This window comes from Takifugu flavidus, chromosome 20 (genome assembly GCF_003711565.1).
Source record: "Takifugu flavidus isolate HTHZ2018 chromosome 20, ASM371156v2, whole genome shotgun sequence".
Taxonomy (NCBI): domain Eukaryota; kingdom Metazoa; phylum Chordata; class Actinopteri; order Tetraodontiformes; family Tetraodontidae; genus Takifugu; species Takifugu flavidus.
The window spans coordinates 8,371,780-8,511,088 of NC_079539.1; the positions used below are offsets into that span (position 1 = coordinate 8,371,780).

At 42.2% G+C, this 139,309-nt stretch overlaps 13 protein-coding genes and 1 long non-coding RNA gene across 23 annotated transcripts; 8 read left to right on the top strand and 6 right to left on the bottom strand.

Moving 5' to 3' along the window:
- Nucleotides 1-4,553: 4,553 nt before the first annotated feature.
- Nucleotides 4,554-6,717, top strand: rabepk (Rab9 effector protein with kelch motifs). The gene is made up of 7 exons (XM_057019915.1): nucleotides 4,554-4,897; nucleotides 4,974-5,128; nucleotides 5,324-5,479; nucleotides 5,611-5,775; nucleotides 5,977-6,126; nucleotides 6,207-6,356; nucleotides 6,434-6,717. The coding sequence occupies exons 1-7, from the start codon at nucleotides 4,845-4,847 to the stop codon at nucleotides 6,625-6,627; spliced, it is 1,023 nt and encodes a 340-aa protein (XP_056875895.1). The 5' UTR covers nucleotides 4,554-4,844; the 3' UTR covers nucleotides 6,628-6,717.
- A 2-nt stretch (nucleotides 6,718-6,719) lies between these two features.
- Nucleotides 6,720-10,394, bottom strand: hspa5 (heat shock protein 5). Its single transcript, XM_057019914.1, has 9 exons — nucleotides 10,237-10,394; nucleotides 9,602-9,751; nucleotides 9,260-9,491; nucleotides 9,040-9,174; nucleotides 8,844-8,956; nucleotides 8,368-8,758; nucleotides 8,050-8,287; nucleotides 7,785-7,952; nucleotides 6,720-7,691 (listed from the first exon to the last, which is right to left on the bottom strand). Exons 2-9 carry the CDS (start codon nucleotides 9,718-9,720, stop codon nucleotides 7,126-7,128), a joined length of 1,962 nt encoding a protein of 653 aa, XP_056875894.1. The 5' UTR covers nucleotides 9,721-9,751; nucleotides 10,237-10,394; the 3' UTR covers nucleotides 6,720-7,125.
- A 2,872-nt stretch (nucleotides 10,395-13,266) lies between these two features.
- On the bottom strand, nucleotides 13,267-16,198 carry ppp1r3b (protein phosphatase 1, regulatory subunit 3B). The gene is made up of 2 exons (XM_057017918.1): nucleotides 16,020-16,198; nucleotides 13,267-14,885 (listed from the first exon to the last, which is right to left on the bottom strand). Exons 1-2 carry the CDS (start codon nucleotides 16,040-16,042, stop codon nucleotides 14,012-14,014), a joined length of 897 nt encoding a protein of 298 aa, XP_056873898.1. The 5' UTR covers nucleotides 16,043-16,198; the 3' UTR covers nucleotides 13,267-14,011.
- Nucleotides 16,199-21,881: 5,683 nt separating this feature from the next.
- lmbrd2b (LMBR1 domain containing 2b) lies at nucleotides 21,882-30,165 on the top strand. Of its 2 annotated transcripts, XM_057017915.1 has the most exons (19): nucleotides 21,894-22,072; nucleotides 22,959-23,015; nucleotides 23,485-23,667; nucleotides 23,748-23,851; nucleotides 24,575-24,673; nucleotides 24,750-24,917; nucleotides 25,097-25,307; nucleotides 25,394-25,468; nucleotides 25,546-25,659; nucleotides 25,783-25,966; nucleotides 26,057-26,238; nucleotides 26,413-26,546; nucleotides 26,862-26,967; nucleotides 27,047-27,144; nucleotides 27,234-27,337; nucleotides 27,423-27,469; nucleotides 27,748-27,862; nucleotides 27,946-28,072; nucleotides 28,168-30,165. In XM_057017915.1, exons 3-19 carry the CDS (start codon nucleotides 23,494-23,496, stop codon nucleotides 28,229-28,231), a joined length of 2,106 nt encoding a protein of 701 aa, XP_056873895.1. In that variant the 5' UTR covers nucleotides 21,894-22,072; nucleotides 22,959-23,015; nucleotides 23,485-23,493; the 3' UTR covers nucleotides 28,232-30,165. The 2 variants fall into 2 exon arrangements, with proteins under 2 accessions (XP_056873894.1, XP_056873895.1); XM_057017914.1 differs by lacking the exon at nucleotides 22,959-23,015 and having other exon boundaries at nucleotides 21,882-22,072.
- On the top strand, nucleotides 28,222-33,712 carry LOC130516739 (uncharacterized). 2 transcript variants are annotated; one of them, XM_057017917.1, is made up of 3 exons: nucleotides 28,222-28,365; nucleotides 31,488-31,539; nucleotides 31,874-33,712. In XM_057017917.1, exons 1-3 carry the CDS (start codon nucleotides 28,359-28,361, stop codon nucleotides 33,471-33,473), a joined length of 1,659 nt encoding a protein of 552 aa, XP_056873897.1. In that variant the 5' UTR covers nucleotides 28,222-28,358; the 3' UTR covers nucleotides 33,474-33,712. The 2 variants fall into 2 exon arrangements, with proteins under 2 accessions (XP_056873897.1, XP_056873896.1); XM_057017916.1 differs by lacking the exon at nucleotides 28,222-28,365 and adding an exon at nucleotides 30,973-31,021.
- Nucleotides 33,543-43,277, bottom strand: LOC130516737 (NACHT, LRR and PYD domains-containing protein 3-like). Its single transcript, XM_057017912.1, has 13 exons — nucleotides 43,069-43,277; nucleotides 42,257-42,386; nucleotides 41,131-41,244; nucleotides 40,978-41,056; nucleotides 40,703-40,901; nucleotides 38,822-40,610; nucleotides 38,567-38,740; nucleotides 37,813-37,986; nucleotides 37,533-37,706; nucleotides 37,178-37,351; nucleotides 36,894-37,046; nucleotides 36,586-36,632; nucleotides 33,543-36,500 (listed from the first exon to the last, which is right to left on the bottom strand). Exons 1-13 carry the CDS (start codon nucleotides 43,103-43,105, stop codon nucleotides 35,920-35,922), a joined length of 3,825 nt encoding a protein of 1,274 aa, XP_056873892.1. The 5' UTR covers nucleotides 43,106-43,277; the 3' UTR covers nucleotides 33,543-35,919.
- A 759-nt stretch (nucleotides 43,278-44,036) lies between these two features.
- On the top strand, nucleotides 44,037-48,304 carry cfap53 (cilia and flagella associated protein 53). The gene is made up of 8 exons (XM_057019148.1): nucleotides 44,037-44,197; nucleotides 44,459-44,688; nucleotides 44,827-45,003; nucleotides 45,231-45,534; nucleotides 45,883-46,101; nucleotides 47,003-47,219; nucleotides 47,455-47,557; nucleotides 47,678-48,304. The coding sequence occupies exons 1-8, from the start codon at nucleotides 44,093-44,095 to the stop codon at nucleotides 47,880-47,882; spliced, it is 1,560 nt and encodes a 519-aa protein (XP_056875128.1). The 5' UTR covers nucleotides 44,037-44,092; the 3' UTR covers nucleotides 47,883-48,304.
- A 2,689-nt stretch (nucleotides 48,305-50,993) lies between these two features.
- Nucleotides 50,994-72,748, top strand: LOC130517343 (unconventional myosin-Vb-like). Its single transcript, XM_057019147.1, is given in 40 exon segments — nucleotides 50,994-51,455; nucleotides 56,508-56,618; nucleotides 56,771-56,942; nucleotides 57,140-57,284; nucleotides 57,717-57,873; nucleotides 58,014-58,157; nucleotides 58,252-58,333; nucleotides 58,681-58,788; nucleotides 59,150-59,259; nucleotides 59,351-59,616; nucleotides 59,692-59,773; nucleotides 59,873-60,013; nucleotides 60,310-60,337; nucleotides 60,340-60,431; nucleotides 60,792-60,875; nucleotides 61,593-61,724; nucleotides 61,799-61,896; nucleotides 62,525-62,611; nucleotides 63,090-63,201; nucleotides 63,369-63,580; nucleotides 63,898-64,054; nucleotides 64,246-64,485; nucleotides 64,576-64,809; nucleotides 64,981-65,074; nucleotides 65,297-65,439; nucleotides 65,765-65,884; nucleotides 65,960-66,094; nucleotides 66,204-66,269; nucleotides 66,404-66,643; nucleotides 67,270-67,367; nucleotides 68,070-68,268; nucleotides 68,348-68,441; nucleotides 68,522-68,665; nucleotides 68,836-68,987; nucleotides 69,099-69,188; nucleotides 69,260-69,410; nucleotides 69,889-70,183; nucleotides 70,268-70,442; nucleotides 70,523-70,603; nucleotides 70,707-72,748. Coding segments are annotated over 40 exon segments (5,451 nt in total). The 5' UTR covers nucleotides 50,994-51,428; the 3' UTR covers nucleotides 70,860-72,748.
- Nucleotides 71,976-74,281, bottom strand: LOC130517345 (uncharacterized). Its single transcript, XR_008947703.1, has 2 exons — nucleotides 74,049-74,281; nucleotides 71,976-72,726 (listed from the first exon to the last, which is right to left on the bottom strand). It is a non-coding gene; the product is annotated as an uncharacterized LOC130517345 (long non-coding RNA).
- A 1,243-nt stretch (nucleotides 74,282-75,524) lies between these two features.
- il7r (interleukin 7 receptor) lies at nucleotides 75,525-79,894 on the top strand. 2 transcript variants are annotated; one of them, XM_057018912.1, is made up of 8 exons: nucleotides 75,525-75,767; nucleotides 77,141-77,273; nucleotides 77,349-77,500; nucleotides 77,678-77,829; nucleotides 77,916-78,105; nucleotides 78,186-78,288; nucleotides 78,381-78,453; nucleotides 78,626-79,894. In XM_057018912.1, exons 1-8 carry the CDS (start codon nucleotides 75,659-75,661, stop codon nucleotides 79,025-79,027), a joined length of 1,314 nt encoding a protein of 437 aa, XP_056874892.1. In that variant the 5' UTR covers nucleotides 75,525-75,658; the 3' UTR covers nucleotides 79,028-79,894. The 2 variants fall into 2 exon arrangements, with proteins under 2 accessions (XP_056874892.1, XP_056874893.1); XM_057018913.1 differs by having other exon boundaries at nucleotides 77,916-78,084.
- Nucleotides 79,895-83,922, bottom strand: capslb (calcyphosine-like b). Of its 5 annotated transcripts, none has more exons than XM_057018917.1 (6): nucleotides 83,434-83,922; nucleotides 82,052-82,190; nucleotides 80,928-81,105; nucleotides 80,635-80,844; nucleotides 80,441-80,557; nucleotides 79,895-80,100 (listed from the first exon to the last, which is right to left on the bottom strand). In XM_057018917.1, exons 1-5 carry the CDS (start codon nucleotides 83,438-83,440, stop codon nucleotides 80,456-80,458), a joined length of 636 nt encoding a protein of 211 aa, XP_056874897.1. In that variant the 5' UTR covers nucleotides 83,441-83,922; the 3' UTR covers nucleotides 79,895-80,100; nucleotides 80,441-80,455. The 5 variants fall into 5 exon arrangements, with proteins under 5 accessions (XP_056874897.1, XP_056874901.1, XP_056874899.1 ...); XM_057018921.1 differs by lacking the exon at nucleotides 83,434-83,922 and adding an exon at nucleotides 83,062-83,203; XM_057018919.1 differs by lacking the exon at nucleotides 83,434-83,922 and adding an exon at nucleotides 82,986-83,154.
- prkab1a (protein kinase, AMP-activated, beta 1 non-catalytic subunit, a) lies at nucleotides 83,295-88,751 on the top strand. Of its 3 annotated transcripts, XM_057018915.1 has the most exons (9): nucleotides 83,435-83,535; nucleotides 84,350-84,450; nucleotides 84,898-85,080; nucleotides 85,151-85,320; nucleotides 85,420-85,513; nucleotides 85,886-86,000; nucleotides 86,097-86,230; nucleotides 87,132-87,200; nucleotides 87,882-88,751. In XM_057018915.1, the coding sequence occupies exons 3-9, from the start codon at nucleotides 84,931-84,933 to the stop codon at nucleotides 87,957-87,959; spliced, it is 810 nt and encodes a 269-aa protein (XP_056874895.1). In that variant the 5' UTR covers nucleotides 83,435-83,535; nucleotides 84,350-84,450; nucleotides 84,898-84,930; the 3' UTR covers nucleotides 87,960-88,751. The 3 variants fall into 3 exon arrangements, with proteins under 3 accessions (XP_056874894.1, XP_056874895.1, XP_056874896.1); XM_057018914.1 differs by lacking the exon at nucleotides 84,350-84,450 and having other exon boundaries at nucleotides 83,295-83,535; XM_057018916.1 differs by lacking the exon at nucleotides 83,435-83,535 and having other exon boundaries at nucleotides 83,941-84,450.
- A 1,424-nt stretch (nucleotides 88,752-90,175) lies between these two features.
- LOC130517184 (phospholipase A2-like) lies at nucleotides 90,176-91,093 on the top strand. Its single transcript, XM_057018895.1, has 4 exons — nucleotides 90,176-90,332; nucleotides 90,417-90,564; nucleotides 90,643-90,776; nucleotides 90,882-91,093. Exons 1-4 carry the CDS (start codon nucleotides 90,227-90,229, stop codon nucleotides 90,998-91,000), a joined length of 507 nt encoding a protein of 168 aa, XP_056874875.1. The 5' UTR covers nucleotides 90,176-90,226; the 3' UTR covers nucleotides 91,001-91,093.
- A 2,611-nt stretch (nucleotides 91,094-93,704) lies between these two features.
- LOC130517584 (protein phosphatase 1 regulatory subunit 3C-B-like) lies at nucleotides 93,705-95,748 on the bottom strand. The gene is made up of 3 exons (XM_057019562.1): nucleotides 95,602-95,748; nucleotides 94,825-95,148; nucleotides 93,705-94,742 (listed from the first exon to the last, which is right to left on the bottom strand). The coding sequence occupies exons 2-3, from the start codon at nucleotides 94,836-94,838 to the stop codon at nucleotides 93,842-93,844; spliced, it is 915 nt and encodes a 304-aa protein (XP_056875542.1). The 5' UTR covers nucleotides 94,839-95,148; nucleotides 95,602-95,748; the 3' UTR covers nucleotides 93,705-93,841.
- Between the last annotated feature and the right edge of the window lie 43,561 nt (nucleotides 95,749-139,309).

Below are 139,309 nucleotides of genomic sequence, written 5' to 3' on the forward strand. Positions count from 1 at the left end.
TAAAACACTTAAAATCAAATGAATAAAATGTGCCTTTTTAAAAAAAATTAATAACCATTTCTATTTTAAAGCACTGAAAGTTCTGTTATCCTTCAGGATATCACCATCACTCTCCTCCTGACTGTCTTTTTTCTAGTGGGAAAACACCAGAATTGCAGTGAAAATTTAACATTAACAAGGTTTATTCATTTAATTTTTCAAGTTTGGCGGGCCGGATTAAAACGTTTAACGGGCCGTATGTGGCCCCCGGGCCTTAGTTTGCCCATGCCTGGTCTAAAATGTCTCCTCAAAAGGCCGTGTCAGGTCACGCTTCTGTATGGAAAGGCCTCGTCTTCATTCCAAATTTGAAACCTGTTTCTCATTGTCCTTTGGGAACAGGAGGAGCCTCTAATAAGCATCGCTACAGCTTTGAGGTTAAAGCCTTGTCCAACTCTCCCGGTGTCTCCAGGACTCGTCTCCCCCGCCTCCTGCCTGCAGCAACTTGGTGCCGCGTTTTACATGACCAAAAGGGAAAGAAAGACGCAAAAAAGGGCCGAGACAGGCTAAAAAATACAGCTGGACCTGCTCGTTTGGCAGCTCCGCGAATAGAAATTTCAGCGCCAAAGCCGACCCGAACTGGTATTTGTTGCTTACAGGCATGAAAATGAAACATCTGCACTCCAGTTGTTGCTGGCCTCGGTGCAAATCTCTGCGTCTGTCATCCGGTTTAGGCGCATTATTGCGTCGTGGCTTCTTCGCCACTGAAACCTCTGTGACCGGAACGAAGCAGAAGCCGAACGCTTCCCAACAAAGCCACAAACACGTGAGGGGCAGATGCACATATTTGCGAGTTTAAATCGCCAACGAGGCAAACGAGGAATGGAGGAGCTGCACCCAGATCTGCTGCATCATTTCCTGGGGGGAGGGCGCAGATGCACATATTTTCCGGAAGAAGTTCAGCTCATGGCGCTGGTTGACCCAGTTTGGAAAGGGCACCCCCTCAAAGTTAATTCAACCAGTCAGCAAGTGGGCGGATCCCGCATAACATTGCAACATGTGGGATGAAGGTGTGAGGCGCCCGACGCTGCGGCTAAAATGGAGCTCTTCCCCTCGCACTTGATGAAGGACAGCAGCAACCCAGAGGGATGAGGAGCAATCAGGCAGCCAAAATGACGCTGCCAACAACGAAATGGTGTAGCCAAATCAGTACTTCCTTCTGGACCTTCGTCCTGACCTGATCCAACCCCCCCATTCAAGAAAACTCTTTATTTGTACTTTTACTCCTTTAAAGGCACAAATTGGTTTGTGGCCCTGTGGAAAAATCCATATCAATAATTCAGGGTGTCACCAGATAGCTCAGGAGAGCCTCGTTAGGGGGCCAAAGGCTCGTTGCTACGCTTGGCGCCGACAGTCACATGTTCCTCATATCATGTTCCACACATGCAAACAGACAAACGGACACTTTCCTGTACTGTTAATCTCCTTGACGTCGTGTCGGAAACTGTGCTTGCGCGGGTCAAAGCCGCAGCAGAAAATACTGAGGCTTTTATTCCATATTAAAAAGGGGAGAAGGAATCAAACCCACCGTGAGTCGTGAGCAGAAAAGAGGTCGGTTCCAGGGAGCCGGCCGGAGGCTTCCGCAGGTAAGCTCTGTGACAGGTCATCTCTGAGAACAGGCAGGTAGCTTCTCTCACACACACCAGCTGAAACTCAACACCTCTGTGTGTGTGTGTGTGTGTGTGTGTGTGTGTGTGTGTGTGTGTGTGTGTGTGTGTGAGAGAGAGAGAGATTCTAATATCAATTGTTCAGTGGTGGGTTACTATCAACAGCCCTCACAGAATATGACCTGAACATTTCGAAGGGCACTTTATTACTGGCTGTACAACGATCCGCCTGCGGTGTTAGCTGGTGACGGGCGTACAGTGAATTAATTGTGATCTGAGCAGCAGGGGGAAAAAAGAGGAGAAAAATGTATTCTGCGCGACTCCCACGCACCAATTAAAGTCGGTGGAGTTTGTATTGTTCTAATGAGTCGACCACTGGTGGGAGACTGATCTCTGTCTGAGGGAAACGACATCTTTTCCCAAAAAAGAGAAACACTTCCTGTTCTGAAAACAGTTTCTGGTATTTCCAATTGGCTTTTTTATGGCAGAGCGCATCAAAGACAATGCCAGGAAAATCACCGTAGCTTTTGGAAATGTAACCTAAAGATCCTGTGATCGCCAGTGTTTCATCTCTAACTTTTATTCACAACTCCTCCTTTGTTCAAGAGAAAATGCAGACAGCCGGCCACTCAAATAACCAAAATAAAGATTAAACACGGGTTTCGTTTTTTTTTATCACGGATTAAACTGTGACTGTGAGCACTGAAAGAGATCTGAAACAGAGGCAATAATCCAGATTATTTGCCAGTGTGGTTTAGCACACCTCGAGGTGAAATGTGAGCCGACAGTCAGAGCTGCAGCATATTATTCTGACATCTTGCCCAGCGGTGGTGTACCAGTAACCCAGAGATGAACTTCTGCGCTAATCCTGATTACCACAACGCAGGCCGATCTCCAAAACAGCCGATCAAGCCTGGCTAAGTGGTTAATGGGGTCCGAGAGCAAAGCGTGCACTTCAGAACCAGTTTAAATATGAACTGCAACAAGCTGAAGGCTCAAACACAAACTGTCTCTGCTTCCCTCACACGACGTCCCGTCGCCCACACTTTAAAACAGTCATCATCTTTCCCCCTCTAAATCTGAGCTGCCAGAAAAGGAAAAAGAAAAGTCCCTGATTCATTTTGATTCTTATCTTTTCTGTGAAGTAAAAAACAAAGGAGTTCTCTCAAACGCCACTTCCCTGGAGAGGAAACCGCTCAGATAGAGCTACTGTGGCATGGCCTGGTGAGGGTTGGCCCACACGACTGGTCCAGCCGTCACTTGCCAGCGTCAACTACGATCATGTCCTGTGGAGACATCCAGATTGCACAAGACAAACAAACTGTACAACTGTAAGCACGAGGTGGACTTAATTAAGAGATAAGAAGGAAAGAGAGGGACAACTCCCAAGAGGTGATGATTTTTCAATTTCTGGGGGAAGATTGCAGTTGAGTATAAAGTTCTGACATTTAACGGCCGCAGAGACGTCCAGACTGTCAAAAAAAATCTGGGAATTCTTTCAAAGACAGGGAGCAAAAAAAAAAAGAATTATTATCTCTGTGGTTGCTGCTCAATGTTAATATTGATTGATAAACCAAAACTACTTTCAATGAACAATTCTGTCAGTATAAGTGGGTCTGCATTATTTTGATTAGACCAAACCTTTCCATCATTGGGAGGTCATTCATTTTAGATAAGAATGAACTTTTGCAAGTCTACATCAGTTTATAAATGGAGAATGTATTAATCTGTGGTGGGAAGGGGAGTGTTTAACAGAGATTTGGATGGAGACAGAAATTACCTCTCTGGCCATAACAAAAGGACTTTCAGGCGAGAGGGAAAAAAGAGAAAGTACAAAAATTTCGATGAAGGACTAAAATAATCTATTTGAAAAATTGTCCTACTATTCTGAACAGTTGCCAAAAAAAAGTACAGATGACAAAGTGCTTATCCTTGCTCCTTCCTTTTTGTGCTATTATTCCTTTTTATTATCAGTAAAAATAAAAGGTTTTCAGTTCAAGCAATTGATTGGCCGGTAAGAATGAATTTGCAATTTGCTATTTTACATACATGAAGCTCCTGCAGGAGTAATAATTGTTCACAGCTTCATTTAATAAAGTGGTAAAATTCTGGAAAGTGTCTGAATTTTAGCTCGACTTTATTACTGATTCTTGCTTAATCTAGAAAATCAAGTCAATGTTTTGTAGGGCCACAGTTTGCTTATTTATATGGATGTCCCCTTCCAAATGATATAAAAAGATGACATGTAAAATAGAGTTGAAAAGTGCACCATTGTAAATAATATCTTTCATTCTAACCCACAGGTTTATAGACGATTGCGTGTCAAATATGCAGAAGCCTTCTAGTTTCAATACAGGGACAAACCTGCCACCTAGTGGACAATGTGTGAAGCGCACATTTTATATTTTTAAAAGAGGTTAACGACATCTGACAAGCCGAACTAGTCTCATTTGCTACTTATGTTGTAAATGTATGACATTTACTCATATGCGTTGATAATTTGTATCTTTGAATCTTACCTTGATTTCTGAAGAAAAAAAAACTCCATAAATTAACGTCTTTACGTTAATTTTATGGATTTTTGTTTTTATTAGATTAGATTAGCATTAGAGTCACTGCGGGAACGAATTGAAGTGGAACCTTTGTGACAGGGCAGCACTGTGTCAGGTACAGTAAAGATGGAACTCATCTCTTGCCACTCATACGACAGTGCATTTTTAAAAAGTATAACACGACTTCATTGAGACATTCCCAAGACATTTACCCAAAAAATGTTTTTGGGGCAAAAAAAATCTATCGTTAATTAATCCCAATATAGGATCCGTAACATATGTTAAAAATTAAAACCACTTTTGTACTTGAACTGTCTATTTTAAGTTTTGCCTTTTCTTTTTAATTTAACCCGGAAGTGCAAAAAGAAAAGGGGAAGCACTTCCTTTGGGCTAGCCGCTAACATTTATAGCTTTTCTAAAAACTAAACTACTTACATGAAATATCACTAAATATATATTCTGTAATTGGGAATATATTCCAAAACTAGGATAGTGTGCCTTTCAGCCTGCTTTCGATCTTTAATATCATTTCAATTTAGCCATATTTATCTTGGGAGCTTCTGATCTTGAGATGTATTAGAGTTATGAAGATATGAAATATATAAAGACTAATATTTAAGTTCTTTGTACCATAGACATTTTTATTGTCATGGAGTTTCTCCCGGTCCTTGAAGCACTAGATAAACCTAAAGAAGGAATATGGTACGTTAATCTCATTTATTCATATTTATGATGCAAGAATTTTCCATTTTACAGATTTTCGTTTTGTCTTCAACAGGTATTCATTGATCCCCAGGGGCAGCGCTCCAGGTGTTAGTGTTGGTCACACCTGTACATTTATTCCATCTGTGAATGAAGGAAAAGGAAGAATAATTATTGTTGGGGGAGCTAACCCCAGTGGTAGTTTCTCAGATTCACACATCATTAATTTAGGTAAAGGAATCTTTGTGGAAAGCATGAGATGTGTGATTTTTATGTTTACCTAAATTATTTAACTGACAGCCATCACTCGCGGACGTTTTCGACTGTTTTCCATTTACTTTTAAGTCCCTATGACTGACAACTGAAGGGCTAGGCTGGCTAAATCTCATTTGTGTGTACCCCTTATCTTTTGTTTTTCCTTACCAGATAATCACGAATGGGACATCCCGGACTGGGAGAGTCTGGAATCAAGATATGAACACTGCAGCTTCGTACCAGCAAGCTCCCCACAGACCCTCTGGGTGTTTGGGGGTGCGCAGCAGACTGGAAATCGCAACTGTGTCCAGAAATTACAGCTTAATGGTAAACTGCTGCAGATGAAATAATCATTTTTTCTTATTATATCATAGATAAATAATAGTCAGTGTTACTGTGCTTTGACCATACAGTAACGTTAACAAAGATTGTGATCCAGTCCGTTTGTGTATGACCAGATAGCGGGTCTCAATGGAAGAAAGTAGTGGTGAATGGCAGTCCACCCTGTCCCAGAACATACCACACTAACTCAGCCTCCTTAGGGGACAAACTGTATGTCTTCTCTGGAGGAGAGGCTGGAGCTTCCCCTGTCTCAGACCCCAAACTTCACGTCTTGGATACAGGTCTGCAATATGTCAAGTATGTTTAAATCTTACAAAAGCTGGCTGGTATAGTTCAGTCATTTTACTTTAGTTGTGCTCTCAGTTGGTTTTTGGTTGCACATTGTATTTTTTGTGCAAGTATGAAAAGCCTACAGCGATTCATCGAAAAGATAATCCTGAAGAGAGCTACAACATTAATGCTCGTTTGTGGTCTTCACTCAGCCACTGCTGCCTGGTCCCAGCCAGAAACCCAGGGAAAACACCCCCCGCCAAGACATGGCCACATCATCATTGCATTGGGTCCAAAAATTTACATTCATGGAGGCATGTCTGGAGACAAATTCCACAATGATATGTTCTCATTGGACACAAGTAGGTCTCAGTTTTGTTAGTTTTCTGCCTGTTATTTCCCTCAAATGATTCCAAAAATTGTTTTTCATGTCTATTTCAAGGGAACATGATGTGGGAAAAGCTACGGACCAAAGGAGACATCCCACAGGGAGTAGCAGCCCATTCGGCTGTGTTGGTGGGAAAGAACATCTACATTTTTGGGGGAATGACTGTTGATGGAGCCACCAATTCTATGTATAGATTCAATGCAGGTATTCACTTATTTTCCACATCAGTTCCGAGTAAAAGCCAAAGGTCAGTCTAATGATCTTATACTGTTTTTTTAAAGAACAATGCAGATGGACACTTGTGAAGTTTGAAGGGGATAAGCCTCCCAACCGCCTTGACCACTCCATGTGTTTACTGCCATGGAAAGTGTGCGATGAGGAAGCCACCAGGACTGTGAACCTGGCCTTTGTGTTTGGAGGGATGGACACCCAGGGCGTCATTCATAATGACTGTGTTGTGACTGTGGTATCGTGAAAGTAAATTTACCAATACAGGTTTCATGAAAGTTCAAAGGTTGTATACTCATTGTACATCAGTAAAATGTAATAAAGAGCCAGACGGTAACATTTTGTATCAAACATTTATTTTTAGTGATGTCTTCCTGTAGTACGATGACCAGATTCAATAAATAACTTGACATTGTCTCAACATATCGAGCCCTTCGTTACCTAGACATCAAGCTTGGTGGACCCCAAAACACATGCCCGCCCCCGCCCCCCCCCCCAAAACCTCCCCACTACAGAACTGCCTAAGAACAGCAGCAAGCCTCATCTGGGCTGATGAATACCTCCGCCTCATTGCGAAGAGAACACCTCACACCTGAATGAAAAGTCTTTTAGGAGCTTCAGGAAGTTGCTTGTTACCGCCACCCCGACCCACTCATTCCTCTCATGATTGAGTCCCGTTAGTTCAGTATGTACATCTAATTGCCATTAGAAGTGAAGGGGTGACAAATGTTGACTTGAAACCTTCCTACAACTCATCCTTTTCTTCTTGTGTACCATCTGCCTCAGGTGGGGGGCCACCAGCGCTACCGTACAGCTTGCTAATGATTGGTTGGACCACCTCCTCCAGCGACTTCTTCTTGGCCTGGAAGTCTTCCGTCTCGGACTCCTGATGAGACTCCATCCACTCGATCGTCTCCTCCACTGCCTTCTCAATGGTTTCCTTGTCCTCGTCCGACAGCTTGCCGCCGAGCTTCTCCTTGTCACCAATCTGGTTCTTCAGAGAGTAGGCGTAGCTCTCCAGCTCATTACGGGCGTCAATCCTCTCCTTCAGCTTCTTGTCTTCGTCAGCAAACCGCTCTGCGTCGTTCACCATGCGCTCGATGTCCTCTGGCGTCAGACGATTCTGGTCGTTTGTGATGGTGATCTTATTTTTGTTGCCTGTGCCCTTGTCCTCAGCTGTGACTCTTAAGATACCGTTAACGTCGATTTCAAATGTGACCTCAATCTGCGGTACGCCACGAGGGGCAGGAGGGATGCCAGTCAGGTCAAATGTTCCCAGCAGGTGGTTGTCCTTAGTGAGAGGACGCTCACCTAAAGGGGGGAAGAAAAGTATAAAAGTGAAACTTTATTTTTGTAGGCAGATGACTGAAATACAAATGACTGGGTTCAAAATCTCAAACTTACCTTCATAAACCTTAATGGTGACAGTAGGCTGGTTGTCTGAAGCTGTGGAGAAGATCTGAGACTTCTTTGTGGGTACCACAGTATTTCTGGGGATCAGTTTGGTCATTACGCCTCCAACAGTCTCAATACCGAGGGTCAGGGGGCAGACATCCAGAAGAACAACATCACCTGCAAGAGAGGAAAATATTTAGTGAATTTAAAGTTCTCAAGCCCATTGGGGGAAAAAAAAAAAAGAAAAAAACAATTCAAATGACAACTGACTCACCAGTATCCTCCTCTCCAGAGAGCACTCCAGCCTGCACAGCAGCTCCATATGCCACAGCCTCATCAGGGTTGATGCCCCTAGATGGCTCTTTGCCATTGAAGAACTCCTTCACCAGCTGCTGGATTTTGGGGATACGAGTGGAGCCTCCAACCAAGACAATCTCATCGATGTCAGTCTTTTTCAGGTCAGAATCTTCCAACACCTTCTGCACAGGCTTCATTGTGGATCGGAACAGGTCCTGTTGAAACAAAGAGTTTAGTTTAAGTTTGTAAAGTAGCATAATATAATGTTTAAATTAGCTCATTAAAAGAGATTTACCATGTTAAGCTCTTCAAATTTGGCACGGGTCAGTGTCTCGGAGAAATCTTCTCCCTCAAAGAAAGACTCGATCTCAATGCGGGCCTGGTGCTGGGCAGACAGGGCCCTCTTTGCCTTCTCAACCTCACGACGCAGCTTCTGGACAGCACGGTTGTCTTTGCGCACGTCTTTGCCAGTCTTCTTCTTGTATAGCTTGATGAAGTGTTCCATGACGCGCTGATCAAAGTCTTCACCTCCAAGGTGAGTGTCACCATTGGTGGCCACCACTTCAAACACACCGTTGTCAATGGTGAGCAGAGACACGTCGAAGGTGCCGCCACCGAGATCGAACACGAGGATGTTCTTCTCGCCGTCCTTTTTGTCCAGACCATAAGCAATGGCAGCAGCGGTTCTAAAATATCAATAATACATTAATGACGGGAAGGTTTTCTTTGGTTTAGAATTTCCTGCAAATTATCTCTTCACAAGACACTTACGGCTCATTGATGATTCTCATAACATTCAAACCGGCAATGGTTCCAGCATCCTTGGTGGCCTGACGCTGGGCATCATTGAAGTAGGCAGGAACAGTGACTACAGCATGTGTAACCTAAGAAAGCAGGTGACACATTCAATTAAGTTATTCCTGTTTCATGATTTTTCTTTTATGTATATTATTTGACATTTTTGTACCTTCTTGCCCAGATAAGCCTCAGCAGTCTCCTTCATCTTTGTCAGCACCATAGCAGAGATCTCTTCAGGAGCAAATGTCTTCATCTGGCCACCAATGTCAACCTGAATATGGGGCTTGCTCTTTTTTTCAGTGATCTAAGGAAGATGATAACTCATTATTACCCACATCACTCACAAAAACTTACAACATGCAAATGTCTAGAGCATTAGGAAATCTTACCTTGAAGGGGAAGTACTTAGCATCCTGCTGCACAGACGAGTCACCCCAAGTGCGACCAATCAATCTCTTTGCATCAAAGACGGTGTTCTCGGGGTTAGAGGTCAGCTGGTTCTTGGCAGCATCTCCGATCAGACGCTCCCCTTCTCTGGTAAAGGCCACATAAGATGGGGTGATGCGGTTTCCCTGGTCATTAGCGATGATTTCCACACGGCCATTTTTGAACACGCCAACGCTACAAAGAAATCATTTGGAAAACCATGAACAACGTGACCAAGGCTTGCAGGACTCGGCAGTCACATTGTGCTCAAGTTTAATCTACCAACTACAGCTTTTATTTCTTACCAAGAGTAGGTGGTACCCAGATCGATTCCAACCACAGTCCCCACACTGTCCTTCTTGTCGTCGTCATCGGCAAACACGGTGCCGACCAACAGCATTACAACCCACAAGAGCTTCATCATTGCTGGGTGCAGGTCAGATATACCAAGAAATCTGAAAAGCAACACAAAACCATAAAAATTAGACTTAACGTTGATGACGTGCCACGTGCCCTCAAATTTTCTTCAAGTAGGACCGGATTCCAAGCCAGCATTCCATGTAATCCAGTTATTTGAGAAACGCGGGGGCAAGTAGTGAATATTTCCCGTAAAGTAGCGAAAGCTGAGGAAAAGGACGTTTTAAAAAGGGTGGAGCGCCACTGGGTGTTCCGACTAACGGATGAGGTCCATCCGCCGGCGGTAGCCTATGCTAGCTAACCACGTTATAGCGTGTCTAACGTTCCTTCGAGGAAGGTAGCATTACTTTGTTACTAGCAAATTTAAAGAGCATTCTTTTTATTTAGCGAGCAATCGAAATCTAGAGACACAGTTTAAAAAGCTCGATCACGTAAAACACATCGTTGACACAGAAAATGGCTGGCAAGTTTCCGATCTTGAAGAAAATGAATCTTGCAAATGCAATTACATATGGATACATACCTTAAAATGCAGTACTTTCAATGGCTTAATGGCCTTGGAGATGTTTAGAACAGTAGTAAGCTCTTCCAGCAGAGTGGTTTTCGTTTGTCTCCTCTATTGCTAACTCCAGTGAACTGTTGTTGAATGAGCTCTGTCCATATATAAGCTGTCACAGCTTCCCCGTCGTGGAGGCTTCTGATTGGCTGATTAGCAGCTCGTTGGAAGGCGCTGATTGGTTTGGCCCGGCACGCTGGCCGACGCTGATTTGCACGCGCACAGCCGACGTGACGTCACGTTTTTGGCCGACTGCGCCGACGCTGATTGGTTGACCGTCAGACACATTGTCCATCGCCGTTGGGGAAGCGACACGCCACTCTTAAGAATAAGGAAAAGAGAAGGGGAAATGTGAATTTTAATCATTATCTACATCTGAAATTTACGCACTATGAGAGCCCCATTCGTATTGTTTGAAAATTACCTTTAATTATTGCAACTGCATGGATATGGTTTCATGTCAGAGATAGTCATGATGACTTACAATGAGTCAGAATGTATAAACCCTGTGTAATGCATGATTTAATATCCATAAAGAAGCTGTTGCATCATATAAACTGGATTGCCTGAGTGTTTCATTGGTGATTTTAGACTTAGAAACACATGTAAGTGTATATATTTAAATATATATGCACTGATCAGTAGTCTAATGTTTTCGTGATAGGATTGATCTTTCCAAAAAATTATGACCTTGATTACTGATGACACAAATTAGGCTACAGTCCTCATTCAAGACATCAGGACTGCAAAGTAATGTTTCACTTTTGGATGATTCTAAATAGGTCATTATTACATAACTAGAGAAAGCCGGAATAACCAAACCTTGAACCCTGAACTTGCAGGCAGTATGAATACAGCTGTTATATTTAAGATGATAAGTTAAAGGCCTAACCTCTTTATAGAAAATCACTGTTCTTTGCATCTAACTCAACCCTAAAATGGATTAGTTGTGAATATGAAAAGTGACTATGATACATTAAGGGCTATTTCTGGATAATTCTAAAAAATACATGACGGCATGCTGTATATAACTCTGCAAACAAAGCAAATGAAACCAGATGAGCTCGGGTTAGTATAGATTGTAAATTTATTCATGAATTAATCCATTTATATTTTTACTATAGTAAAAATCATCATAATAATAATATGGTATTTTAAGCATTTTGAAATTATACTTAGAATTCTAATATTAGACATAAAACTCTTTTTATTTTGCAATGACTTTTTTATTGGCTCTAATCCTCTTCCATTCAGTAATGATGGAATACCTTGTTTTTTCTTTTAAAAAATGGTTTAGACGAGTTTAATTGTTCTGGATTGTGCTCGAGCTCACTTGAAGCGTAGATGTGACTTTGTCTCCCTCTACCGGACAAGATGAGTAACATCACTTTTGTGTCAACTCAAAATTAGTTTTGGAGATTTGTGACACTTTCACTGTCTGTGGTTGCTCTTATTCTCAGTCTCAGAACTAAATCTAATTGTGTTTGTCAACTCTCTCTCTCTGTATAAGTCAAAGTTCACAGCATCAGCAGAAGAACTGCTGGGAACAGACTTTAATACTGACATTTGCTAAGAAATGGAAACACTGCTTTAATATTATCGCATTAAACAATGTAGACATCAGTGTGTCCCCATATACTATTTAGCAGAAATCCATTTCATTGTACTTTCCATCAAACACTAGACTGCAGGTTATTTACCGAGTCAAACTATGGAAGTGAGCGCATAGATTAATTTGAAAGGGCAATTTATTGGATTAAAAATCACAGTATCTCCATTCTGAGGCAACAATCTCACCCACTATTTGCAGTTTCCCTCTTTTAAGACATTCAGACATCATCTGCAGAAATAAATAAAACTGCTAACACAAAATGTAACAGCAGTTTTGGTGATCTAAAAAAGATCACCATTGGTACTGCAAATGCATCAACATTCATGTTGGAACATGACAATGTTTTGATTTCATCATAGAAACTGAATTTTTAAAAAGTCAAATTCTATTTTTTTCCCCCCTGCTTTATTGAACCACTTTCATGCAGGGACCCAGGAAACCATAGGTTTTTACAAAGGTTCCATTTCGGAATTTGTTGTTTTATTAGATAACTTTATTGTTTACAGTCAACAGAGGTAAAGTTGCATAAACTAACCCATTTAAAACACAGAATAAACAAAGACCTACATAGTGGCAGGCTGAAGGACGGCTTAGATACACATATATGACTGTCCTACATTTTCAGGGTCACACACGCATAAACATGTAAACATGACTGATGTAAAGCAAAGATAAGGGTAGCTGCCCCCTTACAATAACATCAATAGAACTTTTGCTTTCGTGAAATTGAGTTCAACCAACCCCACAGAAGAGAAAGAAGCAAAGTTAAGAGACATGTTAGTATTTCCGGAGGTTTTTTTAAAAAATGAAAATAAGCGTCTCCTGAAACACCTTGCAGTATTTAACAGTAAATTTTGGTGATTTGTGTGCACTCATCTGCGAGGCATTAAAACTGTCATTGAAACAGAGTTAAACACATTAAATACACATGAGAAGTACAATGTGTGAATGAGAGATCTACTCTATTAAACACATTTTAGAGTTTATACTGTCATGGTTTGTCTCCTTTCCAACTTTAGTTATTGCTACTTTTTAAATTTTGAATGTTTCAAGCAGATTTCAGTATTTCGTGACCTAAACTAATATATGCTTCCATACATTCCATTTTTTCCCCTCCATATGTTCCTTTTTTGAAGCATTTTCTCACCTTGAAATGTGGCAGCTGCCCTGTAACTTTAGTGATATTGCTAGAATTTTCTGCACCTTTCTCCATCCAACCATTCACATTTCACCAACACTCGAGGCCACGATCAATTATGATTGATGCGTGCATTTCTATGTGTGACATGGATTCTTGTCCTCCAGTGTCAAAAAACACGTGTCAGAGTGATGCTACACTGAACATGCGGTATCGTACTTTAAATGAATAAAATTGGAACCCGTCATAACATTATTACAATGTACAACTTTATTGAGCAGCATTTAAACACCGAGATAAAATCCCAACAACCCATCCAGATACGTCAACATTGTTCACATGTGCAAAAACAACTGACTTTAAACGAAGGTGTAAATTGTTCCAGTATCAACGCTTTCATTTACGAATGATGTGATAAACATCTGCAGTGAAAAGGAGGTAAAATTAGTCCATTAAATAATTTCAATCAAGTCATATCTTCAACACATTTCATTCACTGATGCAACTTTTGGAACGTCAGATTTTTACTTTAAGCAGTGCAGGAGAAACCAGTTAGTGAGGTTAATATACCATCTTAGGCAACAGCTCTGGTGAAACATTAAACAACAATTCAGTGCCAAGAACAAGGATACCATTTCATACAGCAGCAGATAATTTAAACCGAATTAAATCTGACAACCCATGCTTTTATCTTTTAAACTCTGGCCTTTGCGTCCGTTTAAATTCTGGATTCTTGTTCAAGCGACAAAAAGGCAGAGACTTCATTCCGAGCAACCCATTTTCATTATTCTACGACGTAATTTTAAAAATAATACTTTGGTTCAGGGGAAATAATCAAAAAGGAATCAATAATACACACAAAAAAAAAAAAAAAAAAATCAGTCACAGCATTTAGAGACAGACAAAGTGAGGATCCCCCTCCCCCAGCAGCCCTGTAACGTCCAAAGAGATAAGCTTTAAAATGGCGACCATCAAAACAGTTCGCTTTCAGTTCAGTAGTACGGTCCGATGTTCTCGTAACCTGCATAACTGGGCCAATCGGGGAACAGCCCGTGTGAACAGGTGGGGCTGCCGTAGCGATCCAGATGAATGTCAATTGTATCAGTGCGGCGGCTGCAGGCAATCTGTTGGCTCATTTTCACCGAGGACCTCACTATCCTGTAGTTGTCCCCGTGGTTACTGTCCCAATACTGGGTTCCTTCAACTACGTAACAGATGGCGAACTCGACTCGTTCGTGAGACTTTAGCTCATCTGGCAAGGATACGTGGAAGGAAAAGGTGTCACTGTGAGCGTTGGGGTACGTGTCCTTTATGTAAACACAGTCTATGTCCGTGTGGCTCTTCCAGGAGTCAAACGTCACCCGCAGCTTCACGGCTTTTTCAAAAGACACATTTTTGACTTTAATGGTCCCGGCTAAAGCCTTCTCTTTCAACACGCAGTGCTCCAGGCAGACCAAGTTAGTCTCCAGGCTCTGACGGAAACGCAGGTAGTCTGAGGAGGGCTGAGGAAAGTCCAGCAGCAGCTGATCCTCCTCGGTCTTCAGAGAGAGCACGGAGCTGAACATCTCCTGGATGTTCAGAGGGATGTCGATGGGATCGGTGAAAGCCGAGAACACCTTCACTTTGGTCAGGGGCAGGCCCCTGTGGTCAGCAAACGTCACCTGCTTGGTTGCCTTTTTGGAGCCGGTTCTGCGGGACGCTCCATCGCTGTGATCGACGTGGTGGGGGTGCTGAAACCTGAGGCAGGAGTTCGGAGCAGGCTTGTATGTTTTTGGAGCCCTGTAGACGAAATCCTCGTTGGAGAGGTACAGAGGCAGGGCCATGTCAATCGGCATTCTGATCTTGGTAGGAAATGTCTTCTGTACACTGAAAAGGAAGAGAAAACATGTTTAGAGGGGTTGAGCCCAATGCAAGATCTACAGTTTGTATTATGAGCCAGTTCATTTTCCTTCTGTGATTTAAAAAGAGAAATCACGTCTTCATTGTGAGGCTGAAGGCAAATGACTTTTTAGGAAACACAGACCCTCTTTTCTCCCTGCAGCTTTCAGACACACAAGCATGTCCAGCATGTGACATTTTGGTTTGTTTAGTGACCAGTTTAGACTGGAAATGGCTGCCGACTATCGGCCTGAAACAATGGTTTGGTGTGATCCTTTTCTCCGATTATTTACAACGACTTTATTTCCAAAATTCCATCGATGCACAAGGGCTAAAAATAACCTCCCCCAAATCCCTTAAATGTGGGTGTCGTTTTCCTACTCGGGCTATCATTAAATATTTGCTAAAGAGCACACCGGGCCGGGTTAAGTTTACACAAGTTTTATTTCGCATTCTGGTGTGGCGCTTTTTGTTGTTTTCTTATTTCTGTGGCAACAGTCTCCGCCAGCTGTCACAACATCCTGCTCAAATTGACACCGTCTTTTCTAACATTTCTCCATCTTGCCGAGAAATAGCGAAAGCATTATTGATCCATCTGCTACTTTTGGATACGGTTAACACTTATGTGACCTTTTATTAAGCAACATGATACACTCATCACACCACGCACAGTTGACACCCACCTTTGCGAATGCCGATCGACAACTGTTCGGAGGCTTAGCGCGAGTATAATATGGATTTTTTTAAACAGTGCAAACCTCCAGGTAATTTCAATATGGACCATCGTGCTGCTTTACTTCACGGATTTTTCAAAAGACACATTTTTGTGTCGGAGTGGTTCCCGATCCACTTCTTTGTCTTTTAATCTCGGTCTCTTCCGCTACGCCGAAGGGTAGCCCTGCGACTTTCGTAGCTTCATTCGGACCACAAAGGCAGCAAACACGCTTTTTTTGAATCGCGGCAAACCGGATTTAAAGTATCCGCAGTTTATCGCAGTTCCAACATGTTGCTCGGTGGAAGCTTTTCGCCTCTTCCTTCGAGAAACTAAGTTCCGCACAGCTGCATTGTGAGTGATTCTACGCCGACATTACCACCATCCCCGACGAAAGTAATTGTTCTTACCTGGAACAGTTGCTGACAACCATTTGTCGGCTTGTTCTTTCGCCTCAGGCCGGAGTGGTACTGGTTCTGCGGGTCAGAGTAGCAGGACAATGTGTCTGCATGTCCTCCGCCGTCCAGTCCCGGGCACCTGGACCTGCCCCTCCGTGCTCTCCGAATGGAATGATCCGCGCTCGCGAACACTTTCAATGGTATCTTCAGAGCCCACACGCGATTCACGTGAACACTCGCGAGCAGCCAATCAGAGAGCGCGAAGATGGAGTGATCGGCCAGTCCCGGAATGGTAGTCCATAGTCTTCCCAGATAAAATAAAGTCCTTCTTTAGGCCACCTATACAAAGGGTGGTGCGTGCGTGTGTGTGCCTGTGAGGGGTGTGCGTGTGTGTGCGTGTGTGTGTGTTGGGGGCTGTTGATAAAGTTTGTGTTGAAACACGTACTATTCTACTTTTGGAAATGGAGGACTACTGAGGGGTAAATTACTTTAAATACTGATTTTATTCATGCATGTGATTTTAAAAGCTCTTTCACTTCATCTCTAATTTCGTTGTTATCGGAATTTAGCAGAAATTAGTCCACAGCCTTTATTCTGAGATGAATACATTTTCTAATGTGCTGCTTAATGTTTTAGACACATGATTGGGCATTTATGGTTTCATAAAATGATTGTTGGGCTTACTGAAAATGCTTAATGTTGCATCGCAATCTGGTGTTTTGTTTTAATTTCCTTATGTCATTAGGTTTCTAAAGCTGCAGAAGCTTATTCAGACCCCAAAGATCTTTGATAATTGTAATGACATCTATAGGACTATGGGGGCGCTATAATAGTATTTTAGTTTTGTCTTCTACCTTAAAACTGGTTATGCATCATTTTCTGTGTCTGAATGTGACTTTTTATTTTTTATTTTACTGGGAAATAGTTGCTTTTGGTCTGGATTTTAGATAAGGTAAAAAATTAAACTTAGTTTTGCTTGATTAATTGATTTTTTTATTTAATCCCCCTAAATCTTTTTTGATTGTGAATAAAACAGGGCTGTTATTTTGTTATTTGTTATCATATGCATTTCCTGAAAAATTATGACTTTATCTAATCATTGTTAAATTTGGCATGTAATCAAATAATTCTTTCAACGTTAAGCTAAGTTAGGAGTTTTTAGTATGTCGCACATCCTCTCTTACCTTTCCTTTTAGCCCCTTCTTTATTCCCAAATAATGAGAGTTATTACCACAATAAAACAATCTCATGCCCTGAAATCTCTCCCTTTGTGAGACACAAAAGGACTAAAGTTACTCCTGAAACATGCCCTTCACAGGAAGCCAAGCTGCTGACTAAAGGGACAATGTCCAGTCAGTTTGACCGCACAAAATCATTTCCACGTTGAAGGTTTGCATTCAGCCATTCATGTACAGCCTCCACCTGCTTACTGGGATAGATTATCATTCACAAAGAGAACTTCCACTTTTGGGGACGGCTAGGAGTTGGTTATTGCTCTGAAGGACACTTTGACATGCGCGAGGGAGAACGGACTGACGGGTCAACAGCAGCAGCTACATCTGAATCACTTTAGTGTTTGTTATTAAAAGGATGACACAATATAAAGGGGTGTAACTAATGACCTCCAATCAATCATAATCAATCACTAGGTTCTTCTGATTGGTCCTTCAGTACATTTTTAATCACTTGATGCAAAAACAATTGTTTTGGGACAATAAAGACCTGAAGTGAGCTGTTATTTCTTTGTTGGGGCTGACATTTGGAGAGTTTTTGGTATCTGATGAGTTGTAAATGTCACGTCTGCTACTTCAATTGCAACTGTCAACAACTGCAGCTGGCAGGGACCGTCACTTTTTTCTAATTCAGTGGCCAGAGGCAAGAAGACAGGTGGAGCAACAGAGGAGGAACCAGCAGACGGGCTCCACCTCTGAACACAGAGGCCGTCTGTCCTCACATTGAACCAGGAGTGATGAAAACAGCTGACTGTGTGCAAATAGCTGTGATCTAGGATGGTGTCCATAAAATAGTTGACAGTACAACCTGTGCCCCAACACACAAAAACACAGCCAAGACTGCATTGTGACTGAAGCATGACTTTTGATTCAATACCTTTTTATTGGGAACATGCTAGTGTAAACAAACACAATAAACTAAAATTAAGAACTAGGCAATAAAGCAAGAAAGAAAGTCGATCTACACGGTCAAAAAGGTTAGGGGCATATGGTCCTACCCCCTTGCTATCTGACCCATGTCAGTAGTAACACAATCTGCACAGTTGTGACACCCTCTGTCCTTAGACCCTCGGACCAGGACAGGAAAAACTTAAAAACCCTTTTAAGGAATAAGAAGCATCCTGAAGGAGAGCCACAGCTGAGGGATCCCTCTGTGATGGACTGATAGATGCCACATATACAGAGAACTGAAACAACAACATTGGCAAGATTTCTACATTTTTTAATGGGGAGGAAATGACGACAAGGCTAATGACATCTACAGTGACACTAGAAACAGTAACTGCAACAGCACCAATCGCAACAACAGCAGCAGCAAATTCCAACAACAGATAGCTAAAGAATGGTCAAGACTCTTTCCTCCCCGTCTTTAGTGAAAATAAGCTGTTTATACTAGAGCTTCATGTTTGAACATTGTTTAAGCTCCGTATGCAGACTGTTCCAGAGTTTTCTCCCAGCAACTGATGAAGAGAACCTTTCCTTAGTGGTGAGAATGTTTTGTGCTTTCAGGATTGATTTCTCTACCCTCCCCCACTTTTCTGAAACATTTTCTGTATGCAGCTTGGTAATAGATTTTTTCTTGCTTTACATATGAATATTGCTGATTAAAGATGCACAACGTGATGGAGCTAAAGTAGTTTTGATTTGAACGTTGTGAATTGTTCTGATGGATCTTTTCTGCCAAATAAGCAATGGCTGTAAAGAACTAATGCCGCTGTTGCCATAAACCTCTGCAAAAGAGTAAATATTGTCATATTAGTGGGCAGTAGAGGAAGTGGAATGACCAGTAATTGAGAAAGTGTTTTGCTTTGGATATGACGAAAATAATTTGACAGTTTGGCATTAATTTGAGATGTTCAGCAAGATTTGTCATCAAACACAACCCCTAGGAATTTAACGTCACAAACGTTTTCAGTATTGATCCCCTCAAAGCGCTTTTGAACTTGATTTTTAAGCACATTGTTACAAAATACCACCGCTCAAGTTGAGTCAGAGTTTGTTAACGTGAAAGTTTTTATTTTGCCAGGTTCCGATGGACAAAATGTCGACTTTATTTTCGGTTCTGTAGAACACGGCAACACCTTTGTTACAATCGAAATGTGCATGCAGATAATAAGTTAAAAAAAACATTTTTTTTACGCTTAGCAAATACTTCTGTAAGTGGTTATGTCCCTAAGCTAAGAACTGGTTCTCCACAGGCTATTAACAAGCCGAGAGAGAAGGCCGGAGAAAACATCTGTCGCCACTGTCTATGCCTATTTCTGCTACCACTTACTCAAGTGGCCACTCTGGAATACTTTGAGTTGCAGGAGGCCTGGTTCATCTCTTTGCTTTTAGGTTTTGACATGTGTCAGAGAAGATAAAATAATTACTTTAAATATTTATTTGAATTGCTGAGAAGCTGAAATGACTCAATCATTTATCTCATAATCAAGATAATCTCTGGTCTGGTATGTTTGTCAGAATCAATCTAGACAAATATATTTTGACACATCCTTTTTTTAAATTATTTGTATATAAAGCACATTTCTAGGCACCATATAAAATAATTTTCTTTATTTCATTTTCAAAATAATGATATAAATATTCTCACCTAAAATATATCCTATTTGAATCATTAAACCAAAACCCTTTCATGCATTGTAATTTACTACACTATTGTAAACACTTTTGTAAATATGATTAATGATCTGCATTTCTCATTTGCAGCCAGATGATTTCCTCACTGAAACACCCATTCGGGGCCAACAGGCCAATGTATTTTTGTTACCCTGTCACTGACACAGGGGGGACTTTAAACTTGACCCCATGAACCAGGCATGCATCAGTGTGTTAAAGGGAATGATTTTTATTAAATCATTTCTGATTTCTACTCTCTCTTAAGTTATTTTGATATGTTGCCATAATTTGCATCAATTTTCCCGACACCATAAAAAGCATCTTTACATGAATATTTATTTTGGCTGCTATGTATATTAATATGCAATGTATCTTTTTAGCTGCTGATGGTGTAAATATTTGCTCAGGGCCAAAACCTAGCGGATTGAAGTTCAAGAGGAGAAAGACCACGTTTGGTCACAGGTCTGATAAGGACTCAGACTAAACCGTGTGCAGATGTGTGACCTGAAAATAAACTCTTTCTTCACCTGTCTGGCTGAAAGCGAGCTGATAAATGCAGCAGCGGTCAAACATTAATCGCAGGTCGATCAAAGTGGTGACACGCTGTCATGTTTACCTCCATTCGTGCATTCTGGAATATCAGGTGATGACAGAGATTGACAGTTAAATTTTTATTTTTTTTTTAAAGTAAAAAGTAAACAAAAACATTTGGGGGGGAGGGGGGTTGGTTATGTTCTTGGACCAGAAATATGGCACAACAGTTCAAATATATTCCATGATTAAAGGTTCAACACCATGTTTAAATACCCTGACTGCAATTTTTTTTTAAATGTTGATGTTATAGAAAATTAAAGTTATTAATTATATTGAAGAAAAGCATACAGTCATTTAATTGCAGCTTTATTTTATGTGATGTCATACAAAGTTCATTTTGAATGACTGAATATCTCATGGGAATTAATTTAAATTCCCTGATCTCCGAGTCAGGCAGCAACTATGAGAACCTCTAGAGTGCTGTTAATGGTTCATGAACTAGTAAGGCTTTATTCACCAAATGCTTTTTGCTAATATAATAATATGATTACACAATCACCACTGCACAAGTTTGGACCAGAAAAACAGCCTCAACAACCCCACCTCAGACAACTATTTAACCATATTAAATGACAGTGACAGAACATTTTACAGTGTATGATGAAATAACAACCGATTATTGATTTATGCGTTTAAACCTCTTCATAAGAATCTCTAAAATATTATAGTTACACAATTAAGGGGATGTATCAAAAGTACAGTATATCAAAATATTAGAGCAGAGTGACCGCTGATAACGCAACTTTCACAGGTTCAGTTCAATCCACCTTTATTCGTAAAGTGTTTGTTACACTTTAATCATGAGGTTTTTATGCAATATTGCAGCTGTTAATCTTGGTTGAGCTGGCCTTTCAAAATTTGGAGCTACGCCTTTATCAGTGGGATTATCATACCTAGCATGAGTGCATTTTCAAACTAAAATGTATCTTTCTTAAAAGAATGTTGATACAGTCTTTAAAATGAACTTTCAGATGAATTGATGAAGAATAGTGAACACTGAGCCAATTACAATAACAGAAAATAACCAGGACAATTTAAACTGTAGTCAAACATGTGTGTGTACTTTGCATTTAGTTTAGTTTTTAAATTAGATACTATCCCTAAATTGTTACTTCTGTATGAAACAATTTACAATAATGTAGATCTCAATTGACCAAGTGCCTTCAAAATTCAGCCCATCAGCCAATGGACAGAGTGCCATTATAATGTAGTCATGATTTTTATGTCAACATGCTATTCCCAATCAGGGATACATAACCAAGGAGCTAGGATATAAAGGCATTTCAACGCAGGCGTTTTAGACCTCAGTGAAGATCAGTTCATCAAAGTTATCATCATGATCATCATCGTCATCATGATGAGAATATTCAGTTTGTCAGGTAATTATTTATTTATTTAAAAAAATAAAGAGCCTAATTTCAGATCGGACTTCATGGTCACTGCGCATGCGCAGACCCCCTAGTTCAGACGTCATCTTTATGGTCTGTCAGGAAACAAGGATGTGACTGATTAAATTGATTCTTTTTACTGTGAGCAAAGAGAATATCATTTTTGGTCGTCTATAGAAAATACTGAGCGCCGTGGTATCGATTTGAATGCTTGAAAAGCCGACGAAAAACGGTAAGAGCCCTCATAACAGTGGCGTTTCCCGTGTTCTGTTGCTAGCTGTCATGTTATGCTAACTCGCTAGCTGACGTTGCCTTGCTCGTTATCTGATCGCAGGCTGCTGATCTCTACCCTAAATCTCTACCCTCTGCAACAAAATATTGGTGACATTTTGACTGTAAAGCCTAATGCACTAATGATTTTTACTAGTCTACCGATCTCTTGTTTCTTGTATCCACGGACACGTTTGACAGCACTTATTGATCTCACTATATTTGCTCGGCTTGATCACGCAATACAGTAATTCAGGGTTTGTTTTTCCGTTAGCAAAAGTGAACGGATTTTAAAGAAATATTCATGGAATGTGCATAATGGGCCAAGGAAGATCTAATTAAATTTTGATCATTCCGATGGGACCTTCCAGAGATCAAAGGTGGTGAGCCAGGGGGGTGCTGGCTTTGATCATAACGCGTTACTGTGTTACGTCACCTTGCTTTACCTTGGAATGAGTTAACTGCTTGTTTTTAAGTTGAACAACCTCCATTTAAAGAAGACAACTAACTCCGATCTCTCTAATCGGAATTATAGTCTATAATGTGCTGTCTCAACCAGTGATCCTTTCACTGAGGCTAACTCTTGAATAAAAGATGAGAAATAGAAACTCAAACTAAACTAAATTGTTGTACTAGCATGTGATACACAAATACCAATCATCATTTGAATTATCAAATTAAATTGACATAAAATATGCAGAAAAGTAATATATTTGAAAGCAGTCAGGCAACGTTTGAACTTAAAATACCATGGATCAAATTCATTTCAAGCAAAAAGCATTTTGATTAGTTTATTGTCGCTGGATCTTTTGCCTCATTCATGTTCTGGATTCTTCTGCTGACCGTAGACACTCTGTTGCCTGTCCTTTCTGGAATACAAAAGACCCTTTCATGGGTTTTTACAGGTCAGAATGCTTCTGTTTCACGTCTTTAATGATTTGCTGAGATAAAGGTTCTTGATTAATTGGGTTGGCATTTTTCTGTCAGCTTCACTCATCCTCACCAATGCAGTCAATGCTCTCTGTGGCATTTTAATTTGCCTTTGAACCACACCGTTATTTATTATCTAAATTTGTTTTTTCCTCATAATTGGTACTGGTATTCTTAGCTTCTGGAAAATCCATGATTCCAGCAAACCAAGGATTTATGAAAAGAGTAATGCTGTATCATTTTACTACCAGCCCTAATATGGAGGAATTAGTCTAAAAATCTCTAGAAAATCGTTCTCATTTAGATTGTTCAGTTTTATCGAACGAGACATGGATATGGTTTAACGCCCTTACATACCCCCTGATGATGTTGGGTGAGCGCTACATTTCATGAACGCCCCACACGAGCGTTCCACGTAACAAACTGGATTGTTGTCTTTTGCAGGTTTCGGAGATGAGTGGGGCGGCTCTGGGTATTGAGATCGTGGTGGTGTTCTTCTTGGCTCTGTTCCTGCTGCACCGATATGGAGACTTTAAGAAGCAGCAGCGCATGGTGCTATTTGGCACGCTGCTGGCCTGGTATTTGTGCTTCCTCATCGTCTTTATTTTACCTCTGGACGTCAGCACGGTCGGTTCCCATTCGAGTTATCAGAAATCTGCTCATTTGAGTTGAGAGATGCAACGTGTGTCTTTATTGTGTCTACACAGACCATCTACAAGCAGTGCAAGATAGACCAGGAGCAGGAGTCTGTCTCCACGCTTACCCCGTTACCAACCAACCACACAACATCAAATGCTACACCTACTAAAAGGTTAGAGAAAACATGTACTTCCTATATGACGGTGTAGAGATTTTATCAGATTTTTTATCTGTATTAGATCGGGTTTTTTTTTTGTTGCGTTAATTGGAGAGATTTTTCTTAATCTCAAGAAGAAGGTTAAGCTTTGTGACAAACAACATCAGGCAATGATTAGAGGATCACATTTACTGAATTCTGCAGTGCTGCTGCTTTGAACAGTCATCAGTGCGTGTGAGCAAAATCCACCAGAAATGAGTTCACAGCTCAGTTTTAACCCCCAATGATGTCCATCTAATCGAATGAGCCTTTAATCATGTTTGTATTTGCTTAGATAAGAAAATGATGAAATATCATTAAAGATCAATACTGGGAGATGAAGTAAATGCTGTCAGTAAAATTGTTGTTCCAGAAGAACAGGTGTTTCTTATTTCAAGCTTCTTCTGTAAAACAGCTTAGAGTGAATTGGAAGGAGAGTTTAAGTATATCAAACGTGACATGCAGCACGACGCCTGACATGAACTGACCCCGGAACAGCAGCAGCTACTGTAGTTCACTGCTCTTTCCTAAGACGGTGAAAGAGCGCCCCCTGTGGGTCACATGTCAGACAACAGTCCCTGTTCACCTCTTAATGCTGCTATAGCGACTAACTAAATATTGCCCCGGAACAAACAGACCATTTCATGTATGGTATGGTGGCCATGTCATCATGTGACATGCAATCCTTCTCAATTACAGTGTACCCACACCCTGCTACAAGCCATGGAGCTACATCCCCGATGGCATCATGCCTGTGTTCTGGAGGGTGGTGTACTGGACGTCCCAGTGTCTCACATGGTACTCATGAATCTACGCAAATGTGCATTGTTGGACTTGGGAACCACGCTGAGGTTTCTAATATGACATTTTTCAGGCTCCTGTTGCCCTTTATGCAGTCATATGCTCGATCTGGAGGGTTCTCCATCACTGGGAAGATTAAAACAGCGCTAATAGAAAATGCTATTTATTATGGGACCTACCTGCTCATCTTTGGCTCTTTGCTCATTTATGTGGCCGTGCACCCGGAGTGGCATTTGACTTGGTGAGTGTACTTTGTTGTACAATTAAAAGAACAAAGAACATCCACACGATAGAAATGGGGGTCTTTGCAGGTTCTGTAAATGATGTGCTGCACATGTGGAAAAGAAGGCCATTTGAACATAAAGATTAGGTCGGTATTTGTTCACAGCATCAGTGTCGTATCCGTCCTGCCTGATTCAGGTATGAGCTCCAGACCATTGGGATCACAGCAGCCAACACCTGGGGCCTGTTCCTTCTGGTGCTGCTGCTGGGTTATGGCTTGGTGGAGATCCCTCGTTCGTACTGGAACGCCTCGCGGCACGGACACTTGCTCATCAAGACCTACTTCAAGGCGTCCAAACTGATGACGGAGAAGGCCGACGCAGAGGAGAACCTGGAGGACGTCATGGAGGTGGGCAAGGGACAATGAAAGGCTTGCAAAGTGATTTGATGTCTGGCTTCACTGTTTTTGCCTTGCACTCGCTTGTGTCGCTGCAGGAGGTGAGAAAAATTAGTGAATCCATCAAATACAACCACCCGTTGAGGAAGTATGTTGATACAATACTAAGAAAAGTAAGTGGGATTCAAATCAACCATTAAGAGCTTTGTTAGAATTCATAGTTCAGTCAGATTGTCCAATGTCCCATCAGTGCCCTGTGGAATACCAAGAGAAGATGGGAAGGAACATGGACGACTATGAGGACTTTGATGACAAACAAAACACCTATCCCAGTGAGAAGAGCCTAGCAAAGCTTCACAAACAGGTGAGGTCGATGTGGGTTTTGGGGGAATAACATTTATTGCACTTAGACCGCAATGGTCTCGAAATTGAGCCTTGCAGTGCACTCTGATTTATGTTCCATGGGTGTGTGTGTTTATTCGCAAAGGTGATCTATGCGGTTCAGAGACACAACAGGACTCGTGTTCAGTGGCAGATGCTCCTGCAGCAGGCCATCCACCTGGAAGACGTGGCTAAAAATGAAACCAGTTTAACCCACCAGTTTGTTCACAGCTTCCCATCCGCTGAGCCAGATGGTTGGTTCACCCGCTACATTTACACGCCAACTGTGGGTGAGTTTGGGTCACTTTTTACAGTTTTTTAAGGCTTTATCTCAGATTTTTTAATCATGTTTCTGGGTGTGCGTTCTTACGGACTCACAGAGTGGTACTGGGAGTGTCTGCTGAAGCACTGGTTTTATCGTCTGCTGTCTGTGATCCTGGCCCTGTTCAGCGTGGCCGTGGTCTGGTCTGAGTGCACGTTCTTCAGCACCAGGCCCGTCCTCTCATTATTTGCTGTTTTCATCCAGTTGGCTGAAAGAGACTACAATTATTTATACATTGAGGTGAGTCTCATCAACAGAGTGATGATGTGGCTATATTGTAGCTGAGACTGTAACAAAAACAGTTTAAATGATATATTGCTCTGTCAATAATAGAGACAGAAATAGTTTCAAAGTGCTGTCACTGGGAATCACTGCCAATGGGCCTAACCTGTATGTTACCTTTTTCTCCACCAGATGGCGTGCTTTATCACAATCTTCTTCCTGTGTACGTGCGTTTACTCGACCGTTTTCCGCATCCGGGTTTTCAACTACTACTACTTTGCCTCCCATCACCAGACTGATGCTTACAGCCTCCAGTTCAGCGGCATGTAAGCAAACACTCACTTTCAGAACATGTGACTCCGAGAGTCTGGGAGTTCTCTTTTTAAATAACATGGAATAATGAAAGAAAAGTATTTAAGATTATCATCTAGCATTCATAGCCAAATCCAGCTTTCATGTGGTGTCATAGAAAAACTTGGTTTCAGAGAAATACTGTTTAATTCTTTTAACCAATGGATAAACTTGAGTTATTGTGGAAGAAAGGCTGTCCCTTCAAAATATTACTACAATATATTTTATTTCTAAAGCACTTTTCTAAAAGATATTCAGATCAAATGAATAAAATGCCCTTTTTTCTGCAGGTTGTTTTGCCGTTTAACACCCCCGCTCTGCCTGAACTTCCTGGGATTGATCCACATGGACTCTGCCATTTCCCATCAACAGAAGGAGCAGACTGCGTACACCTCTGTAATCACTGCACACAACAGTAACTACAGATACACCCCGCTGTCATCAAACATCTGCTGAGCTTGCTTTTCTTTTTCAGATCATGGGTTCAATGCATGTTATTTCTTTCATCGCTAATGGCTTCTATATCTACTACCCCATGTTGATAGTAATCCTCTGCATCGCCACCTACTTCAGGTGAGATAAGTGGTTAAACAGGTAGATTTGCTGTCACCAGAACACTCGAGACTGCTTGTTAATGTGGTTGTAATAACTTTTTTATACAGTTTCGGGACCCGTTGCCTGAACCTTCTGGGCTTTCAGCAGTTCATGGGCGACAATGAAATGACCTCTGACCTGATCGATGAGGGCAAGGAGCTCATCAGGCGAGGCAAGGCAACATTTCGTAACAGTTTCAGCTCTAATTTGTAGGATTACAGCCATTAACCTTCTAAACTTAGTGGATTCTTTCACAGAGAAAAGGAAGCGACAAAGGATTGAAGATGGTGAGAACAGACGAAGGGTGAGTCAAAGAGAACAGATCATTTGAAATTGCATGACAAACCAGTGCCAGTGAAGGAAACCCACCTGTATACAGGAAAAATGAACACAAACACATCTTAAAGAGATTTTCCTTTGATCACTTAAAACCTTCCGAGGTGGAGCAGGGAAATACCTTTCACTGCTTTTTAAAATTTAGATTATTTCAGAAAAGAAAGACAAAGCCAGTCGATCAGAGCCTTTGGTAGAAAACTACCAGATTTGTAGTTCTTTGTAGCGATGTGAGTTGGGTTCTTTCAGGAGTGGAAGGAGCGCTATGGAAACCAAAGAGAAGAGTACTCATCGAGGAACAGGAGCGTTCATGAACTGAAGGAGACCAGTTATTCAGACACCGTTGCCCCCGGCAACAACAGACGTAGGTCCCGGCCAGACCAGTGTTGCTCTTTTCAGTTTAGTATCCGTTGTTAACAAGTGATGTCATTTCACTCTTGCCTGCAGAAGCAAAATACTCCCGGTCGGGGAACCGGACAGAGAGGGACTGCATTGAGCTGCTGCAGGACGCCGAACCCTTGGACTTCAACGGGGATTCGCTAACAGACAATCCCTTGGAAACAGAGTCTGGCAGGTAAAGCAGCCGCGCTCCCACAGCAGAGACACCAGGGCGCTTAATACATGAAGCTGAGATTTGTGGTGCATGTGGACTTTTCTCTGTCTCTCCAGAAATACGGGCGGGCGCTATCTGTCCATGTCCTCCTCTCGCAGCCGAATATTCGACGACGTCTGATATGGGTGAGGGAGAACGTGAAAGGGAGCCATAAACCGGAGCACTCACATAATGTCACTGTCCAGGAAGCGAATGTACCCCCACAACCTCCAGCCTAGTGCCATAGGCTGCTCCCTCCTCTCTGAGGATGCACGGTAAATTTATAAAAAAATACAAACAAAATCCGGGCATGTGCGTATCATTGCAATGCTGTATCTTAGTAATTTCATTACTAAACTGAAAACAGGCACTTTTAAAGTAATATAAAGGTTACATAAACTATTCGGTATGAAGGAACCCTTCGATCTGTGTCCATGTATATTAGCTGCATGTCGGCTGGAGTCGCCTACGAACTGTCTGAGCACGTTTGTCCTTCTGCAGCCCTTCACTTTAATGAAGGCTAACGGAAATAGTTTATTTATTGTGTTCTTTATTTTCCACGTCCACATGGTGGGTTTATTTATGTTTCTCTTTAGAGAAACAGTCACATTTACTGATCTGTCACTTGAAGGTTTTGTTGCATTTTCAGTGTGATCCATATCTGGTAGGACGTCCCAATCCTCCATGGAAGCATATAAACAATGAATTTGAACCATAAAGTCACTGAATTCAGACTGTTTCTTTAAGCATTGAAATTCCTTGCACAGGACTTGGATGCAGGACAATCCCAGCTGCCAGTAACATTGAAATTACGAAGCTATATTTGTCTTATCCTCAGGCACTATAGCGACATGTTTAACTTAGTATAAACATGTGATGATTTTTGGGTTCTAAACCATCTGAAGCTGGTGTAGTTTAATGTTATACTGAGCTAAAAATGGCAGTCCTTCTGATATATTCTGAGGTTTGCATTGTTCCTGGTTTTCTTTATGTCAGCATTGATCTCCACAAATACATTACATTCAGGACATTGTTACCACATTTTATTGACAATTGATTTTTACAATTTCAATAAAAATCTGCAGTGGCTTCTCGCTGAACAGAAAGAAAAGAATCCTGTAAATCAAAGGATAAAAGAAGTAATTGTCTTTGTTTTGTTGTACTATTGATGAAAACTGGAAAAAGTTATGAAGGAATTGGTACAATGATGGTCAAAATTGACATTATTTTGGTTTTAGCTACTGCTAATTTCTTCATTTTAACTTAATGTCAGTTAACCCTTTGAAAGACCACACACCCAAGTCTATATAAGCAATTTCATTACTAACATCTGTTTTTTTTCATGTTTATCAATAGCTAAGGCTTAACTTTAGTACCAAAACTGTGAATGGGAGCATTATTATTTTAAATATAAATGTACTGTATGCCTTCAGAGGGTGGTGGTATGAAAAAAAAGGCCTACAGGTAATAACTTCCTGTTGGGGATGCAGATTGTACAGTGTTTCTATACGTAGTTGAAGCATTTACATAAAACAGCAATCCCAGAACAACAGAAGCAGCACTTCTTCGAGTAGGTGCAGCAGGTAAGCCAGTACACGCCTCTTCAGTCTTGAACGGCCTGTTTGGTTTGTTCACACTGACAAGCTGGTTCCTCTGGAATGGGATAAAACACTGGCGTGCCTTGGGAAATATTAGATGTTTGAGTGGGAATTAGCATTTGTGTTAACTTCAGTTTCACAGGAAAATGCTGACCTTGGATATGTACACTGTAAATATCCTGTATATCTTATTTTGTATTATGTGGGTTAGTGGCTGTGTGTGTATCTTGATTGTTTTCCCTCCCTCAATTCCAGAAGAATCCAAGTCTGCTATTGATCATTGCAGGAACCAAGTATTGATTTTATGTCCTTGATATCAGAATATTTATTGTCCTTTATGATCTTGGCACATTGCGGACCAGTTTTGCAGACCTCCAGTAGATGTAATGAATTGTTCTCCTCATTGTTCTCTTTAATAAAAAGCTGATGTATCTATGTTTTACTCAGTGTTACATCAATAAAATATCATTCAACACACTTGACCTTGTCATCAGCCATATGAAGTAAAAACAATTACAATTTGCAATAAAAAAAGGAATCATTTATTGTTTATTTTTGTTATTGCTGAAGCTTTGAAAAAAGTAACATGCAACACACACACACGGTATAACAAAGATGGAGGGTTTTTCAAGAATCTTCATAAACAGCAGATAAACTGATGATCACTTGTCTTCATTTTTAACATTCTGTTTAAAATGTGGGGTTATTTCTCCTTTGACTGGCTGAGCGTTTAGATATTGCAGATGGAAAAAGAACCCTTAAATTCAAAAGTGAAAGGAGACAGCATGCGATGGGCACTGCCCTGACTCTTCCCATCATTTCCATGAAACCATGTGACCCCCCTCCACCCCTCCCTCTTTATAGTATAAATTCACATCGTTACATCTCCACCATCACATTTCTGCACAACTCTCCAGCGTTGTAAGTACAGTTAAACTTCAAATACGAGGTTACAAGCGTGTTTCTGGTATTTACTGAAGACGATTGAAAGCTGCAGAATTACATTTAAAATAGATGCAAATTAATGGCACGACTGTGACTTGACAAAATCGGGGCTGTGAGGCTAATTTTCTTTAATATTTTAATCACCCGTTAGATGTTCTCGCTTCCAGATCAGTTTAAAAAAGAAAACGAAAACCTTATTGAATAAAAGGTAATATTTTTCCGTTTTTGTCACAGTGTGAACATTTGTAATATTACTGCAAAAACAAAGACCAAGTTTAACAGTTTAAATTTGAATTGTCTATTTTTCTGTGCACGATTAATTAATTTGCGCGTGACAGTCTGTCAGGTGACGTCATGATTTTCGAAATAAAATCACTGTTAACTTCCGGTTGGTGTTTTGATTTTGGGGGGAAGCCCTCCCCCAAAAAAGCTTTCAATACGTCTCTGATTTTTTTCAAAAAGGAACAAATTTATTTACCAACCCAGCATTGGATCAGTTAGCCCAGATAAATATAATAGAGGAGCTGAACACAAATGTACATTCATTTAATTAGTATATTAAAAATAAATACATTATCATACAGAATTAGCAGAAATGTAGATATTTATATTCAAGCATTTACCCACATTTTTCATTCTCCACAATTCATTTCGTATAAATTTATTTTACAAGCGTACTCCTGATTAGGAATAACAAGAGATAAATGGATGTTGTGTGTAACAGTCTTTAAATTATTGCTTGCATTGTAACATTGCACATAAACATTGGACTGTAATTCTACTCAGCTCCTCTACACTCATATAACACACTGGCTGGCACACGGGTGATGACTGTGTTTTTCTCACATCTACAGAAGTAATCAGCATCTCAACAGTCACTCACCAGGGACATGTTGCCATGGAGAGGTGAGTAACGCATCGTATAAAGTAAGAAGTAACAGTTCTACTTTAATTGTTTAGGGTGGTACTTTTGTACTGTTGTGTAACAGTATGCAAATTCTTGATGAATAGTTCATTAATCATCCTCCATACTAATTATAATACTGTGTAACAGGATATTTATGTTTTTAATCAAAATATCACTGTTTTTATGTTTTTTAAAAACTATCTCTCTCTCTCTCTCATATATATATATATATATATATATATATATATATATATATATATATATATATATATATATATATATATATGTGTGTGTGTGTGTGTGTATATGTATATGAACATCTCGTTTCCACAGCCCATCTAAATTTGACAGCATTACCTGTAAAGAACTGATCCGTGGTGGATCTCCAAAAGTCTACCAGCTGAAGCCAAAATCAAAGAACATTGGAACGCTAAAACGAATGACCCTCGGAGAAAAGGATGCAAATACAAAAAACAAAACCATCCTGCTTTTGGGTGAGACGGGAACAGGAAAATCCACTCTGATCAATGCCCTCGTCAACTACGCCATCGGGGTGAGGTGGGAGGACGACGTCTGGTTTGAGATTGTAGAGGAAAAGCAGACAGTCAGTCAGTCCGAGAGCCAGACGTCAGACGTGATTGTGTACGAGATCTTTGGTTTTGAAGGTAGAGTTCTTCCTTACTCTCTGACCATCATCGATACTCCTGGGTACGGAGACACCAGAAGGGTCAAAAGAGATGCCATCATCAGACAAAGACTGTATGACTGGTTTCGCTCGGAGGATGGAATTCATGAGCTCAGTGCAGTGGGCCTGGTGCTGAAAGGCAGCGAGAATCGACTGAGCGACCGGCTGCTGTACATCTTTGATTCAGTGGTGTCTCTGTTTGGGAAAGATGTCAAGAACAACTTCATTGCCCTGATCACACACTCGGATGGAATAACGCCAAAGAATGTCCTGAACGCTCTGGAGGATGCAAAAATCAAGTGTGCTAAAGACGAAAAGAAGCAAATCATTCACTTCTTGTTTAATAACTACCAGAAGGAAGACAGGTCGGAAAACTTTGAAATGCTTAAAAATGCTGACAACACATCGCTGAAGGGGTTGATTGGGTTCACAAGATTTCTGGCTGGAATTGAACCCCAAAAGCTGAAGATAACTACCGCCGTCCTCAACGAGCGAATCCGACTGGAGGCCTGCATAAAAAACCTAAAAGAGAGAATCACCTTTCTTGAGATGAAGCAGAGCGAAATTCATAAGACTCGGGAGGCTCTTGCAAATTATGAGCAGGAGATGAAGAAGAACGAGAACTTCACGGTTGAGGTAGAGAAGGTGTACAAAGAAAAGAAGAGCGTCGATAGCGGCCTGTGGGGGCTGCTGTTCTATGAAGGGGCCACCTGCTGCACCGTCTGTGAGGAGAACTGTCACCAGCCTGGATGCACCATAGCCTGGTATCCCAAACACTGTGAAGTGATGAAACGTGGCCACTGCACCTCCTGTACCAGGATGTGCCCCGTCTCAGTCCACGTAAAAGAAAACTGGATCTATGTGAACAAGACAGAAAAGGTCAAAATGACCCTACAGGACATGAAAGAGAAATATGAAGCCAACAAGGCAGAAAGTGAGAGCAAACTGAGCCTTCTGGAAATACTGGAGAAGAAAGTAAAAGTACTGGAAATGGACAAGGACAAGATGTTGAATGAATCCCTCCAGCATGTGGAGGCGCTGGAAAAAATCGCTCTGAATGTCCCGTCACTGTCCACTGTGGTCTGCCTGGATTTCCTGATCAGCAAACTGGGGGAGAGCAAGACAGAGATGAAGAAGAAACTGGAAGTGATTAAGAGTAAAATGGATGATTGGACCCAAGCTGCACTCTCCTACAAAAAATTGGTCGATGTCGAAAATGCCATCGAAGCCGCCGACTTCAACTATTGAAATCTCATCAATTTCACATTGACCCCCTAAAAGTACTTATAATCCCATATCCAATAAATAGATGTGTAGTTGTGATTAAGCATGACAAATGACTTTAATTGTAAATGTTAACATAAAAGGAATAAAGATAGAAGACATGAAAAGTCATGATTACTAAAGTGCTGATAAGCATATGTGTGTAATACTGAAAAATAAATACAACAAAATATAAATAAATACATTCAGAACAACTTCAACAAGACTTGACATTTTCTAATTTGATAGTGTTGTTGTCGTCTTGTCAGTTTATGCAACATGACAAAACGGGAAGTGACCATTTCAAATAACACATATCAAATTGGATCCAACAACATACAGTATGAAATGCTGACACTTGTCCATCCCGGTGTTGTGGAGGCATGAGGAGACAAAAAAAAGTGTGGCTGCAGCATTCACACTGTTGGTATGAATGTCCAAGTGTTTTTGTTCTGATGTGAAATTCTCTGAAAGGTTTCCAGAAAGCAGCCAGTAGTAGAAACAAATAATAAAGTTAATTGAATAAATTACTCCTTCTGTAGCTTTTTCCTACAAATAATTAATGCACCACCTGGCATGAAAAAAAAAGTGGCCTGGCCACCTTTGCAAATAGGTAAGAGCCTCCTCATGGATAATTCCTGCAGCTCTATTTCAGCTGGCAACAAATTGTTTAACCCCAACTGATGCCATGCGTCACTTCTCAGTTGTTGTCATGGAAACGATGTTCGTATGTTTCAGCAGGATCAAATCTTTGGCTGCATCAAGCTGAGAATCATTTAAGGAGATTGCAAAAACTATTTAAGTTGGGTCAAGAGCTGCATTGTTAAAAACTGGAAGGAGGGCGGGGAACCATCGTCTTCGAGGAAGAAACATGTTTGGAGTAAAATCCTAAATGACCGGGATCACTTAAACACTAATCACTATTCCCTTATTTTAAACATGCAAGTGCAAATAAAGACAAACAAATGTGAGAGACAGATCATAAATAAGAACACACAAATAGTGCCAGTTACATTTGTTTGAACATAATATACATGCTTGAAAAGATGAGGAACCTTCTCCTGGAACAGACAGATGTACAGTAGGTGCCACATATACAGAGAACATCCTTAACTTCAGCAACATGTCAGCATTTATACTAATCGTATTGGTAGTGACAGCGATGATAAAGCACATGACATCTATGAGGACACAAAAAGAGTGAGAGACAGGATCTGTGAAATTCAATTTTATAATGTAGATCTTGACACTATTAACTTACTGTGTATTGTCTTATATATGTAGCCAAACAAACAGTCTCGACCAGGGGTCACCAACACAGTGCCCGTAGGCACCAAGTCGCCCGCAATGACCACATGAGTCGCCCACAAGCCTGTTCTAAAAATAGCAAAACTCGCAAGTGAGGTGCGTCTAAGAAAAAATTTTTCTACCGCTATTTTTTTTAAATCACACCTGCATTTACATAGATTTTAAAATGACAATGTTTTAAAAATAAATAAAAATATAAATAAAGTGAAGGTGAACTCTGACCTAGTTCAAAGGTCAATATTGTGCGCATTAAAGAACCTTTGCGCTTGTGGACAATAAACTAGCGGGAAGTGAAGATGGTGAGTGGAGTGCAATTTTCTACCCCAAAAACATGGCAAAAAGACGACAGTAAATTTATCATTTTCAAAGTGAATGGGAGGAAGAGTCATTTTTTACTACTGTGAAAGGAAGGTGTGTATGTTGCATCTGTGGGGCGACTGTGATGACGGCGAAGCAGCACAATGTGGAGCGATGCTTCACTACGCGTCATGAAAGCTACAATGCTAATGCTAACTACCCACCGGGAAGCATTCTACAGTCAGAGAAGGCCCATGAGCTAAAAAGTGTGTTTATAAAATGTAACAGATTTTGAGCAGAATTGCAGTAGATTTGTTCAGTTAAGATTTATTCAATATGAAAGTTAATTTTTTTAAATGTTGCATAACTTTTTAAAACATGGTTCAACATAGTTTATGAATTGTTAAAATGGTTTAGTTTCTTATGGTTGAAAGGGTCTGGTGAAAATGTAGAAGTGATCATCTGAACAATTGCTGAGATTAATAATAATAAAGTGTTGAATATTGATCTTTTCTGTTGCCCACTTTAAGTTATTGATACACACACACACACACACACACACACACACACACACACAGACACAATTTGTTATTTTAGAGGAGTGTGTCAAGCGGTAGCCCTTCACATGACTCGGTACCCATGACGTAGCTCTTGGTTTCAAAAAGGTTGGTGACCCCTGGTCTAGACAGTAGACAGCATAGAGGTAATAGATGTTGAAATTTACCGTAAACTTATTGATATTTAAGTACTTTTGTATCAGATAAATACTTTAAGCTTTTGTTCGACTGGAGTTTCAATAGCTGACTATTTTCCCAATTGAACATCTTTATCTTTGTGCGTCACTGCTGCCACCAAGTTCTGCCTTCTTCAGAGAGCACAGAGACACAGTGGAACCAGACTTGTCGGACCACAGCCCAAACCCGGGGAAGAGGGCTTCGGTGAAAGTGGTGTTAAAGGTGTGGAGGTGGTTCATCGTGCCAGAGGCGACCGTGTAAAAAGACAGCGAGCCGGCAGCGAAGTCCAAATACACCGCGACTCTATTGGAGGCAGGAGATGAGTGTGGGATCAATGTTCTGTTTCTTTTGTGACAGACGGAGAACCCTTTGATCTCAGAGCAGAAAAGGCTCCAAGAACAACTGTTCACCCCAAACACACAGTCGGCATTGTTCCCTTTCCTGCAGATTCCTCTGTAACTCACTGAGATATCAACATCGCCCCTCCAGTCCACTTCCCAGTAACAACGTCCGGTCAGACCGTTTTTGCACATGAGCTGAGACCAGTTGTCAAACCTGTCTGGGTGTTCTATATACGGCTGCCCCTCGGCCACGAAGGTCACCTTCCTGTTGTGGTCAGACAGCTTCAGTTTTCTGTTGATGGTGTTTGTGTCCAGCACAAGTTCGCAGGCATCTAATGGAGAGAACAGTACATAAAGCTTCTGTTGATGGCGCAGAAGAGACAGATTTTAAAGTGTTAACTTTGGAAACAAGCTTACACTTTGTCAGACCGGCTCTCAAATATCTTGCTCCACCAGGCTCCAACCTAGAAGAACAGTTCACTTTGTCAGCAGGTTGATAAGTGATGTGGAATTCCCCAAGGCTAAAAATATATATTATTTTAAGAAACATGAACAAAGAAAACTACTTGATAGGTGACAAAGTACACTTTTAAAAGACAATTACTTATTATAATAAGCAGTCTTTATTATTTATTGGGAATCCTACATGTTATCTGCGCTGATATGTACGTTTCCATTGATTTAAAAATGCGTTTCTTCTCTCTTAAAGCCTTGCATGTTCCTACCTGAGATCATCTTGTGCAAGGAAAGGGAACAACTGATTCCATGTTGCACCTCCTGGATGGTTATAGCTCAGGTCCAGCTCCCTCAGACAGCTGCCGTTCAGAGCAGAGGCCAGAGAAGCACAGCCCACGTCTGTGACCAGGCAGCCCGACAGCCTTCAAACACACAAGATGACAAGCAACGCGCTATCATTATCACTATAAAGGTTGACCTTGAGTTCACTAATGAGAACTATAATTAGGAAATCCTAGTTTGGGGATTACACCTCGCACACCTCAACACTGACCTGAGCGTCTGCAGAGAGCACTGGGGAGCTTTCAGTGCGGCGGACAGCAGCTCCACTCCAGAATCCCCCAGGTTGTTGTTATTTAGCTCCAGTTCTCTCAGACTCAAGGCCCGGAAGTTGAGTGCTGATGCCAGAACTTCACAGCTTTTCGGTGAGAGGTCACAGCCACTAAGTCTGGAGACACGTTGACCGAGAGGACAGTGTGATAAGACATAAAGAAATAAACAGTGACACCATTCGGTGATAATACTGCTGTGCTATTACCAGTTATGGATATAAGCACTTAATCAGTTTTGTATATTTAACAATATAAAATGTTATTGTGTTTAATTTGATATTTATTGAGAATACTGACCGGACTACTTCCACTTGACAGTGTGGACTGTTTAATCCATCTGACAGTAACATTAGTCCTGAATCCTGGATGTTGTTGTCACTCAGATCCAGATCTTTTATACTCGAGGTCTCGGTGCTAAGAACTAAAGCGAGATCTCTGCAGCTTCCCTCTGACAAGTTACAGCCGCTCAACCTGTAGAGGCAGGAACCAGAGTTCATGACTGTGCATTATTGACACTGGTAATTTGGTGACATTGATACGGCTGCAGTTTTGCAACAGATGCTCATTTAAGCGTCACCTGAGTTTATGAAGCATACAGTGTGGATCCTTCAACGCAGCGGACAGCACCATTACTCCACCATCTCCAAGAGGATTGTAGCTTAGGTCCAGCTCTTTTAAGTGGGAGGGGTTGGTTTGCAGTGCCAAGGCCAGACAAGCACAACTGTCCTCCGTGATCACGCAGCTTGATAACCTGCAAAGAGAAGAGGGGAGGAGGTGCATCACCTCTTCCTGCACAATCTTCATTGCATCATTCCTTACCAGTTAGAATGAGTCCAGCAGTCCAGAGGTCCTTGGATAAGCACCATGTTTATACGTTGTTAGCGCCACAATGGATTTGACATGAAACAACTAAGATTCAGATTGATTTCATTTTTATCCATTTAAGGCCCAGAACCTGCATTTCTGGGAGCTTAAAATGAAAATCATTTCCACGAATCTCCTACCTTTTCATTGATAGGGATTTTGATTTCTCCAACCCTAACCTCCAGTGGACATCACCAGTTTCTCCTCATTCCTGTAGGTACTTTGCACCCTCCTTTCTTGTTTTAGGACTGTTTAATTGCTGTACATCCAACAGTTTTGGCAACTGTTTACTAGCAAATTTAACATTTATGGTGATTCATTTACAGAACTTGACTCTACCTTTGGTATTTTAGAGTTTTGAAATCACAGCATGAAGCTTGTATCAAATTGGCTTGCAGGAAGATCTTCATGGGCCTAAGAAAATGACTAATCAATCAAACGGAAATAAGCAGTTGAGGGATCCTGACCTGAGACTTTGCAGATTGCAGCATGGACTCTCCAGTCCAGCGGCCAACAGCTCCATTTTTGGCTGCTCCAGGTTGTTGTCGCTCAGGTCCAGCTCTCGCAGAGCCGAGGACTCGGAGCTGAGAACCGAGCCCAGAAGCTTACAGTTGCCCATAGAGAGGTTACGAGCAGTTAATCTGAAAAGAATTATACATTTAAATATACATTGATTTTTTCCCCCATTGAATCTAAGTAATGCATGTCTGTGGGGTACGTACAGAGCTTTTCTGGAGGCTTTGAGCACTGGAAGCAGCATCGTAACTCCTTCCTCTGAATCAGAGTATTTCTTAAGGTCAAATGTGTCCAGATCTTCCTCTGATGACAGTAATATAAAGACCAGAGCTGACCACTGAGCAGGAGACAGGTCATCAGTGTCAGGACTTCCTGCTCTCAGGTACTGCTGAATCTCCTCCAACAGGGAACTGTCCTTCAGTTCATTCAGGCAGTGGAGCAAGTTAATGTTTCTCTCTGGAGACAGATTTGGGTCGATCTTCTTCTTGAGGTACGTTCTCGTTTTGAGGATAGCTCGTGAGGCACCTTCTGTTTTTGTCAGCAGACCACGCAGCAGCGTCTGATTGGCCTGCAGTGAAAGCCCGAGGAGGAAGCGCAGGAACAAGTCTAGGTGGCCATTTGGGCTCTGTAAGGCTTCATCCACAGCACTCCTGTGTAAAGAGTTTAGATCTTGCTTTGGCCACTTAAATTTGATTTTTTGTTTGGACAACAGATTGACATTATGCTCGACAAATCTCAAATGGACATAGAGAGCAGCAAGAAACTCTTGAACACTCAGGTGGATGAAGCAGAACACCTTGGTCTGGTATAGACTTTTCTCTTCTTTGAAGATCTGCGTGAACATCCCTGAGTACACCGTGGCGGCCGTGACATCGATACCACATTCTGTCAGGTCGGATTCATAGAAGATCACGTTCCCTTTCTGGAGCTGCTCAAATGCTAGTTTGCCCAGACACTCGACCAAGTCCCTGCTCTGTGGGCACCAATGTGAGTCCGTCTCTCCTTTGCCGTCGTACTTGACATTTTTAAGTTTCAACTGGATGACCAGGAAATGGATGTAGATCTCGGTCAGGGTCTTGGGTAGCTCTGCTCCCTCTGCAGAGTTCAAGACATCTTCCAAAACTGTGGCAGTGATCCAGCAGAAGACTGGGATGTGGCACATGATGTGAAGGCTTCGCGACATCTTTACGTGAGAGATGATCGTGCTGGCATGCTGCCGATCTCCCAATCTCTTCCTGAAATATTCTTCCTTTTGCAGGTCAGTGAAGCCCCTGACCTCTGTTGCCCTGTCAATACAGTCAGCAGGGACCAGAGCGGCCGCAGCAGGTCGTGTTGTGATCCAGAGGCGAGCAGAAGGGAGCAGCGTCCCCTTGATCAGATTTGTCAGCAGCACGTCCACAGAGGCGGACTCCGTGGGATCGGTCACAGTCTTATTGCTGCGAAAGTCCAGAGGGAGTCGACACTCATCGAGACCGTCAAAGATGAACACAACCCGGAAGTGGTCAAACCTGCAGAGCCCTGCTTGTTTGGTTTCAGGGAAGAAGTCATGCACCAGTCCCACCAAGCTGTACGTTTTCCCTTTAAGGTAATTCAGCTCTCGGAAAGTAAAGGGGAAGATGAACTGGGTCTCCTGGTTGGTTTTGTTTTCAGCCCAGTCCAGAGTGAACTTCTGAGTTAAGACTGTTTTCCCAATCCCAGCCACTCCCGTAGTCATCACTGTTCTGATGGATTTGTCTCTTCCTGGCAATGGTTTAAAGATGTCTTCTCGTCCAACTGTTATTTCCTGTGTTTTTGCTTTCCTGGCCGCTTGTTCAATGTATCTAACCTCATGCTCATTGTTGACCCCTCCAGAACCCCCCTCTGTGATGAGGAGCTCGGTGTATATCTGATTCAGAAGGGTTGGACTTCCTGCTTTAGTGAGCCCCTCAGAAACCCACCTAAATTTTCCCTTTAGCCTAAATTTGAGATTGTTTTGACAGACGGCACCCAAAACCTCTGTAAAAATTTAAAAAAGGAAAATTAATCAACATATTTCTTGCGACACAAATAAAGCAAAGTTTATTCTGCAAGTTAGATCTCTCTCTTACTGCTCTTCCCACAGCCAGCCAGGTCCTTGTTGGTCATTAGGACCTGCAGAATCACCTCTTGAATCATCTTTCTGCAGCTTCCCATCTGCACTCCATCTTCAACCTCTATCCAAGGTCTCAAAAAGCATTCTGTACTCAAGACCTTCTGGACCCATTTCAGCTCATTCTTCACAATAGACACCAGGCTGTCTTCCAACAGCTGATGCAGAGTAACATTTTGGTTAGGATTATCATAAAGAGACAGGTTGTAAAGCAGGAGAAGTAGAAGTACAGACCTTAAATAAGGAATCCAGGTCTGTTTGACGTTGCTGAAAACATGGAATAATAGAGACAGTTGAATCCTTTGGGTCAACCCTGTGGAGGCAGCAAAGATAGGTTGGCAATGACTACAAGGAGAATTCCATCCAGGCGCCCAGTCGCCTACTTACCTCTGCTCCGCAGATGGCCGATCGTTTTCCAAGTTGACGATCAAGTCTTTAGACTGGTGGCTCCCAACGGACAGACATGGTGGCTCAGGAGAGTCTCGGCTCTGCTGCGGAGCACTGAAGTGAAAAGAGCTCAGGTAAATGTGAGTGATTAATAAATATTAGACGTTGTAGCTGGCGTGTTGCCTGTGTGAATTTTACAGTTGCAAATGCTGCACACGTTGCTGTCTCTTCCACTCCTCTAACCCTAGCCATGACCCTAATATAACCCCAACCTAACATAATCGTATCCTTTCTAGTATTTTTTTATCCAGCAATTTAGCTTTGACCCTATATTTACCTTTCTTCTTTAAAAAAAATTCTCTCAAAAATGGGAAGAATTTTACTATCGAATGATTCTAAACTCTATTTTTTACCTCTCCTAACATTTTCTGTGTGACTGACTGGGATACTCGCTCTGATCTTCTGACCCTCAATGGGAGCTTTTCCTTTCCCTCACACTACTCAGATCAGTAGGCCAGTGCAACAAAGTTTAAACCCAAACCCTGAACCCCAACCATGTTAATGACTTATGCATTTAAAAACTCTTTGATGATGTGCATGACAGAATTACATGGCTCCTCTTGCTCTGGCTGCCCGGGCCTGGTCTTGAACCTGGATCCCCTCCAGACGGGTCTGCAGCCTCCCCACTCACCGACAGTGCAAAAGAACTGCTACCCAAAACTCCAAACCCCAAACTGAACAGAATCCTTCTAACCTTGACCTAACCCAACCTGAACCCTAAACCCAGACATAACCTCAGTTTTAGAAAAAAAATCTTTAATTTTTATATTGCTGTTTGTTGACATTTTATGTACTAGTAATAAAAAACTGCACTCAAATGGGAGTGTGTGAAAGAAAAAACAAAGAAGATGACAATGAGGCAAGACGTGCAAACGTGTTGTTGTTCTGTGGTTTTGTTATTTTTTCTTCCCTTTATCATTTTCCCCAGCATAGGGACATAACATCTGTATTAGTTTTATGTGTACCTCAACTCCACTGTGACACTGTGAGGCGCTTTTAGCAAACTATCCCACATAAGGAGATAATCATTGTTCTCCTCGAGAGATACCGGTACATAAGGTCTTACCTGTCATCAGTGGAACATAAAGACAGAGGTTCTCTTTTAAAGACTGTAAAGATTTCCTTTGACTGGTTGCTCTTGCAGGACAGACAGACGGAATCGGGGAACTCGAGGTCTCTTTTGCAGGAGGCTGCAGCTTGGGTAAACATCAAGAACATTATTGTCATTATGTTTCCACATAACAAATTTAGATTAGTTACTTTAATATTCAAAACAAATGAATGGCACATTATGTAGAAAAATAACACACTCACTGCAAATAAACAAAACTAAATAAAGTACCCAAATGCAAAAATAAATGTAGAAGCAATTATTTTATTTTCAATGTACAATAAGTACAAAAACGTGCAGGAAAAGGTTCAGACTCTATTGCCACAGAACTCAGATTTAGCATTTGTTGTTTTCGTAGCACCAGTTTGACCTCATATAAAAAAGGTTAAGGTCATTGAATATTACACTACAAATGCCCCTTAAACCAAACTTTCTCATCCCCACATTACATGATTTCTGCCTGTGGGAGACTGGTAATCCAAGTTACCGACCTCCCCCAAACGATCCAACTGTCTGTGGAGGCCAGTCAGAACCTCCTGAGCCACACATGCTGCCCCCGGGAGCTGAGCCGCTGTCAGCGGGATGCACGCAAGGCGCAGGATGCGTGGCCCAATCCTGCTGAGTTTAATACCCAAAGCAAAGCAGCATGTCTCCTCATTAATGAGCAAATGATCAGAGTATCAAGATCACTTAGTTCATGCTGGATATGTGACGCGTTGCGAGAATACTTCAACTCATTTCTTCTAAGCCGTTTTGATATTTCTCACCTTCTGGCAACTCCTCTTGATCCAAGATGATGCTCATTTTTTTAATTAATTCAAGTGGAGCTCTAATCCAAGTTCGGGTTGCTGCAGTTGCTTCTTCTATATGCTCGGTAAATTAGATACGCATTTCAAATTTAGTCACATTTTGTTTCGCAGGGTTTACGCAGCTTTCACTTTCGCCCACCCTCATGCAATATACGTCTCTGCAGCCCCGGATGTGGCACTTTCAGCAACGCCCCTGTGGTCTTTGCAACAGCGCCACCTTGCGACTCAAACACAACGTGCCTGCGGCTCTGGAAGCAGCATCTGCGGCTCTGCGCAAACAATTGTAATTCATGATATTATCACATTCTCATCAACATATGCAGATCCACGCCTTTCTGGGACAACAGGACCGTTGGCTGATCATGTTTGTGGACTTTAACTGTAGTATGCTTTCTCATGCAGGACTTTTGCTTTAAATTGAGTTTTTTTTTACATTGTTGTATGGTTTTTTTCACTTAGAATACTTCTTCCACCACAACAGTTCTATTCATTATTGATTTATCAGGTGAAAACAACCATGGCTCTAAAGGAATGCTAAATAACAAGATGAGAGCATGAACATTTTCTCTTTCAGGCTCAGAGTTTGCACTTTGAAATGCATATTTGTAAATATAAATATATTCTGTTTCTTGATTTATTTTATACTGATGCAGCATACATGGTCTAATATAAGTGAGAATTTCGGTCATTTTAATTTTTAACCTATTGTTGGCTGGATTTCACACGAATACGTTCATAAAATGTAAATAAAACAGAATTACGGTCTTATGTGTAAAATCTTTTTTAATAAAGCTGTATCGCAGTTTTTTGTGTTTAATCATTATGTATCGTTGATGTTTAGAACAGATATGTGCAAATCGCATCTCTGCCAGTAGAAGGCGCTGTTGTACCAACAATGTTTATAAACTACGCTGCCATGGCAACCGAACGCTCACGTCTCCACTGCAACGACTCGGTGGAAATTCGACCTCTGTTGCATTACATGAAGCAACTAAGCAGACTTTCACAGGAAATTATAAATATGTTGACTAAGGGTCAGGCGCGATGTCGGGAGATCACTGGGCCGACGCCTCATTCCGTCGCTCTGGTGAGTGTGCAAGCGTTGCTTCAGTAATTTAGTAATTCAACTTTTACATGTTTAAAATCCAATATTTTATAATTTTGTTCTGTGAATTTCTATGTGCCAGTGCTACAGAAGACTCTTCTATTTGAAAGCATTTTACTACTACTACTACTACTACTACTACTACTACTACTACTACTACTACTACTAATAATAATAATAATAATAATAATAATAATAATAATAGAGCAACATTTTCATTGTTGTAATTTCTTTGTGAAACAGAGAGCAAAGACCTGGTCAGCGAGGCCTGCGGACTATCAGATGCAGGAGAGACTAAGGCAGGAAGCAGCCCGGACAAAAGTGCAGGAATTTGCAAAGGAACAGCAGAACTGTGGCATTAAGAATTCATGGCTGAAGACTACAGAGAGTCACTTCCAGAGACAAGATATTGAGCGACAAATACAAAAGTGTCTGAAAAAGCAGAGGTCCCAAGCTGAAGAGAGGAGGACGAGGTCTGAAGTGCATTTATATGTATTTACACTTTTAAGATACTTTCTTTTATAATCCATGCTCTGCTTTTAACAACTTGCTGACACATTTGCTGACTCTATTCTAAGTCTCCACACATCTGCTCTTGCATGCCTCTTCAGGCTGCACGCCCTGCTGCAGGAGGAAGAAGAGCAGCTCCTACGGGAGATGGAGGAGAAGCACAAGGAGGCCACAGCAGAGAGACAAGCGTGGATGAGAGAGCAAGTCAAAGCGCTCCGAGGAAAGAGAGAGGAAGAGCGAAAGCGAACGCTCGCAGAAAAAAATGAGCAGCTCTTCAGGTAAATGAACGCAAACTCCAAAAGTAGTTTGGAGTTTCCAAACATATGCAAACTTCTGCTCTTTATATGGAGAACCTAAGCAGTCCAGGCTTTGGGTGACACCTTATAATGGATCAAGTTTTTATTTAGTGGTTTATTCTATTGAATGTCATTGAGGATCTGATGTTTAGTGAAGTTTGCTGAGAATGTATCGACGTGATTGAAGTCACGCATGCAGCCGTTTTCAGGCAGCGCTGTGAAGAACTGCGGACAGCCGAGAGTCGGCGCCTGGAGCAGGAGCTGCACGCTGAACAAAGGGCCCTGGTGAAGCTGCGGCAGGAGCTGCTGCGGGCGGAGCAGCAGGAGGACAAGATGTTTCAGGAAATGTGGGAGGCCGACGTGCGAGCCAAAGATGAGCGGGAGGCGCGGAGGGTGCGAGAACAGCGTCAGAGAGACATGGAGCAGCAGGCCGTGCTTACGAGTCAGATGGAAGCGGCGGAGCAACAGCGACGAGAACTCAAGGAACTGAAGGAGGAACATTCCAGGCTCCGGGTTTGCTCTTTATTCTGTTGCACTTGAAATGAAGCACCTCTCACACATCCACTCAGCAGGATCCCCAATCTGGTGATCATCTAGATGGGTTGAGCAGGGGTGGGGGTCACCAGTGGACCAATGTGTGCATCTCAGCTCACACAACTAGAATTCCACTGATCCCTTTGTTTCTGAGTGATTTTATTTATTTCCACTGAATTTATTTCCAGAATCATCAATTAATGTCACCAATCAAGCTCTGAAAAGGAAGTGAGGCAAGCATGAGGATGACAGTGGATATGTGAGAGGCATATTAATCCAAATAACCATGTCCGTTTGACCTGACGGTCTCTCCGGTGTGGCGTTCAGAAGCAGCAGCTGGAGATGGAGCAGCTGCAGCAGCGGCGGGAGAAGCAGCAGAAGCTGGAGGATCAGCAGGCCAGGCGGCAGGAGCTGGATCGCTGCCTTCGCCACAAGATGAGGCGCCTGGCCCGGGAGCAGAAGGAGGAGCTGCAGGAGGACATGGGCATCTTGAAGCAGGTGTTCACGCAGCACGCCGATGGGAAACAGGAAGCTGCTCAGCGGAAGGTAATGATCCAATGCACCGATTGCTAATGTCAAGTCACAGCGAAAGACGCGGAGAACATTGACACTGCAGCAAGCTGTGAAAGGAGGAGTAATTATCTTTATATATGAAAACACGTGACATTTATTTATTTATCCTGAAAGTAGGATGATCCTGCAATAGGGAATATTTTAAAAACTGGTGGGGTGGTGGACCGCCTGTATAAGAAAGGCCAGAAGAACGCTGCATACCCGTATATCAGAACATAGCATGAGAGAGGACCTGAAAAACTGCTTGTTGTCCTCATCTCATCTTCTCCCTCTTTATCCGGAACCGGGTTGTGGGGGCAGAGAGATGCCCAGACTTCCCTCTCCCCAGACACTTCCTCCAGCTCTTCGGGGTGTATTCCGAGGCGCTCCCAGGCCAGCCGAGAGACATAGTCTCTCCAGCATATCCTGGGTCTGCCTCGGGGTCTCCTCCTGGTGGGACATGCCTGGAACACCTCCCAAGGGAGGCGTCCAGTGGAGCCACTGCAGCTGACTCCTTTCAACGCAAAGGAGCAGCGACTCTACTAGGAGCTCCTCCGGAGTGACTGAGCTTCTCATCCTCTCTTAGGGAGCGTTCAGCCACCCTGCGGAGGAAACTCATTTCGGCGGCTTGTACCCACAATCTTGTCCTTTCGGTCGTTATCCAAAGTTCATGTCCATTGGTGAGAGTATTAGTGGAGCCGATAAATGGAGAGCCTCGCCTTGCACATAACTGCAGAAGCTTCACTATTCCACCTGTCAATCTCACGCTGCATTCTTCCCCGAGATACCTGAACACCTCCACATGAGGCAGGACTTCTCCACCAACCGGGAGAGGGCAAACCACCCTTTTCGGGTTGAGAACAATGGCCGTGTTGTCCTGTTTGTGTGTATTCAGGCTGAGCTGGCGGAGGACCAGCAAAGATACTTGAACTACTTCACCAATCAGCTGGAGAAACGAAAGAAGGAGGAGGAGGAGATCGAGCAGCTGATGGAAGAGGTGCTGAAGGAGGTCTGGGGCCAGCGAGACCAGCAGAGACGGGCAGAGCGTGAGGCGAGGAACCGACTGATGGAGGAAGTGATGGAGACCAGAAGCCTGCAGATTCAGCACAAACGTGAGGAAACGGAAAAATGAATCACTTTGCTTTTTATTTCATGGCACAATACGACACAAAATTTAGGTTCTACAAACCACCTGAAAAATATGTAATACCTAAAAAAGGAGAATCGGCTCTGAAAAAGCCACTGAATACCGGAAGTATCCTTTATCATTTTCCAAATTAAGGAGTAGACCTTTCAGTGAAGAAGTAAATGTTTTTTTTTTCGGATGAATTCCTGTTTGTGTTGCAGTGGGCTTGAACATGGAAAAGCAGGCTGAGTTGATGAGAGAGAAGGATGAACTGGACAGACTGATGGCAGAAATGAAGCTGGAAGATGAGGAGAAGAAAAGATGGTATGCCAACTCGAGTTGCATCCCGCATCCTCTCTGTAATCTCAAACATTAATCATCTATTTTGACCCGTGAATTCTTCCCTGGGGACCCTGAACTCATTGTTGGTGTCTGTCCCTGCAGTCAGAGGCAGATCAGTGCAGCATATCAGGCTGACCTTTGCGCTCAGATCGAGCTGCAGAAGCAGCTTCGCAGTGAGGAAAGAGCTCAGACTGAGAGGGAGCATCGACAGAGGCAGATGGAGGAGGAGCTGTACAGACAGAGGACGGATGAGCTTCTGTCCAGACCTGAGTTGAAACCCAGCTACAGCAGGCATCCATTCAGATAAGCGAAGGATCCAATGTTGTTTCCATTATCCATTTCAGTGAAGCTTAATGCAGTGGCCAAACCCCCACATGTCAGTACATGATGAAGTAATTCTAAATAAAGTAAATACTGCTCGCGCAAAATGTCTTTCCTTCAGTTTATTTTATTTTTTAAAATCACAATCTCTATTAACTTACATTTCGAAAAAATGCAACAGATGCAGGCTAAGGTCCAATAGCACCACCTGCTGGTAGAAAGGCAACTCTTAGAATCGCCGTCTGGGCGAACATCCACATTACAATCAAAGGTTCTGAGAGATCTTGACCCTTGATGTTCCAAGGAGGAAGAGGGGCTTTGATCATAACCCCCCCATTATATTACCTACCTTGCGTTACAACTGTTGTAATGTACTACTAGGTTGTCAATAAACCTCATCACCCATTGGCTCCTCTTAATTAATGGTTAATGCGTTCTGACCGGTAGCTCACCGAGATCCCGTAAATCAACTCAGACCTCTGTATTCAAGCACCTTGATTCTCGAAACAGAATCACAGTCCATAATCTGCCTCTCAACCAGCTTTCCTTCCAACAAGACTTGAATAAAAGGTATATAAATAACACACAGAACTTGAAGGTATTTTCTGGTCAAAAATAGAACTTATATAAAAATGGGAATATTATTTGCATTAACACTGTTGTAAAGGTATCACATTACACACGTAAGCCCTAATTTTGAGACTTGGTGCCACAAAGCTGGTTGGATAAACCTGAGGGAGTTGGACCGTGTTGCTGAAACTCCAAGTATTACATTGTGAAAGAAAGCAAAACAAGATGTACTCACTACTTAATCCTAGTAACTATTCATACACAATACTACTGTTATAAATGGTATAAATCATTTAACCTGTGTTCCTTTAAGCAGATGTTTTCAAAAGTTGCTCCTGGAAATAATCAGTCTACTGTGAATTTTATTTAAAAAGCTGTACTGATTTTTTTTTTTAAAACGCAAACTGTTATTATTTAACAGACGTCATCACATTAATCAGCCCCCCCACCGCCCCTCCAGACACTTTGAAACACAAGCCTGAACGTCTCCAACGCGTTTGGAAAAATGTTGCCCAAGATGTGATTTATGACATCACGCTATTACATCACACATGGATACCGACAGGGCGGAGCAACTGATTGTAAAACGAGCACAAAGTACATTTAACTCTTCTATTTAACCCTTCAATACAGCCACATGACAATAATTCAAAATATTACTGTTGAATTATTACCAATCAGGTCCATTATAAGACAAGCAACATATTAACATTTAAGAGCCAATAAAACTCTTAGTAAAGGAATTACCCATAAGCCTTTGGTGTTGCTGTAGGCCCACACACCTGTAGAACTATTGACACTGATTTCTAATATTTTTGGGATGTATGTAGTTACTCCTCAGCATTGACCCATCTCTAAGGAGCAGTAAGCAGCCATTGTGCTGCACCTGCAGAGCATTTTGGGGTTTAAATGAAGCCAGTCTGGGAATACAAACCAGCAACCTCAAGTTCATTTTTGTTGCTTTCAGGCCACCACTTCTCATAAACTGACAATTACCATGATTATGATTTTTAAAAAAAAGTAAATGTAGGCTAACCTGCAAAACATGTTAGCAAAGAGAGTCAGATGCTGTTTTTAGGATTCTACAGATTTGCTATTTAGTTATATGAGGAGATGATGTAATATATGTCACGGCTGTTGCTATCTATAATTATTCGTACTCAAGATATGACAATGCCTTTTGCTCTTCTCCCTTTGTTTTGGTGACTGAATGATCAAGCCTTTCAAGCTTTGGGTGGAGCTACTTTTTGTCAAAATCACAAGCAGGTAAACACCTCATACCTCCAGAAGGAGTGGTTTGGGAGTGGACTGGTGTAAGAATTATCGTTTATGCTCAGACAGGTCTGAAATATTCTGCTTCCCACAATCAGATGATCTAACGCAGTCCAGAACACAAACCTGAAACCATGTTTTAACAGAAAATCTGAGGACGTATGAGGATCTATCTTTTTCCTCCAGAGGATGACGAGCCCTTATTACCCTTATGCTAAGGTAAAGTTCAATTTTATCTTTTTGCAATCTTGGACTTTACACTGACGCTGGTGATCAGAGGATAAACTCTGGGTTAATGGCGGAGAGACAATTAAACTTCGCAGCACACACTCACAAGCTCATTATCAGCATGCTGCTGTAGCTATTACAAGGCCGATAAGATTGCCTTCTTTTTAAAAAAAATATTTATAAGGCCTGAAGCCTGCTCAGCAGATTAAACTCATCATTTTACAAGATTTATGTTCAAAGATGGGGCACTCTTTATCTCCAGAGCTTTACATTATCTTATTTACGGCGTACGAATGCAAACTCTGTTGACATGTGATACAGGCATTTAAATTCCAAATTAAATGGTCATTTATCAAATTAATCTGCACCGGCATTATCATTTCATCACAGTGCTGAGATTAACAACAAAGCATTTTAATACCTATCAGCAATTAGAGTCAGAACATGAGCCAACTTCTCTGCACCACTGATTAGCTATGATATGTGATATATTTGTATCTATACTTGTTCCATAAATAATAATGAGGGAAAAAAAGGAAAATGGCACGATAATCAACAATGATTAAGACCAGTAAATATTTAACTTTTCGACACTTTTTGTACCAATACGTGTAGATTCTGGTGTGCAAAAATGATCATTGTCTACATTTCTATTACATCACAAGATATTTGTGCAGTTTTTTCATGTATTGTTATCCCTGGTGAAAAAATAACAAATGCTACAGAGCAGAACAGACATTCCCTGCATGGAATTAATTGGAATAAGCCAAACTAAACATAACTGCATTCTTTTACAAAATAAAAATAAAAATGCAAGTTTAATTAAATGCAAAATAGGAATTAAACTGCCTAACTTTTGAAATAAAACTAAAATATCTACATTTTAATACCTAATTTATACTTAACAGTTACACTTTAAAAAAAATACTTTATGCAGTTATGCAGCGCTAACCTTGTTTCCCAGACAGGACCGTGACTGCGCATGTGCAGAGCGGCCGTTCCTGGTGAGGTTACCCTCATGTTGAGAACCTTTGCTCGGTAGTTGTAGTGCCCTGTACTCCCGGTTGGTGTGTGCGTGCATGCGTGCGTGCATGCGTACAGAAATAAGTCACCGCTGACAGGAAGTATCGGCGGTTTGTTCTCACCTTTGTTGGATATTTACCGGCTTCATGGATCGTTTCCCGTTTTCACCCGCGTTGCGTTCAAGTGTCGACTTTCCAAAAGAAAACAAGGCAGCCGCGTAATTAGCCGCAGGAGGAAACACCTGCTGGGGGTTGCGGGTCTGTTCCGGGCACCAGAACAAGCGACACCGAGACGGAGCCAAACTCTACCTGGATGGAAACATGCAGATCGAAAGTTTTCTGATATTCCTCCCACTTTAGACGACACAAACCTCCGTGTAAAATGGCTATAATGCCTTGTTAGGCGAGGAAACGCGGCGCGGCTTGTTGGGGGAAGAACCATGTCTGTGAACGAGCTGTACACTAAGGTGAGTTCCCCTACCTGGAAAACACAGAAAGCTTGTTTTCCATGAACCCCCCCCCGTTCAACCAGCTCTTTTCAACCTTTGGTTGATTTCAGACATGCTTTCTCCTTGTTACATAATGTGGTGTGTCGCCACAGCTCGGCGATGCACAAAATACTCCCGTATTTTTGGTCCTGGGGCAGGTTTACAAAAGTTTAAAAAGTACCAAAAGTATCACCGAGAAGTGTCTTATGTATTAGCCGATTTTTCCAGATGTCTGGGAGAACCTCTTCTATGGACGTCTGCGTAAGATTTATAGTTACTGGAGCCATAGTGCTTTAAATTTCCATATTTTTGAATGGGGATTGTCACAAACCAACCTGAACCTGCAGGTATGTAAAGCTGAAGAGGTGTGATTTCCAGTCAGACATGATCCACCTATGCCATGATGCATTGGTTAGTTCATTATTTCATTGTTGCGACCGACATATTGAAATTTAAACCATTGAAACGTTGCTTTTCTTTGCACACATTAGTGGTTTATAACATAGTTTCGGGCCATGCTGGTGCACAAACACAGAACCTTTTGTTTGCTCCTCCAGCCAGCAGTAAAACATCTTCGCCAGGTTATTAAAAGTTATACAGCTGTCATCTTGCACGATAAAATATGGCACCTTTTTGCTTTAAAGGTTGTTGGTTTTATGGGTGTCAGCCTTAGTCACTGCCATGAGGTTTTCCCCGTCTGGGCTGAAACAGCAGAAAAGTGTGTTGCTGAGATTTTTCCATAACTTAAAGGTCTGTAGTAGACTTTTACTACCTTCCAACTGCTTATTTTGTAATTAAAACCACATATTTTGTCAAATAGTTGTTCATTTAATAGTTATCAGTGCAGATTTGTTCATTTTGAAAATGGTTTATTCTGGTTGAGATGAGGATTTGCATCAATCTTGGAGTGCCAACAACTACATACAGTGCTGGGACACATTTATGGATAGATTTGATTGTTGGGATTACGTTAACAAGTAGATTATGGCATTATTTCGGATGAAACAATGTTGAGCAGATGCTGGATAATTTTGAAGTGGCGTCAGACTGAACAGACACTGTCGAGGGATTTGCTGTAACCTGAAGAGCAGCTCTGTAATCCTCCTGGACTACACATTAAGGCAGCCACTTGATGTCCCTTCACCCGCTGCGAGGTTAAATAATCTGGCGCCGCACAGCCAATCCCACAGCTCCATCTGGTTTGTGTTCAGCTCCGACTAAACTGATTTGTGCGTTAATTTTTGTTTATTAGAGCCTTTGTAAAGCTTCCAGGTTGTGCTGGTGCAGAAGTGAGCAGGTTTTATATACAGTGAGGGTTCACGTTTGGGCAACAATGGTCCAAATTTCTGCTAATGGAGACATTTAAGCCAGTGGAAGATGGGATGATGTCCAACAGGGACAACATGACATACTTTATATCAGTGTATTATTTTTGTTCTGCACAATTTTAGTGTGAAAAGGGGAAAGAATGATAACTCTAGAAGATTTGTGGGTATTTCAGGAGATTACCCCATGACTTTGACTCACCCTAACCTGATAAAACCAGCAGTATGGTTTAAGAACAAGAACACAGAATTTGGTGAAAACATGCCTCCAACTTTTGCCATTTCCCTCAGCTTCATTGAAACTCTGTGGATAAAACTGCCGAGATGCCAATAAAAGATGAAATTTAGATTGTTTTTCTTAAAATATCGAGTCGGTGTGTCATCCCAAACCGCTATACGTGTCAGAGATTAGATGAGCTGGTTCCCCACGTGTCAGTGCTAGAATCTGTGACTGGGGAATGACTAATTATTTATTCATTATGTTTTCAGCCGCAGTAGCAAAATCAGTGGAGAGACAGTTCTGGAGATTTTGGAGACGTTTAGGATTAAACAGAAACAGTATAGAGAGGTTATAATCTGTTGGGTCATCACAGGATTAATGGGGTGTGTTGAGTGCAATTGTTGGATATCTTTGAATCATTAATTACATTGTAATTACAGAGAAGATTGTCCTGAAGTCACTAAAGTTTGAAGTGTGGATCATGTCACAACTTAGAAGGACAGCCTTTGATAATATAGAAGATTTAAATGATCAAAGCAAACCAGAAATGATCAGAAAGGATTTTAGGGATTGTTGTTATCACATTACCTCATTGGTGAGAAGCTGCTGCTGCGCTTTATGCTAATGAGAAACATTATGGTCTGTGGTGAACAGGTTAACACAACTAACTTTGTCATGGTGAAAAACACAATTCGGCAGTGTTGGTATTCAGAAAATAGCATCCTTTGACTCTTGTCGCAGTCATTATAGATATAATACACACTTGGCACTTTATGTTAGGAAAGGTTGTATCATTTTTTTACATTTGGGATCAGACCGTAGTTTGAAAATTGTTTATTTTTGGATGGTTTTTAAAGTTCTGACCCAGCTACTAAAAGCTGCCTGTTGATGTAAATCATACTAGACGTGCATCTTTGTCCAAACAAGGACAAATGCACATTGGCCCTGGGTGTCAGGAGCGACCACCAACCAAGGTGAGAAGAGGCTGGATTTCAGGCTTTTCCTCCTGGCGGGGAGGGATGTAACATGATGACATTGAAGAATGAATCATTTTGATATCATTGGAAAATACAATGAAGTGTTAAAACATTAACAACAGTAATAATAATAATAATATTCAAGAGATATTAAATCCTGTCTGTTAAAATAGAGCATTAAAGTTGTCGTGTGCCCCAGCTGAGGTATCTTAGACCTTTTTGCTTCCTGGTTGCGTCTCTGAAAATGCAGCCTTCACCTGTGCAGATCAAAGTTCCTCGACAGGTAGAGGTAGCGTCGCGGCTTCCTGTTTGTCACACCCAGTGACACCCCCACCCCCAGAGGGTGACGTCATTGTGCTGATAAAGCCTCGCTGGGCGGAGTGTCAGAGGCTCCGTACAGTAACCCGAGGCTAGCGTATCCAGTGTCCACCTCCACGCTTACACATTCAGCTCGTGGACGTAGGCAGGAATTGACTTCTTGGACAAACACTTGTGTTCTAATCTTATTTTAATCAATTTTATTGTGAGCTCAATGGCCGATCCTGCAACGGACAAAATATGCAGCATTCTTTGTATATAACGACCAAATAAAGTTTCAACTTTATCAACATTCTAAATAAGAACACGCAGCTACAGATCTGTTTTCTGAGCTTGAGGCCACGTGTTGCACTGTCAGGACGTCTTTTAAAGCTGCTTTTAGACCAACAACAAAGACTCGTCTTTCATGCTAAAACCTGTTAAACAACCTGGTCTCTTCTGTTCTTCTTGTTACTCTTTTCCAGTTAATGCTTCCTAAACCCCCCTATAACAGTAAAAATACCTCCAGTAATAATCCCAATAATCCCACTGCAAATAACAAGATGCTGCTCTATAAATGTTTCATAAAGCAGCATTTTTGCCTATTGTAGCATTAATGGTAGAAATATTGCTACCATGAATTATAGCGCATTGTAATTATATCATTTTTATATTGATAAACAGTTTTAATGCCATTTGGGTTTACAGTTTGACCCTCCCCTCCCCAATGAAAGTATGTTCCCAGTAGGATGGGACCCACCATACCCAGAGACACATAAGAGAAGGCAGAACAAACCACCCACTGTGCATTTAATGCTGTGCTTCGATTGGTTTCCTAGCAACGTCCAAACTAGTTGCTGTGTATTTGCTGTATAATGGCATTTATGTGTTACATGTATTGTTATGCGTGAATGTTCCTTATCTTTGTCCCCATTCCCAATATGTAGTTGGAATGCGATGCTCTGCATTTTGACATAATTTTGGTAAATATATGTGAAAAGTGACTTCTCGGGCCTCTTGTTTTTTTTTTTAAATATTGGTGCAATTTTTCAGTTTTTGACAGGTTTCTAACTCATTTGTTAATTATGTATAGCAGTATGAGGCCTCACTAAATCCAGACTAGTTCCCTCATAGCCCATATGCTGATTCATCACTGACTTGCCTGACGTGGCAATCGTGGCAGACACCCTTTTCCACGCTGTAAAAACAAATGTGTCTTGTCTTTTTATCAGGATAGTACACAGTAGAATCCTTGAGACAAGTGATTTGATCTGTTAAACAAGTTCAGTATTTTAGCTTCTTAAAAATGTAGACTGCTGAGAGGTTTTAGGTTTACTTCCTGAATTCAAAGACCTATTTTGTTATTTTTTGTGCCAACAAGCCTCAGGGTTAGGTTTTCTCAGGCTGTTTGTGTCTGATTACCTGTTATTGCCCTGTGGCTTCCTCTCTGACTTCACCGTGTTACTCTTAACATTTCTCACCTGTATGGAATTGTCCAATTCTACATCTTCCTTCTTCCTTGAGCATTTAGCACCATCATTCCTGATGTCGCTGTTCAGATACAGTTGGGTTTAGTCAAATTATTTGCTGTTCTGGATCAGTATGTATAATCCAGATAGTTTCTTATGGATCTTGTTACCATGTGACGATTGTTTCATCCCTCTTTGTGTGTGTTCTTCCTTATGAATGGGTGAGAATAGAACTATTAATACTTCCTGGCTCCATGTGAACACAGACAGAACATCGTGTTGTATTTGGAGAGTTAGAGAGGACTCGTCATTTATATTCTGGTGCTGTGTTTCATAGCAGAGCCCGATTTTGTAATTTCAAGGAGAGTAACGTGTTAATGATGCTTTTGATCAGGAAGACAGTCGGAGTGATTCCTCAGAAACAGATAAAACTTCAAAGTGAAGTGGTAATTACTGCTCATTACTGTGGAGAAAGAGAGGAACAGGTTTGAGCTGCAGGGGTGGACGTAAATTAACTACTCTCACACAAATTGTGATTAAGTAGAGAACTAATTAAGTACTTCTACTTTAGTAGTTCTGTTTTGGGCTCCATTGTTTACTGCATTTATCAGTTAGCTTTATCTTTAACTTTGATCACATTTGATCTATTAAATATTCTTTTGAGACAACAATAATTTTTCCGAATGAACTAGCTGACTTAAAATCTGGGTGTTTTAACCTGATATTGCCAAATTGTGTTTCAGTTCACGCGGGTGTGGATCCCTGATCCTGAGGAGGTATGGAAGGCCGCAGAGATCACTAAAGATTACAAAGAAGGAGAAACGGTGCTTCATCTCAGACTGGAAGATGAGACGGTACGTTATTATGCCATATATTCATGCAGAAACACTGGGGAGTGTTGACATCCTTAAGAACCCCTACAGAGCAATGACGAAAGAGAGAACTCCAGGTGACATCACATGTTGAGTTCTAATATATTGATTCTTACTGACGTATGTTTGATTAGCCTCTGGAGTATCAGGTGGGCACAAAACACAAAGCTCTTCCTTTCCTACGTAACCCGGACGTCTTGGTCGGGGAAAATGACCTCACGGCTCTCAGCTACCTGCATGAACCTGCAATCCTTCATAATCTCAAAGTTCGCTTCCTGGAGTCGAACCACATCTACACATACTGTGGTGAGTCGTGATGTGCAAACGCTGCTTCTTTTTTCCACATCAAATATTCCTGAACACCTTCTCATTTTTATAACATATATTTTGGAGTGTTACAAATAAAAATGACAGCAGTTAAAACTTTAAAACATTGTAAATTTTGCTCATGCTTGTGTGGAGGGCTGTATAAAAGCAGATCTGTATTGTTTTTTTTCCTATAGGGATTGTGCTGGTTGCCATCAACCCTTACGAGCAGCTGCAGATCTATGGCGAGGAGGTCATCAATGCCTACAGTGGGCGGAACATGGGGGACATGGACCCTCATATATTTGCTGTAGCCGAAGAGGCGTACAAGCAAATGGCAAGGTCAGATCGAAAGTGATGATTCATGATAGGTATTAGCAGTGAGCGGGTCAGTTTTGAACGAGGGAAGGAGGGATTCCTAATATGCTGCACTAGAGGAGATTTACACAACTCGTGTTTTATGTTTCTGCAGCTGTTGTAGGTGGATGATAATAACAGTGCTTAAAGAAAGCCCCTGAAAGCCCCAACTGATTCTAATTACAGCCTGAATATCAGAGCTCAGCTGCAACTGTGACTCAGCACGAGATAACTAAGAACCTTTTAATACATAGTATTAACCAAAAAAGGACGGCTCCACAATTAATGTCATATTTTGCTTGAAACAAAAAATATACATTATTCCACCATATTGTCCTATATACAATTCCAGTGTTGATTTGCATTCATGTAAACATTCCAACTCTTCCGATGATGAACCCATATGCTCTGTGGTAGAGATGAGAGGAATCAATCGATCATTGTGAGCGGAGAATCCGGAGCGGGCAAAACCGTTTCTGCAAAGTATGCGATGCGCTTCTTTGCCACAGTGGGCGGCTCGGCTAACGACACGAATGTAGAAGAAAAGGTGCTCGCCTCCAGCCCCATCATGGAGGTGAGCTCTGTTAATGCATTCTAAATGTTAAACGGTGACTTTATTTAAGCAACATGAAATCTACAAAGCTAACTTTTTTCATTTAAAAGAAAAAAGACCTATTGTCATGCTTTGATGATGGATTATTCTCTGTCCACCAGGCTATTGGGAATGCCAAAACAACTCGAAATGACAATAGCAGTCGCTTTGGGAAATACATCCAAATCGGCTTCAGCCGGCGGTATCACATCATCGGTGCCAACATGCGAACGTACCTGTTGGAGAAGTCTCGTGTTGTTTTTCAGGTGAGTGCGGCTTGTGTTGCATAACAAGGTACCTCCATCTATTCAGGTTCTGTTTTGGAGAGTAACATGATTTGATGCCTTGTGTTTACTTTAGGCTGAAGATGAGAGGAACTATCACATCTTCTACCAGATGTGTGCCTCTGCCAGTTTACCAGAGTTCAAAGATTTGGCTCTCAGTGAGTTCTCCTCGTTGTGTCAGGACATAAAAAGCAACACTCGGAGGACATTTCAATTGGTTTTGGTTGAGACATAAATGCTTTATGATGGTTGAAAGATACATTTTCCAAGCTGAAAATAAGCTTTACTGATTGTTTTAAATAATGTATCAGAGTAAATCGATCTCTGTTTAGCTGTGATATCCCAGGAATGTAGAAATCCCAGCTGCCCGATGATGTTGAACGCAAGCAGATAATAAAGCAGTTTGTGATTTATTAACATGATGGAGCCTGTTGAACGTATCGACGTCAGCACTGCACCTAAGATCTTTAGTTATCTTACCTGTTGTTATTTGTCCGTTCCGTAGCAACGGCAGAGGATTTCACCTACACGTCTTTTGGTGAGAACATCTTTATCGAGGGAGTGAACGATGCTGAAGATTTCGTAAAGACCAGAGAGGCCTTCACACTGCTGGGTGAGTGGGGGAAACAACATTAATACTTTATTACTGAGGAGACCAAAGCAAACTAATGAAGGAATACATTTAGCGACGTTCTGTAACAACTTGCATCAAAAGAGACTCACCTTATTTATATTAAATTTAGTATTGGCTCAGCTTTCAGCAAGTCTTCCTTTGTGAATTACCCTGTGATTGTTTGCATTAATATAAGACTAAAATCTGTGTCTTCAGCACTTGTATTAAAAGTTCACTGCAGGAACCCAGCTATATGCAAAAAAACCCCAAAAAACAACCCTGATTCAAGATTTAATTACGGACGCACTGCGCTGTGTCAAAAACTGTCTTAATGTTTGAGTTTGTGTGCATTTTTTTCCAGGAATAAAGGAGAGCACTCAGAACAATGTCTTCAAAATTATTGCTTCCATCCTGCATCTGGGCAATGTTGAGATCTGCTCAGAACGAGACGGAGACTCTTGTCACATCTCCGTACGTGATCATATTTCCAGCTGATGATCCGCTCTGCGGAGCAAACGGCCACCATCCGACACTAATGTTGGTGTGTGCCTGTCCGTTGCAGAGGGACGACGTTCATCTGAAACATTTCTGCAGGCTGTTGGGCGTGGAGCTGCAGCAGATGGAGCACTGGCTCTGTCACAGGAAATTAGTTACTTCGGCCGAGACTTATGTGAAGAACATGACCTGCAAACAGGCAAACAACGCGCGTGCCGCACTTGCCAAACACATCTATGCCCGTATGTTTGACTGGATCGTGGAGCACATCAACATGGCTCTGCACACTTCATCCAAACAGCACTCATTCATCGGAGTCCTGGACATCTATGGGTGAGAGCAAAGCTGCAGATGTTAGAATACCATATAATAAGACGGCGAGACATTTTTTTGGTCTTTTTTTGGCAGGTTTGAGACGTTCGACATAAACAGTTTTGAGCAATTCTGCATCAACTACGCCAACGAGAAGCTTCAGCAACAGTTCAATTCTGTAAGATTCTTTTGTCAGCGACATTCTACCTGAGCTAGCTGTGCTTTTTCTGCTTTTTAAAAATGAAGTAGAGAAAATCTCTTTGTTTTCTCTCACTAGCATGTGTTTAAGCTGGAGCAGGAAGAGTATATGAAGGAGGAGATCCCCTGGACCATGATAGAGTACTACGACAACCAGCCCTGCATTGACCTGATCGAGGCTCGGCTTGGTGTCCTGGACCTGCTGGATGAAGAGTGCAAAGTGAGAAATATAAAGGACTGGTTCCTTAATATATTTGTTTTGAATTGCTCATTTTAGCATACATTTGGAGTACAGGGGCTCAGACTTCCACAGTAGTGAGCAATTAAAAAGAGATGCTTGCTCACCTACTTTTATAAATTAAGGAATTCTGTGTTGATGGGGAAGAATTATTTCCCTTGACTCATCTGTTAAATTTTAGACAAGACCTGTCAGCTTGCATTGCAATCCATTTTTTAGTCTTAATAAAAATGTAATTTCCCCATTACGGTTGTTATATCATCTACTCTCTGTTGCAGGTGCCAAAGGGAACGGATCAAAACTGGGCCCAAAACTTTACCAGAAACACTCCAGCAGTGCTCACTTCCAGAAACCTCGCATGTCAAACATCTCCTTCATCATCATACACTTTGCTGATGAGGTAAACAGACAACAGATGTTAATTTTCCTTCATTTATTTTAGAGATAATATTCACAAATTCTAATACTAAGCTTACATAAACTTGTTTAAGCATGTTTTGTTGTATAAAATACTCTATGGGATTTTTTTCAATCACAAAGATACATAAACAAAACCTTTACAAAATACATTATTCTCCAGCCACGAAACTGATTTGTTAAAACACCTAAATTTGGTACAGAGGGGAATAAATGGAAGGTTTTAGGTCTTTTTATCTTGTTGTTTTAATTTTGAAGAGCTCTAAACTGAAACAACCAGCAAATATATTTTTGCAGTGTTATCCTGAAAATAAACACAAGCTATATTTTGTTTAAATGTCAGGTTGAATATCAATGTGATGGCTTTCTGGAAAAGAACAGAGACAGGGTCTATGAGGAGCAGATCAACATCCTGAAGGCCAGCCAGGTAAGAAACGGAACAAACAAGAAGATTTATAATGAGATGTTACAGTGCAACATGGAAACATTCCGTATTTATGGATGAAGGTTCAGTAGAAGTGTCCTGTATATGACATTCAGATGTTGGGGTTGCAGCCAGTTTTGGAGCTAATTGCCAGCAATAACCATTTTTTTTCTCCAAGTTACTGAACGTTACTGAAAAAGATTGATCTCACTAGGAAGTCTGCATAATTCTCACTAAATATCAACTGTATCATCATAGAACTAAAATATAATTTCAATACATTAAGACAGGAAGACGAATGGATTATTTTCTACATTTTTCTGGTTCTTTCTTTTTTTCCTTTCATAAATAGTAGAAGATGCCAAGCATGCTGTCACAGACTGGTGAACAGTTTAGTGAGAAAACTGGGACAGACCTTTGTCTGTGTTCACTCATCTTTCAGACTCTTTGTCCTCATACACAAAGACTCGAGCAAAACACAGAATCTTCCCGGGGTTGTGAGGCTGAAGTCAGTTGGAGTGGCGCCCCCCCCCCCCCCCCCCCCCACCCACCATGCTAAAGGGTTAAAGAAAAATGCCCCCACATTATATTTGTAACATCCACATGTGACCACCTTACCATGAAAGTTACTTATGTTTGAACTAATCTGATAATGGACTGTGTGTTTTTATTTTCGTTCATATTTATATACTCAAAATGTGTTATTTGTCTTCCCTTCAGTTTCAGCTGGTTGCAGATTTGTTTCATGAGAAGGAAGTAACTGGCCCTTCCAAATCCAGAGTCAATGTCCGACCAGCAAAGTCTGTTCCGAAAATTCCGAACAAAGATCACAAGAAAACTGTGGGACACCAGGTAATCGCTCAGCTGCTGTCTTTAAAGAGTGGAATGTCAGTGTTGCTAATGACGTGGATGTGTTTCTGTTTTAGTTCCGTAATTCTCTTCACCTTCTCATGGACACTCTAAATGCAACGACTCCTCACTACGTCCGCTGCATCAAACCCAACGATTATAAGGAGAGCTTCTCGTGAGTCAACAACCTGGGCCCTTTATTCCACTGATAATAATGTTTGATTATTTATGCAGAGCTGCAGCTGCTCTGTGAACACTGAGTTGGTTTATTTAATGTTCTGTATTAAGCCTGTAGTACTCTAAAATGTATCTGTGCTCAGAAATATTGCTAATCGATGAGCAACACAGAAAATGTGACATACATCTGACCTGGAGTCAGCGTCGGTGAGCTTTTGCTTTTTAGTGGGGAATTTAAAGTATCGGTAAACAAAACAAATGCTTTTTATTGTCATTTTAAAGAACATTAGACCATACTGATGAGGTTCACAGTTCTTTTTTTACACGCCATGCATGATTTCCTCATGGTAAATGATCCTCATTGCATGTTTGTGGAGAGAGGCTCAGCTGCAGTTCTATTAAATTAAATGACCAGCCTCAGTCACATGTTGGGCGACATTCAGAGTCTGTTAGTCAGCTGAAAACAGAAGGTGCAGCCACACACACACACACACACACACACACACACACACGTACACACGTTTGTGTCAGGATGCCAAAGAAAAAGCTTAGGTATTTGATTTGTTCAAGATGAAGTTTTGACTTTATCAGAGAAGAATTTCATATGATTTTTTTTCTTGCTGCAGCTTTGACTCCAGGCGAGCAGTGCAGCAGCTCCGAGCCTGCGGAGTCTTGGAGACCATTCGCATCAGTGCGGCTGGATATCCATCTCGGTGAGTCCTGCTATTTGCACAGCTTTCCTCATTTAACCTCATTTCATCAGTTTCATTATTCAAATCCTGGCAAAGTTTTGACTCGATTAATTTTACATAGAGGATCAAAGGCGTTGCTGATTCATTCTTATAGGCTAAAATTAGAGATTTTTTTGTTGTATTAGATATTGTGTAATAAGTTTTGACAGCAACACTGAGAGTTCTACTTAAGTTTTTAAAGTCATACTTTATCGTATGAGATGACTAAACAAACCCACCAAATCACAGCAGTGGATCAGCTAATTTTTTCTTCCCTAGTCTGTCTGTATATTAAAGTTATTGGCCTGAAACCTCTCATTTAAATTGCACATTGTATTTCTCATTCAAGCAGTAGTGGAATTTTAATGTCCCGCTCCCTGTACTGCTTTTACCCCCACAGTATTAGAATGGGGATATTAAAGTGGTTAAAATTGACAGGTATGTCCTGTGGTATTTACAGGTGGACATATCCAGATTTCTTCAATAGGTATCGTGTACTAATGACAAAGTCAGACATGATGGCAACAGACAAAAAGCTGGTGTGTAAAAACCTGTTGAAGACTCTGATTAAGGTGAGAAACTTCATTACATGATGTCTTCTTTCCTTTTCAATAATTATGAAAATAAAATCAGATGGTGTGTTGTGAAAGGACAACAGGAGTGAATATACGTCTATATACGGTACTCAGTATTTTGTATTCGGACCGTATGACTACAAGTCTTTGACTTCCCTTCTCAGGAACCCGACATGTTCCAGTTCGGCAAGACAAAGATCTTCTTCAGAGCTGGCCAGGTCGCGTATCTGGAGAAGATCAGGGCAGATAAGTTTCGCGCAGCCTGTATCAAGATTCAGAAGACTGTTCGAGGTTGGCTGCAGAGAATTAGATACAGAAAGATTTGCAAAGCGGCCATAACTCTGCAAAGATACGGCCGAGGATACCTGGCCCGCAGGTGGGTCCCAATGACAAAACACTCAGCACAGCTGCTTTGGATGCTCGGAATTTGTTCTTTCTAGGTCCAATTGACAATTTTAAATCTCATAACTAACCACAAATAGATTAATTCGGTAGAAAACCACTAGCATTTACAAGCTAGGTGCTTTCAGATTCTACTGTTTGAATTGAGAGGAACTGGGATGCTAAGCTTACTATGTAACATAACTCAATAAAGTAACCTTCACACGTGTTATCCGTACATTAAAGGTAAGTATGCTTGTGGTCAAAAAGCCTGTTCTGTTCTCTGCCATATAATTGCTGTGTTGTTTTCAGACACGCTGAGTTTTTGCGTCTCAGTCGAGCAGTCCTCACCTGTCAAAAGCAGTATCGTATGGTGAGAGAACGACGGGCCTATCTGAGAGTGAGACAGGCTGTCATAACCATCCAGGCTTACACCAGAGGAATGTACACCCGCAGGATTTACCATGAGGTACAGAAAAAGCACTTTTGAAGAATACTCTCCTCACTCTGACCTGTTTAGTTTCCTCCGAGTGAACGTCACATCCTCAAGGAGACACGGCCTTTTTTGTTAAGGAGTTAATAAGGAGCGGATTGTTTCCATTTTAGATGGAATGTTTCCAAATGCCTTTCACAGACTTACACGTCTGCTCTTTTCTACAGTTCCTTCTTCACCACAAGGCCATGATCATTCAGAAATATGTCCGCGGCTGGCTGCAGAGGATAAAATTCAGACGGGCACGTGCTGCTGCTATCACCATTCAGTGTGCATACAGGCGCATGCTGGCCAAACGCGAGTTGAAACAACTGAAGATCGAGGCCCGTTCCGCAGAACATTTTAAGAAGCTCAATACCGGTATGGAGAACAAGATTGTCCAGATGCAGAGAAAGATGGACGAGCAGGTGCAGACACATTCAGTGATTAAACTAGAATAGGACTAGTACTGGAACTTAAAATTGACTTATGTGTTACTAATTGGCCTTTGTGTTTAGTCCAAAGACTACAAGGCTCAGAATGAGCAGCTGCTGCTAGTGAATAACACTTTGGGCTCAGAGGTGAAAAAGCTCCAGAAGCAGCTGGACGACGTCCGGAGTCACCAGGACGGAGGTCAACTGACGTCCCTACAGGATGAGCTGGAGATGCTGAGGGAACAGTTACAGGAGGCATCAGCTCAAAGGAAGCAGTTGGAGAAGGAGCACAGCTCCGAGAAAATGGACCTGGAAAAGGTGAGAAGATAGAATCAGGATAAAAGAACAGATTTAGGTTCAGATTCTGATATATTAAGCTAGTAGTACGAGAGGAGTAAGTCAGGAGAGAAAATAAGTCATTTGAAGAAAAGAAAGAAGAAAAGCCCAGTGTGTCTCATGGTGTGTTGTTCTTTGCTGTGTTTGTGTCAGAGGGTGGAGGAACTGGAGAAAGAAAATGCTGTGCTAAAGAGTGAAAAAGAGGAAATGAACCAAATAATTCGTCAGCAATCGGAGACCTCTGCAGGTAAAAGCCAAACCGGCTGCAGCATGTATTATTTTTCTTTAGCCTGGACACAGTTTAGCATGTTTGGATTAAAATGATTATTAGAGATGCTAGTAGGCAGTTAAATGACTGAAAAATAGATTAAATAGTCACTGTAGCACACATGTGGACTGATTAAAACATGAGAAACATGCCAACATTGCCAGATTACAAACACATTTGTTTGTCTGTGTATTCCAATAGATGGCAGCATTGTGTCTCAGTCAGAGGCATCTTTGCAGAAGGAGTTGGATCAAGAAAGGCAACGTTACCAGAATCTTCTGAAAGAATTTTCCAGAGTAGAGCAAAGATATGACAACTTGAAGGAGGAGGTGTCCATGACCAAGGTGACCTCTTCTTACTATAGCTTGAAAAGCACTCTTAATAAATTAGTCATTAAATTAAAGTGGTTTTAGCCGTACATTGGCTCACATTTGTCTTGCAAGATGTATTATGTCAGTGAAATTCCATTTTATTAGATTGAACCATGTTGAATTCTTACTCAAAATACTTCATGGTTAATGATTTGAAGCAAACTGTCATAAAATATAGTTGTAATACAATGATAAATAAGGTTACCTGCGTTTAAAAAAAAAAAAAAAAAAAAATCTTTCTCAAAATATAAACTACCTGTATTTTACAGTAAAATGTTTCCCTCCAATTATTCTCCAGTTCCAGCCTGGCCATAGGAGGACCACGTCCAATCAGAGCAGCCTCGGGTCTGATTCCAACTACCCGTCCATTTCCATGTCTGAGGTTGGAGACACTGAGGATTCTATTCAGCAGGTGGAGGTGAGTCAAGGAGCATGAACTAAGGCCTCAACCTGTGAAGGTGACACCGTACATATAGTTTTTAAACCTGCGCAGGAGATGGGATCAGAGACGGCCGCCATGGATATCAGTCTGTTCATGAAGCTGCAGAAGAGAGTCAGAGAGCTGGAGCAGGAGAGGAGACGACTGCAGACCACTATTGAAAAAATGGAGGAGCTCAACAAACGCAAGGTGATTTGCTTTGACACAACAGAAAAAATATTCAAGATTATTTCACTGCTTCAAGGACAAACTTTCAAAGATTGATTGTACTTAGAGAAATGTGCTTTCGTCATTAAAGGGGTCTGAGTCAAGGAGCACCATCTCTGAGCAGGAATCTGCAGATCAGGCTTATGACAGTCTCAAGGTTTGCCTTATTTCTTCCTCAGATATTCCCACACAATTCCCAATACAACCTCACCACAGTTAAGGATTTGATCCACGGACAGTAAACTGCACGTCACTAACCCTGAATGTATCTCTCGTTCTTTGTCTCTGCAGAGACAGGAGCTGGAAACGGAGAACAAGAAACTAAAGAATGATTTAAACGAGCTGAGGAAAACCATTGCCGATCATGCATCTCAAAACAATTCATCCAACGAACTGCAGGACGGTTATAACCTCCTCCTCAGTCAGCTGAAAGCAGCCAATGAGGAGCTGGACGCTCGCAAGGAGGAGGTCCTGATTCTTAAGAGTCAGATAGTCAGCACTGCTCAGCTACTGGACAAAAATGACGATTTAGTAAGTAAATAGTTGTTCTTGATCTTTCCCATCCCAACATATTCGAATTGGGAATATTTCATCACTCAGCAAAACAGACAAAACCTTTAATAAACACTATGATGTAATACATTTCAAAATCTGTATGATGAGCTTTGCGGAGCAGAGCAATCAAAAGTTTAATTTTCAGTATAGAGGAAAAAAAAACCTTGGAGGAATCTTCAGCAATGAGCGTTGGGATGCTCCTGGTCATAATAATTCTCACACCACATCCTCTTTAGTCTCTACTGCCTTCTTAAATTATATCACAGCAAATTATTAAATTGTTGCTTACTAAAGAATATGCTAACATGTGCACAAAAATGTGCACTGGTGTGTTGCACATTTGTTTAGATTTTATTGCCTTATTTGATAAATGTTGATTAGCAGATCTTTTGTTTATTCATTTAACTTCTAACATCTAATAACCATGCGTATTATTTCATTGACACTGACTTTAGCATGACAGGATCAGCTAATGTTCATTATTCTGAAATGCATTTCAACTGCATTAAAATCCTCTACAATATAGAAATCCTGCCAGATTTTAGTAGTAGAATAATAAAATGTGATTACTATTATAATGAAAACATTTTTTCTGTTTTTAGCTGGAAAGCAATGGTGTGCCTGAAATGAAAAATGGCACAGGACCCATGGACAAAGAGGAAGCTGTCAAAGCTTATCATGGGCTGTCGGAGTCCAAGAAGTAAGAGGCTTCCTTGCAGCATTCATCAACATACACTGGGACAGTAAACATTGGACTGTAGACAGATTTGTTTACTCACCCTTCATCATATAGCCTAACCCTCCTTCCTTTTCTTATTTAATATTTTCTTTATACATCTCATGACTGGCTTTCCACAACATTTTTTTCCCTTCATTTCAGAGCAAACTTCATTTTCCATGTATTATCTTCATCTAGCATCTTAGCTTCTATCAGCTTCTGATGCCTGCAGTCTTCCTCATGCTCTGTTTGCTCTGTTTCTTCCATTCGTTCTGCTTCCTGCTGGACCCCAGCACACAACAGGACTGGTGTTATTTAAATGAAGATGGAGAGCTGGGATTGGCTTACCAGGGCCTAAAACAAGTGGCCAGGTCTCTTATTTCCTTCCTGCTTTTCTACTATTTTCTCACTTTTCTTCCTTGGATACCAACAAACTCTTTCTTTACAATTTTTCAAAGCTTATTGAGTTGGTTATTGGTTGCCATGAGCAGGTATGCCGATCAGTCATTCAGGTACAGTACCCGGGTCAGGACGTGGACTTGTGTTGGCATGCTTCGGCCACACTGGTTTATTCTCTAGCCACCTTTGGATGACATAATCCCCTAGAATGACATGGATGCATTTGTTTAGACCACGTTAATGTCCCTAAACTGGTGGCTAACGTGGTAATCTCGGTATGCTCAGGCTGTTGGAGGCTCAGCTGCAGTCTCAGTCCAGGCACTACAAGGATGAACTGGAAGCCCTTAACACTCAGATCGAGTTGCTGCGCGGTGACATTGAGAAAAAGCAGGAAATGCTGAACTATGCAGCATCACTGTCGCCAGAGGCTAAAGTCGAGTACAGCGTCCAGCAGGAGATCACTCGGCTCACCAATGAGAACCTGGTGAGAGATTCTGATGCCATGCACAGCACACAGAAGCGACTGACTGCTGCAGATCCATTAAAATGCTTTTATTCTGTAGGACCTCAAAGAGCTGGTGGAGAAACTGGAAAAGAATGAGAGGAAGCTAAAAAAGCAGCTCCGGATCTACATGAAAAAGGTTCAGGAGTTGGAAGGTACCTGCTGCTTTTCACTGCTGCAACGGTTTCTAAATCTCATATGATCCCCAAAGACTGACTGTCTGTCTGCTCTGCAGCTTCTCAGGCAGCTGTTGCTCAGAGTAGGTCCAAGCAGGAACTCAGTCGTCAGGTGACCGTCCAGAGGAAGGAGAAAGATTTTGAAGGAATGTTGGAGTACATGAAGGAGGAGGAAGCCCACCTGCTCAAAGCGCTCATCATGGGTCAGTTCAGCCCATGAAAGCTCACCATATTAATCTGCTCTTATTTATTTAAAGCAAATCAAAACGCTACAGTTGGAGGAAAGAGAAATATGTCTGGGTTTTGTATATGTCTGACCCAGGCTGAACTGGCCAATCCTCCTTTCAAAGCAGCTATTTCTTTGTGCTTTCAGACATGAGACCCAGCACAGTTTCTGCTACTGTTCCCTGTCTGCCAGCTTATATCCTCTTCATGTGTATTCGTCATGCTGACTATATCAATGATGACCAGAAAGTGGAGTCTCTGCTCACTTCAACAATCAACTCCATCAAGAAGGTCCTCAAGGTGAACGTCACTGACTTCCACATCTCTTGCTTTCAAGTTTTTATTATATTTAATAATGGGCTGTCGTGTTTCTAAACTTTACCTGCCGACATTTCTGTGTTTTATCTACAGAAAAACAGTGACGATTTTGAAATGACATCTTTCTGGCTGGCCAACACCAGTCGACTCCTGCACTGTCTGAAACAATACAGCGGCGAGGAGGTGAGGAAATCAAACGGGCAAAAACGGTCGGCTCAGACACAATCCACAACCTTTTCCCTTTTTTTATTCAGGCATTTATGACACACAACACAAGCAAACAGAACGAACACTGCCTGAAGAACTTTGACCTGACAGAGTACCGACAGGTGCTGAGTGATCTCTCCATCCAGATCTATCAGCAGCTCATCAAGGTGGCTGAAGGAATCATACAGCCTATGATCGGTCAGTTACATTGGTCACAAGACTTTCTCTTTGGTCTTTTAGACTTTTTAGGATGTGCAGTTGTTTAAATTACTTTATGAAGAAACGGTTTGATCCGTAAACACACTCATAGCAGATTCTGTAGAACTTGCTAGTAAAACTTTAGGGACTTTTTTCACATCGTGTGTTGATGTTCGGATAGTGCGTCACTCTTGAGGAAGCAGCTGTTGTTTTGACTCATTCATTCCTCTGAAACCAAACACCCAGCTACCGTCAATACACATGTTTTTTGCAATTTATTCTCTTAGACCACGGACAGCCATTGGATTTGATTATCGGTCATATTTTCTAATTAAACTGTCTTTAAAAAATCATTTTTTCTGAAGAAACTAGCCATGAAGTCATGATGAATTCATGGTCACTGATATTAATTCACGTTGAACCTTCCTTTGTTAGTACAGATTTCAGTCCTGAACTCTCATTTTGATGTTTCATCCAGTGTCGGCCATGTTGGAGAGTGACAGCATCCCCAGCCTGGCGGGGGTCAAGCCAATGGGATACAGGAACCGTTCATCCAGCATGGATACTGATGCAGGTGGTCCCACCACCTACACCCTAGACGCCCTGATCCGCCAGGTGGGACAGTTTCACGGCATCATGCAAGACCACGGTTTGGATCCTGAGATTGTGGGTCAGGTGGTGCGGCAGCTCTTCCACTGCATCAATGCCGTCACTCTCAACAACCTGCTTTTACGTAAAGATGTGTGCTCATGGAGCAGTGGCATGCAGCTAAGGTACGTGCACTCAAAGCACCGGAGAGCTTGTGCACTTCATTAGCTCACCACAGCTCTAAGGACAGTATCTGTATTTGTGTTTAGGTACAACATCACTCAGATGGAGGAATGGCTGAGAGCAAACAACATGTATCAGAGTAATGCTGCAGCCACTCTGGAGCCCATCATCCAGGCTGCTCAGCTGCTGCAGGTGAAGAAGAAGACGAGCCAGGACGCTGAGGCCATCTGCTCACTGTGCAGCAGCCTCACCACTCAGCAGGTCCGCTGAACACTTTCAACCGTGCGTATCTGTTGATTACACCCTGACTCTGACCACTGGTTGTGTTGTTTAAATCACAGATAGTGAAGATCTTGAACTTGTACACTCCTCTGAACGAGTTCGAAGAAAGAGTCACCGTGTCGTTCATCCGAACCATTCAGGTAAAGAGAGATACGGAGAACATGGGTTACATAGAGTGAAATTTGAATAGTTCATTTAGTTATTTTCATCTCTTAACCTTTCATATTATCTGGCATTCTACAGAATAGCCTTCAGGAGAGAAACGATCCACCGCAGCTTCTGGTAGACACCAAACACATGTTCCCTGTCTTGTTCCCGTATACGCCCTCTGCTCTGAGCCTGGAAACCCTGCACATTCCCGCATCCCTCGGCCTGGACTTCCTTGTCAGGGTCTGACAACTGAAAAAGCACTAAAAACCGAATGACTGCTGTGTTCCGAGCTGAACAATAGCCCGCTGGTGCAGACGGACAGACGCCTCTGTTATTCTGTGTGTTTGTGTCCTTGTGTTAAACTTTTTGTCAAATATATTCAGACACTATTTGATGTCTCACAGAGGCCTTGCATTATTTAAATGTTCCTCAACTATCTGACAAACCGGAGACATAAAGAATGCAGGGCCAGTCGTTTTCTCAAATAAGAAAGAGGAAAAGTGTTGCAGGTGTTCCTATGAAATTAACAGGAAGTGACACGCTAGATAGAAAATGTCAGTGGTGTGTTGTGCAGGGAAGGTATGAGAGGATGGGAAGATGATTCAGAATCTTCCAAAATACAAATGTGTGAACTAATGTGTAACATTTTACACCTATATATAAAAATGACTGAAAGCTCCACACTGATAACAGGAAAAGCTTGTTCTCCATTGTAATCAAGTAGCAAAGCAAATTAGCATGCTAAAATCCTAAGAAAGGGAGTCGCTTCAAAAGATTAATTTCACTTCTGAAGTTTACACACACAGAACTTTCCTAAGTGATTGGTGGACTGTTTTGTTTATTTCTTCATTCACAACTCATCAGAAAATAACGTGACTTGGATGTTAGAAGATGAAGTTGAATGAAAATCAATGTAATAATCCTCAGCACCATTGAATACTGTCCTCGCGCCAGTAACGTCCTTGTCCTTTGTCCTTATTGCTGCCTTTGTCTCTCTTGCCTTCCTCAGACTAACCTGGGTCAACTTGGTTAATTTAAAGTTGTCTTTCTTCATTTTGGACAAGGGTCCATTTTCCTTGTGTGATTGTGCAATGGCAGACAGTTGCAATAGATTTCTAATCCCTTTCTAAACCTGAAATGACTTGCTGTATGTTCCATGTAGGGATGATGGAAGGCAGAATAATCACTTGCACTTTTCTAAGGTACTCATCAATGTCCATCTTTACAAAATGTATCCTAGATTGTTTAAAAAAAAAAAATCAAAACATTGTTAATGAAGCATCATTGTGATGAATCTTGATGAATTACTTTTCCTGGCTGAAGAATTTCACTGTAAGGTGTTTTATTTTTTTGCGGGGGGGGATTTAATCACAAACGCATCACGTAGCTCAATCTCAAAATTAATGCTGGCTGATGTGACTTGATAGCGGTGAAATTCTTCAGCTTCATTCTTCCTCTGTATGAAGCACAGTCACTTCCTGTATTTCAAAGAATATATTTTGGAACTGAAGAAACTGACTCACAACTGCAGATGTTACTTTTCTCCATTTGTCTTTGTTCTTCATTGATTGGATGTCAATGGCAAACACCTGATTGCATCAGCGTCACGATGAATAAAATCTTGTTTCTTTTTTTTTGTACAGCAGCAGTACAGGTATTTTTCAATTCCAATATTTTAGAAATAGTGCAATTTTAATTTTTACAGCATCCACATTTAAATTGGCATGGACTTAATGTATTAAAAGTAAACCCGTAATGACTCATTCCACTCCTGCAGCCCTGTGGCCGTTGGCTGCTTGTGAGAGTTTGGGGCCGACCTGCTGTGCGAACACGTTGGGGAGAAGATTCCCACAAGCAGCTCTCTGTTGTCAGTTGTTCCAGCTGCATGTGGTTTACCTGTTTCTCAGGTGGCACTCTGAACACGATGCCGCCCTCAGCTTATTTTATATTCCAAATCCTCACCATTGCATCGAGCGTGGATGAGTCCGCTGCTGAAAATAGTCCCCGTCGAGGTCATCCTGCACTTCCTTCTGTTTCTTTCTTTGCAGGTAGTTTTGAAATTTGATGTTTTCTACAGTTGGTGGGTGATTTTAGATGAGATGATGGATTTTGTCTATAAAAGGCACATGAATGCAGAGGCTTCAGAAAAAGGGCTTTATTTCATTCTCAACTGGTCCAAGGTGTAACTGGTCATGACTATTACCCCCAGTGGAGCTTACCGGAGCACACTGAGGGCATCTCCATATGTCTCCTCCCATATTTCCCCATATTTGTGTCAACTCTGACCGTGACATGATTAAATATGAACCCCGGTTCATTATGACGGCCCTGATGTTGGGGCCCAAGATGAAGCTGCTCATTTCTGAGCTGAGGAAGAGGATGTGGTGACGAGTCATTTCTGAATCGGGTCTGTTTGCACAACATTGCAACCCGCTTTCTGGAGAAATTCTCCGGCATTGTCACCCAGTCAGCCCGACCGTCTCTCTGTCCCCACGTCCTGACGATGTGAAGCAATGGCGCTTGGCAGAATAACACAAGTGAGGAGAAGCAGGAAGCGGAGCCTGCAGAGAGGGTGTACAGAGGAGGCCTTCATGTGGCTCCTGTCACCCGGGCTTCAAAGACCCGCTCAGTTTGGTGTGGCTTCACTGAATTTCATTACCATGAGATTTTACTCTGTGGTTGTACAGCTATATGTGTAGGTGTAAAGACTGGAGTCATAAATAGATGTACCATCTCTTGGTATGTATGTATATCCAAAGTATGGATATTATATGTCTGCTTTTAAAAGCGTGTTTCTTTTGTATTTTAAGCATTTTAGAGTGTGCAAAAATATGCTCCCAAAACATTTTACTCCATTGCTTTAAAATAAAAATAACGAGGAAAAACTTTTCCTTTACAAAGTATCTACAGGAATTACAACCCTAGCCTCCAAGACACGCATGCTTGTCTAATAAAACCAGAGGTGTCAATCATGCGTGGTCACCCATATAAAGTAAACATCAAATTAACAAGCTAATACATATGAAGATTTAGGATTTAAACATTTAAGATAATTGAAAAACATTACTAATACTACAACTACTTTCCTTTTGGCTGCATCAGCGGTGCTCTGAAGGCGTCGTGGCCATTTCTGCAACTACCATAACACCTCCCATGATTTGTTCACACTGGGGCTCGAACCGGGAACCCTCCGATTCTCAGCCCAAAAGATTGAACTAATAATACTAATCATCATAATAATGAGGATAAAGCCTGTGATATAAGAGCATCATGGTAGTTGTAGCTCATATGGTCACAGGTACGGTGAACCGGGAGGCTCCAGAACCGCAGAACACAGCGTAAACAGATGCATCATCAGATTCCCACCAGCAGCAGAGACGGGGCGACAAAAACCACAGCTGAAGATGTTTTGCGATGTGAAGCACAGATACAAACCTGAGGCATGCGGTTTGTGCGAGGTGGGTGGGGGTGCGTATCTCCTCCCAAATACGAACTGAGAGTTTGTTTACTCCACAGCGGCAACTTTGACACCCTCCCGCCCTGCCAGAAACATCCCCCATGCTCTTGGCATCCTATTTTTTCACCACGACCCGTCGCCCCGCGGCTCAGGCCCACGGGTGGGTGCGAGCACCCCATGTCCCGGGTGCCACCGCTGCCTTCAGCACCCAGATCTGCTCCCTGAAGAGTGCAGGATGAGCAGGAAGCCGTGATCATGTGATCACTCAGGTTTATGCAACACCAAAAAAACAACAACAAAATACAATAAAAAAGGGCCCAGTGCATGAATGAACAAATTTGGATTTAGTTCTCAAACTGAAACTCCACTGAGATCTGTGCAAATCCGCCGGACTTTCTTCAGGAAACTGTCAACGTCTTATTTTGATGATTATTTTTTTTGTTGAGCTCAGCGTTTGTGAGACCCGCTGGCCCGCTTGCACCTGAGAATCGACACATGTGTAAAGAGAGCAGCTGATGGACTCAGAGAGGAAGAAAAACAGCACCACCAGACCCACAAAGGCCACTGAGAGCGTAAACAGGCGCTCCAGGGCGCAGAAATGAAACCTAGTGACGGAAAATTGAAAACACCACAGACACAGTGGTCAGACGTTGGGACTGTTTTCTTCCTAACTGATTCTTGTGAATGGTTCAAGGGTCACCTTCTGACAAAGGGAGGTCCAAGGTAGCTCCACGAGCCCCATTTAGAAACAAAACTGATGACAAGTATGGAAGGGAAGTGGTTTGCAGGCTTGAGGTTCTGCTTCACGGTTGCTGTGTGACTGACACGACGAGGCGCACGTCTCTTTTTGTCTGCTGGAGCTGGAGCTGCACCTTTGATGCACCGAAAGAAAAAAAAGTTCCTACGCCAACAGTTCTTGTAGGAGAGAGAGAGAGAAAAAAGTCATGCTTTGGCCACCACCGATTAGCTCTGTAGCTGCAGACAGCGACCCAGATGGGAAGGAGCTAAAAACCACTAAAGTAGGTTGAACAAAAGCAGCCACAGAGCTGCAGAAGCAGCAACGCTCATCGCTTTGACACTTTCCACTCCAACACATTTTTATTTTGCTGCTCAAAGTTCTCCTGCTCACTTGGAGCGCTGAGCTCTAGATGTCCTCTTAGTCTGAGCTAATGGACAGTGAACAGCAACACGCTAAGGCTCTTCTTGGCAACAACATCCTGAAGATAATAGATTTAGGCTTTTTCCCCATTAGTATTAAAATGACCCTTTTATTCAGCATCCATTGTTCTGCAACCATCTCAATGTTTTAACTAGTTGGGGAGATTTTCATACTTCAGTCTTTTTGCTTAGATCATCTGCAGGGCTTTTGTTTTCTCTTCTTTGCAGTCTCAAATGGGTTCAAGCATCAACACATCGAACTCTCTGTTTTCTGATTTACAGGACTTCCTGTGAGGAGCACCTCCTCCTTCTCCTCTGTAAACTCCTTCTTCCTCTCTGTGGGCCGGCTGTTGAGAAGCATTCTCAGCTGGTGAGCCGGTGCAGAGGGTTGAGTGTATTAAGGACGTGGCTGTGATGAGACTGTGAGGAGATGCTGTCCAGCTGCAGGACCACTGCACCGCTGCTGCTGCTGATGACGATGATGACAATCATCATGATGTCAACCCTAACGCAGGCTCAGAGTGGAGATGAAGAAATAGGTGAGAAGCTATTTTAGGAGACGTGCAGCGCTGGGGTTAAACACAAATGCCACATTCGGCTCCATACTGAGCGAATTATAAATGTTAGGGATTGTAAATTCTTCAGGTGCTCAACAAATCATGTTCAATTTTGAACTGATACATTTAAAAATAAGATCATAGCATCTTTTCATGTGATAATGTAGATAAATCAGTTTGGATTTCTTGTATTTTAACATAAACACAATTCACATTATGTTAACCTTGCTGTTTCAACAGTCATTAAGGGGTCTTAACAACAAATGTCAATCAATGTTGAACCACAAAAGGGCTCGATTTGTTAATTCACAGCCTTTCGGATATTTATCAATCGTCTTCATAGAGACATGCATGAAATAAGATCTTTCTGTCGAACCACAGCCTTTCCGACAGAGGGCGCTGTTCCCTTGGATTTAATTTGGCATTTGTTAAAGCCTTTTCAATAATTTACAAATATTAAAGATGTTAGAATCTTTTGGCAAGTGTCATGAGAAAAGTTGAAGATAAACAATGTCTATGCTCAATAAATGGATTTATACACTGTCAATTCTGGTGCTTAGTTACTTAACTGATGATAAACGTTTCTTTTTCTCTGAACTCAGATTTATATGATATAATTGGCACTGAATGTGTTACATCACCGTTTAGTATTATTAGTTGGCATAATTAAGGCTATCATTGCTACTATGAGATTAGATTTCAACACAACCTACTCAGACCAAAAATTGTTATCTCAGTGTCTTTGTTGAGATGATTGTCAACCAACACCCAAGATCGACGCACTGCGAGTGTTACTGTTACTGAAACCAGTTGCTATGGCTTCTCCAGTCATCACTTTTGTTTCTGCTTCTTCTGCCGACTCATTGCCTGTACACTCATCTGTAAACTCAAGTTATTTCCAAAGATGCACATTACGCATAAAGAAAGGCAACCCATTCACATATATTGCTGAAGACAGAACATCAAATTCATGAAAGAGCTTTCATTTATTTATATTCATTATTTTGAAGGATTTTGGCAACATAATGCTTTTTTCAAAACTTTTTCTAAAAAAAACTAATTACAGTGTCATTCCCCGACTGTGGCATCTGTGCGCATCGGGAGTATGGGGAATTTTGGGAAATGACTGATATTTGCATATGAAGGTGGCACTTGCTGGTGTCAAATGATTCTTCCAAAGACCTGTGGTTATAGTGTGGTGTGCCAATTGTGACCCACGGCCCACAGGACGCTGACCACAACATGCAGTTATGCAAAATAAATGTATAAATAACTAATGTCATACAGCTCATCTGAAGCCAAATTATAAAATCAGCAATAAATGAAACGTATAAAAAACATGTACTTTTGTTCAGCCCCCAGGACCAGCTGCACCTCTCACATCACGACAGGCACATCCACCCTGACCTGTAACGTGGTGACAGATGACAACGACAGTGAGGATGATGAAGACGTGGAGGATGACTCCATAGAGGAAATGAAAGCATGGTGAGGCATTCGACGCTACGCTCATGTGCAGTCTTGGACGAATCGGCCAGTGACGCTCTGCTCCTTCGTCCACAGCTACTTCGAACTGACCAAGGAGGTAAAATGCTTGAATAGTTCCGGCAACACGCTCAACCTTAATGACCTCAGTCCTATCATCAATATCAATGTGACCTTGGGACTCAAGAGCGGACGCACCACGACAAAGGAGATTGACCTCAAGAAGATAGGTAAATCCCAGCTGTGAGCTCAGACTCGGATTCCAGTGTTTTCCAGAAAGACTTCCGGAGTCTTGCCTGTGACGCATGTTTTATTTCCTCTCTAATTTCACTCCAGATGCTCTGTTGTCCTCCTGGCTGCTCTGCTTTGGCACCTCTTTGTTGACCTGTGATTGTTGTTCTCTGCAGTCAAACCCAGAAGTCCTCAGGTGTGGAACGTCACCATTCACCGGGAGCCTTACGAGGCTGTCATCCACGTCCGGACTCCTTATGAGAAAGATTACCTGACAACAGAGAAACAACTTTTCCAGCTGTTCATCTGGAGCGCCACCCAACACATGGTAGCACAAAGAAATCGCTGCTGCTTCATTTGTTATATGGTCCTCTGAAGGGTATTCACCAGATTTCTCTCATTGTTTGATTGTAGATTCAAAACATTTCATTGTTAGACAAGATTGTGTTGAAGATCGGTGAGGCTCACCTGAAAAAAAACACAATGTATCAAGTCAAAGTGCGGTCAATACCACAAAAATACCTACAGGGGACTTGGAGCGAGTGGAGCAAACCATACAACTTCTCCACTCCCGCGGGTAAAAGTGAGTCAATCAACTATGCAGGTGATCAGATATTAGGATAATAACATTTATTAACAACATATATTAAAGATTATTTATTTAAGATTTATCTTTTCCCTCAGGAAAAATCCCAATCACAAACCTGTGGGAGACATACCCACTCATCGTTTGCTTTGCACTTATTTTGGTGGTGACATCCAGCGTCATTTTATCCTGGAGAAACAAGTGCGACGTCTCTGCCCATCTAATCTCAAAACACCAACTTGCTTGGGACAAAGACAACCTTTGTCCCAACCTCATATCTCTTTCTTTTGCAGGATTTTTACCTACATGTGGCCCACCATCCCTCATCCTAAAGGCACACTCGTGCAGAGCTGCAACCCAAACACAGTATGTCCCAGTATCTTCTCTTTAAAAAGATTCTTTGTGCATGTTTGTCCCCACTGATGGTGTCCTCTAGAGGCCATAACTGTTACAACTTGAGCTCTATTGAAAGCAATGAGGTGTGACAGTACTTTCACAGAGCATGACCATACATTAACTCTTATTTTTTCATTTGCAGGGTCTTTTATTGAATGTCAAACCTGACGTATTCAGCGTCCTCAAAGTTTACTCCATTCAGGAAACGGATGTGGGGCCAGATGACAAATCAGAACCTCTGGTTGCTGCTGACAAGGATCGGTCCTGCTTTCCCTGCTCTTCACAGAGCTCCGACTGCTCCGGGAGCGCCAACAGTGTCAGCACAGAAGACCTGGCACTCTCTGGGCTGCTGAGCAGGAGCTCTTTTGAGGAAGAGGACAGCCTCCAGAGCGCCGCTCGCCTGCCTGTTGAGCTACCTGGGATGCTTCAGCCAGTGTGTGACAGTGAGGAAAAGAAGAGTGTTTTTGGCACTGGCAAGCAGGAGGAGGCTTATGTCACAATGTCCAGTTTCTATCAGATTAACAAGTCTGTGCAGAAAGAGTGAGGGTCAAAGACCATTTTTTGAATGCTCTAACCTGGAGGACAGAACCTTTAAATGGCTGCACTGGGGACAGATTTATGACTAACAGTGAAAGTCTGCAGGCAGAAGTGCAAAGTTTACTTACATAACAAAGTCTGTTATGCAACTTATATCAGTCAACCAGAATGTATCTTAATCTTTCCTTATAAATATATATTTTTTACCATAAAAGACCATAAATGATATTAAATGACAAAACCCCTTACTTCCCCCATAGACGACTACTGAGCGCAGAACTAATGACGATCCCAAATGACATCCCAGATGAACCCCTAAACAGAGTTCCAGAGGAATCAGGTGTCCCCAGAAGGCCTTTAAGCTGCACAAAAAAATACCATACCTGTCTAAATAACCACCAAATTGTACAAGAAACATGGCTCCTATATCTATATATCTATATATATAAACTGCTGCTCCAAGCGTTTAACAGAAACAAGAGTCTGGCTGCCAGGCTCAGCAGTAAATGCCCAGTCCATGTTCCTCCACAGAACAGCAGCACTCAACCACTGCAAATGCCTTCGCATGTGGCGCAGTGGCACGTTACTACAGCAACCCAAACCGTCTGTTTCTGCTTGACGAGACACCGCAGTTCAGCATTATGATATACGAGACACAAGACTTGAACCTCACAGCAACAGCTGAACGAGTTCCAAAGAATGTATGCTGCTTTCAATGCTTAGCCTAACATTGCGTTCCACCTCTGTACTGAACAGAATGGTTCTGCTATTTGAGCATAACTATGTGTAATTCTTTAAAACTGTTTTTTTATTTTGAGCCGAGGATGCTGTATTTCATATAACCATAAAAAGTCAAAACAAGTGCCTACAAAAATGCCATGTCGTGTTTTAATTAAACCCAATTAACAGATGCGAATGTCAAAGCATACAATAACAGGACAAATGTTATATTAATAGTTGGTGAACAGTTTGTGTCCTTCAGAGCTTCCAGGCGTGCTTCATCATGATAATAAAGTACACATCGCTGTCAATAGAGGCACTGACCCCGCAATAATAGTTGACAAACTCCTCTTTGGTCACCTGGGGAAGACAGGAAATGAGAACGAATGAGCAATTTAGCAGTATTATTGTGAGGTGAAAATTGGAGAAAAAAGGGAAGGATTATCAGAAAACAGATGATTTCTGCAAATCGGAAAGTAGGTGTGACAGAAGAACCCTAAAAGTTTATTTGTAGAATGTGAAAGAGGCCATCAACCCGCTACGTATGAAGCCAGAGAAACATTAGCCACCACCAGACTACTGTCCTAATGAAATCTGCATATTGTACGGTTGTTCTAGTCCAATTACGGCTTCATTTTTCCATGGAAACCACACCAGATGCAGGCTTCTTTTGGCTTCTAAGTTTGCCGAGCTTGTTTACCAGAAAGACGCTTATTCACAGCTTCCAGGCGTTTCGCATCATCACAATAAAGTAGACGTCAGTATCGATGGATGCGCTCACACCAGCGTAATAGTTCAGAAATTCCTCTTGGGTCACCTTCAGGGAGCGACAGCATCAACTGGTGTTCAGAGACGACAATAAGACGATCAGGCGGAACGCTGGGCGCCGGTTACCTTTCCGTCTTTGTCGTACGGACAGTCGAAGCTGTCCAAGAAGGTCCTGAAGACTTGATCCTCACTCCACTCGCCGTTCTGGTACTTTGGGTGGTACTTGGCGTTGTATACTCCCCTCAAGTCTTCGATGGTGATCACACCGTCACCTGTCTTATCCAGCTTCCGGAAGGCTTGCATCACCACCTCCTTCCTGGCTTTAGACATCTGCGGCTGCACACGGACAACAATGAGACAGTCAGACGCACAAACACCAGCGTCGGGGTGACCAGAGCAGCGAGTGGGCGAGCGCTCACCCTCAGAGCGATGAGGAACTCGTCAAAGTCGATGGCCCCGCTTCCATCGCGGTCGAAATGCTGGAAAACGGCCGTGGCCTCTTGTTTATCAATGGGGATGCCGTAATCGTTCAGACCCTTCAGAAACTCCTTCAGGTCCAGAGCGCGGTTGTTGTCATCATCCATTATTTTGAAAGTTCTGGAGAATAAACAAACAATCAGCCACAGTTTGATTTTGATGCCATTTTAGCATCTTAGTGTCAGCCCAGCTCATCATAAATATTAAATATAAATATTACTAAAATACAGCTGAGCCCTTCTGTGCTTTGAGGGCCTGCAGGATATTAAATATAATTCTAGGCACACTATAGAAAATATATCACTCTAATATGCCCTTTATGACACAAGATATGACACAAAAACATGATTAAGATTCATATTCCTGTATTTGACACAAATATTTAAATGAAAGACATTGAACAGTGTATTGATGTTTATCATAAATGTGTTATTATTGATCATTGATCACCATTATTGAACATGTGTTAATAACATGCATAGTGCTAGTGAACAGTAATGCATTCTAAAATTAAAGTACTCTGCCGTAAAAGCCACAGAATCGAAAAAATAGTCAAATACCATCTCTAAAGTATCGATGGAGTTACACAATCTGCGGTTGTGGTTGACGAGAAAAACAGCTTCCAGCCCAGCATCAACAAACAAAAGCCGCAAAATCAGCAACAACCCAATTATGAGACAAGGAAGCGGCACACATGGCAACATCCTGCCACTGCTGTGCTGCACAATGCACAGTTTAGTCACAAGAGGAAGATCATAAAGTCAGTGCACAACTGTCAACATTAAAACAAAAAACACCATAAAGAATCAACAGTTCATTGATGGTGTAATTCGTAGCAAGGTTTCTTCATGTGATGTCAGACTCAGATCAGATCTTACAGCTGATTGTTCCAAGTTAGAACTGAGGTGACGTCAGGGATCATGTGTGGGGGTTTCTGTCTGTACCCTGTAATAGGCACATTTCATTTGTTACTTAATGACATTATCACCCTTTGAAGGGGGCTGTTGCACATGGATGCTGAAGCTCTTTGATGTGAGGAACCCTGGAGGGGGAGTGGAGCCCTCACCTGCTCAGACCTTTGATACCAGACGAACCTCGGAGCAGACACTGCAGACGGAGTCGCTCTACTGGGTCAGTGCACTCCGACAAGCGACGCTGGGCATTGGTTGCCATTTCCCGGTCGTGTCTTGCGGTCCCTGCCATCACTGACCACCACAGAGAAAAGGTTTTGTCAATAATAGGACTGTATTAACATTACTGAAACTTTCAACAAAATCATATCTTATTAGTTCAGGAAATAGATTTTGTAATGCAGAATTCTGAGTGTATAATAATATTTTTTAAGTATGGGACTTAAATGTCACATGCTCTATGTGATGGAGCTACTTATATGTCAGAGTAATACGTAAAATAAAGACTAATTTAGCAAAAACAGCTCATCAGTGCTATAGTTGAGGGTGCTCATGCTGGAAATAATTGAAATCTTCCAAATTCTTAAACTGAGGTCACTGTTAATCCATAAATTCAAGATGGTGCATGATATCCACCATTAGGAGAAATTAAGCATTTTGATGGTGAGGTAATTTGAAAACATGTGAACTTCATAAGAATGCAAATCATAACCACACAATAAACAGATATTTTAACATACATAATTACAAAGGACAACACTTCCCCCCTTTAACACCAGCAATTTATGAATCCAGCACTACAACATATTTAAACTAGCAATAATATAATATTAAAGTTGACTACAGTACATTCATGTATGTTGAACAACATCAATAATTGCGGACCTTTCTTCGGTTCAATTCTCCATGGTTAAAGCGGAATTTAGGTTATTTCTAGGTTATTTCTTGCCTCAGGTGTTCGCACAGGTAATCTAAAAGCTCGTGGAAGCTGGAGATCTTAGAGAACAAAAACCAACTAATATAACAACTATATAACTAAGAATCATTCATGGAGTATATTATATAATAAACGATCTTATTGCCACTCACCGACACTTTAAAGTCTTTATCTTAGATAATAGATAATAACAACCAGGAAGTTTGACAACAGACGATCCGCGGTTACCGTGGAGACACCAGATTCTTTGTTGTGATTGGCTGTTCAGCTCTCAGAAGGACTTCACCGAGCTAGCTCCTCAACTCCTCCGGGGTATTTTAATTAGCAAGTCGGTTATTGTAATTTCAGCGTTTTTCGTGTATTCATTTACGATTAACTGTAACTCCGACGAACGCTTTTTCCATTCAACGCTCCACTTTGACTACTGCTCCCATCTGGTGTTGACATAATGGAATTACAGCTAGTGTTGGCTCGAATACTCTTGGATTATAAGGGATAACATTTCTAGAGATTCCATTAATAGATTACCTTGTATTGACTGAAAATAAAATAAAAAATTGTTTAAGAAAATGGCAATTTCGCAAGCAAAGGAAAACTTACTGCGCATGTGTGAAAAGGGGGCTGGTTTGTTTATCAACGTTGTTTTTCACCCCCTCGGAGTACAGTCATTCATGGGGTAGGAGATAGACGCCAACATTTGAGGTAGAAAAAAAATGCAACCCTTTTATCTCGTTATACTGGACGTCGATTGTTTAAATCGTTTTTCCCATACATAGTAATAATCTATCCCTGCGGGGCCAGTAGCCCGGCGGCTGCACAACATTGCTACTAGCTGCTGCTAACATTAGCTTTATTGCTCTACACTGTAACGCTGTTTTAGCTAAATTAACACTGGTTTGACAGCGTCATTAAGAGCGTTGTACTGATGAAATCACGGCTCTCGTATTTTTAGAGTTTGCATTTATATTTTTAAAAGTGTGTTAATCCTACCACGACAACCCGTTATCTTAGCATTGGGAAGACACTACCTCATACGTTATGTTAACAGAGTGTTGACCTAAACATTGACTGTCACTTTTATGGTAGTAATATCACTTCGTGCAGTGTGTGTGTTGATACAGCTGTATTTATTACATAAAACATGAATTCTGCCAACCACAGATGCGCATGCAGCAGATATAAATATTATAAATAGGTGATTCATGAAAGGAGCAGTATGTAAGCATGTGGCCACACCTGGTACTGCAAGCACAATCAAACGACTGGTATCCCTCCGCCTCATCCGCAGAGTAGAGGTTGCCAGGTTGTATGCCAGATCCAGCAAGAACACATTTGACCAATGTTCCGTCTTAATTACATTTCATATTGCCATAGAGCTGTGGTAATGTTGGAACCTTTTCCACAGTGTTTCAGATTTATGCCCAAAAGGCTAGCTTTAATAATACGTTGCCAATGTTAGCAATGTTAATTCGCCGTTTTTCAAAACAACTTATATGAACATGCATAACGTTATTAGACTGTAGAAAATGTCTGAAACGGCAACCTGGATGCCAAACCGCTACTGACTTCCTGATTGGTTGATGGCAGAGGGCGGAGCTACAGACCCAAACACAAAATGTAAACATATACACACACGCACACACACACACACACACACACACACACACACACACATACACACACACACATTTATATATGCTGTTGCTAGTGAAGTATTTAAAATTAACATGATTACTTATACATTTTCAATACATAATACATTTCTCACATACTACTTTAACCTGTTATATCATAATGTGCTGGTGATTTTTTTAAAAGTGGGTTTTAAGATTCAAACTGTGGATTTATTTAATGCACTGCTTGAGTAATGTAATTATTTGAGTCCCCAGTAAAAAGAAATAAGGATCAGTTTGATTTTCATGCATTAACTTATTGTTTTTTTAGTATCATAAATATGATCACATGTATGAAAAGGTCTTGTCACACGAATACCTGACCCAAATGTATGAGTTTAGGCAAATGTTCTTCCAAGTTTAGAACATCATTTTTGCTGTTCTCTTACAGAAACCTTGTACCAGCCTACAAGAGAGCTAAATCATGGGGAACACCAGCAGTGAGAGGGCTGCTATTGGTCATGGGGAGAAGGCCCAACGACGAGACAGCCGAGGAACAAAGGAGGGCGAGAGGCCTAAAATCCTTATGGACAGTCCTGAGGATGCAGATATTTTTCACAGTGATGACATAAAGGTAAAATGATGTAAAATGAATGTTACTAATTTTTGTATATAACGAAGTAAGAATGTTCTGTTTGTGTCAGGCTCCTCTGGGAAAAGAAGAGTTCCTGGAATGGCAGCAAGACTTGGAAGCCGATGAAAAGGCACCAATGTTAGACCGACCAACGGTCTTTCGTTGGACTGGAGAGTGCAAGGAGGTTTATCTCTCTGGATCCTTCAATAACTGGGCCAACAAGATTCCCCTGATCAGAAGGTTCAGAGCCTTCTTAAAAAAAATTAAAATTTAAGGTTATTTAACAGTTGAAGGAATTCACTCCACTCATGTGAGCCTTTCTTATGCCATTTATTATAGTCAGAACACCTTTGTGGCCATTGTTGATCTACCTGAAGGGGAGCATCAGTACAAGTTTTATGTGGACGGCCAGTGGACCCACGATCCTGCAGAGGTCAGCTCATATCCTCATACTCGTGATTCTGAAGACAGGTGTGATATTATAACCCAGTTTCCCTGTATGTTGGTTTTAGAAGTGGTAGCTGCTTCTAGGCAGGTCTCAGTAAATCCATGAACGAACCCCAAATAGCGTGGGATTATGTCTGTTGCTGGCTTCATTGTTATTCACAGCTGCAGTTGGAAACCTGTCACTCATGCAGAAATGTTCAGACAGATATGTGTCAGATATGTGGTATTGTCATGTTTGTCTTCCCACCCACCCCTTAAAATGCAATGATTATGTTATGTTTGTATAGATGTGTATAAACTGAAAGGAGCTAATTATGAAATCTGACATTTGATGACTGTTTTTGTGTTGCCCCCACAGCCAGTTGTGACCAGTCAAATGGGGACGGTCAATAACATCATCCAGGTGAAGAAAACTGACTTTGAGGTGTTCGATGCTCTCATGGTTGACTCGCAGAAATGCTCCGACGTGTCAGGTGAGTGTCAGACCAGTGTAAGATTGCGATTATATTAGTTTGTCTCGTACGCACTGTGCCACCCACGCTTGGATTTCTTCTCCTTTATCTTATCAGACCTCTCCAGCTCTCCCCCTGGGCCGTATCACCAGGAGGCCTATGTTCCTAAACAGGAGGAGAAGTTCAAATCACCACCCATACTCCCACCTCATCTGTTACAGGTCATCCTCAACAAAGACACTGGAATATCTGTAAGTTTCTCTATTTATCCTCTTTATTTTGTCTGCAAATATAAACTCGCCGCCCACTTTATCAGGTCCATCTTGCTAGTGAAAGAGTTTATTTTGCCTTCAGAAGTGTATTAATTCTTCCTGACATACTGGCACCAAGGTGTTGGAAACATTCCTCAGAGAATTGGCTCCATGGTATCGTGATAGCTCCATACAGAAGCTGCAGGTTTGTCAGCTGCGTATCCATGATGTGAATCTCCCATTACACCAGATCCCAAAGGTGATCTATTGGATTAAGATCTGGTGACTGTGGAGGCCACTGGAGTACAGTGATCTCATTTTCATGTTCCAGAAACCAGTTGAGATGATCTGAGCTTTGTGATAAGGTGCATTATCCTGGGGGAAGTAGCCATCAGAGGCTGGTCCACTGTGGTCATAAAGGGTCGGCCATGGTCACCAACAGTACTCAGGAAGGCTACAGCATTTAGATAATGTCCAGTTGGTTTTATGGGGCCCACAATGTGCCAACAAAACACCCCCCACATGTTGCACATTCCACGTGTTGTGTGCTCAGCGATGCCGTTCTTCATCCTGCGGTTGTAACGAGAGGTTATTTGAGTTACTGTTGCCTTCTATCATCTGAACCAGTCTGCCCATTTTCCTCTCACATCTCACATCAAAAAGGCCTTTTTGTCCACATGCTGCTGCTCACTGGATATTTTCTCAGCTCCACATACGTAAACACATAGTGTGTGAGTTGTGGCCATGTGATTTGTGTTAAGTGTTTTTATCAGGTGGACCTAATAAAATGGCCGGTGAGTGTATTTCATGGATGACACTTGCGCTGCAATAAGCCTCTAGGTGGCAAAAATCAATGCATAAACACAAAAATGGTCATGACCTGGTTTCATTTTGTGTCCAGTGTGACCCTGCGTTGCTCCCAGAGCCCAACCACGTGATGCTGAACCACCTGTATGCCCTCTCCATTAAGGTAAGCTATCAAGCCAAGTCAAACATATCAGAAGGATAGCTTTCTGTTTGTTTTACCTGTTTTAACCGCTGTGGGCGGGTGGGGAAAAATCTCTGGCGGTGACTAATCTTTCTGTAATAGCATTCCTAATAATAGACAGTGTGAAGCAAAACAGCTGTGAGCAAACAGGACCTGAAGTGTGTGTCACAATGATAATGCTCCACCAATATGGGAGTTGAAGGAGAGGTTATTTCCCCCTTTCCAAAGCAGTATCAGGAAGAACAAACATATATAGCAATATACACAAAGAGGGACTAAATCTGGTAGAAAAGTAGGGAAAAAATTAACCCATATCAAAGTGGCTGGGCAGGTGTGAGAGGTGCAAGTCTGGACTGTTTTTCTCTTGATTAATATCCACGTCAACATTGCTAGGCTGCATTTTGGGGTTTAAATGTGGGGCTCACAGGGTCACATACAGTAAATACATTAGATGGTGTGCAAAATAAAGCATCCTTCTAAAGTGGACTTAACATATTTTGACTACCAACTCAGACTTTGTGTTCAAAGTCGGTTTCTGTGAACCTCCACTGTTTGAAACAAAGTTTATTGTTTATATGTATAAAGATGAGGCTGAGAAATTGGGCTGTTAACACCATAGCGCTGTTCTCAACTTCCTCTTGTTCTGTTCTCTGTTTCCCTCAGGATGGAGTGATGGTGCTCAGCGCGACCCATCGGTACAAGAAGAAATATGTCACCACTTTGCTGTATAAACCCATCTGAAAGGATTTTTTTTATACCAGAGAATCGACAGACAAGTTCAGGTGCTCGGGAGGTCCATCTGTGACTGTCGGGACTCTTAATCACCTGGATGAGAAGATAAAGGCAAACTAGGAACTAGCACAACTTATTCCCTTGGTCTGCCCTTATTTATTCACCAGTTAGTAGCTTTTCTTATTCACAGAGAGCTGATCCATACAGATCTAAATGGCTGGGAATGATGGAAAAGTATCAGTGAGAAAGCAAAGTTGCCATAGAGGAGAATACAGACGGCCAGGAAGGAAACATGCACTGCTATAGTTCTCCACTGTTTATTTCTAGGCTTTAAACATCTTATTTAAACATAACAATACAAACCTCTAATGTATTTAGTGACCACTTTTGTGTCGTTTAAACATAGTACTGTTGATCGCGACCATTCCACTTTGATCTTTTTGGTTTAGGTTATGTATAAATGTAGAAACTGCTTCACTTTAGTTTGCACTAAATTGAGTAATTTATCTGTCACTGTGTGAAGAAACACATAAAATAACTCTAATTTAATCTTATTTAATATTTTATTTATAGTCTCCTGACACAGAGTTTGTAGGATTAAACTGTTTTTTTGTGGTTTATGTTGCAGAGAGCAGCAATCTCCTCTGCAAACATGTTTACCTTTTAATGATAAAGGTCGGTAATATGAAAATGCTGGACTTTGACTGACGTTATGATCTTATATCAGTTTATGGTTGAACCCTTTGTGCATATTTTCCATATCAAGAGTCATTTGTATTAAAGATCAACGTTGTTCATCCACATGCTGTTCATGTCGTCTGTACCCCTATCAGGAAAACCGACCCGGAGCACAAACAAAGGTCCAGTTTATTCTCTTGAATGATCAATTCAATCAAAGAATATTAAAGCACTGAACACTTCTGCAGGCACAATGACCCAAGCTCCCACCAGGGGGACGATCGGTACTGAACCAGCTCAATCAAGATGGACCAACTCTAAACACCAACATCGGCCCTATCAGTTGCACAATTATTTTTCCTGCTTAATGGTGGCAAAAGCTTACATGCTTTATTTATTCTGCAATCAACACCATTATTTGATTCATTATTTGATTGAATTATGTTTGCAGTTTAGATGAAGCGCATTAAATGGGACATATTGCTCTATTTTATGAGTCCTTTCCCCTAACCCAATTCAAAACATCTTATTTGTGTCTAAAAATCACAAATCAGGACTTCTTTATCCCACTTCACACTTCCTGGAACTGTCTTCAATTTATGTGACTTCCTGAGTTTCACACATGTCTGGACGTGTGGCGAGATCTATCAGATTACTGGTTTGGGTTCGACCATTGCTCGCAGGGTTACTCTGGCACAAGGGTGTACGATTGTCAAGAGAATAAACAGAACATACCATGTTTGCGCATAAAATGGCGGCTAGGGCTGGTGACACCTGGGATGTGTTATTGCTCTATTGTTCGATTCGGTAGCGATGACAGGGTGTAAAAGAGTTCCAGGTGGCGAGTATTAAATGCAACTACTGGGATAAAGAGAAATGTGAAGAAAAAGAACCTTCTTTTTTAAGTCGCTTAAAGAAATAATGGCTACATATTATTGATGCAGCTGCTTGCCTGACTTTATGAGGGAGAAACAAAGCATTAAGACCCTCATAAATAAATCTTTAGACAATATACAAACAAAATGAAGGCTTGCGTTATTAAAATAATGAGGTTAGCATGGCGTAAGGATATTAAAGAACAAATATTTTTCTGAATCCTGGCAGTAAATGAGTCAACTTTGATGATTATTTGATAAAAACAGCATTTTGTTGCATACTCTAAGTGTCATAATTGACCTTGCATTCCGTTCCCATCTGCTGCTGCAGTGCAACGCCAATAAAGCTGAATCTCATCTAATCTAATCTGCACTGTGCTCATCTTCTGCTACGGTGAGACTCAAAAGGTGTCCTTATCCATTTTTGCGTCAGGGGTATTAGTCCTATCGCCTGGCAGATTAGAAGGCGTGATACCGATCTCTGTTGCCGGGATACACCGCTGTTTTCTCTGCATCTTCTGAAGACGCAGAACATACAGATTTACGTCCAAGGTCGTTTTTTTTGTTATGTTTTCAGCCCCTCTGTTCCTCAAGGTCACCATAATCTCCGCAGAACCGAAGCTCCAGGTACAGGTGAGTTCACGGAGAGTGCGTGTGCACTTTGGAGCGTGTGTGAAGACGTGTAGTGTGAACAGCTGACAGTGCCGTACCAAAGTTCCACACATGATATATAAAGATGTTGAGGTGGGCAGTGGGCACTGCCTCCTGACATTCCCCAGGATGAATACCCTCCAGATTGTGTTCCTCGTGGCTGCAAGCCTCTCCGTCGGTGAGGGAAACATCCCAAATTCGGGAAACATCCCTTAAAGAAGTGCATCTTTCTGACTCCAGCTGCTTCTTTCCCTGCTTTCAGGTCAGTCGCTGGACTACCTGGCCCTCCACCAGTTCAGGAAGATGATCTTGTGTGTGAAGCCTGACAGCTGGCCCGTCTTCGACTACGCCGACTATGGCTGCTACTGCGGATACGGAGGCTCCGGCACGCCTGTGGATGATCTGGACAGGTCAGTACTTCAGTGCGGAGATTCCTGGTTGTGCAGCTGTGCAGCCTGTCTCAAAGGTGTGGTGTAATGACTGTTTAGGTGCTGCCAAGTGCACGACCAGTGTTACAGCGATGCCATGCAGCATCCCGAGTGCTGGCCCATCCTGGACAACCCCTACACCGAACTTTACGACTACAGCTGCGATGAGGCTAACAAGAAGGTCACCTGTGGCAGTGAGTATATCTCCAATGGTTCAGATTTGGCATTTCGACACAGACGGAGGGGCTGACAAGCTCGATGGTGTTGGCGTTTGTGATGGTGGCGTTTATCCTCTCCAGGCAAGAACAATGCATGCGAGATGTTCATCTGCGAGTGCGACCGCAAGGCGGCAGAATGCTTTGGCAGGTCACCATGGATTCCCGAACACGAGCACCTGCCCAGCGAGAACTGCCAGTAAACATCCCCACATCCATCGCTGCATATGTACAATTCTATTGGACGTGTGCTTGCGCCTGTTGTGACAGTACCAATAAAGTTGTGGCATCCTTGATTTTAATCGCCTTATACTCAGTAATTTATCCTTTGTATAATTCAGTTTGTCTCATTTAATTGAACTCATTTAAATTGTTCACTTTTGTTGGCGTATTTACATATTAAATCTGCAAAAACCTAGATTGCTTTTTTGCTAAATGCACAACGCACAATGCACACACACACACACACACACACACACACACACACACACACACACACACACACACACAATTTCCAAACCCTTAAAAAGCCCTTTCAAGTTGTGGGGGTAATAGCCAACATGGTCCCACTTCCAAAAGTGTCCTGAATTTGCCAGTAGAATGTGTATCTTTGTGCTCAGTGTGCAGGAATACAAAGAAACACACACACACACACATGCACGCGCGCGCCAGAGAGGGAGCAAGGCATTTGAGACGATTTGACAACAGAATAAAACAAATGGGACTGCTGCAGTGGAGCATATTTCATCCGGCCACCTTCGCCCCCAGCAGCTCAGCCCGCGATCACAGCTGCGCCTTGCCGGATCACTCCTCGGGCCACTGTAAACATCAACACTATGAGCACCAGCAGATGGTCACTGGCTGCTCGCCATCAGTCAGCTGTGACTGGGGGAAATAAAGGGAAAATGACAGAGGCAGAGAGGAAACGTCTTACACAGTTTGGAGTTTACTGCAGCTGTCCTCAATGCTTATATAAAACATAAAGTACTGCAAACCCCAGCGTCCTAGTCCTTTCTTAAACCTCTTTTTGTCCCCCAAATGCTCTACATCATGCAGACTGTGTATTTTTCTCAGCTCAAAATACACCCCTGAGCTGAAGGAGCGGAACTCATCATAAAGTTCAAAAATCAATCGGGCTCAGACGTCCGCTGTGTTGCACGCTGTGACTTGCACGGGGAGGAAGTAGCACCTGCGCCGTCTTGCACATACACTGCTTACAGCCTTATTATGTTCAAAGGTGCATGTGTTTCGTTTGCAGTCTCACCTTCAGACACCCATCTGAGCAGCGCCTGAACCGAAAATAATCGCAGCGATAAAACCCTTTAAAGAGGCCAAGGTTTGAGGTCTTCCTGAGCACGCCTGATGACAAGATAGCAAATGCTGCTTAATTGTGGAGCGGTGGTCGGGCTGGGACAGCTGGATCTAAGCTCGGTTTTTTTTGCCAGTTGCAGAAGGAACCCCCCCAAAAACTTTTCATTTTCAAAACTCTGAAACCAAGCAAGAACCCACCAGAATCGACCCACACGACAAGACCGGTTGCCATCATGAGAACGATTTCTCTTTGTTTCCAGTCAAACTTGTTGTTAAGTCTCCTCCTCGTCCTCCAGAACTGCAAGTGTGTTTACACGGCTTTGTTATGGATAAGGCATAATTAATTTTCCATTGCGCAAAACTACTTTGTTTCATCTGGGATGAAAACAGAGGCATAAATCTTGCGATGGTGGCGATCTGTTGCCCATGTGCTTCTGCCAAAACTGGAATGGGGAGAGTTATTCCCTTTGGCTAAGGTGAGTATAGTGGTTACACATGTTGATGGCTCACATGTTGGGAGAAATCCAAACAGAAATTCAGGGGTCGATGACGGAGGAGCGAAACGAGGGGGAAGACGGGAGTGACTCTGCTCATAGAACTCCAACCCTGCATATCTCACTTGCAACGACCTCAACCGGGAGCATTTGTTGCATGCAGGGGAGTGTCCCCAGCAGGCAGGCTCTCACCTTCTCACTGTCGGCTTCAGTCACGTATGCCTGTTTCTGCACTCGCAATGTGTCACGTCTGTGTAGACGCTCACAAGGTTTCAGGAATGAAATCATGACTCATGTTCACACCCTCCTTTTGCAGCCGTTGTATCTTCAGTTCGGGTAAAAGAAACAATAACGAACTGAAATTACCTGAAGTCCCTTTTTGCTGTATAGTTATATGCTCAATTCATTTCAAGGACACTCACTGAGCGGAGCTATGAACGTTAAGTTATTTGGCATTAAATGTACCCTAATTTGTCTCATCTTGTCTTCTGAACTGTTTTATCCCTTTTGAGGCCACAGGGAGGGTATACAGGGTCCTGGGTCCTGGACGAGTCGGCAGTTCATTGCAGGGAGCGTTTGTGGGTTCGGTACCTTGCTCAAGGGTATCTCGGCAGTGCCCTAAAAGTGATCTGGCACCTTCCCCTACTACCAGAACACATCCTATGTTTGCACTGGGGCTTGAACCAAGACCCCTCTCAGTCCCCAACAGACGGAGCTACCACTTGATCCTAATTTGATTGCGTGTATTTGTGGAGTGACTTAAAAGTTTCTTTAACTTTGGTAAAGAAAACATTAACACTGACATCATCACAGGGCTAAGGTTATAACAAAATACTTGTATTAAAAACAAGCATTGTTCTATTACAATTAGATGTCGGATGCATGACAGGTCAACAGTGTACCGGATGTGTGTGTCAAACCCATCACGGGTGAAGCTGGTTTGGCCGAATGCAAAAGGATAAAATACTAAAAGGTGCAATGCTCATGACCACAGGTGAGGCCCAAGTTTGCTCCATCATTTATGAACATCTACTCTTAACTAAAATGGCTAAAAATAAGATTTATACTCATACTAATATAATTGAAATGAATGTCAAACATCATAATTGAAGCATAGGTATATTAAATATTGTACAATCAATGAAGGGAAAAAAATACATTTTTGCACAGACTTCAAGGATAAAACCAATATTTATCTGACAATCCTCAACTTTATTTTGAATTTCTTAATAAATGGATTTATATATAAAGATTTTGGAGCTCAGAGGAAGGCCATAATGGGGGCCGTTGCTTTAAAGATGTCCGGCGCCACAGGTTAACCTGGCTTTGTCTCACATGTGATCCATCTTTGACCAGGTGCACACTATAGTTTTTACCCCTGTTGTTGTCCCACTGAGGCGTTGAACCAGGTCCAGCTGTGCAGAACACAAAGAACTCTGCCCTCTCTTTTGGGTCGATGTTCTTTGGCAAACACAAGTCGAACGCGTAAACGTCTACGGCGGGAGGTTGCTGCAGCAGGAACATGCAGGGAAAGTCGCGATAGCTCCGCCAAGAGTCAAAGGTCAACCGGATCCACACGGTCTTTTTAACACTATCGTGGGAGACACACACTTTCCCAATCAATGAGTTCTCAGAAATGTCACAGCTTTCCAGCTGGATGGGCATTTCCTGATGTGCAAGGTATGCCTTAAAGTCCAAAAATGGCTGAGCAAGACCCACCCTTAATCTGTAGTGCTGCTGCTTGTTTGAGGTTGACTGCTGATCCTGTGGGAGTGTGTGGAGAACATGTGTGTCAGCGGGGGTCTTCATCAAACGAGAGTCGAAGGAAGCGGACTCAGGGGTAAACACATGCACGGCGGCGAGAGCCAATCCCTTAGTGTCTGCAAACATCACGCGCTTCTTGCTGAGTCCGAGTCCGATCCTGCGGAAACAGCTCCTTGGCCTCAAGGGCACGTTAGAAGGAGGCGCAAGAGGGGAAAATAAGGAGTGAAGACCCTCGTTTGGCTTGTGCTGCGTGGCGTTCGGAGCAGGCGGGGACACCAGCTGGTAGAGTGACTGACGTCGACTGAGGCTCAGGCACATGGAGAGGTCAACTGGTGTCACGACGGGCTGCGAGTGACCCCCGAAAGCATGGAGAACCCTGCAAAAGTGGAAAAATGATAGAGTTTTATGGCTGTTCTAGCCAGTTTCCACTGTGAGCATCGTAGCGAACAAAAGCCGACCTTGGACAACTCATTTCCCAGCAGAAACCTATTGGATGGAGCAGAATTCAGTCTCAAACAAAACCCTTCAGCATGCCTGTAACACGTCCTTGCTTGGAAATGCAAAAAAAAAAAAAAAAACAGCGCCAGAAGGACGAGGGATTGAGCGGGATGATTCTGCTGTGTCCCTGCGCGCTCTTTAACTCTTATGTGTTGCCTTTGCAGAGGAGGCTGAACGCGACGCAACGGTTTCAGGTGGGCGGAGGGCAGCCAATGAGGAGGAAGCTTCCTCTTTCAGGCTCCAAATAGTCCAAAACGTCTCTGTGAGTCAGCAGGCATTCCAACCTAGACAAATTAAATTAAGTATGAGTACTGTTTATCCAAGACAATACCAACAATGAGTTATTATGCATTTATTTCATATATAAAATCATATACCATACAATAAACAGCATATTTCGCATTATTTAATGTTAACAATAAAATTTCTCTTGGATGTACAGTTTTAATGCAAGGATCGTTCAAGAGCATAAGAGAATCTTTTGAGAATTGAGCTTTCAGAAGCTCAGCAATGCTCAAACATCAAAAGTGCACCAGCTAATTTGTTGACATGGCAAAAAGAAAGTTGCTTGATTATGGGCGGACCTTTTTAACCCCACATAATTAACTGTGATCTTAGGGCAACACAGGTCACACGCAACTGTAAATATTAGCATGGGAACCGTCTGACATTCCACCGATCCAGACACTCCTGGGTGAGGTCACATATTTAAACAATGAGTAAGGCTCTATGCACACCTGATGCCACTATCCCTGCGATCTGGTTCGGCTGATCTGCCTCATCCCTCATGGAGGTCGCTCAGCTCTCGCAGGCGTCTGGTTCATGGAGGTTTTCCCCAGATTTGTATTATTCCAGACTTTTCAAAGCATGCAAACCTTTCAAGGACAACCAGGAAGTGCGGTGGTGCCAGTTAAACACAAGCTGCAGCCTGCAAGGCCTTACTGGAAACTGCTGGAACATACAGGAAAGATGGTGAATTGAGATATTGTCAAATCCTGTTAGAAGAAAAGTGAAAGAGTCTTACCTCTGAGTAGCTCTGCCAGTGTGTACTTGTCATTATTACACGTGAGGCGGAAAGTCATTAACTGCAACTGCACACGTGCACACGCCTGTGAACCTGGGAAAGAGAAATTCAATTCAACTGTATCTATACAGCTTCTGTTGCAATCAAAGATTTTCAGTAGGTGCTTCTCTGAAAGAGACCCCCTGAAAGTCACTTTTCACGGGAGGAAACCTTGAGCAGGACCGGGCTCATGGCAGAGGTGGAGAAGTGGGTTGATGCAGGGAGAAAAGCAGCCAGGAAGTAGAGAAGGGTGAAAATAATATCATCAAAACTTAGACTAAAATGAAGAGACTTCTATGTCAATCCATTTATTAATAATACCTTTCATATTTGAATTGTATTATGCTGCAAGGCCTCAAGTCATGTTAAATAATTCCATGTTTTAGACAGGCTGAGCTTCAGCAGAGCAACACTATCCTTGTGGCAAGAATGTGTTTTATAAAAGTTTAAAAGGGAATTTACATCATGAGTATGACTCAATCCAACGATGTCTAGTGAGAAAAGTGCTGCCTTCACTGACAGTCCGGAATGCCAAACATCACTCAGTCCTAAAAATCAATAACATTATATTTACATTGACTTTCTTTTTAGCACAGAAGCTGTTCACGCTCTCAGTATCATGTCTCAGTTTCACACTGCTTGATTTCTCAAGAGCATTGTTTCTGAGCCCGTGGCCATATTATGTTTTCACCAGACCAAAGAAACCTCTGCCCCGAACCCTCTGGCAACTCAGGCAACTCAGGCAACTCAGGCAACTCAGGCAACTCCGGCTTTTAACGCTTTTAGGTTGGTCCTAGTTCTCTCGGTGGCCTGCATTACTGGTCTCTGGAATGGTCACTGAGTTTGCAACACATTCTTCCCACATCTTTATTATTGTTTGAGCTGAACTTCAAGTCTGGACATGAAACCGAAATAGATGATGAATGGGGATTCTTTTGCCCTCAGACACGTCTGGTGCTCTCGGGTGATCTTCACTTTTATGCCGTCAGTCTCCTCCTATTTGAAGAACATATTTTGTGAGCTCATGTCTAGAATCTAGAGTGTGTGTGTCACAATGTCTAAACTATTTTATTCGTGCTTCCATATGGATGAATCACATGTTTGCATGATTTAGTGTCAGAGAAAGTGCTGCTAAACCCATTAAGCTATAAAGCCTGAGCTCAGGTAGACTCATTCAGTTTGCACCATTAATCAGGAGCTTTTATAGCAGCTGCCCCAGTCGTCTGTCTGTCCTTCTCAATCGGCGCTTTGTCATCCACATGTGAACCCAAGTGGATGTGAACTGTGTGTTTATTGGCCGTTGAGTGGTACAGCGGTCTTCCCAGCAGCCGCGCAGTCTGTCCGACCCGTGAACTCGCCTTCACTAATTGCCACTAATGTGTGTCTGAGGCGCGCAGAGAGCTGTTTGTTCTAATCCAAGGGGGAGAGGTCTGGGGTTAGCTTGTTTGTGCTAGCGACAAAATGAATTAGCCACTGATTTGCATGCCCTGAAAGGCGTTTCAGTAGTTGATATGCAAAACTCTTTGCTCATGAAGGCGGTAATCATCGCACTGGGCTTAATCAGCTGAAAGAAAGGAAGGAATTAAAGTGCGTTATTGACCGATGAGCACCCAAGAACCATCAGAGGATCTTCCATCATCACCAGAAGCTTCATATTTATGGCTGTATTTATTGCTTCATTTAATATTTATTTCCTCTTATCTGGCCTGCGTGATTTAACGTCTGATGTGCTCGCGCCTGAGGAAAGCGCACTGGCCCGCGGCACTTTTCGAGCCTCACTGTGAACCTTGCTGATGGGATGGCCCTGCAGTCCGTACATACAGTAGATGCCGGACTTTCAGGATCAATCCCAGAATGCACAGCTGCAACAGTAAATGTTAATACCTCTGCAGTGCTTCCAGTGTAGGTAAATGTAACATGTCAAGCTTCTAATATGCTCACCATTATGTATCCTGACAGGCACAATTATCAGATTATTATCTGTACAACTACAGACACAGACTTCCTGTCATGTGAAGCTTCACAAACTTGTTCAGCTGATTCACTCCTGTAAGTGAGACTTGTTATTCCTTCTTCCTCTGCATGGGGAACTGTGGTGAGGCATAACCCATTAACATGTGCCATATATGCTCATTTATTTAACATTTCTACATCCTTGTCTTCATGTTGAGTTTCATTTACTAGCTGGGATGTTTGCTACCTGCTTGTGTGATTTCGTAGCACAGCTTGGCTCACCACCAGTATTCCCATGGCCCAGTCCCCACCAAATTTCCAGCATTGCTCAACCAAGTATGCAGGATGCCAACAGAAAAAGTGACTAGAAGTGATAAGGGAACAGTTAAGTACAGCTACAGTATGTTGTTAGCAATCTCAGTTTCATTTTGAATAAAGGTATTGAGTAATTCCTAACTGTACCCTTATAACTTAATAAAATAACATCAGCTGTATGTTCTGATTCTTCAGAACACAGAAAATAAAGAAGAGCAAACACCAAGCAATCATATTTGGGCATAATAATCGAACAATTATATTGTCTTCATCCATTTATTGCCTGGAACTCTTTTGAGGTCCTCTCTAAGAAACAAACAGATGTAATTGCTGTACTACTGTGTTCAGTTTTGCTTTCATCGGCGGAGCTGATCATTCACCGCTTTAACCCCATCAAATTGATTTAGGTCCTGAAATGACCTCAAACACGCTGCGCAAATAGCGCGAACAGCGCCCCCCTGTGGAAAATAAAAGAAGTACGTCTGTCCACCGAGAAGGAAGGAACCACCAGATTAATTAAAAACCTGCATTTTATATACACACCTTATTGCGACCAAAAAAGAGAGAAAGAAATCTCTTCAATGCAACGAACTTTGAAACGTTGGGAACAAATTGAGCCGTAAGACCAATGTTACTGGTTTTGTCGCTGCCTGAAAAGACATTTCAGTCCTTCAACAGTTCCCATATCTACAGCCTTGCTCCTCCTCTCCCCTCGATTCATTTACCCTGAACTGAAGACAAATCAATTGCGAGTCATTTCTCTGTGTGTTCTTTTGTGTGAATGTCTTGCCCTTGAACACACACAAGCAGATCCTCACGTTTAATTTCATTCCTTGCCTTGTCTCCCTGAAGAATCTGGTGAGTCGGTCCCACATTGGTGTTGTCACGCTTTTAAGGCTTGATTGATTGGATGTTATTTTCTTTAAAAGCCAAATGTCTGCACACTTTGTGAGAGGATGGGAATTATGCCTTGCCTTAATATGGCAACATGTCTGACAGGAAACAAGAAATGACACTTTCTTCCAGGCAACGTCGCTGTCTGGGTCTGCAACTTCAGGAAAAGTTGTCACGCTGTGATGTGTTTTACCTAAAAGCAAAATTCTTTTTGAGTCTCTGGAAGTCGATTTTTAACTCCGCACTGACTTGAAATGCAATCAATGTCTTCCTGGAGGTTAGGAGATCCAAAAACTAAGACATGATGTGATGGCATTGTCACAGGAATGTAAAGCTTTGTGGTAATCATCACTGTCTGACAGATACAACCTTCCTCTGACAGGTTACACTCGGCAGACTGAATAAAACATCGAAAGCCAGCGTGAACGTCAGTCATTATCTGAGGAGCCGAGGGGGGATCTGAACTCCTGGCTTAATGCAATATCTAAGTGTCTTTTTCTGAGCTATTAGCGTAATTTAGTTCTGAGTTATGTGGCTGCCTCCATGGGGCCGTGCCTGCTGCCATGTTTACCCCCACAGGCTACAGTCCAAGGCTCTTGGAAAGCCAGAGATAAGGTCTGCCGTAGGTTTGGCTCCTACCTTTGGCCAGATGTCCTTAGCTTGACTCAAGTCAGCAGCAGGGGACATTTGCATCCAATTGTTTAGCTGGTTTCTCGCCTCTCTGTGACGTGGTCGAGGATCGCATTCAGGGATCAGAATGTACATTTGCCAGCAGCACACCGATGTGTGAAACCCTATATTAGACACGGCACCAACAGGAGGAGGAAGCAGCACCGCCGATGACGCCAAAGGAGACTAAACAGAACGACTTTGAGATTCAGGCCTGCACGTGCAGCCTAACCCGAGAAAGTCGCGTCATTTGGAGCTTTTATTCCCCCTCGCCTCTGATATTTTCTATTTCTCGATTCCCGGTGTGAGATACAGCCATCGATGTACCCGGCCGCAAGCCTCATTAGTTTATCTTCTCTTGTTCTCAGCTGCTATCCATCGTTAAAAAACAACTCTTCCCGTTTGGCTCCGCCGCGGCTGCTGTCTGCCTGTTGCTGGGCTGCGACGCGCATGCTGTGCTGCTATTTTACCGGCCGATTCAGAAGGTTTGAAGGTTGTATTGGTCCATATTTACAGTTCACATTGGACATTCATCCTTTCATATTTTTGGCCAAATGGGAGTAATTAAGGACAGAAGTACACCCGCACCTTTCGGGCTAACTGGCTTGCTGGTGTTCTCTGTGCAACGAGACGACCTCGATAATGACTCATTAAACTAGCATGTTGCTAATGTGGTCTGCGGTACTGCCTGAAATTTCCAGACTGAAGTGTCGCTTTTGGGCTTTTACTGTTATTGAGAGCGGGCTTGCGCCGACGCATCGCGGGGGGGCTATGCAAAATTGATTTGATATGCATGCAATTTCCATGACAACACCAATGCACATCGTGTTCTGCCTAACACATCTAGCAGCAGATTTTCCGCTGGTCTGGGAAGGAGGCAGCTGTAGGTATTAATGTCTCTGCCAGACTTTCTTCTTCCTGACATTTCCAAAAGATGCCGAAAAACCACACATGGACGGCTGACTGCAGTCCACAAAAGCAGCAGTATCATTGAACCCACATCACGTGCGCTCCTCTGACAAGAAGCCTGGAGAGAATCACGGATTTATTTCTCTGGTTTGATGTCTTGACCTATCAGGTTATCAGCGCTGGGCTTTATCAGGGCGGCTAGCTTATAACACATCATCTAAGCGTTTTTGACGATGGTGTGCTTACTCGGTGCCGGGAAAAAAGCTTTATCGTTCTCCGCTCAGCGTCTTCAAAGACTGACAAGTGCGTGCGGAGGTGACCTTTAGTTTATCTCTGCCCTATAATGGCTGGAAGTCTGGTGAAGCCGACACGCTGTAGAGCTTTAATTCTTTTTTGGAAGAGATGAGGCTGAATTGCCTGGACGCAGATGTAGCGAGCTTCCCTGTCTGCATTTTAACAACATTTAGTGCCACATTTGCACGCTCCCATCACAGCCATATATCCCCAAACCCCCCAGATGTGTCCTAATTTTACCAACTGCAGGTCAGTTCTGATCATCAGCTGTGAGTAACAGTTTGGTGCAGTTCCACAGATGGCAGGGAAATGGACCGGTCAAGTGAATCCAGGTGAAAGCTACCAAACTTTCCATCCTTGGCCTATTTTTAAAATGTTTTTTTTTTTTTTAGATCCAAATGAGTCTTGACAGTAGATCTGGCGAGAAACTTTCAACACAAACACACAAATACTCAGAGGAAGGAAGTTAAAGAAAGGTAAGCTAATTAGGTGTACAGCACACTGCATGCAGCCTCCCAGCAGCTCCACCTGAGGGCAGTGGAGCATCAGTCATAACTGCTACAAAGACCTCCATTTCTTCCTCCACTATTGAGTTCCTATAGAAAAGAGCCACATACCAAAGTCTCCATTCTGCTGTCTGGATTATGAATAGCAGAGAGTCACTGGCCTGAAGCCCGCCGGTGCGTTTGTGGCTCTTGGCTTCAGTTCCCGTCCGCCTGATTTGGCCTCGTGGAACGTTTTCCACGAACGCCAGCACTTCTGCAACCTTGGAGGGAATATCAACAAGTGATGTTGAGAACCCGAACAACTGGAGCGCCTCCTGTGCCAGGGAGTGTGCTTGGGCACGGTTCCGGTACCTCATATGTAAACAAATCCCTGATAAAACCCGATCGGCCTTCTGCGATTTTATCCCTTCTCTTCTTGGGATTCTGTTGATTATCTTCCCGCTGAGTGTGCAAAATCTGGGAATAATCAAGCCAGCCGAAGCATTATGCAAACAGAGAAGCCGCGTCTGATCGGCGGTACGAACCCCAGCCCCCGGCGCCGTTCCACTGCATCGCACTCTGCTGCAGCTCTCATGGTGCACAGGTGAGATGCACATGCAGGATTTATTCGGTGGAAAAAAGATGCCTGTGCGATGAACGATTGGCAAGTGAATAATTGATTCCCCCTCTGTGGAGCGCCAGGGGGGAATCCTCAACTGCCCTCGCTTCTTTGGCATGATGTAGCGGGTCGACCTTGGAGAGGGCAGGTTTGGATCACATGCAGGGTAAGGCGGCGAAGCTTTATGCATTCTTAAAAGAACCACACGTCAACAACACCACCGAATATGCGTCGCTGAAAAACAAACCCACCCCAGGGGCCGGAAATGAGATTCTGAGGGGCCTAAAATGCAAATCTGCCAGGAAAGTCTCAGCTAAATCTTATAACGTGACCCCAGGTGGGAGAGACGGATGCAGGCAGAGACGCAGGCGGCAGCTGGGCCCAAGTTTGTCGGGAGCAGTAACGCAATCTGTCCAGCTGATATAGCTGATGCTACTTCTTTACGCGTCAACCATCTTTGCCTTGAAGAGACGCAGCCGGATCTTGGGGGCAGCTTTCAGCCGAAGAGGAGCGGCGGGCGGGGAAGCGCATTAGAAATTCCCCGCGCTCGCTCACCAATTCCCTCAGATGGCGTTTGATCTCCTACTTTTATTCTCCCTACACTCGTTCACCTCCGTCACCCACGCCCGTGTCCTCCTTTCATGTGGAGCGGAAAACGCAGCCCATGGAAGGCTTCTGCCCGACCGGGGGGGCTCCCAGATGGACATTCAGGAATTCCATCTCAGACGGGAATTGCAGTCGTATCGCAGCTCCTTTTGTTTGATAATGACATGTCATTTTCTCTTTGATTGAGTGGGAGAGGGGGAAAATAATATATAATTAAATTCCTGCTGTCACTGTAAAAAAATGACAATGGCCTGATAATAACTGCAGTGAAAGAACGGCAAAATTTAATCATTTAAAAGGGTTTTTGTGTGGAGAAGGAGGTTTTTGAAATCCAAGTCTAGTTCACAAAGTACAGCTAAAACAGCCACTTTATCCATATTGAACATTGTTACGCACACGGTTGTATCTATTTGCTTTTGTAGTTTCTGATTTTAAGGAAGCTATTTTTAAAATGGAGCTAGTTTGTCGACGACTCTGACGTCTACAGAAGGAGTCTCTGACCTGGAGGGACGCTGTTTCAATAAGATAACACTTTTCCAGGAAAAAACCCCCAAAACTAAAAACCTTTGTTGTGGCCGCGTTGGTATTGGTTCAGCTCGAGCGAGTGAACCGTGAACATGTGCACTTATCGCCATCAAAGGCTGAATTATGCTTAAAATCCCCCTCAGAGTTAGAGAACGCGCATGTGCAGGCACATAAAGTAAACAGACGACATTCAACTTTGACCTGAGTGTGAAACTTCTTCCATTTTTGAATTATTCAAACATAAGCCATCAAAATCAGTTCGGCATTCTTCATACGGCATCAAGATGGCCTCTAGAGGCTTTACAGAATCCCAGAACCTGAGCCCCGCACAGGCTACACCGGCAGGAAAAACCTCCCTTTTAACAGGAAGAAACCTTGAGCAGGACCAGGTACAGATAGAAACGAGTTTATCTGAATGATAATGAAACAGACCCCCTCACATATGTGCTGTAAGCATCGTATATCAGTGGCAGCCTTGGTGAAGACTTGTTTTTACGGTGTATGAATGTGTAGCAGTGACGGGAATCTACCCAGTCCAAGCACTCACCCCCTTAGCGGTGGGCACGATTGCCTTACAACAGGAAGGTCATGGGTTCGATCCCCAGCTGCAACAGGCCTTCCTGCGATGAGTCGGCACGCTGTCTCCGTGTCAGTGTGGGTTCCCTCCGGAGGCTCCGGCTTTCCTCCACCACCAAAAAGCACGCAGGTTTGGTCTGTTGCCTCTCAACTTCCGGGTCGCTGCTCTTGCAGCCGGTTGGGGGGGGGACTCGAAACTGTTAAATACCCCACAGGGATAAATAAAGTGGCAAAAAAGTAGAGTTAATTCGGAGCAATCGACAAATGCATCGTGCATTTATTTTGCGACCCACCTTTTATGGGAGGAAAAGGGGCCAAGGAGAGGAGTCTCTACTGGATCATAGAATCAAATCCAAAAATCTTATCTCCCTTTCAATTTTTCCATGGCTTATTGGCGTAAGTTAATTCCACGGCCCCTTCTTCTCTCCATCTGAATTTCATTGTGTCTGCCTAATCAGCCAGCAGCAGAAATGATCTGCTAACATTTCATTTCTCCATGAATATTTGATTGTCAAAAATTGCCCCGAGGGAATGAACTGGGGCCGAGGTTCGGTTTTGATTTGCGATTAAACTATCAAGAAATCAATTTCATCTGCTTTGAATAATTCAGGGTTTAATGGAATGAGAAATGGCAAAAAAACTGGCTACGGGTTATGAGATGGTCTGAAGCGTCTGTGCGCGTTGATGTGGGGAGAAGTGTGACGCGTGTGTGTGTGTCGCTATATATTGGGTACCAAAATACTCATTCTACCATCAAAGTGAGGACATTTTTATATAGTGGAGCCATTTTGGCTGGGCCTCACAAGGACTGGTTGTGGGTGAAAATATGGTTTTATGGTTGAGGATAGAATTGGGTTGGGGTTAGGGGGTTAGACGGGCTGGGGGGTGGGGGTGGGGGTTAGGGTTTTACAAAGATTTGTGAGGGCTGCACCTCCAACTAAAGCATTGTTGACCTTTCAACCACAGCTGAAGAAAGGCAACAAGGCCTCGGAAGTGCATTTTGTGCTTGTACTTAAGGGAATCATCTCTCTGTGATAAAACTGATCCAAACAATACAAAAAAGCAGGAGGAACATTTTCTCTTAAACTTGCGCTGTAATTGGTCTCCGAAAAGCCTTTCATGTTGCGCCGTCCACCGGCCCCTGATCGCTGCAGCGCGCCTCATGAATGCTAACTGCTGATATGAGCCTGAAGTCAGGACTCGAATATGGAAAACAAGAATGAAAGAAGGGTGCAAAAGATGGGAGCAAAGAAAAAAGGTTGGCGGTCGCGAGGGATTCAAAAGGTTTTTCCTTCAAAAAAATAAAAATAAATAAAAAAGAGGCCACTTTCTGCCTGTCTCCCCATTGGGCACAAAACAGCAAATGTTCAAAAGTACGTTTTGATGTCATGTAGATGCTCTGGTTTCCCAGAACGGTCCCTCGGTGACATGCACCGACATGTCATCTCCTGCTCTTGTCAGTGAAAAAAAAAGCCAAACAAAAACATGGTGGCGCTGCTGAGTTTTTTTCTCTCTTTTTGATGTAAATACGCGCTGAAGCGTCTGCAGGCAGATGGGAATTAATGACACGGCTGCGCTTTCGTAATGATGCGGTGACCAAAACCAGAGCACGTAAACTTGTCAGAAAACACGACTCGTTTTTTATTTTTTTATTTATTTATTTTTTTTTATTTGACAAAATTTAGCAAGCTGCATCTCTGGCATGCTAATTTTAGCCACCGCTCGTCAGTCATCTTTACATTTGAGTGATCTGCTGCTCATCTTTATTTGAGAGCACCAAGAGAAGGGGAACGAGGATACTTTGAAAAAAGACTCCTCAAAGGAGCCTATTTTCAGACTAATCACTCAGTAGCTGCGCCGCACGTCAGAGGGAGATCAAGCAGTCGGAAGAAATATTTTGGAAACGCCATCATTAACAAGATTTACTTAGGGTACAGGAGGTTGCTCCGATAAACAGGTCAAAGTCACGCTGCTGTTTACTGTAGCTGATCTCTCAGTCACTGACAGTGAGGATTGCAGCAGAAAGTCAAAGTAAATCATGTAATTTTAAATATTTCACTGGGGTCAAGAGGCCCTCAGGGTTGGCGGCTGCTAGAGTTATGGGAATCCTCCAATACTTCTCTTATTGGTCAAGTTTTGAGAGAGTAAAGAGGAGATCACAGACATCCTGTTTAATAGCAGCCGACGCAAATGCAGTCAAATCCTGTGATGCATGCAGACGCAGCGGGCCGATATGCTAATACCACCCCGTTAATGTGCTCTCAATTGAAAATGTGAATGTGTTTAGGGCTGCTAAAATGTCTAAAGGCAATTTGACTGAGCGATAAGAAATGTGGCGTCAACGGTCTCCAGAAATAAAGACAGCAGCACGTCGCTCAGTGGAGCAGCCCCGGACATTAAGGTGTGATTACGCTCATTAGCCATTAGCTACTGCCTGTTGGTGCATTTTCTATGATGTAAAGCAGGTCTACTGCTGAAGCAGGTGGAAGAGCGTGGATCGTCAGCCACTGTCCTTTTCTCTCAGCACAACAATATTATTTATTTATTAACCTCTGAGGAAAGGAACTCATTTTTACGTTGCCAAAAATAAGCCTCCCCATTTGCTCGTTCTATACATGACCAGCCCTGACCTGCGATATCTAAGAACAGAACTGACCTCCGTGACCCCCGTGACCTCCATCCATCCTAATGGGAGTCACAGAGGTGCCAGGTTGCATTCCCCCTGGGAGGGAGGGAAAATGAGGGATAATCAGAATGGTTTGACGCTCGGGCTTTGACAGAAGGGATTCACTCTTTCCCTCGACGTTTGCAAACGTTCTTCCCGACCTCCTGTCAGCACTTCCCAGTGGCACACCACTGCAGAGATCAGGCTGATTAAAATCGTGGGGAAATGCCACTTTTCTTGGATGCCGTGTGTGAACAGAAAATTAGCAATGCAGCTCCAGATCTGTTTAGGAAATAGGACTGACATGGAGTGTTGACATATCATCAAACTCAGACTGATTTCTTGAATAATTGCTTTGTACCTAATTATATTAAAGTGCCCTCTCGGGTTTGTGTGTGATGTGTGCCCAGCATCCTGTGTTCCTGTGTCACGGGATGGGGCTCGCCTGGGGGAGCTTCGCTCCAAGGAAACCGGCGGATTCGCTTTCTAGCGGGGGCTTGGATTAAATTCAGAGAGCAATTCTCAGATCCTCAATTAGATTTTAAAAGTTTACAATCACATTAGGGGGCTGTTGAAGGGGGTGGGGAAAAGGAGGGGGTGTTGGTAGGGGTGTGTGCGCTGGAAGGGCAACCCGGTGTTTTTGTTTTGTGTCTGTGATAAGATGGCACTCAGTTAGCGAGAGGAATGAAGAATTGCATCAGCGCAGCTGTTGTTCCATTACCCCCCCCCCCCCCCACCCTCCTCCAGGAGAACTCAGAGGGTGAAGACGGGGACCTGAAACGGGTAAGTGCCAGCGAGGCTCTGGCACAGGCATCTGTGACTGATGCTTTCTTCACTTCACTGTGATGTCTTTGACCGTGACCTCTTCACTTAAAGATCTGCAGACACTCCTGAGCCTTTTCTGTTAAATAGAGAACCACAATCTTAACCCCCCCCCCCCCCCCCCCCCCAATGGATTCAATGGATTCTGGTTCATTTTGGAGCTACATGAGGTTTCTAAATGAACAATTTCCACAGTAACCATGTTTGTGAGTACAAAGCCATATGTCTCCAGTCAAGCAGAATTCCCATCCATCCATCCATCCATCCATCCATCCATCCATCATCCATCATCCATCCATCCATCCATCCATCCATCCATCCATCCATCCATCCATCCATCCATCATCCATCCATCCATCCATCATCCATCCATCCATCCATCCATCCATCCATCCATCCATCCATCCATCCATCCATCCATCCATCCATCCATCCATCCATCCATCCATCCATCCATCCATCCAGGACCTGGACAGAAAACACACAGACACAGTGAGAACATACAAACTTCACGTAGTAAAATCCCTGAGGGGACTCCAACCCGGAGACCATTTTTTGTTGTTAGCAACAGCACGACCGGGTGTGCGCATATCTCCATTCTAACACATTGTAATCTGTTATCTAAACTACAAGGAAAATCCTGAACTCATGTAGAGTACAAACTCTACTTAAAAAAGGTACAAGATTTATGCTAGCTCTGCTGACTCCCCTTACGTGGAGCGCAAAGACATCTTAACATTAAAAGAATTTAAAAACCAACAAAATCCCCAACATGTAGTGAAATCTCCATCATCTTCCCCTTGCTAATGCAGAAGAGAAAAGTTTCCCTTCCAAAGTTAGCATACGTCTGCTTGGGCTCTGTGCTCATGCACGGCATCGTCCTCCCCTGAGGTCAACTGCACAGAGAAAGCCTGAAATGCAGCTCTTAGTCAGACAGCTAAAGATATCTATGTCAGGACACGCAATTATTTTCCAACATATGCGCTCATATCAGGGGCCCCTCCGACCACAGAGCTCACATGTAAGCGGAGTCTCCTCTTCTCACGAGGAGTGTAACTGCGGGCCCGTCAGCTTGATTTCCCCGCATGTTTGAATACAACGTCGAGAGTAGCTCCACCTAATTGCCGAAATTATGTCTGACTTTGCTGCCAAAATACATCTCTCTTTTCCGGGAGCCATTTTATGAAAGTGATGATAACTCTCTTGTTAGGCCTGTTTCATTTCCACTGTTTGACTCTCAAAATCCAGACAAAAAAGGAAAAAGGTGCCGTTCTGTGGCACTTTAACTATGCATTAACTGAAAGTAGGGAGATGAGCTTCATCCGCCGGGTTCTGAAATGCTAATTTGTTTTCTGGCATTGTCATCGTTTGTGACACCATGACAGTATTTTCATCTTTTCATCTGCAGCTGCATTTTCAGTCTCACGCTTAAGAGAGAAGCTTGTCATTCACCCTCATCGCACGTGTACTTCCTGCTTTTTCCCTGTCCTTTTGAGGGACTTTAAATGCGTCGCTTTGTTACAGGCTTGAGCAGGAGTTCGTCTTTAAAGGTGGATTTTCATGGCTGCATTGAATATCAATCGAACGAATGAAGGAAATGTTTGGCTAGATACACGGGGAACGACTGCACGAGTTCAGTGGAAATTAAAACACTCAGAGGAAGCATAATGTCTCCCTGAAATGGAGCGCACAGCGTGCATGGCTGGGGGATTAGCGTCCATAATGGGGTTTTGAGGATAGCCGGGATTTCAGATGTGGAGATACGGCACCAGGGGTAAACACCAGGCAGTGGGATTTAGCCAGCCAAGGACTCCCCCTTCACGTGGGCCGTGTGCACCCATTTCCCACAGTCAATTACTCAAGCATCTCCGGTGGGGATTTAGTTATCCTCTCTGAAAGGGCACTGTGGTCCGATCATACTTCCACAGGCTGCCGAGACGCAGAGAGACAGATAATGATTCACGGGGAGGCCAACAAAAACAGGATGTCACTGTCAGAGCTGGCCTAAAAAATAAGAACAGGATGGGAGAGTTGGAAGTGGAGTTACTCAGACACAAACGCTAACTCAATTAGAATTTCAGCCTCGGCTCCATCGGAGGGCAGAGATTTTAAAGTCGCAGGCTCTTTGGCGCGCTGCTTCCGTAAATATGACACTGTGAAGCAGAGCGGGAGATCCGCCGCTTTGGTGTTTAATCCACTCCGACAAGGCGGCAGATAGTGCTGACGCAGCGGCGGCTGAAATCAACTTTTTTTTGGCAAAGAGGCGACAACACCTCACGCCAGGGAAGACCCGCTTGATGCCGGAATGTGCAAAGGACGGAGCAGCGACCTTCTTGGACGTAGCGAGCCATCACAGCAGCCTTGTTTTCTTTCTTTTCATTGGGTGCATCTAATGATCTGTGTGTCATGCTACTATACACTGTTAGCAGATTATGATCAAGATTATGGACTACTAGCGTTGCATTGCAGAGTTAATCTGAAGGCACGAAGGTGAGATCTTGTGCGCATCCAAGCGTGAATCTCGCTGCGACACAGAAAACTAGACGGAAAAGATGCCATTTAATGGTAAATAGGGATGTTAGGACAAGAAGAGAGCATCTGGTGGATGAAAAAGGACTCGTTTTATTGTTGCACCGTTGTTTTATGTTAAGTTTTAGGGCTAGGGTTCAGTTCAGTTAAGAGTTAAGTTAGGTCTATAGACTAAACATATACAGCATACATGCAAATACATGAGAGAGTTGTTGTGGTTTGTAATCATGAAGATATTGATGGGGGGGGTCAGTGAGGTCAGAGGTCCGTGGGCACTTGAGCAGCCAGTGATATTTGCAAATTAATACAGAGAAAGAGAGAAAATGAGAAGAAAAGATGCATCAAGAATGACATCAAAGACTGACTTATAAATAAGGACAAAAGAATTGGGCTCGCCTTTCTGTAGTTGTTGGTTCAGAACAATGCTTTATTTGTTGTTTGACCCATAACTGCTGAAAAAACCCCATCCAATTTGTGTGATGTGTTGTGCCTGAACTAGATTGTGTTCTGGCCTTTCCCTCTGATGTGACTGCTCACCGCGACAGGCCGCGTCTGACCGCGCTCCTTTGTGTGCCGAATCAAAGAAACACAACCCCTTTGTCATCTGCCACACTTTGAAGCTGAATAAAGGCAACGTTGTCGAGAGCAAGCTTCTACCTTTTCCTCAGCAGGGGGCACATGTGCGCTAATGCCCTCGTCGCGTCCTCTGATTGGCACGGGCTTGCCGAAAACCACGGCTTGTTCAAGGCATCAGCTTACCGGGCGCACATGTTCGGAGACAGATGGAGTCAGAGAGCGTGTCGGGACTGTCTGAGATGAGCTTCACATCTGCCGCTCGCAAGGAATCGGGCCACAGCCGGTCAGGGATTACACGGTAGAAAGGAGGAGTCAGTGAGAGTCTGAGTTCAACTTTAACCTCTCTGACCCCGAGGTAAAAGAGAGCTGAGCGGCAGGCCGGAAAAACCAGAGAGACAGGTCAGGGGGTAGAGTAATTGAACGCAACAAGGCAGGAAAGGTGAGGCGAGCCTGCACAGTCAGATGTATCACATTCGCATGCAGATAATCTCTCTACTGATGATTTTAATAAACTCTGACGCGTTAAAATTGACGTTTTATTAAGACTCTTTAGTGCTGGACTAAATGCACTAAAGGTGCAAAGTGCTCATCAGTACTAGAAATGGGTGAAAACAATGCTTTCATGGACTTTGATGCATAAATAAATCATCCTGTGTGGGACACGTCCGGCTATTTTAATCCCAATCATGTCATTTTGATGGGATGTTAATGAATACGATCACTGATTAGCTGTCACTTCACGTCAGACGTAAGCAGGGATGCTGCGGCTTATCTACATAATAAATGATGTTAATATTCATTTTGGTTGATGTTGTTTTGGAAGCGTAAAGTGTTTGTGTTTGCTGCTTTGTTGTACCAAGGCTTTCTTTTTGAGGGGATGAGGACCGTGGAGACGCTTGTTGGAGTGTCACATGACCTCTAGGGATCATCACCGCAGCCTTATTTTACTCAGTGGAAGCCGCATGGCACAAAGCTTTATGTTTACACAAGAGTTTTCCTTTACATAAGGCATCACGAATAAAAGAGAATTGATCTTCTGTCCTTATTTCAAAGCGGAAATGTCATTTCACTCTGAATGTGCCGCAGCAGCGACAGTGCGGGGGAGAGGATTAAACCCTGGACAGGTCGCCGGTCCATCACAGGACACGCGGTTGAATTTCGCACCGAATCTCAACGCGAGGTATCACATTTGCAATGCTCCACAGCATGCCAGACGCAGAGCGGCACATCTCTGCAGTCACTTTAACTCAAGTGGTCTCTGGTGGTCTTCCATGGTGAGGATGCAGAATCGCGGGTCAGACGGGTGCAAAGGACGACCTCTGGATTATGTGACGACATTGAGTAACCATAGAGTGTTGAATATGCACTTAATCCGCCTGCTTTACTCCAATGAAATAGTTTAAGGCCTTGCATTTGTTCCACCCTCCCCTAGATCTCACCTCTGATCTATTTAGTGTTTTGCTTCTGACTAACATGTGGAGTTAAAAAAAAAAGTGTTTCAGACCGTGTACCTACAAAGCCCCATTAAGCTTTAAACCAGCTCTGAATCTCAAGGGACTTCTCTCCACGGACTAACAGTGAGCCAAGTTAAGGTCATGCCCATATGTCACACAGGTGGCAGGAAGGGGAACAATAACAAAATAAACAGAATTAACTGTCAGCACAGAGAGCCACAGTTAAAGGCTCTCCAGCCGGTCATTCAAACATCCCTATTAGGCGATTTCAAAGATCCTAATGGTTCAGCAACGGCGCCATTAATAAGTAGTTCGTAGGTCAAATGTGTGATGTGCTTCATCTTCACTGAAGTGACCTTTGATCTGCTGAGTCCAGTGACAAAATTCTTTGAAGCCTTTATGCTCATTTAGCAACATGGATTGATGCTCCTGCTAGCGGAGCGATCTCGTGACAACAAACTACAACGTGCCCCTTCAACCCGGACTCACACCCTAATTAGCTGCTCTTTTTCCCTCCCTTCATACTGTGCTCCCCATTCAAATTACTGTGCAGCATTTGCAGGCTGGCTGTCTGCTTCAGTACTTTCACAGCTTTTGAATAGGATGTGAACCTTTTTGAAGCATTTTGGCTGATTTCCAGTTGCACATGCATGACTAGATACGGCGTTCGTATCAGCTGATCACACAAAGGTTGCATCCTTCTCCCGACTGTCTCCATGTCTTTTTTAGTCCTTTTTTGTCTGCTTTTGCCAATATGTAGATGAATATATGTAAGGATTGAGCTCCTAAGCTGGTGCATCTTCTTCTCCACTCCCATTTTCAAAAGTCGGACCTGTATTTTTAGAGCTTTTAAAAAGGTGACCAAGGTTTGTGTTTGCACAATTAACTGGGACTGATTGGAATTTCTTATCGTGCTGGATCCCAGCTTGAAGTGCAATTCTAAACCAAAACCAAAAACATGATGAGCAGAAGCAATAAAATTCTTTCACAAAGAGAAAGAGAATGTGGGGCCATCTGACGCGAACAACCAGAGAGAAAAGGTTCAAATGTTATTCCAAGTTAATACACAAAAAAGAGACTTCTGTGCTGTTTTTCTCCTTCTGCTGTAAAAAGATGTGGACCCCTATTGCACCATTGCGAAGGAGATAACTGACACATTAAAGAATGTAATGAACACGCAGCCACCCCAGCAGGGTTGGAATTCAGAGGGGGATAGAAACCATCCAAAGGAGTAAAACAAACAAAACGTAGCAGATGAGGTGGGAATGAAGGACTAGAGGTGCTTTATGGTGAAATGGAGGGATAACCGGAGAGAGCAGGATGGGGTCGGGGGGGACATACAACAATCTCTAACACAGAAGATGCAAAAATGGAAGCGCAAATGATAAAGTGCAGGTAGCCGGCAAATGCTCCGATCAGGAGGATGGCGCCTGTCTCACACGCTGTCAGTGCAGGGAGGAGACAGGCCTGACGGATTTGTATGATAGATGTGTGGACGCATGGAGCCGCGGCCCCAGCTGCGGGACTTAATGAAATGTGTCTCGCAACAAGATAGAGCACCCTGATTTAAACACACCCATTCCTCTTCCTGCTAATACGCAGGCAAAAAAGCCGCTGCCGCCGCCGCACGCCAGGGCCTTCCCCTCTGTTTGTCTTCCTATTTGGGAGTCGGCTTTTTCATTTGGAACGTATCCGCTGTCGCTTGACTTGGCTCACAACAAATCACGCTTTCATTTTCTGCACCTGTAGATCACTGAAATGTCAAAGTTGATCAAAATATGCTTCATTCAATTCAGTTTTTTTATGCTTTAGCACAAACCAAAGTAAAAACTGCACAAAGAATTCAAGCAGAGTCTGGCACAACTGTTAAACACTAAATAGAGCAATATTATAACAATACTATTACATTTTACTCTAATTAAAGTCATTTAAACAGGTTAATTCTGCCTTTTTACCACTGCGGGCAGCACAATTACCGTTTCTGTCTTCTAAGATATTGCGGGACCTCCTGTGACCTTTCACGTGCACTTGAGTGTGACTGAACTGGTTGTTCTCAACCACGCAGACAAGCCAATAATGAAAAAGATGTCTTTTAGAGATTGTAAGCTGTGTTTATTAGACTACATCAAAAATGATGGCAAACACAAGAGAAAAGTTAAGTTCCTCTGGTTGATGGGTCCCTGGTAGGTAAGAAGATTCACTGTGAGTTCTTCGACCATGACCACCACCCTGGACTCTTTAGGATCCAGAAACCTATTTTGGCTGGGAAAACACTGCAAAAGCAGGTAGGTCTGGGCAGCCACTGTGTAACGAAGATTATTAATGAGAAAGAACGGGCAACATAAAAGCAAAATAAAATGTGACACACTCTTCATGGTGGTACAATTTCAGTTCATGCAGGAGCTGAAAGCAGCAACCTTTTGGGAGTAGCAGTGTGCAGAAACGAAAACAAGACGCTCTCCACTCAACATCGCTCCCCCCCCATCCCCCCCGCAGCATCCGTCTTCTACCCCGATACCTCTTCCGTCCACCCGCTCATGTCCTTCTTCGTCACCGCTTCGTCATCGCTCTCCTCCTTGGCTCTGAGTGTCTCGTCCCTCGAGGCTGAGCTCTCGTGTTTGCCTGTGTGGGTTCAGGGCGCGAGGCCAAGGAGAGTCCTCATCAGCCGAGTGTAAAGCTCCAACAAGGACGAACTGATTCTTTCCCCCCACGAAATGCCGACGATCACCTTTCGTTGCATCTCGCTGTCAACTGCCGCCTCGTGTCTGTGTGAGCAAGGGGAGACACACACACACACACACACACACACACACACACACACACACACACACACACACACACACACACACACATATATACTGTATATATCAAAAGTGTAGTTGCACGGCTCGTCAGAAACTCTGGCTCCCTCCTATGGAATAATTGATTTAACAGATTGCCGGTCATGTTTCATTCCAAAGGAAGTGACAGGAGCGAAGGGATGAGAGGCAGCCAGGAGATTAATTAGTGAACAAACTCATTTTTATGGAAATTAAACGCATCCTCACATGATAGCGCTCCTTCTGCGCAATTCTCCTGTCCATGATGGAGAACTTGGAGACAAAGTATCAGGAAGATGACTCTGAGCATCAGAGGCCAGAGATTATGCAAGCATCCGTTAGGGTTGCTGGTTCCAGCCCCCACTTATGTGGATGATGCATCAGGTCCCCTTGAAAGCAACATAATGACCTCTTCCAGGATGAGGAATGCACCAAATCAGAAAGTTGCATAGAAAACGAACAAGTTCGTTCTTCTACTACAAGTTTAATGTCACAAACAAAAGGACTTCAAATAAGTTAAAGCTAGTATCCATTAATTTAATCCATAAAACACATTTATGAAACATTACCTTAAAAATTACACACAACCCAATCACTCCCTTCTTTTCAGTCATTTACATCATCCATTAAACTACAGCTTTGTCAAACCACACAAAACCCCCACGATTCTACCGGCGTCGATCCGCTGCTGTTCCTGATTTTTCAGTTTCTGTCTATTGTTGTATTTTTCAGTGCATTTAGTTCTGTTCACATTAGGTGGATCACCGGAGGAAGCTCATCATCAGGGCTAGAATTGATCGGCCTGCCCGCAGGTGCGTCGTGAAGTTACATTTAAAGGGGAATCAAGTCGGCACTGCGGTGTAAAACACATGTCCAAAGGGGTAAGATCTTTGTGCTGCTGCGATGGTTTTAATCAGGGCTGCGAAAAAAAAGAAATGAATGAGAAAGCTGCTGTTAGAGAAAGTTTCAACAGCTGAGGACAAAGGTTATAATTCAAACGCACTTTGAAACTGCAATTACCACAGTACCTAATTGCAACAAATAGGTAAATACATGAAAACAAAATGTTATAAAAATGGCATAAAAATTGTAGAAATTCACCAAAAACATGCAGATACAAAGCGAATAAAAAAAGAGAAAGAAAAATATGAATAAATAATATCAAATCATTATTTGTAATGTACACAAGCCAATGTTTTGGCTTTATGGTTGACGTCCTATGTGAATATGTTAATGTTCTGAGGAGCTAAAGTGATGAAAGTAGAGAAGCAAAGGGCCAATTAGTAGAACCATAATTATGCCTTAATCATCTGAGGTTGCACACCGAGAAATGAAAATTATGATGATGCTGGGTTTGCCCATCCCCAAAGGCTTCGCGGAGCATCTCGGCTGCACTGCCTTCCAAGCTGTTTATGTGTCTAACTGCGACACTCCTGCTTGAGCTGTCACCACACCGCCTCCTCCTTGCCCCCCCTTTTTTCCCATTTCTTTTCTTTTTTTTTCTCCAAATTCCAAATCTTTTTTTATTGTCTCTGGCCACCCCTGAGCTCTACGGCGGTTTCGCTTTTGAAGATCTTTCAGGTGCAATTTCTCCCCCGGTAAATAAGTGTTGCGACAGGAGACAGGTTGGAGATGGACTGGAACCTGATTAGAGGAGAAAAACAACTTGGAATTCCTCCTGCGGCAGTCTTCCAAGCCTTATTTTTCTCTTTGCTGGGGCTGACTGTGGGTATATCGATATGTGCCATGCGGAACGATCAAATTGCAGAGCTCCGAAAATAAGTTAATGACTAAAAAGTACCATGAGTCAAATGGACACTTAGTATTTATAACTGCTGGAAAGAAAATCGAAAAAAAGAAAAACAACTGTATACGCTACACCATCACGTGTAAATCATGAATTCCCAAATGAGGTACTTATTTAATTTAAATGAAACTAAAGACAAATGGAGGATTCACAAGCCTCGGAGCCTCCATTTTTGAAACCGTGAAACCATCTTTATCACTTCTGTGAATTAAATAATAGTGTTTGCATGAAGCAGCGGTTGATGAAAGAATCCGGAGGGACCTGAAATAAACCGGTTTACCAGCGGGTGTCTGAGCTGATGTACTAGTGGACATTAAAGCAACACCGAGACAAGCTCGTCAGTAGAACTCCAGCCCGCCTCGCTATGGCGACCCAACCCCCATCAAGGTGGAACTCAATTGTAACCGACGCCCCCTCCCCCCGAGCAAATTTCAGTAGAGTTGGGCTGAATGGTGACACCGTTTAATGGAAAAGTGCCAAGTGTCAAGCGAGCAGACCCAGCTGATCACATTCAAAAATACAAAAATGAATCCTTTAGGTCTCTTGACAACATTTAACTAAGTGGGCCAATTAGAGAGAAGCATCGCTGAGCTGTTGCTGCACCATTTGGTTCATTTTTTTGGAACGGTTGTAAGGTCAACGGTTCCTGCTATGTGCAGTTTGGTGCCCTGCAGGGCTTTGTAAAAGAAAAAATAAAATGAAAATGAATTAATTAAATCAATATAGGGTAAAGTGGTTATCTTTTTTCTGTACGCCAAGCACTGAATGATGCTGGGGAATGAACATTCATTAAATGCATCGTGTATGTTGCAGGTCACCATCATTTGTTGCACCAGAGGATCGATGCTGAGAGCACAGAAGCAACAACCTGCCATGGAAAACATTGAAGGTCTCGTTGTTTTTCAAGTCAGGTTTTTGGAGAGGAGAGGCATGCCGTTCTGGGTCAGAATGGACAGAATTCTGGTGAATAGGTTGAACATTATAGGAAAAGAAAAGGATCTGAATTTATGATGCTGTTGCTGGTTGACAGAGTAACACTGATCCTTGACCCGCCACCTTCCATGGTGGAGAGATTAGAACACAGAGCAAATGAGGAATCCAAGGAGCTGTGTTGTCTAGGGTTTAATACCGCTGGTGGGGTCTCCTAAAGCAAACAGACCCTAGGTGATGGATCAGACTTTCTGCTGCCAAAGTTATGTGTTCTAAAAGGATGAGAGAGAGATACATAGAGAGAGAGATAATGATTATATATATATTTTAAAAAAAAAACATAAATCATTTAAGAAATCCTGCAAAATTTATGGAAAAGAGTTCAAGATGTGTTACAATGATGAACAATTACAATTCCTTCCACCCTGACCTGGTTTTAGCTGGCAGAAGTGCAACTGCGAAGCAAACTTTCAAAAAAGAAATGTCGGCAAAGTTGCACTGTGACATCTTCACCAACACACTTTGTTGAGCATTCCCGCTCAGCCTAGTTTACAAAAATAGCACCAACACATTGGCAAATTTGCACCGTATGTAAATAAAGCCTGATCCCTTAATTCACACACTTTGAATAATGAAAGACTTTTGCTTTTCTTCTTAACTAGACCCATTTATTGACCTAGATTCTGATTTTTCAGCCGTTGCAGGTACTGAAGGCATTATGTTGATAGATCTCCCGAAACCACAACATCTGTCTGTGTTCGCAGTAGATTCTCAAATTCCCACTGCCGGCCTTCCTGCTGCTACATTAAGAGCTATTAAGATGTAAGAGTGAACTTTATTTAAAGTAGACTGAGTGGGAAAAGGAATCAAAGTTACAAATTTAGACAATTTATTTATTTTTTGCCTGATGTGAAAACCTCTGGAGTCGGGAGGAAAGCGTGCGCTCTGATGTGCCTATAAGCTTTCAGTACACACAAGAGAAATAAAGGAAATAAGAAGATGGACAGAAGCTGAAAGATTGATAAACTAAAAATTGATGAAATGTCTCCTGCCTGGACGAGTAAATAAATTGAAAACTTTTCTGAAAGCTTACAGATCTATTTTTTTCCCCTGACAATCTAGTCTCACCTGCAGTCTGAAGCTAATGAAAGCTGAAGGCTAATGACATCGCATACAGACACCATCGCTGAGTCATTAAGAAAAACGCGCCTACTGAGCGCTGAAGTGAAGAGTCAGTTGCGTGTCTGACGTGTTTTTCATCTCATCACTCAGGTGGTGCTGCTATTTCCTGCAGGGTCCTGGTTTGAATCCCCCAGGGGGGGTTTGCATGTTCTTCCCTGGCCAGTGGGGGTTCCTTCCACAATCCAACAACATCCATTTGATTGGGTTGATTACTTTAAACTGATCTTGAGAGTACGTAAGGTTCCTTGTCTCTGTATGTTAACCCCATGAAAACCTTGTTAAAGGAAAAAATTAAGGATTAAAAAAGGATAAAAAGCAATAGGCTGAATGTATTTATTTCAAAATAACAACAACTAAAATCTAAACTTTCTGAAATGCTCTCCCACCAGGTTTTTCCCTAATGTTGCATTCATGCTGGTGTCTCTTCCTGCTGACAGTTAAAATAAATGTCTCGGTGCCATCAGAGCCATTAAAAGGTTTTAGCCGGACAAAAGTAAACACAACACAACATCCCCTTTCCTTAAACGGATCCTTATCTTTCAGGCCCGTTCCTGAGAAATCCCCGATATGTGTGGCCATCAGTTTTTTTGTCAGTAAACAGACACTGGCAGGTTACCTAATGACATTTTCCTCTCATGGAGAAGGCACTAGATTTATGAACTGGTGGATGAGAGGGCCAGGGGGCATAGCAAGCAAATAAGATGGTGTCTGGGGACCACAGTTGCATGGTCTTGTTGTCCAGGGACATGGATTTGTGGGTCAGGAGGTTTGGTAAACACCACAATTCGACTGTATTTTACCACCATTATTATTCAGCTCCTTTCACTAACAGTTTAAATATCTTTAGAAGTTCACCTTCAAATCAAGAGAACAGGGCCGCTGATATTGGATTCCTGGTTGTATTATTATCGTATCATTGTTTTAGTTCACAATGCTCAAACTGTATCAGAGTTGTATTTATTCAATTATAATCCAACAAAGTATCTTATAATTTATTGTTACTCAGCCCCCGCAGAGATATAAAAACAAGCATATCTTTATTCATGGGGGAAAAGGAGATTGCAGGAGACTTGTGGGCACATATCAGACACATCAGCCAAGTAAATAAAACTTTGTCTGGTTAAACTCTAATCATTCTTTTATCTTCTTTTGTTAAATCTGTTTAACCACCACTGAAACTCTCACCTTGTCTTCAGTTGTGTGCTCCTCCTCTGCAGCTGGGGCTAATATTCTTTTTTAAAACTGAGTGTTGTATTTGATATTTCATGAAGGCCAAAGTCTTCCAAAGAATACACAACTATTAACGGGCAACTTTTTTTTGTATGGATCCCTCCTCTCCTCTCCTCTCCTCTCCTCTCCTCTCCTCTCCTCTCCTCTCCTCTCCTCTCCTCCCTCTCCTCTCCTATCCTATCCTATCCTATCCTATCCTATCCTATCCTATCCTATAGAAACATTGAATTTAGGGGTGGAATTGTTGGTCACCATAATTCATCTTACTGATTTCAACCTAAACTTTAAAGCTAGCCTGTCAAGTCAGGACATGTTAGCTTTAAAAACACATCAGGACGCCTTTTCCTCAGCCCCTGTGTATTCTGCTGTAATGAAAACTCTCTTGGCTGTCTCTGGGAAAAAGAATCTCCTCTTTTAATTTTATCCTGCTCCCTTTTTATTGGTTCAGCCAGAGAAGCCAAATGAAATAACCCTGTCAGATCTAATTCCAGTAAGACATTACTCTCCTCGCACAAAGGGCAACACACACCTATATTCTGATGTGTATCTCACAAACAAACACTCAGAACTTACGTAGATAAAACAAAGCATACCATGAAAATATTACACTTGGGCAAAGTATTCTACCTGAAAATTAACTATATGTAATATAAAAGTCTACAAGCACATTCCATAGCAACCTTTATTTCTGCTCCTTTTTTACTCAGTGGAAGACATCTTTGCTCCTCAGTGTGTTCACAATAAGGAGCTCAGCTGTCTCTGCACTGATGTAGAATAATCCACCTGGTGCCGTATGGCTGCCTTTCACAATGGTGGAGAGCAGCGGTGAGAGTTTCTGATGATCTGAAGTCGGCTTTGCAGTCAATGCCGTTTGTTTCTCTCCCTCCAGGCTCTCCAAGGTCAGGATGTGAGGTGCGCTGTGCAGATATGAAGTTAAATACAGCAAAACAATTATCACAAGAGCGTTGGGGGTGAAGTCTTTCTCCTTTGGCCCACTTCAACCTCCTGCTGAAATGAGGGCGAGCTTCACTACTGTAAGGATGTGTGCTTCTTGTAGGGTAGGAGTGAATCGCCTCTGGGGAGTTTTTGTGTGCTGTTGAACATAGAAACTGGGCCACGCGTGCGACTAGAGAATACACATGATATCGCTGTAAGGTGCAGCGGCAAAGCGTGAGTATGTACGGTGCCTCGGAAGGCTCAATGTAAGATGGGCTGTGACACTGACAGGAAGCAATGATTTGTGACAATCACACAGCAGATGTAGCCATGTTTGCTAGAAAAGTGTGTTTCATTTACTTACCAAACTTTTAAAAAGCTTTGCTGCCAATTTGCCTGTGGACCAATGCTCGCCACCAGCGGTTATTATTATTATTATTTTTTAATGTCATGGCCTTGCAGTAGCAGTCCAACACAACTTCTGTCCTGACTCACTTCCATAGTGGCCTTTTGGATTTCTTTATGTCACATTTGTGTTTTGGTATTTGCATTTATTTTGAGCCTTTGGGGCCTCTTTAGTCAGGCCACAGCCACACCACTGAAGTCTTTGAATTTGATAAAAGCAACCATGGATCACAACCAAAGACTGGACCCTAACATAATAACTGTAGCTGAGAAGAGATGTTTAAATGAAGTAGAGGCTCTTTTAAACGTTATTATGGCTGCGAGGGATTAAAATTGGCTCTTAGCGAGTACAGAATGTGACTCGACAATGTAACATGTGATAAAGAACACAATGTGACCTGTCTAAGACACTAAACTCAGAGATGCAGGTGGAGGACATGTCGTCGTGCCTGTCAGTCCTGACAGGGCACTTAACTCTGCACACACACAGACACAGACACACACACACGACGTCCCAACCTCTTTTTGTAAAAAGTTACTTTCTATACTTTTCTTTGTACTTTCTAAATACCTCCAAACAACCCCCCCCCATATACTCCCTTCCAGAAAAAAAGAGGAACAACCAACATTCTGCAACTTTTAACTGGGACTCAGCTCATTGTTTTGCATCATGAGTCAGCACTTACTTCACGGTTGCCTCCCAGAGGCCGAACCTTTGGTATGAAACTGCAGACAGTTGTGTCTTACAGGCAAGAGGAGACTGACAACACCTGTCCTTCAACACTACTCACCCTGCATAAAGAAAGCCACAAAACTAGAGCTGAAACCCTCTCAAATGTTCTACCCGAGCTCAGCTAGAGGTTGTGCATATTTTATTTGTTTGACTTGTTGCTCACAGGTTATTAAAATTTATGAAATGGTTCATTTTGTCCCTTTAAATAAATTGATTTTAATTGGAGCAAATGAAGTGATTGAGCTTTCAAAGCAGACCAGTTACAATCATTCGCAGACTTTAAGTGGACTCAGGTGAACCGGGTTCGTGACTCGTGATGGCTATTTTCGGAGACTGCTCTTGCATTATTGGTGACGGGTCATTTTATGATGCCATAAAGCCAAAAGTAAGTCTGGACTTCTAAGAGGAGACAGGGGATGTTGGTCCTAACCCGAGGGACCCGTGTTTTAAAGCTGTTTTGTTCCAAGTTGATGTTACAAGCTGCATTGAATGGTAAAATAAATAGCATTAACAAACAAGCGACACAAGCCTAAAACAGCAGGAGTTAACAAAGTAGCAAGTTCTGAATTTGAGTCCAGGTCACGCCTCCCTTTCTTTTTTCTTTTTTTTCTTCCTTTTTAAGTTGACTGAAGAGTCTAACTCTAAGAGCATGAATGATTGTGAGTGAGAGTGGCTGCTGGGTTACCCCCCAGTGCAACCATAATCCTCTTCAGGACGGAGCAGTGATTATCAAAAAGTGATTAATGACTGTAACCTTTCCCCCCAGCCCTTCACCTGCAGCTAAAACTAGTGTGTCTACCTTTGATTTTAGCAGCAAATTAGCCTAGAAGCTTAGAAGGTGAGCCGTTTTGAAACAGACATGTTTGATTCTATAAGGAGAGAAGATCTGGTCCAGCATGTTTATGGATATATATATATATATATACTGTATATATATATATATATATAGATAGATAGATAGATAGATAGATAGATAGATAGATAGATAGATAGATAGATAGACAGATAGATAGATAGATAGATAGATAGATAGATAGATAGATAGATAGATAGATAGATAGATAGATAGATAGATAGATAGATAGATAGATAGATAGATAGATAGATAGATAGATGCCGTTTAGCTGTTTTGCTGCTCTCGACCTCGGGGAACAGTGGGTTGCCGGGTTGTGACATTTGACCTGGTGCAATATAAAGACATCCAATGTGTGTGCAGCTTTGAGTCACTTCAGCATGTTTAAGTGATGTAAAAATCTAGTGTTCTCTTTTAGATACCTCCTCTATAGAATTGATAAGAAAGTGACCATGCAGATCACTGGAAAACAAAACAACATTTTGCTTGATTAAAAAAAAGAAAGGGCACAATACTCTCATAAGAGGTGCTGTTGGTGTGCTAAAATGTTTTCTTGCCAAATAACTTGAGAAAAATGCATTATTCTGCGACTCCTCATTCACTGTTTCCTCATGCAGTCTTAATTTGTGATCTGGCGCTCTTTCCTCCTCCTTCATTCCCTGCAGGCATTACTTGCATGGTCCGATTCATTGTTTGGAGCTGTCGGGGCTCCCTGAAGGGGAGTCAGTGCTCAGCACTCAGCCAGTCAGCTGTCCATGAAGTGCTTTCTTGTGAGTCTTAACTTTCTGGGGGACTGGACTTGCACTTTTCACACTGCATTATTGCATTGAGTTGCAGTTAACAGCACCGAGCACTCAGAGTGGGCTGGAGTTGAACAAAGTAGCAATGAAATAGTCACAAAAACAAAAGCTTTGACTCATCACTGCTAAATATAGATGCACAAGTAAAATATTGTCAGGAAATAATGGAGATTGAAATGGAAGTGCGGCTTGGGTGCTGTAACTCTGTTCTAACTCCATTATGAACATTTGTCTGTGTAGATTCTCAATCATCCAGGTCATCGTATCCAAGGTAGTTTTCTCTGTCAACTGGACTGTTTTTCTTCTCTTTTGAAGACGTTTCGCCTTCTATCCAGAAGGCTTCTTCAGTTCTGAACTCGCTGGGGACAGAGCTTGAAAATATAGCCCCAGCATGCTATTGATCTGGGTGGTCACCTGAGAGTCGTTGGCAGGGTTGTTCACCTAGTTTTGGTTGAGGTGTCTCCCCTTTGTCTGCTGGATCCCATGGTGATGAGTCACCTGGTCTCCTGGAATGGTGTGAACGTCTGGTTTGTTGTAGGAAGGAGTGGAGGACTGCATTGTATGTGGGTGATAGGAAGTGCCTCAGCCCACCACCTCTGTTTAAGGATGGTTTTTCCAATTTGACATGGAATAGATTCCTTGACACCCCTCTCAAACCAGAGAAGATTGCTGGAAACATCTTCAAAAGAGAAGGAAAAATAGTCCAGTTGACACAGAAAACTACCTTGGATAACATTATGAACATGGATCAGCAGCAACACGTTATGCTTATTCTTCAGAAATCGTAAGTTTGTTCCTATTTTGGAGCATTTTTATGTTCCTTGTTAAAGCTTTACAGTGGCTGATAGCCTTGGAGGTTGTTCTACCACCAGAGGACAGCCTTGAAAGTTAAAGCTGCACTTCTATGCTTATCATCTGGTCCTTGAATCCTATTGGTAGGGATTTACAAAGCACTGCAAAGCACCAGGTCAGAATTCTGTTCAGTTTGAAAATAGAGTTCCTGTTTTGATGAATGGAGCTTCAGCTGTGGAGCATTTGACCCTGATACCTCGCAGGAGTTACTTCAGAAGGCAGAAGGCATTCAAAGAACTTCGCTTTGGATGTGTTATTGTTTATCTCATGTGTTATTGTTGTGAATCTTCTCCTGGTGGTTGCCGAGATGTGTTGATGAGGAAGGAAACTTCGCAGACACCGACTTGGTTATCAAAGATGTTTATTGGAGAGAACAGTCAGGCATCAATCGAACACTGCAGTTTGTCCGAGGGAGGTCTCGAGGTCCCGATGGTGAAGAACTCCGGGGTGTCTACCTCGATACCTCCTTCTTATAGAGTCGAGTAAACACATTCTTTTCTGATGACCTCACACTATACCGTATGGTCAACCCAATGGTCTGGTGTTCAGTTATGACCAAAAAAGGGAATAGTGAAGATGCTTCATGCTATACATCCTCCTAGTGAGAATCACCGGGGGCCCACAGGCTCCAGTGTTGTCTTTTAGCAGCTCCTATTACCTAAAGGAAGAAGACACCGGACACACATGTGGAGCATGTCCTAATATGGTGCTTAGGCTGGGTGTTAAACACATTAAGGCCTTACAGACGTAAAGCCTGCATAGAACGGGTCAGATACTACATTATTGTTTATCTCAGTTTATCTCATGTGTTATTGTTTATCTCAGCGGTTGTTTATGTTTATGCAGCTGCTGCAGCTGCACAGGCCCCTGCGTCCACCATGCAGACGTGCTACTACATCAAATTCACTTTGAGCTACCTGTATTTTGATCGGTTGGCGTCACTGACACAATCTATGATTAGAGTTTTTATTTTGCCTCTTTTTGTCGCATTAAAATGAGTCAAATCAGTTTAGTTCAGAGAACTCTCGATAAGAAACAGCAGATTGCTCCAACTCACCAGTTACTGCTGGTTTAATCTATGACTCAGCCGCCTCTGAGCCAAGGAGGTCATAACAGTCAAGAAGTGACATTTTAGCGTGGCAAATAAAAAAAAGAATAGGCAAAATGAAATATATAATTCAACAATATTCAACATGTATTAATGCCATTTAAAATTGCAATATCATAATAATGGGCTTCACGTACTTAACTTTCAAACCACTTTTATCTCTTAATCGGGCTTGTCATACATGATTACAGTCAGTTCTAACTGGAACCTTCAAGTGTGAACACATTGGCCCCATTCTGGGCTCCTTGTTTTTTAGGATTATTTTTAAAGTTTTATTGTTATACTTCAGACCTCATAAATATTTATTCTCACTAAAGGCCTTTAAATGCCAACAATCTAGCCAAAAGGCTAAAAACGAACGGCGAGCGCACTTTTGTAGCAGTGAAGTTATTAAACCAGCAACCTCTGCCTGTATAAAACCTACAAACTGTTACGCTTTCACTTATAACCCAGGAGGACAGTTGGTGGTCTTGCTCTGAGTCTGAGTCATTCATATGTTTTTTAGATACTTACAGCAGACCTTTTAGGTACTTTCCTTTAAACAAAAATATTATACAAAAAAATATTTTATTCTAATGTCTGCAGCACTTGTTTAAAGTAAATTTTGTTAAAAACAAAATTGTTTGATTTTAAAAATCCTGCTGTATAAGATGGATCCAGACAGTGGAGCTTTGCTTTGCATTACATAGTTGACACAGGTTGACCCATCCTGCGATACCTAATAACCATAATAACGTTTCCTTGTAGCGCTGTCCCAGAATCAAAGTCATTTTTTCCTTTTTCGTTTATTGCCAAAGCAAACTTATTGCACACAGAGAACTTCAGCAGAAACAACATTTCCGACTAATTTAAGGCCCTTTGTTGTCATTATTAAACAGTGGCACATAATGAAATATGATTTTGCTCGTGGTTGTTCCCAAATTATAGCAAAAAGCATCTTTAACTCTCCCATAAATATGAATCAGTAATTAAAATGGAACAAAATGTAGTTTCCAGGACATATTTGGTCATGAAACAAAGACTTGGGAGAATCCAGTCACCGAAATAGGACAGTCTCTCTTTGTGGTCCTGAAAGATTCAGGCAGAGTTTTCCTGGCTCGCTAAAACAGTGAAGGAAATGCAGTGTCCCAGTTCCATAAGAAATATTCTAACTGTATGCGGTCTATAATACACATGTACGCAGATGAGAAGCCTGTGAGCTAAAGATCCCTGGAGGCTGAAGTTGTCTTTAGCAGAAGCTCATTGCATCCTGACTCATCAAAGGGACTCAGAGATGACAAAAGTTCAGTAAGTGAAACGTCATCACAAAGTCTACATAAGTGAAAAATATGTGGCCAGGCTCCATCAGGAAATAACTGAAAAGGCATGAAATCTTCCTCTAATTAATTTCTAGTTAAGGGTCCTTTATATATAATTTATAAAAGTGCTCTTGCACTATAGAGGTTTAGGTGTAAGTTTCTTGAGATACTTTTGATGTAATGATGGTAACTGATAAACTATGTCAGTGAAATTCAGATGTTCCAGTGTTTCTCCTGACTGAATAAGCACGTAAACTGTATCTCTGTCCATGGAACTGAAGCGCTGGACAACGGTAATTTGTGTCTCTGTCCAAGGTGCTAAAACCGCCACATGTGTCTCTGTCCAGGGTCCTGAAAATACCGACCACACGCTCCAGCTGTCTCTGTCCATGGTGCCGGAACTCCCAAGCGTGTCTCTGTCCATGGGTGGAAACCATGGAGATCTATGAAGAGAACTGGATCCAGGAACTGCCTTCAATTTTGTGGGAAAAAAAGAAAGAAAAAAAAAGCTAACCATAGCCATTGGCTAATATGTGGAAAAAGACATCTATAACTCAGTGGATAAATGGTTTGTATCTCCACAAATGTAATATAAGGACTGTTTAATTATACCTATTTCAATCATTATATTTCTTTCTTCAATATTTTTCAGTAGGAATATTATTCTTGACATTGTGAATGCACAGGAGAGCAATGGGTCTGAGCCTGCTTTTATGTGTGTTGTCTTAATTGCACGATAATTTTGTGGAATTAAAAGCTTTAATATTAACATTTAATTATCTCAATTTAATGAATATCAGCAACATGTCTGGCCCTAATTTAATAGTCACTGTTCAGAAGGTTAAAAGATATCTATAGACAAAGTATATCCACAGATTCGGTGTAAATGACTAAATAACTCATGGGAACATTCATTAAAAAAAAGGAAAAAAATCATTTTAATCACCACCGAACAACTTTCATACGGATGAACGCCCCCAACATGACAGCCACTTCTCTTAATAGCTCCATGCTGAAAAACCCTTTTGTGCCCTTTGTCCGTGGTGCTGAAATCTCTTTGTGCGTCTCTGTCCGTAGTGCTGGAGTACTGACCATCGGCTCCAGCTACCTCTGTCCATGGTTCTGAAACGCTGGTCGGTAATATTAACTGGATCTCCATACGTGGTGCTGCTCCGGTGACACTTAGGTCCTCTAAATTCTGACTACTTGCACTGCTAAAATCATATTTTGAGAGTTCATTTTTACAGCAAAAAGAACCAGAAGAAGTCTCTATTCTCCCCACAGAGGTGAAATGACTGTTTTTACACTCTGGGCTGTTCCGCATGAGATGTATGCATTTTTACATGCATGACCATTTGTACTGTACAGTCATTGAAGGGGAGCTGTCAGAGAGATTAAACTGCCCCAGACAGTTCCTCCAAGCATTTGGTGGTCTGTTACCTTGCTTGAGAGCACTTGAGAGGTGTTGTGGCACCATTCCATCTCCCAGCCTTTTCAAATTTGCTCCAGAACTTGAACTTGAACTGAGAACCCTCCGAATCCTGATTACTGCTGGCACACACATCCTTGCGAGTTGATCGGTCCACAGCTTTTATCATTTATATTTTTTCACACCGCAGTTATTTTTTGTCTGAATATATTACACATATTATTCCAGCATGTCTCATTTTTTTTAAACTTTATAAAATGTTCCAATTGCTGGTGGGAGTAAAGAAGCAAAGTTAACATGTTCCTCTGGACAGATGAATAAACATTCAGTAATCACACTTAAATAGTGACTTGTTGGAAAGTTTTTACCTAAATCCTCCAGTTCCCTCCAACCTAATACACCATACATCCCTGGTGCTGTAGCACAGCCTCCTGGATTTTTTTTATTCCATTCTGTTCATGTGCAAAGTCCAACTGGGTTTCTATTTGCGACCTGATAAATCATTCAGCCCATACACTGCTGAAGTCGCCCCGCACCAGATTGAAATTACTCGCAGTGAGTGAGTTCTGCTGAAAAGCATCCAGGAATGGAGGAATTTTGTTGGCAGCATGTGAGCAACACTGAATCTTCAGTCTGGATTTGGAACTTTGGCTACCTGCTATCTGGAACCACTGCAACGGCTAGAGTCAAATATAGACTTTTAGTCCCAGCCTACAATGCATATTATATCAATAAATCTTCCCCCCACTCAAGCAAATATGCATATTTCAATAGAGGAAAGTATTTAATCTCTCCACAGCTTCGATAAGCCATGGCTCCATGCTGGCACTGATTGATGAATTTGTGTCACCTCTTTAATAATCACGATCTATCATGTATTGACGGACACAAAGAGTGAACAAGCTGTATAAAAAGCCATCCTTTGAAGCTCAAGCCGTTATTCAGAAAGAAGGAATAACAGAACATTGAAACCGGGGGAAAGGGGGGTATTTCACTTAAAAAATGTTAACTTAAAAAATAGAAGAAAAGATTGAATTTCAGCTGGAAACCACCAGCTTTAGCTCAGGGAACTAAAGTTAAATACATTGAGAAAAGAAAAAGTAGATGAATAGGTGGTGGATGGATGAATGATGGTGGATGGATGGATTGATGGATGATGGATGGACAAATGTTGGTGGATGGATGGATGGATGGATGGATGGTGGATGATGGGTGGATAAATGTTGGTGGATGGATGATGGATGGATGGATGGATGGATGGATGGATGGATGGATGGATGGATGGATGGATGGATGATGGATGGTAAAAGACTCAGGCCCAACACTGAGACTCAAAACTGGACCACCTCACACGAGCATTCAAACCAAACCCCCAACACCCCATTTGTGTCACACCATTTTTTGGGGGGGTTGCGTATTTAAACGTTACATAAATGATGTTCGTCTCTGCAATAAAAGCTCCTACCTTCTTGGCTTCTGTACCAACCTAAACAACACATCAGCTTTAAATGGCTGTTGTTTATCACTGATACACAAGTCTCCTCTTCCTCGTTTAGACAACAGCATTAGAAGACACACAGAAAACTACTGTGTGTGAGGTCAAAACATACAACCCACCAAACAAACGTAAAGACTCTATAAGCATTGTATGTTGAACACTACATTTAATACCCCCCCTAAACTGACTGCTATGCTGTCCTGAGGAACACTGCAAGCATTTCTAGCCACGGCAACCTCCATTACACCCTTGCCCCCAGATCAGTTCCCAGTGGGACTCCAAAGGAAGGTATTATCAAAAGAAATCCACTGTACAGAATTCCATTTTTGTCTTATTAACCTTACAGTGCAGCTCAACAAGGAGTATAAGCCCTGAAAACATAAAAAGTAAATTGAGTAATAAAAGCACAGGGCTGAGAGATAACCGCTTTTATTTATTCATATGTTTTTGTAAACCTGTAGCGTTTTATTTTAACATTTTTCAGAGGCTCTCAGAAACATTAGTTAACTTCACTAACATGACTTCAGCATCAACAGCCTGTGTCCTCGCTCCATTTTTTTCTTTCTAGTAATGCATAAACCTACACTTCATGCAAGAAGATTAATCGGGTAAATGGGAAAAAAAGGAAAAAGATAATTGAATGAAACAGCCTTGGTCTCTTTCATCATTCACAATGAAAAGAACACTGATGACAGAATGCGGGACGTACTCTGCATTAGTGTTAGTCTGCCTTTTTAATATAAAGCCCTCATTTGGTCCAATTACTTTTCTTTTTTTAACATTTTAATTTAATATTTGCTCTTTGCCATTAATGTACTGAGGGGAATTAGAGATGGTCACTTTCTGGCACCAGAGGACCGAACCCACGTGGTGACATTCAGCGGATGATCCGAAATGACGCTTCCGTCTTGAACGTGACCGAGATCCTGAGCGATGTCACCCTCTTTGTCAGTCTTGAGGTTATCGGCAGGAAAAAAAGGAGACTGCTTCCAATGTGGTGCAAAGGCTATCAGCCTGATAACATGAAGGGCAGGTTGGGGGGGTGTTTATCTGTGGGGTAATGCTATCAGTGGCGTTAGGCAGCAGATGGGGACAAAAGAGCCTCCTTGGAGGTTTCAGACTAATTTCAGAGATCAGGAGGAAGATGCTCTTATATACAAATATAAGAGCTTGTGATCTTGTATGTTCATTTCAAACTAATAAAAAAACTGCGTAATTAGTCCACAGCTCTGCCGAAGTTTTGATTAAAGCTGATAATTTACTTTCTCGGTACTTTTAAATTAAAACAAGGCTTGTTTCTAAATACCACAATGACGTGGTTTTTAAGCACTGATGCTTTACTCTCATATCATGTGTGCGTACGCGTGTGTGTGTGTGAAGGTTTGTGTAAAAAGTGCATCAGTCTGTAGACAGACCTGGGCTGTGCTTACATGGAAATGCAGCCGATTATGAAATCCTAATGCTTCGGGATCTAAAACCATCCAGCCTCTGACAATAGCCGCAAGTCGGTAAATACTCCTAACAGACGGCACGTTTCATAATCGGACATTAAAATGAAATCCTTTCCAAAAGAAAGGACAGCAAATAATAACTTAAGCCCGTTAAAAGAATCTGAAAGGCGGCTAATAAGCTCAGTCCCGTTTGAAAAGATGTGTTTGGACAGAGCAGCTGACTTGGGTGGCGCTGCCGCTTGTTCCGGCTCTGAACTAACTTTGGGCACTCTGATCAAAATCCTGAGGATGAAAGAGAGAAGGAATAGTCAGGAAAGAGAGCGAGAAGAGGACATGGGCTCACCCCCCTCGCGTTCTGAGCAGCAGAATGTCAGACGCTAATGCCTCCAGATAGAGGCTCTACTCCAGGGTATTAACTCAAACATGGACGACTAATGCCACGGGATAAAGCATTCAGCCCCACTTACGGGGGCGCGGGCACTCTCGCAGGATCACGCTGCCTGGGTGGCAAGCTTTGAAATTACCACCGGCTCGCTGGTACTTGAGCAACGGGATACAGCGGAAGCAGAGCGGGACATCCTGGAAGTTCATCCATAAAGGGAAAACCTCCGATTTTTGAAACGAGGACACGCTGGGCTGCAATAAGGACACACTTGTTCAGAGCATGTCATGATTTCTGATCTACCACAAAAGTTGTGAAGGGACAGTCATTGAAAAGGGGTTTCCTGCCTTTCTGGGCTATTAAAATGAATGTGTGGAAACCATGTGTTACTTCAGGTTGTTCTGGTTTCATTCTAACTTGACGGTGTACAAAAAGCCTGTCACCGATGGAAGAGGACCCTCAGGTTTCTGACCTGATTTAAGGGACCAGAAAAGAGCTAATAGAGAATAGTCTCATGACCCTTTATAGATTATTCACTGTCCCCATGTGACAGTGTCATTGTGTTTTACACACCACACCTGTAACACACCAGGCATACAGGTGTGTTTGGGATCCTACATCCTGAGGACACATCGCCCTTATTGACCACTGGGTAACAGCTGCGTTTCTGTAGCTACGAGACAGAAGCTGAAAATTCCTAAAAAGAAATATCCACAAAGGTTGGATGGTGCCCACTTCAGAAGTCTTCACTTGGCCCTGAGAGCTAAGCCTGGATTCACAAACAGACTTTTTTCTTAGGGGAGCAACCGAGCTGGCTTTAAATATCCAACCTTTCCCTCAACGGGCAGGAACACAAATCACCAGGACCAGAGGTGCCTGATGCTTTACTGACCATCAGATATTGCATAACAGACAAAAAGAATAGTTATTTTTCTAGAAACATGGTTACCTTATTTCATTTCCTTTTGCCACTTTGAAAATTTCATCTGGTTTCATCGGTCAAATCCCCAACAGGAACTGGCACCAGCCAGAGTGTGCACATTTTAAGGTGTAGAATGTTTCATTTTCATTTTATGTCCAGGGGAGTTCTTATTAAAATCAATATTTCTGAACAGCATTATGAAATAGATATTATCTCTGCACAGCTGCGTCCTAATAGCCTCTATTATTTGGCTTTGATTATGCAAAAACACGTGGAATATTTCATTAACACAGGCCTCCAATCTCATTCCCTGCACTCTAGTGGCCATGCCTGACTTCTTTTCTAAGTTTTTATGCAATTAATTATTTTTGCTCTTACAATTCTGCCTAAATTGGGTGGGCTTCATGACTCAATCCAATCCACTACTTCCTCGTTCTGGAAAGGATAATACACTAGAAAGGAGTCAAACCCCCTGGTGACCAGATTAGAAGCCTTGGAACATTGAAGAGCCAGCACGCATACAAGGCTGATAAGTAATCTCTTATTTCATGAATTCATTGCTACAGAAACCCCAGAAAGAGATTAAATAGCTTATTTCTCCGGCTTATTTTGAAGAACCACTGTCTCCTGTCTTTTTTAGGTACTCGCTGAGGGGCTTCAACAATCTTAAGGGATGGTTCTCTTTATTTTATTTAATTTTTTCCCAGCATATGTTGACATCTTAACGGCTGAGAATAATGAGGAGTATGCAAAACTGCCACTCAGGGCAATTTTCTTTCTAAAGTCAAACAGAAAACTGCTAAAAAGTGTTATAGCAGCTTTTGCTTAAAAGAACTAGGAAGTACTTGAAAGTACTGGAATACATCAAATGTACATGCTGTATACTGTCAGGTTCAACATTATAGAATGTTTAATAGTTCTTCAGAAAGCTGGCAGGTATTTTTCTTAAAGCAAATCATCTAAATTTGGCCATATATGGAAGATGCGATTAGTCATGGAGGTTTATTTGTTTTTAATAGAGCCTTCAATTGAATTTTGATGTAACATTCAAAGAAGAGGAGGCCGAGAAAAGGAAAATGTTGCCGGGCTGTGAACCTGATCAATGATTCACACCATTTAACGTCAAACCTGTTCAAACTCCCTCCGGTTTGGCTGTGTTAAACAGAGCGGACCCACTGCAGGCCTTTAAACATGAACATCGTCTCCCCCTCGTTTGTAAAATTCATGCATTTGATTTTGATGTCTCTCTCACACCTGGAGGTAGTTCCACAGCTCTCCTCTGGACCTCAGAAGCCGTGAGATGCACAATCTGCCTGTAATTTGTCAAACTGTTGCAGAGCTGCAGCGCCCTCAGTTAAAGCTTTAATGTAATGACTCTTGCTTTTTTATGCCACTGTCCATGGTCTCCGAATGGCCGCTGCCAGAAAAGAAGCAGCAGATGCACATGTGAGTATCTAATCTTTCAAAAGTGGTTCATGGTCAGGAATTTCTCTTCATCGCCATGAAAACATTTAGGCCGTTTGGTGTCATCTCTTCTCATCTTTTATCACCTATTTCTCAAGTTCCCTACAGACTTCGTAAAATGATAAATGTCTCCTTTGGCTTGCCGTCAATCCTTTAGGGTCAGGGTCAGAGAGGGCGATCCACCTTATCTCAATGATTGTGAGCAAGCCGGAGGCCTACTGTACATGCTCACAGAGGTCAGAGGTCACCCAGTGGTGCTAAACTGATAGCTCACCTAAAAGACATTTGAGTCATCAACAAGCAAAAGGATTAAATATGTCATCTGCAATCCCACAGACCATAAAGACTCAAATGCAGAAATAAACGACAATAGCAAATCCTCAAACAAACAGATGAGTTACCCTCCAGATGTTTCAACATCCTACGCTGTTCATGTTTAATCACCATCAGGATTTCATTAGCACCAAGAAAAAAGCCCAAACGAGCCACCGTTGAGCTACTTAGAGATGAGCTTTGTGCTGTTTCCCTGAGAAACCTGGCAAACCTCAAGACCTTGGAGGAAATAGTAATCTGCTCTGCGGTGTTATGCTTCAGTACGCATTATCATCAAAGAGGTGTGCACAGATAAAGCACGGGGGAAAAAAGATAATGAATTGGAAAGCTATAGCTTGCGCAGCTGATGTCCCTCTGCTCACTTCTGCCAAAGATCTTTCTTGTATTTTTAGCAAACCATCCAAATTAACTGACCCATTTTGTTTTCAACCTTAACCTCTTGATAATTAGCATAAAATAAGTGTTTTTATTGTTCTTTACCAACATTTACATGTTTTATAGTTAGTAATAAAGCTTCAGGTTGCACTGACCTACAAAGCATTCAAATTCTTATTTTAAATGTACCTGACTCCACTTGGACTTTTACAAAAGTCTAATAAATTTTCATTATTATGCTGATAACAGGGTTGTATGGGGCTAGCCCCAGCTAGCACAGGCCTGGAATTATAATAAATGGCTGATGTCGCTGAGGTTTTCTGTGAATGCGTGAGAGCAAGTAAAAAAAAATCCTACTCTTTTAAACGGCTGCATTTTCATTGAGTCGGTAACATTTTCAGTCAATGTAGCAGTTAATAATGCTACACTCCATCACGGTTTGTGGAGGGCTTTTTAAACACGTGGATGGTGCCTTCTCCATCCCACATGCTCTGTGATTTATCATTAAAGCCTAAATTTATCCTGACAGACAAGTCCTGGTTTCATTGTTGGCATTTCAAACGGCCCCCGGGGTGAAAGGTGCGTCTACTTTGGTTCGTAGTTAATTTTAGAAAAATTACCAAACAGGGAAGCTCAATTAGCCCAATAGAATAAGTGTTCCCTAAAGTGTTCCCGAAACCAGAACAAACAGTATGCAAAATAAACGCAACCGACCAGAGTGGCAAGACACAATTCAGCGGTGTTTTTAGCAGGGATTTTATCCTCCTTTGTCTTTGTTTCTCTGAGCTGCTGCCAAGTTTATAAAGCTGCAAATTGCAGAGATTGATGGTAGATTTAAGATATGGCTTCTTTATGCTGAAGGCGGTGCAGAGCTGCCCATGTTTTTAAAGTAAAGATGAAAATGAAAGTGAATTTGCAAGGCCCGCTTTGCTGGCTCAGCAGACTATAAAGACACTTTTTACTGCTGTTATTTTTTTTTAACACTGAATATTAAATTTTCGGGGGATGGGAATTTGTCAGCACAACACCATCAATATAAACTTTATTTATTGTTGTGCATGATACAATGGTTGATTTAATCGTAAATAACTTTTGCCTTTGAAAGTTAGGAAATAAATATTTTATTTCAAATTAATAAAAAAAGGTAAATGAATGTGCTCCTCTCCTCTCCTTCCCCCAGTAAAACATTAGCTTAGCAGTAGCACACCTGAAGGCCCTGTGAGTCTCTATATGAACCTGATGACCAGAGTGAAGGTAAATCAACTTACATTTTTGTTTTTGAAATACAATATGACCAACACAAAGAAATATATAAACTATATATAAATATATAAACTTTTCTCCACTCCCAAGCAGTCGAACATGTCCAGTATCTCTCTTGAGTCTTACATGCAGTGTGTGTGGTATTTTAATCCCAAAGTAAAACAAACAAAAAACCCCATTCTTATAAAAAACACAACCCTAACTTTTCGTGTGGAAGATAAATATACAGGATATTACGGCATATTAGAGCTTCATATAATATCATTTATTCACACATCCGCGTTATTTTATTTGATGGATTGATGCCATAGCCTTAACATACTGCCACTGTTGTCAATCTTACACTTCAATAGGGGAAACATCAAAACTGTGGAGCCTCAATTTCTCCTCACTGTTCTCAGCCTGACATACTTATTTACCTTATGCCAGCAATATGACAAACAATACATTCCTGGTGACAGCTGATGGCTTCCATTGTTTTTTTTAGCACTTTAGCAGGATGTGTTGACAGATGGATAATCCTGATGTCAGCTTCCTGTGTTCAGGGCACAGTCGTCTTTAAAGAAGTCTTTCCTCTCCACTTCCAAAGTTGCTGTATGGTGCATAACTTAGAAATGCGTCGACATGTCATCAGTTCAAATCAAAGACATTCCTTGAGAAAAGATAATCCACTCAGGAGACACAAAAACACAAAACACAAAAACAGTCAGATGAACATTCTAACAACATCAGAGAGACAGAAAGTAGTAAGAAGTAGTATATCTATTTTATCTGGCATCAAATGGCAAGTTATGGTGGTTAAAGCGATACTTCTCAAACATTTAAAAGATAAGTTTTACTTAATTTACGAGCAAAGAAAGCACTAGTGTTATAAAGTCATTAGGACATACCCGGGCTTATGCTGTACTGTTTACTTTTATATACTTATATATACCATGTGTGCAATGAATATCATTGGTCCAAGCACAGAGCCTTGTGGGACACCAAGACTAATTGTTACAGAATGTGATAATCAGTCATTTTAAACGCATGATTGAGATTAATGTGCATTTGTGAAATAGTGAATTTAGTGAAACACGCAGGAAAAGCTGCCTTTTACAGGGAGAAACCTTGAGCAGGGACCCTTCTGGCTCTGGCTAACAAACTGGAGACAGGCCATGACTGGAAGAGTTTGTGTTTCACCGTACATGTTGTGTACTGTTCTTGAATGCCGTCATTGTGTCTACAGTTGATGGACACTAAAACACATTGCACAGATATACAAAAAAACGAAGAAATGATTAATTCAAACCAGTTCTGGAACATTTAACTTTATTACCCCATTTGTATTAATGGCTTTGTCTCTTCGTTGTAATTCTGAATAGAACAGCTGTCATTGACTGTACACTGTCCAGGAAATTGAAACAGTTGTGTTTTAGAGGATAAGTTTAAACACCTGTAGACATTTTGTCAGTTAGAACACCTTAAATGTTCGAATGTCTAATACAGTGGTTTTTGGCTGACTCGACTTGGTCATTTCCTCATCCGAGGCTCCTCCCCCCCCACTGGTTCTACTCTCCTGTCAGCGAGCCATTAAACTTATAAACTCCGCTTGTGTTAGCTTCCCTGCTGTAAACGTTCCTTTAATTGTGTTGCATGTTACACGTTTCATAGAACATGATGTATTACAATTCCCTGCGCCAGGCCTTTGCTTGTGTATTTTTTGTGCACCTAGCTTCCACTAAATTGTGTATTTTATAGAGAGTACTCTCCCTGCCAATGGTTTTCTTACATGTCTGGTTCAGGATACACATTTCTGGTAGATTTTAAACTGCTGTTGCCAAAATGAACATGGTCTCCTCCAAATTACAGCCATAAATCAATCCGTCTGCACATCCATCCCATCCAAATGTCTATTCTAACTCTTAATTACTGTTCACGTGCATGACAAGATTTGTTTGTTGCAAGTGAATTTTGCCTGTGGCAAACAGAAGGCAACTCATGAACCATGCGCAAGTAAAGCAACAACAATCCAATGAAAGCCACAAATGACTAATATCTTGTTTTTTAGATCAAACATTACACTCAAAGATTTCAAGCACCCGGTACTGGTGAAAAAGGTCCTCTATCCTAATCAAATCAATTCATCTTTTTTGATAGAGTATCTGCTACCATCAAGATTGTCTCTAGGTGCTTTACAGACTCCTGACTCCTGACGCCTGACCCCCATCAAGTGACGGTGACAAGAAAAAACTCCCCTTAAACAGGAAGAAACCTTGAGCAGGACCAGGCTCATATGGAGGGACCTAGCTGAGCAGAGGGTGAGGAGAAGGGGGAGGACAGGTAGAGGAGAGACACACATGGAGATACATCAATTACAATAAGCTGTCAGTATAAGAGATGAGTGGGTCAGCAGGGTCAGAGGTCAGTGCACAGCTATGGGGTCAGTGATACCTGTAGATGGATACAGAGAGAGGCAGAGGAGAGGGAGAGAAAAAAATGGGTTAATGACATCATCACTGACCTACGAGAGGGGAGAGTTGAGGATACATATGTTTGGTCACATTTAAAGTTTAAAGTTCCAGTGACCTTCATGCATTAAACTTTGTTTAAAAGTTTTTTTCTTTCATTAATAAAAGCTAAACCAATATATATATATCTATATCTATATCTATATCTATATATATATATATATATATATATCTATATATATAGATATATATATATATAGGAGTGCTGGTGAAAGCAGAACAGTTATATAACTTAGCATTGCAGTTTGGATACTGATGCATTTCTTTAATGCGGTGTTGACACATGATATATAGGCCAATTTATATTACAAACAGGATGTAAAGTGCGATGAGATAAGCTGCAGACTGGAATTCATCGCACCGATCTGGACCCTGAAGCGTGGACTGTCCTTAACAACCGTGTCGTAAATATCTCAAATATTTTTGACGTTCAAGATTAATCTTTTCTTTCTCTCTCTGGGAGAGCGTCGCCTCTACCCATCATGTGGGTTATTAAAGGAAATGCTTCAAAATACCGAGTGGGGGGACAATCCCTGGCAATCTGCCATGAGTCAGACTGGTGTCGAGATTAGCGTGGCCATGATGAGTCATGACACGGAGACAGATTTTCTCTGGGAAAGGCCCCCGACCTTTCTTCTCTCCACAGCGCAGCCACTGGGGTTGGTGGATAAATCACCTTTAATTCGCTTTAACGGCAATCCCTCCTGAGCGTCGTGCGGCGTCGAGCGGATGGCTCGCCGAAAATTGAATTTTAGTTCTGCGGATTTGCCTGTTGTTGAGGGGTGGGTGGAACGCATGTGTGGGTTTGGGAACGGCGTCTGTTGCTTTTTTATTTGTGGTATGGACGGGAGGGATTTTATGCACTCCATTATCGAGGCACAATAGGCCACTGATGGGAGAATTCACAAATT

Bases quoted from the DNA above. Each gene is read 5' to 3' on its own strand.
- LOC130516737 (XM_057017912.1), bottom strand. From the start codon at position 43,105: ATGAGCATCATCTTGGATCAAGAGGAGTTGCCAGAAG. The intron at 42,387-43,068 runs GTGAGAAATATC...TGTTTACCCAAG, and splicing joins TCAAGAGGAGTTGCCAGAAG to CTGCAGCCTCCTGCAAAAGA. The intron at 37,047-37,177 runs GTCAGTGTTGAG...GTGTGTTTGAAG, and splicing joins TGCTCTCTGCAGACGCTCAG to GCTGTCGGGCTGCCTGGTCA.
- il7r (XM_057018912.1), top strand. From the start codon at position 75,659: ATGCTGTCCAGCTGCAGGACCACTGCACCGCTGCTGCTGCTGATGACG. The intron at 77,501-77,677 runs GTAAATCCCAGC...TGTTCTCTGCAG, and splicing joins GATTGACCTCAAGAAGATAG to TCAAACCCAGAAGTCCTCAG. The intron at 78,106-78,185 runs GTGATCAGATAT...CTTTTCCCTCAG, and splicing joins TGAGTCAATCAACTATGCAG to GAAAAATCCCAATCACAAAC.
- prkab1a (XM_057018914.1), top strand. From the start codon at position 84,931: ATGGGGAACACCAGCAGTGAGAGGGCTGCTATTGGTCATGGGGAGAAG. The intron at 85,081-85,150 runs GTAAAATGATGT...TGTTTGTGTCAG, and splicing joins TTCACAGTGATGACATAAAG to GCTCCTCTGGGAAAAGAAGA. The intron at 86,001-86,096 runs GTGAGTGTCAGA...TTATCTTATCAG, and splicing joins GAAATGCTCCGACGTGTCAG to ACCTCTCCAGCTCTCCCCCT.
- hspa5 (XM_057019914.1), bottom strand. From the start codon at position 9,720: ATGATGAAGCTCTTGTGGGTTGTAATGCTGTTGGTCGGCACCGTGTTT. The intron at 9,175-9,259 runs GTAAGATTTCCT...CATCTTCCTTAG, and splicing joins CTAAGTACTTCCCCTTCAAG to ATCACTGAAAAAAAGAGCAA. The intron at 8,288-8,367 runs GTAAATCTCTTT...TTGTTTCAACAG, and splicing joins AATTTGAAGAGCTTAACATG to GACCTGTTCCGATCCACAAT.
- ppp1r3b (XM_057017918.1), bottom strand. From the start codon at position 16,042: ATGGTTGTCAGCAACTGTTCCAG. The intron at 14,886-16,019 runs GTAAGAACAATT...CTTCCTTTTCAG, and splicing joins GTTGTCAGCAACTGTTCCAG to TGTACAGAAGACATTTCCTA.
- lmbrd2b (XM_057017914.1), top strand. From the start codon at position 23,494: ATGAGTGGGGCGGCTCTGGGTATTGAGATCGTGGTGGTGTTCTTCTTG. The intron at 26,239-26,412 runs GTGAGTCTCATC...TTTCTCCACCAG, and splicing joins ACAATTATTTATACATTGAG to ATGGCGTGCTTTATCACAAT. The intron at 27,470-27,747 runs GTGAGTCAAAGA...GGGTTCTTTCAG, and splicing joins ATGGTGAGAACAGACGAAGG to GAGTGGAAGGAGCGCTATGG.
- cfap53 (XM_057019148.1), top strand. From the start codon at position 44,093: ATGAAGCAACTAAGCAGACTTTCACAGGAAATTATAAATATGTTGACT. The intron at 44,198-44,458 runs GTGAGTGTGCAA...TTTGTGAAACAG, and splicing joins CGCCTCATTCCGTCGCTCTG to AGAGCAAAGACCTGGTCAGC. The intron at 47,558-47,677 runs GTATGCCAACTC...CTGTCCCTGCAG, and splicing joins GATGAGGAGAAGAAAAGATG to TCAGAGGCAGATCAGTGCAG.
- capslb (XM_057018918.1), bottom strand. The intron at 80,845-80,927 runs GTGAGCGCTCGC...GTCCGTGTGCAG, and splicing joins AGTTCCTCATCGCTCTGAGG to CCGCAGATGTCTAAAGCCAG. The intron at 80,101-80,634 runs GTAACCGGCGCC...TGTCTTCCCCAG, and splicing joins CGTACGACAAAGACGGAAAG to GTGACCAAAGAGGAGTTTGT.
- LOC130517184 (XM_057018895.1), top strand. From the start codon at position 90,227: ATGATATATAAAGATGTTGAGGTGGGCAGTGGGCACTGCCTCCTGACA. The intron at 90,565-90,642 runs GTCAGTACTTCA...ATGACTGTTTAG, and splicing joins CCTGTGGATGATCTGGACAG to GTGCTGCCAAGTGCACGACC. The intron at 90,777-90,881 runs GTGAGTATATCT...TATCCTCTCCAG, and splicing joins CAAGAAGGTCACCTGTGGCA to GCAAGAACAATGCATGCGAG.
- LOC130516739 (XM_057017916.1), top strand. From the start codon at position 30,988: ATGATTTTCGAAATAAAATCACTGTTAACTTCCG. The intron at 31,022-31,487 runs GTTGGTGTTTTG...TCACATCTACAG, and splicing joins AAAATCACTGTTAACTTCCG to AAGTAATCAGCATCTCAACA. The intron at 31,540-31,873 runs GTGAGTAACGCA...TCGTTTCCACAG, and splicing joins GGACATGTTGCCATGGAGAG to CCCATCTAAATTTGACAGCA.
- rabepk (XM_057019915.1), top strand. From the start codon at position 4,845: ATGGAGTTTCTCCCGGTCCTTGAAGCACTAGATAAACCTAAAGAAGGA. The intron at 5,129-5,323 runs GTAAAGGAATCT...TTTCCTTACCAG, and splicing joins TTCACACATCATTAATTTAG to ATAATCACGAATGGGACATC. The intron at 5,776-5,976 runs GTCTGCAATATG...GTCTTCACTCAG, and splicing joins ACTTCACGTCTTGGATACAG to CCACTGCTGCCTGGTCCCAG.